Source organism: Periplaneta americana, chromosome 8 (assembly GCF_040183065.1).
Source record: "Periplaneta americana isolate PAMFEO1 chromosome 8, P.americana_PAMFEO1_priV1, whole genome shotgun sequence".
NCBI lineage: Eukaryota > Metazoa > Arthropoda > Insecta > Blattodea > Blattidae > Periplaneta > Periplaneta americana.
This window is the reverse complement of record NC_091124.1, coordinates 129,660,056-129,797,147: the sequence shown is the minus strand read 5'-3', so window position 1 is coordinate 129,797,147 and position 137,092 is coordinate 129,660,056. Positions and strand designations below refer to the sequence as shown.

At 35.2% G+C, this 137,092-nt stretch overlaps 1 protein-coding gene across 7 annotated transcripts; it reads right to left on the bottom strand.

The window, feature by feature from the left end:
• Positions 1–47,113: 47,113 nt before the first annotated feature.
• On the bottom strand, positions 47,114–124,504 carry WDR79 (WD repeat domain 79). 7 transcript variants are annotated; one of them, XM_069833596.1, is made up of 9 exons: positions 123,635–124,504; positions 119,555–119,764; positions 115,137–115,223; positions 102,140–102,276; positions 94,323–94,427; positions 72,455–72,697; positions 72,028–72,145; positions 69,289–69,411; positions 47,114–52,073 (listed from the first exon to the last, which is right to left on the bottom strand). In XM_069833596.1, exons 1-9 carry the CDS (start codon positions 124,054–124,056, stop codon positions 51,893–51,895), a joined length of 1,626 nt encoding a protein of 541 aa, XP_069689697.1. In that variant the 5' UTR covers positions 124,057–124,504; the 3' UTR covers positions 47,114–51,892. The 7 variants fall into 7 exon arrangements, with proteins under 7 accessions (XP_069689697.1, XP_069689702.1, XP_069689703.1 ...); XM_069833601.1 differs by having other exon boundaries at positions 119,555–119,696; XM_069833602.1 differs by having other exon boundaries at positions 119,555–119,693.
• Positions 124,505–137,092: the final 12,588 nt, after the last annotated feature.

Sequence of the window (137,092 nt, the reverse complement as noted above, 5' to 3'; positions counted from 1 at the left end):
CTATTAGCGACTCAAAATAATAATAAAAAAAAATGAAAAAATAATGAACTTCATAAATCAATGTCTGTCAAATTACAGTTTAAATCTTCCCCTTTTTTATTTTTAAGTTTACCTCAGCGGCCGAGTTTACCCCAATTTGCGATATGGAAAATATTTAATTTGTCAGGAAGTAGGGAGAGGAGTTCACCACGCGATGTACCCTACGAGATATGCCCTACAATTTTGACTCTTCTCACAGGAAATATATTATTATTATTATTATTATTATTATTATTATTATTATTGATATTATTTATTAATAGTTCAAAAGTACATAAACTTAATCTTAAAACTGATACATTCACAAATAATGATAATACACAATATTTACGCAATTTAATAACAAATTTTCTATCATATAATTATTCAACTTATGTTGGTTTAACTTACACTTACTTCTGGTTTTAGTGCAAGTTTTCACCCTATCGCATTTATTTTTTACACACACAGGAAATATAGAGTTCCAATGATTTATAAATATATTTAGGAATGAATTGAATTAACCGTCCACGTACAAACAATTATATTATTTCAAACCATGATACGTGATCAGGGCCATGATTCAGTTGTAAGAAGCAGAAATAATTACGTTTATTCCCAGCTTCTGAAACTTGTAGATTAACTGCGTGTGAAATTCTTCCAGGATTCCAAAGTAGAATTAGTAAGAACCATATACACTTATTGTATAGCATAAAAATATAAAATAAATTACGCATAACCCGTTTTCTAATGTGTTATCATATGTCGTGTGCACACTTTTAACTTGCCTGCCGCTAGAGGGCTACTGTCGCGCCAGCTGTCAAATGTTGTCATATTTTATACGTATGAGTTGCGTGACTGTATCTATTAGACTGTGGTTAAGGTAAGCGTTCACTACATCGTATCGCACTCCTCGTACGAATCGCACGCAACGGATATTGTAAGTGCAGTGCGTTCACTGTAACGGCATCGCCTCATCGGATTCCCCTATCAGCTGTTTAAGACATGACGTCGTACGATATTGACATTACTGAAAGCAGAGGAGTTGAGGTTAGGTCTATTAATTACGTCTGTTAGCGAATAAGAATTTGTAATTGCTTCATGCGTCTTAATTGAAGAGGAAGAAACGAAAGAAATATTGGTTACATAATATGGTATAATTAGAGATGGGAACGATATATCGGTTTTTACGAAATACCAATATTTTCGTTTTGATATATTGATATCGAAATTTTGATTCAATATATCGTATAATATATCGGTTTTTTCATAAATTTATCGGTTTTTTTATATTTGTTTTTGTTTTTGGGTATTATTATGAACAACAAAATCCACACACAGTTGGCTGTGGTACGCGGTGGAGAGCAGTGCCAGTCAGTTAGTAGCTGCGTCTTGCTGCGTACAGTGCTCACATTGTGTTTAATTTTCACTAGTGTTCAGATTATTTAAAATTTGTGCTGAAAGCAAGTTCTTAATTTTTGTGTGTTAATTACAATTATTATATTTATTTGAGTTACATTCTCTTCGTTTTTTGGGCCGTCTGTATACGGACCCATTGTGTTGTTTATTCAATATGACTTCTAATGAAAATTCGAGTGATTTCAGTGAAATTATAACTACTGCTCAGGTTCATTCAGACATCTATGATGCTGCTATAAATCCACAACTGGAGAAGAATGCCATTTCTTCGCATGTTGATGAAGTTCATAACTCTTCTGGAACACGGCGTAAAGTCGGAAAAATGTCCTCAGCTAGAGAAGCCGACATACATGAATTTAAATTCAAGTCAGTACATAGTAAAATGAAGGGAGTTCTTCCCCGAACTTCAGCTACTCGTTTGTATAAGAAAATGGGAACTACAGTTCCGGTGAAAACTAATAATGTTTTCCAACCACTATTAGAAGATCCAGAAATTGAAATAGATAATTCTATAAGTCAACAACCTACATCACAAATGGATTTTTCCACCACAGAAGAAAAATCTGCAAATTCCCAAAATGGAAGTCGGAAACATAAGCCACCACCCCCTATTGTGGTAACAAGTAAAGTTGATTACTTTAAGTTGCAACGAACTTTGAAGAACTCGCTTCAAATATTAGCAGAAGGAAAGTTTAGTCCTGTCGGTCTGAAACTATATGTTTCAACAAAAGAGAAATTACAAGATTATTTGATTCTGCAAAAATATAATTTCTATACCTTTCCTTATAACATTTCAAAAGTATTGAAAGTTGTTCTAAAAGGACTTCCAAATGAATCCTCGTCTGAAGAAATCCTAACTAAACTTCGGAGTTTAAATTATCCTATTGAGTCAGTTCGACAATTAAGGAAAAAAGTCCAAGATGAAAACACAGGCTTAATGACATGGTTGCCTATGCCAATTTGGGTCCTGACAGTAAATCAATTACAAGACAAACCCGATATTCGTCAGTTACGCAGTCTTTGCCATCTTAGAGTGGAAATTGAAGATTACATCTCCCGGCAAGGGGCGATTCAATGTTACAAGTGTCAAGGGTTTGGCCACAAGGCTCATTCATGCCACATCCAACCACGATGTGTTAAATGTGGTGAGAACCATGAATCATATTCTTGTCAAAAACCTACTTCTATTCCTGCAAAATGTGCAAATTGCCAAGGGGATCATCCTGCTAATTTTAGACAGTGCCCAAAATACCAAGCTTACGTAAATGGAGTGAAAACCAGGAATCCTACCCATAAGAAGCAGCCAGATCTTTCTGCCCAGTCTTTTCCTCCACTTCCTGTCACTCAACAGGTTATTAAAGGATTCCGAAAGGTAAATATCGATAATAATACTCGACAGGCACCAGATCAATTTGCTGACAGTTCATCTTTCAGTCAATTTTTTCATGAATTGACAGAATGGTGGAACTTTTTAAAAACATTCAATATCAGTTATTATTTAAGATGTTTACATCAAACCTTCTTGCAAGTGACGCAACAAAATGATATTTTTAATAAAATATCAGTGTTCATTGATTGTGTTTCTAGTCTGTTTGGAAATAGAACAAAATAAACCCAGACAAAAGTTACACAAGCCACTAAAAATAGTGACCTGGAATGCCAATGGAGTGACTAGGGATAAAAATGTACTTGACGACTTTTTACATCAGCATGATATAGATGTGTTTTTAATCACAGAAACTCAATTAACACCTAATAAGAGACTCAGCGTTAAAAATTATACAGTGTATCGCTCTGATGGAAGTAATGGCCCTTTTGGTGGAACAGCTATCTTAATTAAAAATTGTATTAGACACTACAGAATACAATCACCCCAGCTTACACACATATCTATAACTTTAATTGAAATTCAGTACAATAACGAAACCATTTTAATTGGATCGATGTATTGCTCTCCAAATAAGCGTTTCTTAGTTTCAGAACTTGATGCAATATCCTGTATATCAAATAATTTTATAATTGGCGGTGACTTCAACGCTAAGAACATTGAGTGGAATTCACGCGTAACAACAACCAGAGGTCGCATACTCTCAAAACATGCTGACAAGCACGGCTATCAAATCTTAGCTCCTAACAAACCTACTTTCTACCCTCAAAATGCAAATCATAAACCAGATGTACTTGATGGATTTCTTTACAGATGTAATACTGTACTCCTGTTTATAGACACTTTACAAGAACTGTCCTCTGATCATAACCCTGTTGTTTTAATCATTGAAAGAGCAACTACTGAGAGGCTATTTCCTCAAGCTTTCTTAAGCAGCATGGATTGGTCGTCCTATCGGGGATATATTTCACAATCAATTTCTGCTAATCCATTGATTACAACAAAAGAAGACATTGATGAAGGAAAATACTTTGAAAGCAGCAAAATATGCTTCACTAGAGAAAGAACCAATACAAAGTTATCTCCATCAAAACTCGAATTTACGTCTACTAAGAATGGCTAAACAGAGAGCTCGTAAGCGCTGGCAAAAAACTAGATCACAAATTGACAAAAACGTATATAACATTATGAAAAATAGAGTGCACAAAATGGCACTAGAAATCAAAGTTTCGAAATTTGAAAAAGATGTTGCTGATGCAGGACAGTCAAATAAAATTTGGACAATCACCAAACGGTTAACCAAACATGATTCCTACTCTAAAAATCAACCTTTACATGGCAAAGATGGCCCAGTTTATAAGTCTTGTGAAAAAGCTGAACTTATAGCCGATTGTTTTGAGAACCAATTTAAACCTGCTAATGAATGTGACAGCTTAGTTGAACATTATCGCCATGTCGAGGAAACTGTCAGCACATTCCTACTATGTCCCGTATCCCAGTACATTTGTTTAACGAGCCCGTCAGAAGTCAAAACCATTATTAAACGCCTTAAACCTAAAAAGGCACCAGGTCCTGATAAAATTAACAACATGGAACTTAAAAATTTACCTAGAAAGGCACTTATGTATATTACCAAGCTTTTCAATCAGTGCATAGCTCATCGATATTTTCCAGATGCTTGGAAACTTGCATATATTACTGCCATTCCCAAACAAAAGAAAAATCCAAAGGTTCCAGCAAATCGCAGACCAATAAGTTTGATTAATGCCCTTGGCAAAGTATTTGAACGAATTCTTATGACCAGACTTCTACAAAGTGCACCAAACCTTATTCCACCCTATCAGGCTGCATATCAACAAGGTCTCTCCACAACACACCAACTACTGCGTCTTGTTGAACAAACAACTATCGGTTTCAACAACAGAGCTACTACCGTACTACCGTGCATTTGACTCTGTGTGGCATACTGGTATAATTTATAAATTAATCCAATCAGAGGTTCCTGATGCACTGATTCATATTATTGCTGATTTTCTTCGGAACAGACGTTTCTGTGTTAAGGAAGACGGCTGTTTATCAAGACAAAAGAAAATTCAAGGAGGAGTTCCGCAAGGCTCTGTACTGGGCCCTTACTTATATTGTGCATATACTTCAGATCTTCCGGAAACTGAAGTCACCAGATTAGCCTTATATGCAGATGATACACTAGCATACACTACACATCGTAATGCCGATCTAGCCATGTCCACCTTATAGAAGAATGGTTCCAACATTGGCGCTTAACTGTAAATACAATGAAGAGTCAAGTCATAGCCTTCAGTAGAACTCGAAGTGTACCACAAACTAAACTCACACTGTATGGTACTGCCCTTGAATTTCAGGATTCTGTTAAGTATCTTGGAATCCATTTGGATAGTCGTCTGTTATGGCATACCAACATTGCAAATACACGAGCAAAAACAATAGCAAGAATGGTACAACTGTATCCCCTTTTAAAAACACGTGCATTGTCAACATCTAAAAAAAGTGACAATTTATAAATTGCTGATTAGATCAGTGCTTTTGTATGGTTCTACAGTATGGGGATACGCACCTAAGACAACATTAGATCCCATTCGAGTTGTACAAAATAAAGTATTACGTGTAATTCATAACAGCGGGTGGTACACAAGAAACGAAGAGATACATCAAGATCTAAAAGTGGAAAGTATCCCAGTTATCATTAGGAGATTCGCTGAAACATTTTATAAACAGGCACATTCCCACCAAAATGTGTATGTATCAAAACTAGGAACTTATAACCCTCAGTACTACACAAGACATCGTACACCTTTGTTCCTCTTCTCAGAGTTATCTTTCAAATTTGTTTTCACGCTGTTCATCCTGGTTATGACGGGAGTGCAGCATCATAAATGAACTACCTCTCAGTAATAAGTAAAAGTAATTAGGAACAGTCGGGAGATCACCCAAGATTTCGATACTGTATCCAAAAGTTGACGAATTAAAAAAAAAAAAATCCACACTAGTTAACTCTGATAATTCCCTGAGAGATGTCGTTAATGAAAGTGGGTAGTTACATAATTGTGCAATCTTGAAATATCCAATCCAGTCAATGCATTTCTCTGATTGACTGGTCTAGAATTCAAATTCAAACTATTTAATATGCAGTACCAAATTTAAAATCCAACGTGTGCGAACGTGAGACTGAGACGGGAGGTTTATCTACTACTGTTTTCGTATCAATTTATCCAAGGCAGGAGCAACTGCCACTCTGAAAAAGAATCATTTGACTTCAAAACTTTTATTTCTGTGTTTTTAAATGGAAAGAGAAACATGGATGTAATACTGGTTTGAGATTTGTTTACGGCTAGGATTTCTATGCACAACCTAGTACTGACATTGTTTTTTTTATTATAGCCTATATTTTAGTACATAAAAATGTTATCCCCATAATCACCATCGTCATTATGATCATCATCACCACCACCATTTTGATTTTGAATGTTGAAGTGTAACAATAACTTGCAATGGTAACTTACTATAGAAGGTTTGTATCATATCAATTGTGAAGTTTGTTAAAACTTGTAACATTCTAAGTACCGTTTACTTATATTTAAAAATGAATATAAGTACTGTTTACTTACATTTAAAAATGATTACGTTGTTATCTAGAAAAGAGCATTATATTTGTATCCTCGATTGAATCATATATACAATTAGAGTAATTGAATCGTGGATTGGAAAAAACTGATGGGGATCATAAAGAAAATTGGAGTGGATTGGAAAGAGAGAAGGCTTTTCAGTAACCTACAAATGAAACGAGTCAAAGGAGAAGAAATGTCAGAAGCAAGTGAAATAGGGAGAAGAGTACGACAAGGATGCCCTTTATCACGTACCCTGTTCAACATCTACTCGGAGGATTTAGTGAAGAACTGTTTTCAGAACATGGGAGGAGTGATAGTAGGAGAAAGAAGAATAAAGTGTTTAAGATTTGCTGATATGGCGTTGTTAGATAATACTAAAGGATAAGCTACTGGAGCTAAATGACAGCTGTGAGCAATATGGAATGAAGATAACTGCCAACAAGAAGCAAGCTATGGTCATAGGAAGAAAAGTAAAGAAGGTGGACTTGTGAATTCTAAATGAGGCAGTAGAGCAAGTGGACAGCTTCAAATACTTGGGGTGTACTCTAAGCAGTAACATGAACTGCTCCCAAGAAGTCAAAAGGAGAATAGCAATGGCAAAGGAAGCTTTTAATAGAAAAAGAAGCATTTTCTGCAGACCTCTGGAGAAAGAGCTGAGGAAGAGACTAGTGAAGTGCTTTGTGTGGAGTGTAGCATTGTATGGGACAGAAACATGAACATCACTAAGAAGCAAATAGAAGCATTTGGAATGTGGATATGGAGAAGGCTGGAGCGTGTGAAATGGACAGACAGTAAGAAAAGAAGCTGTGTCGGAAAGAGTGGATGAAGAAAAAATGATGCTGAAACTGATCAGGAGGAGGAAAAGGAATTGGCTGAGATGAAACGACCTACTGAAAGATGTACTAGAAGGAATGGTGAATGGCAGAAGAGTTCGTGGCAGAAGAAGATATCAGACGATAGACGACATTAAGATATATGGATCAAACTCGTATGAGGAGACAAAGAGGAAGGCAGAAAATAGGAAAGAGTGGAGAATGCTCTGTTTGCAATGAAAGACCTGCCTTTGGGCAGAACACTATGAATGAAGAATGTTTCAATGCCAAATACTGACCCATATAGTGTTCACTTAACTCTTTCCCATTGTATCATTTAAGCTCATCTTACCTCCAACATAATTTTGATTTAGGTTAGGAACTACATAATAATATTGAAAATGTATTGTTTATCCTTGCAATTTTACATTTAATCTTTTCATTGTTATGACGTTAATTTCAATTCTAATAAGGAACAGGCTATTAAAATTTAAGTTTATTGAAATGGATGTACGCCCACAAATGTAATTGCATTAGTAGGCCTATCTATTAATTTGCTTACGGGATAGCGATATATCGAATCGTTTCGATATACCGATATATTTTCTGCAATATATATCGTTTATCGAAATTAGGTTTGCAATATATTGCAATATCAATATATCGGTATTTAAATTATTTCCCCCAAGAAACGACTTGATTACTGTAATGGGAACGCCTCAAATTATATAATTCTTCGCCTTTTTCTGCACGCGAAATAAGTTTTCCGTCTGCCATTTTGAAAAGACATTGAACATGGCAAAACTTAATAGCACAGTCTAATACTTACAGTCGCGCAACTACAACACTTTTTTTGCCAACATTCGCGACACTAGCGCCCAAGCGGCAGGCAAGGCACTGGTCATAGGGTTGATACAGCCAGCACGTGCTTTAAAGGGATGCGAGATGTAATAATAACGTTTTAATCATGCGTCGGAATAAAGGCAATGTGTGCAATGACGAAAATTGCAGTAACAACAAGTTTAAATCTCCGAATTTGTCGTTCTTCAGATTCCCTAAAGACCAAGAGAAAATCATAACTCAGTCATAACCAATAATCCACGCTGTAGGTAGCCTACGTATTGTGTTCTATAAAACACTATTTTATTACTTATCAGTTACCTATTTGTATGTCAGGAAGGACAGTTTAAATAAAAATAAAGTAAATACCTGTTACAGTATATTATTTTTTTGCAGAGATCATATGTGTAAATGTGTAACCATTCCGATTTTGGATAATATATCTACAGTTTTTAATGCAAGTAATTTCATAATTTTTGTATTCGTGTTTTTTTCATTATATTTTTCAAGAATGTTATATAGCATTCAAGTAGGTATCATGGTGATAATTTTGCAAGAATTCATGGAGTATAGTAATCCTTTTGCAAAATATTCACTTCTTGAATAAATCCAGACTGTGTCGATAAATTTCTGATGTGTTGGTGTAGATTCATGTGCCAGACTTATTAAGTTCTCAAGAAATAAAAAAGCCTTTTTAAATTTAATATAAAAAGCAATCTTTTCTGTAATAATTTGCATGACTGTTATTGGTGTTGATTTTACATTCCCAGTGATTATTTGAGCCGTTCAGTGCAGAAGTGGTGTAAGTCAAAATCAGGTAATGAGGTTTAAAGTAAAAATTCTGTAAAATACAGCGCAAAGTAGCAATTAATACATCCTTCGTGCTATTCACTGACAATTAATAGTTTAAATACATTCAATATTAACTGCCACTTTGTGCTCTATTTTATAGAATGTTTACTTTAACCCCTCATTACCCATTTTTGACTTACACCACTTCTGCTCTGAAAATAAAATTAGGCCTACATTTTCTGAGTTAATTGAAGTTACAATTTTTTCAACAAAATTGTCTGTTGATTTATTTGTTCTCACCTACGTCATAATGACAGTAAGTGCATGTAAATTACGTATTATATAGGTAGGATAAGTTAAAATTAGGCATTATGTGTGAAAACTGGAAATGTAATGTAAAAAGCGGTAAAATTACCATAAAAATTTAAACCATAACATCAGCACTATTTGTGACTCATAATAATAAATAAAATACCGGTTTTTAAGAAATGGAAAAATAATGAACTTCATATTAATATTTAAATCATCCCCTTTTCTTTATTTTCAAGTTTTCCTCAGCGGCCGAGTTTACCCCAATTTGCGGTATGCAAAATCGATAATTTCTCAGGAAATAGGGAGAGGCGTTCACCACGCGATGTACCCTACGAGATATGCCCTACAATTTTGAAGATACTAATTTTTACTCTTCTCACAGGAAATACAAAGTTCCTATGATTCATAAATATATTTAGGAATGAATTGAATTAATCGACCACGCACGAACAATTATATTATTTCAAACCATGATACGCGATCAGGGCCATGATTCAGTTGTAAGGAGCAGAAAGAATTACGTTTTTCCCAGCTTCTGAAACTTGTAGATTAACTGCGTGTGAAATTCTTGCAGGATTCTAAAGTAGAATTAATTAGAACCATATACACTTATTGTATAGCAGAAACATATAAAATAAATTACGCAAAACCCGTTTTCTGATGTGTTATCATATGTCGTGTGCACACTTTTAACTTGCCTGCCGCTAGAGGGCTACTGTCGCGCCAGCTGTCAAATGTTGTCATATTTTATACGTATGAGTTGCGTGACTGTATCTATTGGACTGTGATAATAGTAACAGTTGACCAATTAAAATTGATTTATTAAAGAAGGCCATGATCGCACGCTTCGGAAAAGTTGCCCATCCGAGAAACGTGGACGGATTTGCCGAGAGGCGATGCGTCCGATACGATGTAGTGAACGCGGTTACATAACAATTACAGCAAAGATAGTCTTTTTCCCATCCGTGCGATTCGTCCGATGCGTGCGATTCGTCCGATGCGTGCGATTCGTCCGATGCGTGCGATACGATGTAGTGAAAGCTTACCTTAACACAATTGAACGTACACTAATTTCATAGGAGTTGTATGGTAAATGTTTTGTTTAAAATTTAGGAAGATAGATGTGCTAAATTGAAATCACAATATAAATTCTTTTTTATTAAACCACAAAATAGCTTCCATTCCAGACTTAAAATGTTGACGCGAACAGATTATGTTAACATGTAAAATTCTTTTCACATTAAAGTAACACCGTTTTGTAATTATTTCTGCGACATATTATGCAACAAGAAGTATATGGAACTTATGGACACATTACACTAAATAAATCTTAGCAATGATACACACTAAAGTTATAATGTAATATTTCACTGAGCTCCATACACCGAAATAGAAAACTCGAACAAATATTACGGTCTGGTCTAGATCGAAAATACATTGATTGTGCCGTATTTCGCATTTTTGTGAAAAGCTATGTAAACTGTGAAATGTTTGTTATCAGTTTTAATAACTGTGAATGGCTAAAATACAATAATGTGAATAATAATATGGGACAAGAAGACGTTTGTAGTGCTACAAATTGTTAAAAAAAAAAAAAATAGATTAGAGATATCCTTCTTCCGAAAGATCCAGAAAAGTGAGTTTATAGAATATAATATATATTTTATGAAAATAGTATATAAACCTTATGTATTTCATATTTCAATAGTGAAAGGAAGGTGTTAATTTTTTCAAAAGAACACGATATCTAAAGTACAGCCCAGTTACTTTATGATGACAGCTCGTCGACGCGAGAGAGGAGAAGGTTCGAGTGTGGAAGGAAGACCGATCCGAGACGGAGCGAGCGTTTTCTGTCTGGATGGAGGGAGGGAAATACAGTCATATTAATAATGAAGTCTCACGTTGCTCTCTCGCACGTTGCAACGTCTGCATAATTCTGAGCTCCAGTCAGTTGTTCACTTCATATTCCGGAATAGTATAGTCGGACCATCGGATCTGTGCCCCCGTAAGATATGCGAACTGAACCCTAATTCCTTCTCAGCCTCGGTAATTAATTTATCTCCCTGCATTCCTATCTCTCTCCCTTTCTGTCCCCCAGTACTCACAATTTTGGCCTTCTTGCGGGACAGTTTACAATATTTGCACTTGCAGTCCAGTGTTGTCAACTCAACATGGATACTGTAGCACGGAGTGGCGAAAGAAATACTATTAAGCAAGTACGTAATAGCATTTTGCGATGAAGAGAAACAAACAAGTCAATATCTGTTTCCTATAAATCAGGCAACGAAAAGAGCAACTGATATCACAGGTGAGACTTATTTTATTTCAAATTGATTATGTATTAAAATTACTTACTTAACTAATACTAATAATACAACATTTTATGTAATTTATATAGACAGGTCAGAACTCCTAATAAAGAAAATCAGGAGAGAGGGAGTCTGTGCAGGAGATGAAAAGCTAGAATCACCAGAGAAAAACAGACCAAGGGAACTTTTAATTATTCTAGATGATATGAACCGATGTATTATAAGAAGAAAGACACAAGAATTTTATACCGTTCAGAAAGAAGTTTCAACATTGAAGAAATTACTGAAACTTGCGAGAGAAGTAACAATTTCCAAGGTTGGAGAGAAAAACTACGGAAAGTGATTCGAGACATGGGATTTAGGTTTTAAAAATATAGAAATACAAGATGTATTTTAATTGAAAGAAATAATATTGTAGCATAGAGGGCCAGTTATTTATGACACCGTTTGACGGAAGTTTGGCAACATCCCTATTCGGCAAGGTCGTGGCCTGCTGTTTAACGCGGTGGGAGGAAAGAGGGTGGAATGGAGTGAGTACATGCGTTAACTTTTCCAAGAACGAAGACAGCGCCGAAGGGGCACAGATCCGATGGTCCGATAATAGTCACTAATAAACTAATGTGGAAATACAATGAGCACCCTTTCGGAGCAATAATAAACACTAAAGAAGTAAACTAATGTGGAAATACAATGAGCAGCAGTTTGGAAAAATAGTCCAATGAAATCCTAATTTTAAATTAACTTTCCTCCAAGTCGAGATACCTCCTTGACAGTCGATAGTCTTTCAAATTCAATATTTTTTTTAAGTGTGGGCCTCTGTTTCTGTGAAATATAGAAGTCGTGTATGGTTCGTCTCATGACAGCTTCATTAAAGTTGTCCACAGTTGATTTTGGAGCCGACCGATATCTTTCTTTACGTGGAGCCCTGAAGGAAGCTGAAGCAAATACTGTAGATACTAATACCGGAAAGCTGGCTGTCATATGTGCGACATCGACTAACAGCGCTCCAAGCGGAAAGGTTTGAATAAGTTGACGAGAGGGTCGGCCGTGCGAGAGGAGATCGAAACATTTCTTGTGTTGCCTGCAGCGAGCTAGAAGCACAGTCTACATAGACTGTGACAAAAGTAAGATACAGTACTACCTGTTCTAATATAACCTATGCATTCTACAAAGTCACAAAATTTTAAGTAAGCCCTGATTGTTGTATTTTTATATTCCTGGCCCTAATATCGTAATTGTTATTTACTAGCAAATATGATTACAATATAAAATGTTTCGAAATATAATATTGTAAGCCTTATAAAGCACAAAATTTATCTTGTTACAGATAACTTGGAGAATGTTAGAACTCCAAAAAGAGAAAAAAATTCGTCTGAGAAAAAAATACAATTTCTTACTAACAAACTAAGGAATGCGCAGAAAATTATGTCAAGACAAAGGAAACTCATTCAAACCCTAAGAGCTGACGTACAAAAATTGAAAAAATCTCATTCATCTTTAGAATGTGATCAATCGCTGGTAGAAGATTCATTTCTTAAATCTCAGTTGAAGCTAAGAAAAAGAAAACCTATGGGAAGGCGATACACCGAGTATGAAAAAAATTTCGCACTGGCATTGCATTATTATTCACCAAATGCATATCGATACTTAAGGAAGACTTTCTGTCTGCCGACTATTCGCTCCTTACGTAATTGGCTGCAACAATTGGGTGTGGGTCCAGGTTTCAATGGGCAATAATGCAACTGCTTAAGATAAAATCGAGAAGTCTGACACCAGCTCAGAGAGTTGTTTCCATTGTACTTGACGAGATATCTTTGAAACAAAGTTTCTCGTATGATGCAAAATCAGATTTATTCGATGGCTTTGTAGAATTTGGACCGTACGAGAGTCAAAATCAAACAGAAAGTGGAGAATTGAAACCCGCAAATCAGGCTTTAGTATTTATGATTAGGGGCTTGCAAACCAACTACAAGCAGATAATAGGATATTTCCTACCTAATAATTCCACGCCCGGTGATGTTCTAAAAGTTCTTCTTTCCGAAGCCATCCGCGAGGTTAGTAAATATGTGGCTAATTTCCTAAAGTAGTCGTTAGTGACCAGCCAGCCAGTAATATTAGAATGAGGAATTTATTGGGATGCGAGGTTGATAAACCATTTATTGAAATAGATGGAGAAATTGTGTACTTCTTGCATGACACACCACATCTCCTAAAGTCAGTACGAAACAACATTAAGCGGCACGACCATTCGTACAAAGATGAAGTATACAAGTGGCAACATGTTGTTGAACTGTATAATAAGGATAAAGATATGAATCCACGATTATGCCCAAATTTGAGACCAAAACATATAGAACTTCCACCTTTCTCGCCCATGAGGGTTTGTCTGGCTGCACAGGTGCTAAGTCATTCAGTCAGCAAGGCCATAAAAACTCATGTGTCGTTTCAGTCACAACCTGAAGAAGCTCTTCAAACAACAGAGTTTATAGAGCTAGTGGATCGTGGATTTGACTGTTTTAATTCATCGACCATGACCGATGCTAAATCCTCACGCAGGGCTTTACAAACTACTTCTTGTCATTGAACGACTCTACAAAAACTGGAAAGTCTGTTTTCAAAATTAAAAATTCTGAGCGAAAAAAAGACAAACCCACCTTGCTTTAAGGGTTGGATACAAAATATAATAGCTCTACGTCACTTGTGGAGAGATCTGGAAGAAAATTTTAACTTTCGGTTCCTGCTTACAAGACGTATAACACAAGACTGTATTGAAAATATTTTCTCTGTCGTGCGTTCTAAGGGTAGTTATAACATTATCCCTGACAGCTGTAAATTCAAGTCTGCCGTCAGAGGAATTATGAGCTGCCAGCTCTTAACACCTTCAGAGAAAGGCAACTGTGAAATTGAAGTTAGTGATTTTTTAGTTACGAAGAAGGAGATTGAAGAAAGTTCATTTAGAATCTGCAGTGATTATCCAGCAACAGAAACCAGTTTTGTAGAAATCGCTGAACTTGAAGAGGACAATCATGATCAATGTATGATTCCAGATAATGCATTAACATATGTGACAGGGTGGGCTTGTAGCAGAATACCACATGAGATTTTCAAACTGGAACTAGCTAGTTTCAAATCTGAAAACTTGACAGGCATTTATCAGCATATTGCAAATAAAAAGTATGACAGTGCTAATTTTCTAATTCCCACAAGTTATTCAGTTTCTTTATCTAAAATTATTCGATCAACATTTCACACGCACTTTAGAAAAATTCTTTCATCAAGCAGACAAGGTGTAAAAACCAAGTTAATGGCCCTTACTTTTAAACAAATAGATCAAACTAATTCAGTATGTAAAGATTGTAAACATGTTTTCGTTAATAAGTTCCTTAACGTAATGATCAATTGCTTTGTAAAAAATGAATGTGACAGAGTAAGTTGTAGAACAGTGACTGGAAAAAAGAACAGAAAGGCTAAAATAGTAATGCATCAGTAACCTGGAGAATAGAGAGCTAATGGGACAATTAAAAAGTATGTGCAGTAGCTATACTGTAGCTTCAATGATGTTTTTCACCAATGTAATATCTCTTTTAAAACATCTTATAATATTATTATTAGCATCATAATGTTCGTTCAATAGTTATGACCAGGGAAAGGATTTATATGTAAATACATATTTACTTATAAAGCTAATATAATTTATATTTTGCATTATCTTTATGTTTCACAATGTGTAGGGTTGAAAAATCCTACTTTTATTTTCCATATTTTTCCATATTTTAGAGTTTAGTACATATTTTCGTTAATTTCCATATATTTTCCATATTTCATATAAAACAGTCCATATTATATTAGGTTTAACAATAAAACAAAACAAAATTCCATTAACTTTTAAAAATACATTTCAACAATAGAGATTTAAACACATGTTCAGTAATCCCTTTAACATCAGAGTTATTTGAAAATTAGCAGTCCTATCAACAATGGGAAAGTAAGTTACAAAACTGTATTAATTTAATTTAAAATTTTTAACAGACTTCAGTTGTGCAGCTCAACAGTTAAATGCCAGTCAGAGTACACATAGGTTCAGTTTTGTAAATCATACTATAAAGACGGTAAATATGCCAAAAGTACGTCATTCAGTCAATTTAAAATCAAAACTAACAAGTTACATTTCAGAATTTAAAGAAGATGGTTTATCAACTGACAATAAAATATTATTTTGTAATTTGTGTCAGTGTGCAGTATCATCTACACAAAAGTTCCTGGTGCAACAACACATTACAACTAGTAAACATCAGGCCAACAAACAACTAAATTCCAAGCAGAGACAATTGTTTTTAACACAACCAACAACATCGAATGTAAGATCTGAGTTTAACATCGACCTGTGCCGTTCTCTCATCTCTGCTGATATTCCTCTCTACAAACTAAAGAATAAGGTCTTCAGGGAATTCCTTGAAAAATATACTCAACATACAATCCCGGATGAGTCAACACTTAGGAAGACGTATGCTCCATCCATCTACGATGAGACAATACAGAAGATAAGAGATGAAATTAAAGATAGTTCAATTTGGGTTTCCATTGATGAGACTCCCGACAAAGAAGGTAGACTTGTTGGTAATGTAGTTATCGGTTTGTTAAGTGAACAATATTCTGAACGAATTCTTTTACATTGTGATGTTCTAGAAAAGTGCAATAACAAAACTATAGTTAAACTGTTCAACGAAGCTATGGGTATCCTGTGGCCAAAGGGTATTATGTACGATAATGTGTTATTCTTTATTAGCGATGCTGCCCCTTATATGGTCAAAGCTGGACAAGCATTATCTGTTGTATATCCTAAATTGACTCATTTTACTTGTGTGGCGCATGCATTTCATCGTGTGGCAGAAGTGGTCAGAGACAATTTCCCTAAAGTAGATTTGTTGATTTCATCAGTGAAAAAAGTATTTCTCAAAGCTCCCAGTAGAGTTAACGTGTTGAAAGAAATGTACCCTGAAATTCCATTGCCACCAAAGCCAATTTTAACTAGATGGGGTACATGGCTAGAAGCAGTTGAATATTATGCCGAACATATAGACTCTATTAACAATGTTCTCCTTGCATTGGACTCTGAAGATGCAGTCTCAATTGATACTGCGAAAACAGTTACCTGTGACATAAGTGTGAAGAATGACTTAGCTCACATTCAGCATACATTTTCATGCATCATAAAAACGCTCAAAAGTCTCCAAAATAGGCACCTTTCACTATCTGAAAGTTTTGAAATTATAAATAGTACTGTGGAACAACTGAATCGTGGTAGAGGTAAAGTTGCAGATGCAGTAAGAGCTAAGGTGGACACTGTACTTTCAAAAAACCCTGGATATGAAGAACTACAAAAGGTTGTTGCTGTGATGAGTGGTGAATCAACAGTGAAGATTAACTTGGACTTATCCCCAGCAGACATTGTGAAATTGAATTATGTACCAGTTACTTCTTGTGACGTCGAACGCTCTTTTAGTCAGTATAAATCTATCCTCAGAGACAATAGAAGAAGATTCACTTTTCAGCACTTGAAAGAAATGTTTGTAACCTATTGTTATGGTAACAGACAATAAAAATTGTGTTTTGTTGAAACTACATTGGAAGATAAGGTACGTCCATTATATTTTTTGTTTAGTTTGATTAAAATGTACCAATATTTAACGTACATAGTCATTTTTTTATAATTTTAAGTCCATATTTAATTCCATATTTTGGTAAAAATCCATATTTAATTCCATATTTTGGTAAAAATAACTACATATATATTTACATATTTCATATATTTTTAGTCCATATAAATCCGTTCCCTGGTTATGACAATTAAATTAACGAGAATGTAAATCTGACCGTTCTGTACTGATTTCTTTAGCTCTCATGTAATATCTAGGAGGGGTTGGAAGGAATTGTGGTAGGCCTATATAGTAATAGGCCTACCACAATTCCTTCCAACCCCTCCTAGATATGTACGTAATCAAATACAGTAGAGAGCTTCGTACGTTATTTGAAGCAATACATATTGGAAGCATTGTTCAAACCAAGCCGCTAGACAGCGCTAGTGTTCTCGTGTCGCCGCCCGACACCATGTTAATCGCGTTGCTTTCCGGTATTAGCTCTCTACAGTATTTGGCTGAAGTCCAGGAATCAATTTCTTTATACTTGTTTCCTTTTTGAATGGTATATGACAATTAAGCGGCCGAACTTGGAACCACAGTGCTATGTTGCCAATATGGACTACCACACTGCCGGCTGATGGAAGGTATTAATTGACGTTAAGATGGCTGACATTAAAACATTCATTGACAGTTGATTCAAAAGTAAGAAAACAATACAAAAATCGACAGAGAATCAAAGACGAAACGTACCAATGCTAACACTGTGTGCGCAGTAAATGTCGCCAAGAGAGCTATTAAGCACTTGCCATGTGGGAACGGTAAGTTTGGCAACTCAACCGTTGTTACCATAGCAACAGGCCTAACACGCTATGTGACATTCAGTTGTTTTTCCGATCGCAATGCTCCTGTCATGTCCTATCTTTCAAAAAAACAAGTATAGTCTCCCTTATTATTTGACTAACACTGCTCTCGGGCACAGCGATAACCTCTGCTACAAATTTTCCAACATTTGTTACGTTTTTTCTTCCGACGCTATCCTCATAAAGCGCTACATGTTGCTCACGACTTCTCGCGACTGCGAATGCAATACCCGACCTTTCAGTTTACTTCTAGCAGGTAGCAATTTCACAAACAGAAAATAGCAGTGAATCTAGACAATATACTACACACTAAATAATACAAAACAGAAACACTACAACTATTTAAGTAATTAAATGAAACGTACGTAACAAACTCACTAAATTGCAACACACAAGACAGTGGTGGTGGTGTAGTACGTCCTTTGCGCTACTGTAAGTTCAAACTAACGCTCCCGAGATGTGACCGCTAACGCAGCCAGGGGAAGACTAAAATGAACACCCCTTCGAACAAACAGTGAACACGCTCAAACCACTGCGTCGCCAGGCCAGAGCTATCGCCATAAAGTAAAGTATCTGTACAATACATTTTATCGTCTGCTAGGAAAAGAGTCTGTGATGAGGCGATAGTAACGATCCTGGTGGTGAGCAACTATCTATGGTTGCATATTTAGTAAGTATTGAGCTTCGTGACTGTATTACAGTCTAATATAGTCACGAAGCTCAAAACATACTGATACCACAGGCTCTTATATAGTCACGAAGCTCAATACTTACTAAATATGCATACATAGATATTTGAAATATGCATCCATAGATAGTTGCTCACCACCAGGCTCGCTACTAACGCCTCATCACAGACTTTCCCTAGCAGACGATAAAATGTATTGTACTTTCGATATTGTGCTCTTTGGAAAAAATACCTTCTTTCCACTATTGAAATACGAAATACATAAGGTTCATATATTATTTTCATAAAGCATATATTATATTTTATAAACTCACCTTCCTGGATCTTTCGGAAGAAGGATAACTCTGACCTCTTTTTCTTAGAATTTATAGTGCAAGAAACGTCTCCTTGTCCCATATTATTATTCAAATTATTGTAATTTAGCCATTCACAGTTATTACAACTGATAACAAACATGTCACAGTTTACACAACTTTTCACAACATTGCGAAATACGGCACAGTCAATGCCTTTTCGATCTGGACCGCCGTAATGTATGTTCGAGTTTTCTATTTCAGTGTATGGAGCTCAATGAAGTATTATATTATAACTATATTGCGTATCATTGCTAAGTTTTATTTAGTGTAATGTGTCCATGAGTTTCGTGTACCGTACTTCCTGTTGCATAATATGTTGCAGAAATAATTATAAAACTGTGTTACTTTAATGTAAGAGAATTTTACATGTAACATAATCTGTTCGCATCAACATTTTAAGTCTAGAATGGAAGTTATTTTGAAGTTTAATAAAAAAGAATTTACATTGTGATTTTAATTTAGCACATTTACCTTCCTTAATTGTAGACAGAAAATTTACTATACCACTCCTATGGAATTAGTGTACGTACCATTTTTACTTCGTCTCTAAGGTTGTAGATAAATACAGTAATTCATTCTTAATTGTGTCGACCTGGTTGGCAAGTTGGTATAGCGCTGGCCTTCTATGCCCAAGGTTGCGGGTTCGATCCCGGGCCAGGTCGATGGCATTTAAGTGTGTTTAAATGTGACAGGCTCATGTCAGTAGATTTACTGGCATGTAAAAGAACTCCTGCGGAACAAAATTCCGGCACATCCGGCGACGCTGATATAACCTCTGCAGTTGCGAGCGTCGTTAAATAAAACATAACATTTAACAACATTCTCAATTGTAGTATTAAAATGCAGACAAATTGAATGTCCGGGGTATCTTTTTTTAGTAGGTTATTTTACGACGCTTTATCAACATCTTCTATTATTTAGCGTCTGAATGAGATGAAGGTGATAATGCCGGTGAAATGAGTCCGGGGTCTAGCACCGAAAGTTACCCAGCATTTGCTCATATTGGGTTGAGGGAAAACCCCGGAAGAATAACTTGCCCCGACCGGGAATCGAACCTGGGCCACCGCGGCCAGAAGTGCTGACTGTTACGCCACAGGTGTGGTCTCCGGGGTATCATACAGGACATTATGTTTAATGATAATGTATACTTGCGAATATAGGAATATAAGTTAAATAAACATAATCTATCATTTTCATACGACATAATATACCGGTACATATGTAATGGCAGGGCATTGGAGATCACTAAAATTAGACAGAAAGGGGGACTGGTACAGTAAACATAACCTATAATTTCAGCATATATATAAATATCTGTGAGGTGCAACTGAAAATTATTGAATCGTGCATTAATGAGTGTACAAGAATTTCGCAATATTTAATCGAAATAAAGGCAGGCATTACACATACGAACAACGTAATTTTCACACCAAAAATAATGCTACACCTTAACTTTCAAGTGGATTATATCTTAAATGTCTCATAATCGTTGTTTTAAATTTTATTAATGCAATTACACTACATTTTAAAGAAATATATGTTACTCTTTATGCAGTCCAATTAATTTATATGGTTGAAAAGCCGCCCTTCGTTATCGGGTTAAGGGAGTCAAATGGTCTACCTTATGGCCTGTATTAGATCACGATGGCAATGACACAGTACTCACCATAGACAAATGACAGCGTTCCAAGCAACTATCGCGAGAAATGCAAAAAATCATCCCAAGCAACGAGTTAGATACTATAGAGAGAGAGACTGAAGACCTCTGATTTGCGCTCCCTGCGGAGGCCAACAGTACTATGGATCGGTCCCTAAAAAACATGGCGGTCTATAGTACCGCCAGCCTCCGCAAGGAGTGCTTATCAAAGGTACACTGCAACGAGTTGGTACATGTTTTATATTTTTCAGATACATCAATATTTAATTTAAACACTTCGCTATAGGTTTTGTAAAAAGTTGATTTATAAATGAAAAAGTAATAATTAAGACTTTAAAATTTCCAAAAATATCTCATTCCCTCGGATTTAAATGAAATGTACCGTAAATCATAATATTCGTTGCTGGATAATTAAACCCTCTCAATACAGGTACCATTGCCGCAGAGAATTATAAGATAAGACGGACTGAGCATAAGCGAAATATCTGTATTAATAAGTTTGTACCATCAAGCGTTTAGTATTCATTGTGTTTATAGGGCCTATTCCAATTTTCTTTTTATTAATGCGTAGAGCATAGGTTATTATGAAACTAAGGAAAAGAAACCATGGTTTGATGAAGATTGTTGCATGGTAGTAGAAAGAAGGACACAGGCAAAATTGAAATTCTTACAGGATCCAATTGAGGAGAATAGAGATAATTATTTCAATGAAAGACGGGAAGCAAGTCGTACACTTAGGAATAAAAAGAGAGATTACTTGAAGGAAAGACTGAATGAGGTAGAAACAAATAGTAAGAATAAAAACATTCGAGATTTATATAAGGGTATAAAGGAATTTAAGAACGGATATCAGCCAAGGGTAAACGTGATTAAGGATGAGAATGGTGGCTTGCTTGCAGACTCTCCATCAATCCTAAACAGATGGAAAAACTCTTTTGCGCAACTACTAAATGCACATAGGCCAAATAGAAATGAGCGGGACGAAATTGAAATACAAACTGCTGAGCCATTTATACCCGAACCCACACTTTCTGAAGTCGAAATTGCTATAGAAAATCTGAAAAAGTACAAGTCTCCAGGTATCGATTAAATTCCAGCGGAATTAATACAAGAGGGTGGAAGTGCATTATATACCGAAATTTATAAACTTGTAGTTGTTATTTGGGAAAAGGAAATTGTACCAGAACAATGGAAGGAGTCCATAATTGTACCTATTTTTAAAAAGGGGGACAAAACCAACTGTGGTAACTTTCGAGGAATATCACTTTTGTTGACGTCGTACAAAATTTTGTCCAATATTCTTTTGAGAAGATTAACTCCGTACGTAGATGAAATTATTGGGGATTATCAGTGCGGTTTTCGGCGTAATAGATCGACTATTGACAAGATTTTTTGTATTCGACAGATAATGGAGAAAAAATGGGAGTATAAGGGTACAGTACATCAGTTATTCATAGATTTCAAAAAGGCATATGACTCGGTTAAGAGGGAAGTATTATATGATATTCTTATTGAATTTGGTATTCCCAAAAAACTAGTTCGATTAATTAAAATGTGTCTCAGTGAAACGTACAGCAGAGTCCATATAGATCAGTATCTTTCAGGTGCATTTCCAATTCACTGTGGGCTAAAGCAAGGAGATGCACTGTCACCTTTATTTTTTAATTTTGCTCTAGAGTATGCCATTAGGAAAGTTCAGAATAACAGAGAGGGTTTAGAATTGAATGGGTTACATCAGCTGCTTGTCTATGCGGATGGTATGAATATGTTACGAGAAAATCCACAAACGATTAGGGGAACTAAGGGAATTTTACTTGAAGCAAGTAAAGAGATAGGTTTGGAAGTAAATCCCGAAAAGACAAATATATGATGTCTCGTGACGAGAATATTGTACGAAATGGAAATATAAAAATTGGAAATTTATCCTTTGAAGAGGTGGAAAAATTCAATTGCAACAGTAACGAATATAAATTACACTTGGGAGGAAATTAAACGCAGAATAAATATGGGAAATGCGTGTTATTATTCGGTTGAGAAGCTCTTATCATCCAGTCTGCTGTCCAAAAATCTGAAGGTTAGAATTTATAAAACTGTTATATTACCGGTTGTTGTGTATGGTTGTGAAGCTTGGACTCTCACTCTGATAGAGGAACATAGGTTAAGGGTGTTTGAGAATAAGGTGCTTAGGAAAATATTTGGGGCTAAGCGGGATGAAGTTACAGGAGAATGGAGAAAGTTACACAACACAGAACTGCACGCATTGTATTCTTCACCTGACATAATTAGGAACTTAAAATCCAGACGTTTGAGATGGGCAGGGCATGTAGCACGTATGGGCGAATATGGAAATGCATATAGAGTGTTAGTTGGGAGACCGGAGGGAAAAAGACCTTTAGGGAGGCCGAGACGTAGATGGGAGGATAATATTAAAATGGATTTGAGGGAGGTGGGGTATGATGATAAAGACTGGATTAATCTTGCACAAGATAGGGACCGCTGGCGGGCTTATGTGAGGGCGGCAATGAACCTCCGGTTCCTTAAAAGCCATTTGTAAGTAAGTAAGTAAGTAGGGCTCTTTTTGTTAACAAAGAGGAAAGTTAGCACTTGCATCACACACAATTTGTCATTATTGTTCAAAATAATGTAAGAACAGTTTTATTCTGCAAAAGCCTCTGCCTAGTTGCGAGACACGTGTGAGATCAATGTTTGTTTCAAATTATATTAGACTACACGATGTCTCCATCACGCGAAAAGAAGTGTAGCTAGCTGTAGCTCCTGTTGTTTCTGATAACAATGTTAATCGTAAGTATCTTATCGTTTCAATAAATGTGGTGAGTTATGATCATGAGTAACTTTCTATTAGTGTCATTCTTTAATTATTGTGTTGCATGCTAAGAGGTTATTTGTAGTTTTAATAATTGCAGTTTTCAAAAGTTCTCTGTGTTAATTCCAATTTGAAATGAATTTTTCTCAATAACTTAATTACTGGATTTTTTTTAAATTTTCGCCTCTACCTTTCCTATATCATACTCCTATTAGTTACATACGTCGTTTCTCTTGAAATCACCTGGTGAGCACTGAATTACATAATTTCATATTAGGTTAGATTAGCTGTAAGGTAATGAAATTTGTGACGAAGTCAAAAAATTATTTATTTTTCTTCTGCCGATTAAATTCATCCGTCTTTAGATGCTTTGCTTTGGTTGCATCGAGTATAGCTTGTCATTTAATATCTGGGCTATAATTATTTAGTGAAACTAATAAAACATAGACCTACAGCTGTTATAAAACGTAAAGTTTTGTGTGTATTTTACTTTTTACATATTAACATAGTCTTAATATGTAACTCAATTCACAATAATACTAACTTCATCACTGTCATATCCTACAACATCCGAGCCACGCCCCTTTGTTTTGACTAACCGAAACATGGCGAACCAATGTTCAATTGTCTTCAACTTTCTGAGGTCTTTGGCCTCTCTATACTATCTAACTCGTTGATCCCAAGCTTCTCGACTGTATATGTCGCGCAACATCAAGCGCTTTCTGTCGGCTATATGTAGCATCACTGTTTACACTTGGCAGATTTTTCGTCCACAAGTCGACGCAAGTTGTCGAGCAATGTCCTATATCAAGCGCTTTCTGTCGGCTAAATGTAGTATCACCGTTCACTCTTGGCAGATTTCTCGTCTGCTACTCGAGGCTAGTTGTCAACGAGTTAGATACTATAGAGAGGCTGAAGACCTCTGATAAGCGCTCCCTGCGGAGGCCAACAGTACTATGGATCGCTCCCTAAAAACATGGCGGTCTATAGTACCGCCAGCCTCCGCAAGGAGTGCTTATCAAAGGTACACTGCCAACGAGTTAGATACTTGATCCGAATAAATATTATGAAAACAAATAGTCCTTTAACACCACCTTAAACTTATTACAAATATGAAATTATGTCAAGTAGTAATTTGTTTATAATGTAGCAAACGGAAACAACGGGAGACTTTGAATAAGAAAGTGTCCCGTAGTTTCCAATGAATACTTTATTTCATATTCTTGTATGATACAGTTTCAATAATGATATTTCACAACTTATCTATTATTATTATTATTATTATTATTATTATTATTATTATTATTATTATTATGTATTTGTATTAATTGTAGACTTGGGTCAGTGGAAGAGCAGGCTTTAACTCTGCCAGGTTAAATAAAATAAATTATTATATTTTTCAGATACATCAATATTTAATTTAAACACTTCGCTATAGGTTTTGTAAAAATCTGATTTATAAATGAAAAAGAAATAATTAAGACTTTAAAATTTCCAAAAATGTCTCATTCCCTCGGATTTAAATTAAATGTACCGTAAATCATAATATTCGTTGCTGGATAATTAAACCCTCTCAATACAGGTATCATTGCCGCAGAGAATTATAAGATAAGACGGACTGAGCATAAGCGAAATATCTGTATTAATAAGTTTGTACCGTCAAGAGTTTAGTATTTATTGTGTTTATAGGGCCTACTCCAATTTTCTTTTTATTAATGAGCAGGGCTCTTTTTGTTAACAAAGAGGAAAGTTGGCACTTGCATCGCACACAATTTGTCATTATTGTTCAAAATAATGTAAGAACAGTTTTATTCTGCAAAAGCCTCTGCCTAGTTGCGAGACACGTGTGAGATCAATGTTTGTTTCAAATTATATTAGACTACACGATGTCTCCATCACGCGAAAAGAAGTGTAGCTAGCTGTAGCTCCTGTTGTTTCTGATAACAATGTTAATCGTAAGTATCTTATCGTTTCAATAAATGTGGTGAGTTATGATCATGAGTAACTTTCTATTAGTGTCATTCTTTAATTATTATGTTGCATGCTAAGAGGTTATTTGTAGTTTTAATAATTGCAGTTTTCAAAAGTTCTCTGTGTTAATTCCAATTTGAAATGAATTTTTCTCAATAACTTAATTACTGGATTTTTTTTTAAATTTTCGCCTCTACCTTTCCTATATTATACTCCTATTAGTTACATACGTCGTTTCTCTTGAAATCACCTGGTGAGCACTGAATTACATAATTTCATATTAGGTTAGATTAGCTGTAAGGTAATGAAATTTGTGACGAAGTCAAAAAATTATTTATTTTTCTTCTGCCGATTAAATTCATCCGTCTTTAGATGCTTTGCTTTGGTTGCATCGAGTATAGCTTGTCATTTAATATCTGGGCTATAATTATTTAGTGAAACTAATAAAACATAGACCTACAGCTGTTATAAAACGTAAAGTTTTGTGTGTATTTTACTTTTTACTTATTAACATAGTCTTAATATGTAACTCAATTCACAATAATACTAACTTCATCACAGTCATTTCCTACAACATCCGAGCCACGCCCCTTTGTTTTGACTAACCGAAACATGGCGGACCAATGTTCAATTGTCTCCAACTTTCTGAGGTCTTTGGCCTCTCTATAGTATCTAACTCGTTGCTAGTTGTTGAGCTCGAGCAACGTGTGAGTGATGTGGTGAGCCTTTTAAATGAACAGAATGGATTTTAACAATTAAAAATGTAGCTGTTTTAGCTTCTTCAGCTTCAAGTGTTTCGTTAGCTTGCACTAATGAGAAGCAAAAAAAAAAAAACAAACAAACAAACAAACAAACAAACAAAGAGAGGCTGGGAAAGGAAATGGATATCCAGAAGGCAGGAGAAAGGGTTATTCATGGCTCTGGTTATTCCATGTTCTCAGTAAAAATTTCAAATTGGAACAAAATTGTCCAATAGATATTTATTGTATTAAAATGAATTGAAAGTTTAATTTATTACTTGCATTTTGACTCCTGATGTTCTTTATTTTTGTTTTGATGTCGGAGGGAATAGTATTGGGACGAACAGACTCCAAATTTTTACAAATATACTCCAGTGCATTTTCCCTCCGAATCCTATTGTGATAGTCCTTATTTCTGATGTCATATAAGCATGATATTCCTCGTAAAGCTCGATTAATTTTATTACTTGGTTTTTGTTCCACTCTGACATGATGCTCCAAAGCGCGCGGAAACAGATAAACAGCTGAGTATAAGTTGTGTGCTACTGCTTTTCCGAACCATGTTCGGATCCTGTCGCGTGAATTCGGCTGGCCCGCCTATGGAAATGTCGCACAGAAATAGAAACAGTTTCTACCCAGCAGATGTCGAAAGGGGAGGAAAGAAATCCGTACTGCGCATGCGCTCGCGCTATAAGTCGAACGACATTAAGCTAGTGTAAATAGGGACTTAGCACAGTTTACTATATACAGTTGCGAAGCTTGGGATGATTTTTTGCATTTCTCGCGATAGTTGCTAGACGCTTGGAGCGCTGTGAGTACTAGAAACAATAGACTGTGTCACTGCCATCGTGATCTAATACAGGCCGTAAGGCAGACCACGTAACTGGCTTAACCTGATCACGAAGGGCGGCGTTTCAACCATATAAATTAGTTGGAATGTTTAAAGAGTAACATATATTTCTCTAAAATGTGGTGTAATTGCATTAATAAAATTTAAAACAATGATTATGAGACAATTCAGACATAAATCATTTGCAAGTTAAGATGAAATATTATTTTCGGTGTGAAAATTACGTTATTCGTATGTGTAATACTTGCCTTTATTTCGATTAAATATTGAGAAATTCTTGTACATTTATTTATGCACGATTCAATAATTTTCAGTTGTACCGCACTGATATTTAGATATGTTGAAATTATATGTTATGTTTACTGTCCCATTGCCCCTTTCTGTCTAATTTTAGTGGTCTCCAATGCCCTGCCATTCATATGGAAATATTATAGGTTATGTTTACTATATCTTATATTCCTAAATTCGCAACTATACATTATAATTAAGCATAATGTCATGTATGATACTCCGCATATTCAATTTGTCTGTCTTTTAATACTACACTTGAGTAGTGAATTATTGTATTTATCTACTACCTAAGAGACGAAGTAAAAATGGTACGTACACTAATTTCATAGGAGTGGTATGATAAATTTTCTGTGTTTATTAAGGAAGGTAGATGTGCTATATTAAATCACAATATAAATTCTTTTTTATTAAACCTCAAAATAGCTTCCGTTCTAAAGTTAAAATGTTGATGCGAAAAGATTATGTTAACATGTAAAATTCTCTTTACATTAAAATAACAGTTTTGTAATTATTTCTTCCACATAGGCTATTATGCAACAAGAAGTAAAGGGAACTTATGGACACATTACACTAAATAAAACTTAGCTACTTTATGCAATAAAGTTATAATAAAATAACTCACTGAGGTCCATAAACTGAAATAGAAAACCCGAACATATATTACGGCCTGGACTAGATCGAAAAGGCATTGACCGTGCCGTATTTCGCATTGTTGTGAAAAGTTGTGTAAACTGTGACATGTTCGTTATCGGTTGTAATAACTGTAAATGGCTAAAATACAATAATTTGAATAATAACATGGGACAAGGAGACGTTTGTAGTACTATAAATTCTAAGAAAAAAAAAAGGTCAGAGTTATCCTTCTTCCGAAAGATCCAGGAAGGTGAGTTTATAAAATATAATGTATACTTTATGAAAATAATATATAAACCTTATGTATTTCGTATTTCAATAATGGAAGGAAGGTGTTAACTTTTCAAAAGAACACGATATGAAAAGTACAATACATTTTATCATCTGCTAGGGAAAGAGTCTGTGACGAGACGATAGTAGCGATCCTGTTGGTGAGCAACTATCTATGGATGCATATTTCAACTGTCTATGTTTGCATATTTAGTAAGTATTGAGCTTCGCAACTATATATACTAAACTGTGATATTAAGCCTGGTTGAGAATGTGCGTGTTTCTGTGATGGATTCCAAAGTGGCTGCGCGGATGGGGCGCTTGCGTGCTGACTGGCTGGCTCCCGTGTTGCCTACGGTGATGGTAGTTGTTTACACAGTTCAAATTGGAAAAATCATCTGCTGTTTCATCTGTTGCCAACACTCATGTCAAAAAGAAACTAAACCGTGAGTGGAAAACAACTAAAGACCTACATTAACAGTAGTAAATGTCGTAATAAAGTAATTTAGCCGTAAGTGCAAAACAGCTAATGTCCGATATTAAATTGTCGTTTCTTAGAAACTAAAGAATATAGAAAAAACAGGTTCAGTTGGAAAACAACGAACATGCCGACATGGTTTCAGTGGTTGATATTATATGATCATCTTTGGTTTCCAGCCTGCAAACCGTCACGAAATATAGCTATATAGGAGCCTACCCTCGAAATCCAGCAAGCTAGCCATCCACGGAGCCACCAGAGCGCATTACTTCCGCTGAGTGACCACACAGGCGACCCATCCCCGCAGCCACCTTGGAATCCATCACAGAAACACGCACCGTCTGAACCGGGCTTTAGACTGAGGTGAATCTATATTCTACCACAGTTCAGTATATACAGTTGCGAAGCTTGGGATGATTTTTTGCATTTCTCGCGATAGTTGCTAGCAGCTTGGAGCGCTGTGAGTACTAGGAACAATAGACTGTGTCATTGCCATCGTGATATAATCAGGCCATAAGGCAGACCATGTAACTCGCTTAACCTGCGGCGTTTCAACCATATAAATTAGTTGGAATGCATAAAGAGTATCATATATTTCTCTAAAATGTAGTGTAATTGCATTAATAAAATTTAAAACAATGATTATGAGACACTTCAGTGGCTAAAATACAAGAATTTGAATAATAATATGGGACAAGGAGATGTTTGTAGCACTATAAATTATAAGAAAAAGAGGTCAGAGTTATCCTTCTTCCGAAATATTCAGGAAGGTGAGTTTATAAAATAAAATATATTTTATGAATAATAAATAAACCTTATGTATTTCATATTTCAATAGTGGAAGGAAGGTGTTAATTTTTCAAAAGAACGCGACATCGAAAGTACAATGTATTTTATCGTCTGCTAGGGAAAGTTTCTGTGATGAGGCGATAGTAGCGATCCTGGTGGCTAGCAACTATCTATGGATGCATATTTCAACTGTCTATGTTTGCATATTTAGTAAGTATTGAGCTTCGCAACTGCATATACTAAACTGTGATTCTACTTCTAGCTCGTTGGATATTTCACAATGTGAGTCATAATACCAAGTCCGAGCCCCTACCGCGCCGTAGCGGCGAAGCGAGAAATAAGTTCCCAAATTGAAGCAGCGGAAAGCTGCCATTTGTTTGGAAGAAAACGCGCGGGATTTCGAAACCACTATTTGAATATGTGTTGTATTGCGTATCCGAAGTTAAATGTTTTTGTTCAGAGGAAGAATACTTTCTTTCCCATATACCTTTAATAACGTGTTTCTGCTGTCAGCAGAATTGCTAGGTTTTCTGCGAGGGAAATCGGGATATCAGAAGCTAGCTTAAGACATTAAACTTATCATCACTTTATCGTAAGATTTATAAGTATGCCTAGTTGTTTTCTGAAAAGTAGTGTTCGCGTACTTTTAATGTAGGCCTAATATTCGCCTCCTTGATAACACTAAAATACAAAGGACACACAGTACAGTGAATATTATAGACTAATCGTTTTTTATTTTAACCACGAACATGTTTTAACCATTCGCTACTAAATTAACTTCGCAACTTTTCTTTTTCGAAACCGGTACTGCAACAGTACATCTGACAATGAATCCACGTTTAAAAGTAGTTCACTAAATTATAAAACGCAGCAATTGTATGTGTCTCTTATTGGTGTAAAATACGATATCAAAACGCTATCTTTTTTGCCACTCAACGCACCTAAAATACACAATGGTAGCCTAGTCGTAGTAGCAGTAGTACCAGTAGATAGCCTAGTCGTAGCAGCAATAGTAGTAGTAGGTAGCCTAGTCGTAGCAGCAATAGTAGTAGTAGGTAGCCTAGTCGTAATAGCAGTAGGTAGCCTAGTCGTAGCAGCAATAGTAGCAGTAGGTAGCCTAGTCGTAGTAGCAGTAGGTAGCCTAGTCGTAGTAGCAGTAGTAGTAGTAGGTAGCCTAGTTGTAGTAGCAGTAGGTAGCCTAGTCGTAGCAGCAATAGTAGTAGTATGTAGCCTAGTCGTAGTAGCAGTAGGTAGCCTAGTCGTAGTAGCAGTAGGTAGCCTAGTCGTAGTAGCAGTAGGTAGCCTAATCGTAGCAGCAATAGTAGTAGTAGGTAGCCTAGTCGTAGTAGCAGTAGGTAGCCTAGTCGTAATAGCAGTAGGTAGCCTAGTCGTAGCAGCAATAGTAGCAGTAGGTAGCCTAGTCGTAGTAGCAGTAGGTAGCCTAGTCGTAGTAGCAGTAGTAGTAGTAGGTAGCCTAGTTGTAGTAGCAGTAGGTAGCCTAGTCGTAGCAGCAATAGTAGTAGTAGGTAGCCTAATCATAGTAGCAGTAGTAGCAGTAGGTAGCCTAGTCGTAGTAGCAGCAAATACTGTAGATACTAATACCGGAAAGCTGGCTCTCGTATGTGCGACATCGACTAACAGCGCTCCAAGCGGAAAGGTTTGAATAAGTTGACGAGTGGGTCGGCCGTGCGAGGGGAGATCGAAACATTTCTTGCGTTGCCTGCAGTGAGCTACAAGTAAGAATAGTTGCCTGCCTAAGAAGCTGTGATGCTAGCAAATATGATTACAATATAAAATGTTTCGAAATGTAATATTGTAAGCCTTATAAAGCACAAAATTTATCTTGTTATAGATAACTTGGAGAATGCTAGAACTCCTAAAAGAGAAAAAAATTCGTCTGAGAAAAAAATACAATTCTTAATAACAAACTAAGGAATGCGCAGAAAATTATGTCAAAACAAAGGAAACTCATTCAAACCCTAAGAGCTGACGTACAAAAATTGAAAAAATCTAATTCATCTTTAGAATGTGTTCAATCGCTAGTAGAAGTTTCATTTCTTAAATCTCAGTTGAAGCTAAGAAAAAGAAAACCTATGGGAAGGCGATATACCGAGTATGACAAAAATTTCGCACTGGCATTGCATTATGCTTCACCGAATGCATATCGATACTTGAGGAAGACTTTCTGTCTGCCGACTATTCGCTCCTTAGTAATTGGCTGCAACAATTGGGTGTTGGTCCAGGTTTCAATGAGACAATAATGCAACTTCTTAAGATAAAATCGAGAAGTCTGACACCAGCTCAGAGAGTTGTTTCCATTGTACTTGACGAGATATCTTTGAAACAAAGTTTCTCGTATGATGCAAAATCATATTTATTCGACGGCTTTGTAGAAATTGGACCGTACGACAGTCAAAATGAAACAAAAAGTGAAGAATTGAAACCCGCAAATCAGGCTTTAGTATTTATGATTAGGGGCTTGCAAACCAACTACAAGCAGATAATAGGATATTTCCTATCTAATAATTCCACGCCCGGTGATGTTCTAAAGGATCTTCTTTCCGAAGCCATCCGCGAGGTTAGGAAATGTGGCTATTTTCCTAAAGTAGTCGTTAGTGACCAGCCAGCCAGTAATATTAGAATGAGGAATTTATTGGGATGCGAGGTTGATAAACCATTTATTGAAATAGATGGAGAACAAGTTTAAGCGGCACGACCTTTCGTACAAAGATGAAGTATACAAGTGGCAACATGTTGTTGAACTGTACAACAAGGATAACGATATGAATCCTCGATTATGCCCAAATTTGAGACAAAAACATATAGAACTTCCACCTTTCTCGCCCATGATGGTTTGTCTGTCTGCACAGGTGCTAAGTCATTCAGTCAGCAAGGCCATAAAAACTCATGTATCGTTTCAGTCATTACCTGAAGAAGCTCTTCAAACAGCTGAGTTTATAGAGGTAGTGGATCGTGGATTTGACTATTTTAATTCATCGACCATGAATGATGCTAAATCCTCACGCAGGACTTTACAAACTATTTCTTGTCATTGGACGACTCTACAAATACTGGAAAGTCTGTTTTCAAAACTGAAAATTCTGAGCGAAAAAAGGACAAACCCTCCTTACTTTAAGGGTTGGAACAAAATTTTAACTTTCGGTTCCTGCTTACAAGACGTATAACACAAGACTGTATTGAAAATATTTCTCTGTCATGCGTTCTAAGGATGGTAATAACATTACCCCTGACAGCTGTAAATTCAAGTCTGCCGTCAGAGGAATTATGAGCTGCCAGCTCTTAACACCTTCAGAGAAAGGCAACTGTGAAATTGAAGTCAGTGATTTTTTAGTTACGAAGAAGGAGATTGAAGAAAGTTCATTTAGAATCTGCGTGATTATTCAGCAACAGAAAACAGTTTTGTAGAAACCGCTGACTTGAAGAGGACAATCATGATCAGTGTATGATTCCAGATAATGCACTAACATATGTGACAGGGTGGGCTTGTAGCAGAATACCACATGAGACATGCAAACTGGAACTAGCTAGTTTGAAATCTGAAAACTTGACAGACATTTATCAGCATATTGCAAATAAAAAGTATGACAGTGCTAATTTTCTAATTCCCACAAGTTATTCAGTTTCTTTATCTAAAATTATACGATCAACATTTCACACGCACTTCAGAAAAATTATTTCATCAAACAGACAAGGTGTAAAAACCAAGATAATGACCCTTATTTTTTAACAAATAGATCAAACTAATTCAGTATGTAAAGGTTGTAAACATGTTTTCGTTAATAAGTTCCTTAACGTAACGATCAATTGCTTTTGTAAAATATGAATGTGACAGAACAAGTTGTAGAATAGTGACTGCAAAAAGAACAGAAAGGATAAAAAAGTAATGCATCAGTAACCTGGAGAATAGAGAGCTAATGGGACAATTAAGAAGTATGCACTGTAGCTTTAATGTTGTTTTTCACCAATGTGATATCTCTTTTAAAACATCTTATAATATTATTATTAGCATCATTATGTTAGTTCAATAGGTATGACAATTAAATTAACGAGAATGTAAATCTGACAGTTCTGTACAGATTTCTTTAGCTCTCATGTAATACTATATAGGCCTACCACAATTCCTCCCAACCCCTCCTTGATATGTACGCAATCAAATACTGTAGACACCTTCGTACAATATTTGAAGCAATACATATTGGAAGCATTGTTCAAACCAAGCCGCTAGACAGCGCTAGTGTTCTCGTGTCGCCGCCCGACACCATGTTAATCGCGTTGCTTTCCGGTATTAGTTCTCTACAGTATTTAGTAGCAGCAGTAGTAGTAAGTAGCCTTATCGTAGTAGCAGTAGTAGTAGGTAGCCTAGTCGCAGTAGCAGTAGTATTAGTAGGTAGCCTAGTCGTAGTAGCAGTAGTAGAAGTAGGTAGCCTAATCGTAGTAGCAGTAGTAGTAGTAGGTAGCCTAGTCGTAGTAGCAGTAAGTAGCCTAGTCGTAGTAGCAGTAGTAGTAGCAGGTAGCCTAATCGTAGTAGCAGTAGTAGTAGGTAGCCTAGTCGTAGTGGCAGTAGTGGTAGTAGTAGGTAGCCTAGTCGTAGTAGCAGTAGTATTAGTAGGTAGCCTAGTCGTAGTAGCAGTAGTATTAGGTAGCCTAGTCGTAGTAGCAGTAGTATTAGTAGGTAGCCTAGTCGTAGTAGCAGTAGTGGTAGTAGGTAGCCTAATCGTAGTAGCAGTAGTGGTAGTAGATAGCCTAGTCGTAGTAGCAGTAAGTAGCCTAGTCGTAGTACAGTAGGTAGCCTAGTAGTAATAGCAGTAAGTAGCCTAGTCGTAGTAGCAGTGGTAGGAGTAGGTAGCCTAGTCGCATTAGCAGTAGTATTAGTAGGTAGCCTAGTCGTAGTAGCAGTAGTAGTAGTAGGTAGCCTAGTCGCAGTAGCAGTAGTATTAGTAGGTAGCCTAGTCGTAGTAGCAGTAGTAGTAGTAGGTAGCCTAATCGTAGTAGCAGCAGTAGTAGTAGGTAGCCTAGTCGTAGTAGCAGTAAGTAGGCTAGTCGTAGTAGCAGTAATAGTAGTAGTAGGTAGCCTAATCGTAGTATCAGTAGTAGCAGTGGGTAGCCTACTCGTAGTACCAATAGTAGTAGTAGTTAGCCTAATCGTAGTATCAGTAGTAGTAGGTAGCCTAGTCGCAGTAGCAGTAGTAGGCCTATTAGTAGGTAGCCTAGTCGTAGTAGTAGGGAGCCTAGTCGCGTAGTAGCAGAAGTATTAGTAGGTAGCCTAGTCGTAGTAGCAATAGTAGTAGGTAGCCTAGTCGTAGTAGCAGTAGTATTAGTAGGTAGCCTAGTCGTAGTAGCAGTAGTAGTAGGTAGCCTAATCGTAGTAGCAGTAGTAGTAGTAGATAGCCTAGTCGTAGTAGCAGTAGTAGTAGCAGGTAGCCTAATCGCAGTAGCAGTGGTAGTAGATAGCCTAGTCGTAGTAGCAGTAAGTAGCCTAGTCGTAGTAGCAGTATTAGTAGTAGGTAGCCTAATCGTAGTAGCAGTAGTAGTAGTAGGTAGCCTAGTCGTAGTAGCAGTAAGTAGCCTAGTCGTAGTAGCAATAGTAGTAGTAGGTAGCCTAATGGTGGTAGCAGTAGGTAGCATATTCGTAGTAGCAGTAGTAGTAGTAAGTAGCCTAATCGTTTTAGCAGTAGTAGTAGGTAGCCTAGTCGCAGTAGCAGTAGTATTAGTAGGTAGCCTAGTCGTAGTAGCAGTAGTAGTAGTAGGTAGCCTAGTCGTAGTAGCAGTAGTATTAGTAGGTAGCCTAGTCGTAGTAGCAGTAGTAGTAGTAGGTAGCCTAGTCGCAGTAGCAGTAGTATTAGTAGGTAGCCTAGTCGTAGTAGCAGTAGTAGTAGTAGTAGGTAGCCTAATCGTAGTAGCAGTAGTAGTAGTATGTAGCCTAGTCGTAGTGGCAGTAAGTAACCTAGTCGTAGTAGCAGTAATAGTAGTAGTAGGTAGCCTAATCATAGTATCAGTAGTAGCAATGGGTAGCCTACACGTAGTAGCAGTAGTAGTAGGTAGCCTAATCGTAGTATCAGTGGTAGTAGGTAGCCTAGTCGCAGTAGCAGTAGTAGGCCTATTAGTAGGTAGCCTAGTCGTAGTAGTAGGTAGCCTAGTCGTAGTAACAGTAGTATTAGTAGGTAGCCTAGTCGTAGTTGCAGTATTAGTAGTAGGTAGCCTAGTCGTAGTAGCAGTAGTATTAGTAGATAGCCTAGTCGTAGTAGTAGTAGTAGTAGGTAGCCTAATCGTAGTAGCAGTAGTAGTAGATAGCCTAGTCGTAGTAGCAGTAAGTAGCCTAGTCGTAGTAGCAGTAGGTAAGCTAGTCGTAGTAGCAGTAAGTAGCCTAGTCGTAGTAGCAGTAGTAGTAGTAGTAGGTAGCCTAGTCGCAGTAGCAGTAGTATTAGTAGGTAGCCTAGTCGTAGTAGCAGTAGTAGTAGTAGTAGTAGGTAGCCTAATCGTAGTAGCAGTAGTAGTAGTATGTAGCCTAGTCGTAGTAGCAGTAAGTAGCCTAGTCGTAGTAGCAGTAGTAGTAGGTGGCCTAATCGTAGTATCAGTATTAGCAGTGGGTAGCCTACTCGTAGTAGCAGTAGTAGTATGTAGCCTAATCGTAGTATCAGTAGTAGTAGGTAGCCTAGTCGCAGTAGCAGTAGTAGGCCTATTAGTAGGTAGCCTAGTCGTAGTAGCAGTAGTATTAGTAGGTAGCCTAGTCGTAGTAACAGTAGTAGTAGTAGGTATTCTAGTCGTAGGAGCAGTAGTATTAGTAGGTAGCCTAGTCGTAGTAGCAGTAGTAGTAGGTAGCCTAATCCTAGTAGCAGTAGTAGTAGTAGATAGCGTAGTCGTAGTAGCAGTAAGTAGCCTAGTCGTAGTAGCAGTAGGTAGGCTAGTCTTAGTAGCAGTAAGTAGCCTAGTCGTAGTAGCAGTAGTAGTAGTAGGTAGCCTAATCGTAGTAGCAGTAGGTAGCCTAGTCATAGTAGCAGTAAGTAGCCTAGTCGTAGTAGTAGGAATAGGAGTATAAGAAGCTGTTTCATTAATCCGCAACTAAGACAAGAGTTACTTTCAATCATTCATATTATAAAATTAACTTTTTATAATATATAATTTATGCAGTTTCTGTAGCTCTAAATTCGGCGAATAATTATTCATGTACGCACTGAAACAACAACTGTTTGAAGAAAATGAAGGGTATAGTGTGGATGAAGGACAATAACAATGTATATGTTAATAACGTAGTTTGAAAAGTAACAACTGTGTTGGAAATGAGTTGAACACACTGTATGATTCATAATAGAGTATAAATTCGCTCCGCGGATTGCACAAGTCTATCCATTTTCGGTTCAGGGAATCTTTACCAAGAGGAAACCTGAAGCATAAACAGTCGTATAAGTACAATAGTTTGTCTTCTGTAATATAACACGGAGCAAAAATCGTCATAAAAATTAAGGATTAACTAATCAGTGAAATGTAACATTTCTTCCTTCTTTATCTTTACATCCGTGTATATTATTCGAAATAAAAACAGCACATGAACGAACCACACTTATTCAGCTCAACCAAACAAATGGCCGCTCGTCGGCTGTTCAATTTGGGAGCATAACACTAGCGCCAGTGAGCGGTCTAGCGGTTATTTAGTAAGTCTATGACCAAGTCCCCACAGTGCCAGCTGCGCAGAAGCTATGATTGGACCCAAATAGAAGCGATCGCTCGTCGCCATCTTGAGGGCATAATGGCAGCGGACGAAATGCAATTAGACTGTGATGCAATGCTGATAGAACGCAATCGTAAAACACACCAGAATTTTTTACTGTGTATCATAAGAACAACCAAATATAAGCTAAAGAATTACGAGAAAAATAAATAGGCCTATAAATAGGTAACTACACCAGCATTCCTGTAAATGATTAAAGATGTTATCACAGTCTAATAGATACAGTCACGCAACTCATACGTATAAAATATGCCAACATTTGACAGCTGGCGCGACAGTAGCCCTCTAGCAGCAGGCAAGTTAAAAGTGTGCACACGACATATGATAACACATCAGAAAACGGGTTTTGCGTAATTTATTTTATATTTTTATGCTATACAATAAGTGTATATGGTTCTTACTAATTCGACTTTAGAATCCTGGAAGAATTTGTCACGCAGTTAATTTACAAGTTTCAGAAGCTGGGAATAAACGTAATTCTTTCTGCTCCTTACAACTGAATCATGGCCCTGATCACGTATCATGGTTTGAAATAATATAATTGTTTGTACGTGGACGGTTAATTCAATTCCTTCCTAAATATATTTATAAACCATTGGAACTCATATTTCCTGTGAGAAGAGTCAAAATTGTAGGGCATATCTCGTAGGGTACATCGCGTGGTGAACTCCTCTCCCTATTTTCCGAGAAATTAACGATTTTGCATACCGCAAATTGGGGTAAACTCGGCCGCTGAGGTAAACTTAAAAATAAAAAAGGGGAAGATTTAAACCTTAATTTGACAGAAATTTATTTATGAAGTTCATTATTTTTCAATTTTTTTTTATTATTATTATTTTGAGTCGCTAATAGTGCTGATATTATGGTTTAAATTTTTATGGAAAGTTTACCGCATTTTACATTACATTTCCAGTTTTCACACATAAGCTTAATTTTAACTTACCCTACCTATATAATACGTAATTTACATGCAGTTACTGTTATTATGACGTAGGTGAGAACAAATGAATACAGAATTTTGTTGAAAAAATTGTAACTTCAATTAACTCAGAAAATGTAGGCCTAATTTTATTTTCAGAGCAGAAGTGGTGTAAGTCAAAAATGGGTAATGAGGGTTAAAGTGAACATTCTGTAAAATACAGCGCAAAGTAGCAATTAATATTGAATTTATTTAAATTATTAGTAGTCAGTGAATAGCACGAAGGATATATTAATTGCTACTTTGCGCTGTATTTTACAGAATTTTTAGTTTACTTTAATTTTGACTTACACCACTTCTGCTCTGAACGGCCAAATAATCACTGGGAATGTAAAATCAACACAAATAACAGTTAACGGTCATGCAAATTATTACAGAAAAGATTGCTTTTTATATTAGATTTAAAAAGGCTTTTTTATTTCTTGAGAACTTAATACGTCTGCCACATGAATCTACACCAACACATCAGAAATTTTATCGACACAGTCCGGATTTATTCAAGAAGTGAATATTTCGCAAAAGGATTACAATACTCCATGAATTCTTGAAAAATTAACACCATGATCCCTACTTGAATGCAATATAACATTCAACTTCTGAAAAATATAAAGAAATAAATACGAATACAAAAATTATGGAATTACTTGCATTCAAAACTCTAGATACATTATCCAAAATCGGAATGGTTACACATTTACATATATGATCTCTGCAAAAAAAAATTATATATCGTAACAGGTATCTACTTTGACATACAAATAGGTAACTGATAACTAATAAATGTTTTATAGAACACAATACGTAGGCTACCTACAACGTGGATTATTGGTTATGACTGATTTACGATTTTCTCTTGGTCTTTAGGGAATCTGAAGAACGACAGATTCGGAGATTTAAACTTGTTGTTACTGCAATTTTCGTCATTGCACACATTGCCTTTATTCCGACGCATGATTAAAACGTTATTATAACATCTCGCATCCCTTTAAAGCATGTGCTGGCTGTATCAACCCTATGACCAGTGCCTTGCCTGCCGCATGAGCGCTAGTGTCGTGAATGTTGGAAAAAAAAGTGTAGAAGTTGCGCGACTGTATATATTAGACTGTGATGTTATCACAGTGATGTTATCACAGTCTACTACTATATACAGTCACGAAGCTTGAGTTTTGAGGGAGCTAGAAACAATAGACAGTGACGGTACTATTTTGCATTGCCTGTAATGAGGCGGTATTAGCGATCCTAGTGGTGAGCAACTATATAATGTTTGCATATTTACTACTTATTGAGCTTCGCGACTGTATATACTAGACTGTGATGTTATGCTGAAACTGTCAGTCTGTAGTCCTCATCAACTTTATGAATTAGGCTATTCATACTGTATGTGCATAATTAATCATCCGTACATTGGGCTTCCTGAAATATTTCAATAACCGAGTGAAAACTTTAACTTAATATTGCACATTGTGTGCATCTTGCGACCGTGACAATTGCGGACGAAAACCAATCACAAAACACACTAGGATTTATTACTATAAACAGGGTGCGAATTAACGGGGGGATTTCCCCCTATCATAAATTCATATTAACATCCCAGTTGGAGATAGCTTCTACTCCCTCACAAAATATAATTATTACTTTTTTATTCTTACTTTCAATGTTTACATTTCATCAGAGCAATAATAGTCGTAGTAGTAGTAGTGGTAATAATAATAATGATAATAATAAAAATAATAATAATAATAATAATAATAATAATAATAATAATAATTGTATGTATGGTATTCTCTATCTAGGATTCAACCCCCCCCCCCATTTATATACTAGACTGTGATGAAACTAAGAAAAAGAAACCGTAGTTTGATGAAGATTGTTGCATGGTAGTAGAAAAAAGGAAAGAGGCAAAATTGAAATTCTTACAGGATCCAGTTGAGGAGAATACCTAGAGATAATTATTTCAATAAAAGATAGGAAGCAAATCGTACCCTTAGGAATAAAAAAGTAATCTACTTGAAGGAAAAACTGAATGAGGTAGAAACAAATAGTAAAAATAAAAACATTAAAGATTTATATAAAGGAATTTAAGAATGGATATCAGGCAAGAGTAAATGTGATCAAGGATGAGAATGGTGACTTGCTTGCAGACTCTCATTCAATCCTGAACAGATGGAAAAACTATTTTGGACAATTACTAAATATATATAGGGCAAATAGAAATGATCGGGACGAAATTGAAATACAAACTGCTAGCCATTTATACCAGAACCACTTTCTGAAGTCGAAATTGCGATAGAAAATCTGAAAAATTATAAGTCTCCAGGTATCGATCAAATTCCAGCAGAATTAATACAAGAAGATGGAAGCGCATTATCTAACGAAATTTATAAGTTTGTACTTGCTATTTGGGAAAAGGCAATTGTACCAGAACAATGGAAGAGTCCATAGAAGGGGGACAAGACTAACTAGTAACTTTCGAGGAATATCACTTTTGTTGACATGGTACAAAATTTTGTCCAGTATTATTTTGAGAAGATTAACTCCATATGTAGATGAAATTATTGGGGATCATCAGTGTGGTTCTAGACGTAATAGATCAACTATTGATTAGATATTTTGTATTCAACAGATAATGGAGAAAAAAATGGGAGTATAAAGGTACAGTGCATCAGTTATTTATAGATTTCAAAAAGGCATATGACTCGGTTAAGAGAGAAGTTTTATATGATATTCTTATTGAATTTGGTATTCCCAAAAAACTAGTTCGATTAATTAAAATGTGTCTCAGTGAAACGTACAGCAGAGTCCATATAGATCAGTATCTTTCAGGTGCATTTCCAATTCACTGTGGGCTAAAGCAAGGAGATGCACTGTCACCTTTATTTTTTAATTTTGCTCTAGAGTATGCCATTAGGAAAGTTCAGAATAACAGAGAGGGTTTAGAATTGAATGGGTTACATCAGCTGCTTGTCTATGCGGATGGTATGAATATGTTACGAGAAAATCCACAAACGATTAGGGGAACTAAGGGAATTTTACTTGAAGCAAGTAAAGAGATAGGTTTGGAAGTAAATCCCGAAAAGACAAATATATGATGTCTCGTGACGAGAATATTGTACGAAATGGAAATATAAAAATTGGAAATTTATCCTTTGAAGAGGTGGAAAAATTCAATTGCAACAGTAACGAATATAAATTACACTTGGGAGGAAATTAAACACAGAACAAATATGGGAAATGCCTGTTACCATTCAGTTGAGAAGATTTTATCATCCAATCTGCTGTCAAAAAATCTGAAAGTTAGAATTTATAAAACAGTTATATTACCGGTTGTTTTTTATGGTTGTGAAACTTGGACTCTCACTTTTAGAGAGGAACATAGGTTAAGGGTGTTTGAGAATAAGGTGCATAGGAAAATATCTGGGGCTAAGAGAGACGAAGTTACAGGAGAATGGAGAAAGTTACACAACAAAGAACTGCACGCATTGTATTCTTCACCTGACATAATTAGGAACATTAAATCCAGACGTTTGAGATGGGCAGGGCATGTAGCACGTATGGGCGAATCCAGAAATGCACATAGAGTGTTAGTTGGGAGGCCAGAGGCAAAAAGACCTTTGGGGAGGCCGAGACGTAGATGGGAAGATAATATTAAACTGGATTTGAGGGAGTTGGGATATGATGGTCGGGACTGGATTAATCTTGCTCAGGACAGGGACCAATGGCAGGCTTATGTGAGAGCAGCAATGAACCTCCGGGTTCCTTAAAAGCCAGTAAGTAAGTATATCGGAGTAGTGTTATGGATTTAAAAAATTTACAAAAACAAAATTTCATCATTAAATTGTTTATGCTACAAAACATGTGACAATATTCATTCAATTTTCGAATGTAAGTTATTGTGCCAATGGGTCTACTAGGTTATTAAATTTTATTTTCTGCTTTAACACTCTTACCTGTTAACTTAGCAGTCATCATTAATAATGAGGCATTTTGAAAGTGACTATGCTATGCAAAAGAAAACTAAAGAACGAGAAGAAAGCATTAAGAAAATTCCGACACTAATTGATTACCGTATTTCAGTTCCACTGGCAGCAAAAAAGGAAATTATTTGAAATGATAATGTGACAGCGACGTGAGATTCGAACTCACAGCCAGCAGAAGGAAGTGCATGGTCGGCTGGCGCGGAGGTTGCGCGCGCATCTGCTTCCTGTGGCATGTGCTGTGGCTTAGGGAGTAGAGTGGAGTGGGGAAAGAGCGACAGCGGCAGAGAAGTGGAAATATCCAGCTTATTCGAGAGTGGAATCTTTCGCGAACTCTCCAGAAACTATAGTTTGGTTATAAAAGAGAAGACGCAAGTGAACGTCAGTCAGTCAGTAAGGCAGTGTTGTTAAAGTCAGTGGAGAGCAAGCCAGACAATCTTGTGTAGCAGTGAAGCCAGCTTCGAGACCAGAGCGCGACTTGAGTTGTGTCCGTAACTGTGGAGCCTGAAGCCCGGAGTTCGAGTGCAGTGGACCGCAATTGGGGGACCTGAGTTCGAAGTGCAGCGGATCGTCTCTGAAGGTCTGGGGTTCGAGATTCTGTGAACGCGAGTGACTGAGCTAGAAGAACTAGCCAAGACAAACGAGCTGTGAACTGAGAACTGACAGTTCTGTGTTGTAAATAGTGCTTTGTGAATATTAGTTAAGATTAACAATTTATTGTTGTTCGTAATAGTCCAAGTAAATTATCATTGTCGTTTGTGGAGTGCAATAACAAATGCTGTGTTGCTGTGCGGAGAGCAAATCCCATTGTTGACGGGAGTGAAATTAAATTGTAGAAAGTGAAGAGTTATTGTTGAGATAATAAAATTACATTGTTGTTCAGTATAAAAAGTTACAATAATATAAATGGCATCCCTGGCTCCTCACTTCTAAGTAGTTCTGAGAAAAATGATTTAGAAAAAGAAACAGCAAACTGTGTGCTACAAGATTTGTTAACATACAGTGCAGATGATATTCAAGAATAAGTGAACAAATTGTGCTTTAGAAAACAACGTGCACGTGCGCGCATGCACAGACAGACAGATATTGGTTTTTGTTGAATAAGTTGTTAGTAATACAGAGTGGAAGTGAAATAACCCTTCAGATTTCCAGAGTGAATAGCACATGTTGTATGTAACAAAAAAGTGTAATACCATATTGGTGGAAAGTTCATAGTTTTCTCAGAAAAAAATGTTTTTTCCCAAATGTCTATCACTCTCTCATTCGGTAACTATTGCGAGTAAAATCGTAATTTTTGTCCATATCAATAGAAAATATAATAAAGAATAATTTATTCCTCTGGTGTATTTTCATAGCATAGACGTTTTTTTTTTTATAAATTTAATTTAAAAACCATTAATTTTAAGCCACTGAATGATGAGAACAGATTTCAACATTGTCAGAGGGAGAGGCTCACCTAGGGAGTCTTGTCAAGGTCACTCGCTACTACGAGAGGGTTGTGGCTTGCATGGCAATTGTAGCAGCTGTCTGCTACAAAAATAATCTACTACGAACTACAACCTTGGGATACTTACGAATGTTACGTTCTTAGTTAAATGTTAAATTTATGATACTGTACATAACATCCAGACTCTGTGTACAGTATGTTCGCATTGAAACAGATTCATACAAGCAGTGTACTCGGAAACTGTAATATTAAACATGCTTATTGAAAAATATTTAATTAATTAATTACATAATATATTATTTTCCGTCTCACATAATGAATGATACATTCTAAATTATTGCTATTTTAATATTCTGAAGTATGAAAAACAGGTTTATAAAAATCCTATTTTTGAAATCACTGAAATTGAATTATCTCACACTTCAAAATATTGAACAAGAAAATACTAATAATTATACTTAAAAATTTTTTTTTTTCGGTATTCACAAATGATCAAGGTTGTACTTTTTGCTTCCACTAGAAAACTATATTATAACATTACAATAATGATACGCTTTAAAGAAAGTAAACTCAATAATAAAACAAAAACAAAAAAATATAACATGCTTCTAGTATGTTTACTATGACAAGATACTAGCAACTTAACTTCGAATCGAACTCTCAGCTATGGCAAATGCCATATATGACTCACTTTGACATGCCTGACCTAGGGAGACAGACCTGAGTTCGTTGATCTCTTAAATCTGTATTACGGAAAGAAGGAAGAGGTGTGTGTTAGTGGCTGAAACTTCGAATTTAGTTTTGTAATTAACCGTGTATTTAATAGGTTTTTCCATTCATTTAAGTGTACCCTATTGTCCCTTTCAATCTACAGGGTTATTTCACTTCTATCCTGTATATGTGGAATAGTATCCTGTCAATCAGTAATTTTTCCAGCATTTTACCACCAGGTTTACACATATATACAAACAACTTATTCAACAAAAACCAATATGGATTCACACCCCAAAGAGGAACAATTGATGCAGCTTTTGAAGTTAAAAGCTATATAGAAAAAAGTTTGAATTTAAAGGAATGTGTAATAAAATGGTAGTCAGTCTTGACGTGAAAGACGCATGGCCTGTTGACCCAGTATTTTAAAGAATTTAAGAGAACTAAGATGTCCAAAAATTTATACAATTTAGCAGTAGACTACTTTGGCAACAGGAAAGCAACATTTCAATAAACAATTATTACATCACCGAAAAAGATATTAAAAAGGGTCATGTTGTGGCTGAGGTTTCTGGAATGTCATATACAATTTGCTACTACATTTGAAATTTAATAAAAGAACAAAAATGATTGCCTTCGAGGACGACCTTGTCGCAAATCAGGATATAATAAATAATAAAATAAAATTCAATGACAAAAAAATCCAAAGTTTTATTCATAACGAGGAAACGAAAAGAGAGGGATGTCGACATCTATCTGAATCACAAACGAATGGACCAAACTGAGAAATTAAAGATTGGAAATATATCTGGACAGTAAATTTAACTTCTCTGCACATATACATTACACATAGCAATGTAGTAATCTTGTATCCTACTGGTTACTCTGCCAGTTAAAATAAACCATTATTATTGTTATTGTTGTTATTATTATTATTATTATTATTATTATTATTATTATTATTATTATTATTATTATTATACCGTACCGGTACACAAATCAATCGCTCTCATCAATATTCTAGCCAGAACAGCCAAACTGCAATGGGGTTTAGGTTATAAAGCACTGAAAACAATCTATGAAGGAGCTTTACTCTCAGTTTTGATGTATGGAGCTCCAGTATGGATAGAAGCAATACAAAGAAACAAGAACATGGCAAAATATAGAATATATAGACTCATGAACAAAAAAATTGCCAAAGCCTACCGGGCAATCTCTTATGACACCTTATGTATCATAGCTGGAGTGTGATCAATCAATATACTCATAGAAGAAACTGTACAAACCTACATTGCAACGAAAGTCCACAATGAAAAATACGATACACCTTTGGAACTAAGCTTTTGGCGACACAATTCAGAAATTCCTGAAATTCGTGAAATGGAAAATGGCATTAAGTACACAATTGAAGCTTACACAACGGCAGTAAATACGGAGATGTCGGTGCAGCAGGAATTATATATGAAAATGGCACTGTAACAAGCGAACTAAAATCCAAACTTCATAGCCAGTATTCCAACAACCAAGTGGAACAAATCGCGATATTAAAAATACTGGAAAAATTAGAAGAAATTCAGAACGAAGACAACGTTGTGTTGCATTATACACGAACAGCAAAATTACTTTAGATTTATTGAAAAACTTCAAAAGAAATCGATTAATATAACCCATTAAAACAAAAATCATTACTTTGACACATTCAAAGTGGAAATTACACTTTGACTAAATTAAAGGAAATAGAGGGGAATGAAATACCAAATAGACTTGCAAAGCAAAGGGCAGCAGAAGACCAGGAAATCGTATACAACAGAGTATTGAAAGAGGTTACTATAATGCAGGAAAAAGAAAAAGGAATCGATATGTGGTAATAACCATGGACAGACACAAAAAATGGAGCAATAAGTAAGGCTTACTGCTCAACAGTGAACAAGTCCACGCCTGTGGAGTAACGGCTAGCGCGTCTGGCAGCGAAACGAGGTGGCCTGGGTTCGATTCCCAGTTTGGGAAAGTTACCTGGTTGAGGTTTTTTCCGGGGTTTTCCCTCAACCCAATATGAGCAAATGCTGGGTAACTTTCGGTGTTAGACCCCAGACTCATTTCACCGGCATTATCACCTTCATCTCATTCAGACACTAAATAACCTAAGATGTTGATAAAGCGTCGTAAAATAACGTACTAAAAAACCGATGAAGAATAGATAACGACAGAAAATTCCCTTCTTCCCAGAGTTCACAGCAATAGTAACTGGCCATGGAAAGCTGAAGGCATACCTTCACCGATTTCGACTAACAAATAATCCAATGTGTCCAAGTGGAGAAGAACAAACTGCAAATCATGTCATATTCCAGTGTTGAAAATTATATAAAGAAAGAAACGAAATGATTAAAATAATAAGAGACATTGTTGGAGATTGGCCTATGACCCATGACAAACTAGTTAGCAAGTATTTACAAATATTCGTCAGTTTCATCATCGATAAACTTCAATGACCTACAATAATATGCCAATTATATTACAATTGATTCCAATTAAAGTACCGGTAGGCCTATTATATGTATGAAGATTATAGCTAAGCATGTGTATATTATAATGTATCAACATTAAGATAGGTTCCAATTTATGTAACATATATTGTAATAGGTAGGCTAGGATTAAGGTAAAATATAATATTTCAAAATTAACACAATTTCAATTTATGTAAAATGTGTATAAAATTAAAATTTAACTTACTGATGTATTCCTATTAGACGGTACAGTAACTTTATTAGGTAGATTTATTATAGTTATAGGTAGAAAGAAACACTAGCCATTATTACATAACGACAAATTTTAAAATTGTCAGAAATATGGTAATGTTTATATATTCAGTAGATACATATTCTGGAACGTTCTGGTATTTTGTAAATTTGTTAGGTATTAACTGATGTATTAAAATTATAAATCATGTAGTATTATTATGTAATGGGGCATGCAGTTAATAATAATAATAATAATAATAATAATAATAATAATAATAATAATAATAATAATAAAAGAAACCCCCCACACACACATTACATCATTGTCTCACTACTCTCACATGTCACTTTCTTCTCTGTGTTCATTTTACCACTTCTGTCTCACCTAACTGGTTTGCGCTCATTTTTTCTCGCTCTCTTTCATTGCTGAGTCATTTCTCATTCAATCAACTCCATTTAACCTCCAGCCCTTCTATTAATACTTACCTATATTATTACTTTGCTGCATATCAATACCAGATTCACTTTCATTTCACTATTATCTATAACCTATTCAAGTTCTACTCCTCTACTAGTTCCTTGTCCAATGATTATCACTTACCATTTATCATCATTATCATCATTGGCCTGACAACTCATCGAGGGTCCTAGCCTTCTTCAGAAAGTTTACTCCAGTCTTCTCTGCTTCTAGCCTTAACTGTCCACATTCGTGCTCCAATAATGTTTGCATCCTCAGTTACATTGTCCTCCCATCTATCCCTAGGTCTACCCTGGGATCTACTTCCTCCTGGATTGATATGAAGGCTCTTTTTGCAGGTCGCAAGTCATCCATTCTTATAAGGTGTCCAGCCCGCTGTAAACGGCCAATTTTTTTATGAATGCTATGATATCTGGTTCCTTATACAGATCATATAGTTCTTTGTTATATCTGATTCTCCAGTCATCGTTTACTTTAACAGGTCCATATAGTGCTCTAAAAATCTTTCTTTCAAAAATACTGAGTCTTCTAATATCCTGTTTGTTCATAACCCATGTTTTCGATGCATATGTCAGCACTGGCCTGTGTAAAGTTTTATAAATTCTGACTTTGCTTTGAATAGTTAGGAATTTGGATTTAATGTGTTTTAAGAGTCCATAGTAACATCTATTTGTTATTGATATTCTTCTTAATTTCAATACTGGTATCGTTATTATGATTTATCAAGGAGCCAAGATAAGTAAAGTGTTTTATGCATTCAAATCTATAATTCCCAATTACTACATGGTCTGCCATATTATTTTGTTTTCGGCTGGAGATTTTGTCTTATTTTCATTGATTTTTAAACCTATTTTCTCAGCTGCTGCCTCTAGAGAGATTCATGCCTCTGATAGTGCTTTCTGTGATCTTGCAATGATGTCTATATCATCCGCGTAAGCCAAGATTTGAACTGATTTATAGTATAATGTGTATCACTTACCACTGCCTACACTTATTTATCTCACATCACCTACCATCACTGTGTTTCTAATTTCACCAGTTCGTCTTCCCCGCCATGCTTAGCACACTTATTCACTGCTCCAATTTACTCATTCCTTTTTCCATTCATTCAGCACTTTGTCTATCTTTCTCAAATTTATTAAGCTTGTATTTCCTTTATTCCTCATCACTGGCTACTCTCGGCTTTATTCTTGCACTCTCATGTCACCCTTCTTTCTGGCTTATCACTCGTACTGCATCTATCACTATCCCTTACTATACTTGTGCTAATTTATTTCTCCCTTCTCTGATGTATTCATCCTGTTGTAAGTTGCTTTCATCACATTCCACGCGTTGCCACAGCTCTCCTGCCTAGCTCTTCTCAGTTCATTGTCTTTGATTGGCCACTGCTGCTTGTGGACTAAGCTATTCTTTCCTCCCTGGATATTGCTGCTATTATTACACGGGTCATTCTCATGAAACTCGTCATTTTTGAAACCCAAAAATGGCAACAGCTGAAATTGTGACATTAATTTTTTTATAGGTACCGGTACCTAACGCGGAGTAGCTCACCGCGTTAGTGAAACAGAGCTACCCTCTAGCAGGAGGCCTTTGCCCTTCAAGGGACACATTAGGCTATTATTATTATTATTATTATTATTATTATTATTACCGGTATTGGTTAAAGGTGTGAAAGATAAGTCAGGTGTGTTAGTGGTCAGGTCTAAATCTTCATGTGCTACGAGAAATGAAACAAAATCAATTTTCAGATTTCACAGTGTTCACAGCATCTACACGGTGTCTACAGCTCAAATCGAGCTTCTGTAGTGCAAAGGTAAAACTTGGAAGTTAATGCGTCTTTTCCTGTTAATACTGTTGAAGAGTCCACAGCAAAAGGAGAAATGTCAAATTTATTTCATTTTGTTGAAAATGAAATTTAAACTCTGAAACTACACTATCTACCAAAAAGTAATTGGGCACTGTTTTTGCCCCTTTAGAACCTCGTGGCATCACCTCTTGTTGCTATAGCAGCAGCCACTCTGTCAGGCATGTTCTCCACTAGTTTTTGTAGAATATCCACTGGAATGCGTCGCCATTCCTCTTGCAATATGGCACTCAGTTGGACAATGGAAGTTGGCCGAATTTCCCGAAACCTCAATCGCCGGTCCAATTCGTCTCAAAGTTGCTCAATGTGATTGAGATCAGGACTCTGTGCAGGCCAGTCCAACTGGTGAACATTATTGTCTGCATACCACTGCATAGTAGCCGCCGAAACATGGCATCTAGCATGTAAAATCCTGGGTGCCCAATTACTTTTTGGTAGATAGTGTATATTACAGGACATTGAGTAAATATGACACGTATATTTTTTTTTTTAAATAACTAAACACATATTTCAGAAATGATATTTAGTAAACTGTGACTCTTGCTAACCAATCCTTGTTACCAGAATAATTTTTCATCGATAATGCAAACAATAAATGACAAAAAGGAGGAATGTTAACCATTAATACGAAGAATAAACAATAAAACGAAGGAATGTCAGTAATCTTACAAAGATCTGTTTATTCTATGTTAGTTCACACAGAAGAGCCTTTATCAGGGAGAATTGTAATATTCTCTTGCATCTGCACAACAAACTCCTTGAGGTGTTGCAAATCTTTGAATTGTATACAACATGAAATTGGTTAACACATCTGAAATAAAAGAAACTATTATTGGTATCACTACTTATCAGCTTTTTGAAAAGTTTAAAAGTAACAGTTATATTTATTGCCTTGATAAAGCTTCTCAGGCAGGAGGCATTAGCCTACTACATATCACATACACTGCATGTATCGCAGAGTGGATAGCCAAATGCAATATTAAATCTTGTATTGATGATCTTTCTGTAATATTCATATGAAACAGGTGGCAGTTTTTCTTCTTTGTACATTTCATACATTTTATTAATATTTAGTGTATCTGGCAGATAAACTCTCTCAATTTTCTCCCTACTGTAATGACTCAGCCACCCTTTGAAGAATTGATATGTTTGATCACCTGTCTGCGACGTCTTTTGGTTTTCTGCTGTTTGTGGTCATATTCGCCGTCCCGATCTTTCTGTAGTGTCCCAGTAGTTTTATAGCTTTTTGTAGATTGTGAATGCCTTTAGAATACAGCAATTCCTTTGATACCATCTTCAACGATTCTCAATCTGTATGACTAAGACTTATCATGGAATAAAGAATTTTTTTTTGGGTTTTGTGGCCTACGATTCTGAATCGAATGAACGGTTATTAATGCACACAGATATGCATTTTATTCATCCACAGATCCCAAAGCGTTAAAGTCTTTAATAAAGCGTTTAATTTCTTGTTGCGGAATGACCTCAAAACACCGATAACGTTTGCACTTGCAGTCTGGTCTAGTTTCATGTGTTGATAACCTCAACGTTTTCCTTACAACAATACTTCTACCGTAACTTTTACGTTTCCTTGTACATGTGTTTATTTTCTTCAGACTGGTGCACTCACCTTCACTGTCTTCCGAAGATGCCATAATTAGACGTGATTTTAAACTTCAAAAATAACAATAAATCACACAGCAGAAAATGTCTACACATCACTACGAACAAATAATTCTCGTAAACAAATGAGTCCTTAGTCGCATCATACAGTGATGCTATGACATTCCCCTTTTTATACTGTTTCGCTCTGACATTCCTCCTGTTTGTGTTATATACCAATTTGTCAACATGATGTAGAGCTGGAACTATCGTCTTTCTTGCAGTGTAACAAAGTGTATTGTATTCTACTCCCTCTGATCTATAGTACTGAACCTTCATCTCATTTTTCACAAATTTACGACATTCCACCTTTTTGCAGTGGACTCTTCAGTTGTATTAAGTTCGTTCAGTTATGAATAAATCAGCTTTACTTTTGCACTGTTCTTTTTTAATCACCTTGTGTATCAATGTCAATTAATACATCCATCAATTTTTCTGTTCATCCATAAATATATCATTCAATTAATGAAGGAGGCAATTCTTCTTTTGTATAGCCATTCCTGTGATGAATCAATCAGCCTACAGTTCATATTTCAATCAATCATTACCTCAAATCCATCAACCTCGGAATACAACAATTAATCCATGAATCAATCACTTAAGACTCATACCGATTACAAGCAATCTCATTATCTACAGCACTTGATATTTGTGAAGGTCCCCCTCTCTCAGGGACTTACAGCTAAAGACTAGAGTAGAGATTGTAGGAATTGTCACACGCACACAAACACACATGCTTCATGTATTGTGGGTCCTGTCACCATGGCATGGCGTGTCCTCAGTCTCCAGATATGGAGGGTAGCTGTGAATATATTGAAAAAGCAGTCGTCATGGACAGCCAATAAGGGGTGGCCTTCCAGCTTGGGGGCTGGGTGAAGGGCTAACAACCCATCACTGTAAAAAAAAAAGAGCTTGTTACGAAATCCCAAGTGTCATGTATGGGTGAATCCAGAAATGCGTATAGAATGTTAGTTGGAAAACCTAGGGAAAAAGATCTTTGGGGAAGGCGAGATGTAGATGAGAGGATAATATTAAAATAGTTTTGAAGGAGTTGGGATATGATGCTAGGGACTGGATTAATCTTGCTCAGGATGGTGGTCTTATGTGACGGTGGCAATGAACCTCTGGGTTCTGTAAAAGTCATTTGTAAGTAAGTATACAGGGTGCGAATTGATGGGATGGGAGGGATGCTGGGGGTTCATCCCCCTGGAGAATTTTATATCCCCTGCTGGAAAGGTATTCATTTATCCCCTTCAAATGCCTAATTTATAGTTTCCGTATTTTATATCTCACTAATGCAGTACAAAACAGTGATTCTAGTTTTTTCTTTAATATAAATTCAGAGTGACAACTGTAAGAGTCAGCCAACATTGCCAATTACTTTCTTCCAACATTTTATACCTGTACCCACCTTAGCACGAATTGCCGATTGTGTGTCCCATAGAGTATAAATCATCCCAGAAGATTGCAATGAGTGACTCCTCGAGAGACAACATGTGTTAAGTCAAACCATACAAAATAGTGTGTGCCATGAGCTACAATTGGTGATCCTGGAAAAATACGTACAGTTTATGAACGACGTGCATATCTTGGTTCCATCTCCATGGCTACGTAAATTCACAAAATTATTGCTACTGATCCACTGGAAAACCAGACATTACTCACGAAGTTCCATACATGACGAGAAAGTTGTGTAGGGTGTGCCATTAGTGTGGAAAGAATTGTTGGATCATTTTTTGTTTCAATTAATGCTGATATGTTTGTGAATCTGATTTACACCCATATTTTCAAGAGTTGACAGAGGTTGAAAGAAATACGCATTCTTTCAACAGGATTCCACCACCACTCATTTTGTGAACATTTTCTTCCAAGAAATTAATGAAGTGTTCAATGACAGAGTCATTAGTGTTAATATAACCAGGGCCCAGATGTTTATGACCTAAAAGTTACAAATGACATTGAATATATCTCATTAATTGTGTTTAAGAATATGTAAGATAAGTGCCTGGGCCACAAGCCTCCTATACTTATTAACATACCTAACAAGCCATGCTTCTGGAAATTTAACAATACTGTGCTGACAATGAGTCTGGTGTAGTCACAATGATGCAGTACTGTGATCACATGAGTTTTTATAATATTCTGGCAGTGAATGTATGTACGTATACTAAAGCAGTTTTTTGCAATGCTACTATATTACAATCTATATATATATGCTTTGAACAGAAACAGGAGCATCTTCTGCAGATTCTGGAAAAAGAACCAAGGAAAAAACTAATGAAGTGCTTTGTGTGGAGTGTGGCACTGTATGAGGCAGAAACCTGGACATTACGATGAAATGAAGAAAAACGAATAGAAGCATTTTAAATGTGGATATGGAGAAGACTGGAGCCTGTGAAGTGGACAGACAGAATAAGAAATGAAATTGTGTTGGAAAGAGTGGGTGAAGAAAGAATAATGCTGAAACTGATCAGAAAGAGGAAAAGGAATTTGTTGGATCACTGGCTGAGAAGAAACTGCCTACTGAAGGATACTGGAAGGAATGATGAACAGGAGAAAAGTTCGGGGCAGAAAAAGATATTAGATGATAGACGACATTAAGATATGTGGATCATATGCGAAGACTAAGAGGAAGGGAGAAAATGGGAAAGACTGGAGAAATCTGGCCATGAGCAGAACACATGTATGTATGTACTATGTGTATGTGTGTGTGTGTGTGTGTGTGTGTGCGTGTGTATATATATATATATATATATATATATATATATATATATATATATATATATACACACATCCTACATACATACAAAAGAAGGCACAACTTATGACGCAACAAAGCCAGGAGATAATGGGGTAGGGTGGCCAGTCCCTTTCCCCCTCCACTGCCAGATGTAACTTATACAAACAACTGTTCTTCCTCTGACACACATGAAGTGAGAGAGGTACTGCCTGATAGTAAGGGTAGATGTACCTCAATCAGAGGTATCAGCAGATGTGAGCACTAAATAACAAACGAAGTATTATTTACAGCAATTGCAAATTTTTGGTTATGTGCCATGTTAATTTACAAGCCTAACATGTCTCTTTATAGTAAGAAATGAAACAGTATTGCAAAGCTGGGATATTGACATTTCACCGAGATATAGCTAGAAGTTCTCACTACAGACACAATTTGTTTTACATGTGCAGCTCTAGGGAGAGAAGTGTGAACTACGCAACAAAGATGGCGCGCATGTTACTGTCGTCAACCTGTAAAGAGAAGTGAAGTGTTGTACGATTTTTTTGGGCTAAAGCACATAATCTGAGTGAAATTCACAGGGACATGTGTGGTGTGTATGGGGGAGACTGTATGGGCCATAGCAGCTGTGAGAACCTTTGTGATTCGCCATGTTCCAGGTGGCCGGTAACAACTGCAACCTAGTGAAATGTCGCAGGCACTGAGGCGGCAATTTTGAATGACTGGTGGATCCAACTGCGAACCTTATCTCAGCAGTTCAACATTTCATACAGTGTGGTGTACGATACTGTCTATGACACATTGAAATTTCATAAAGTTAGTGCCCGTTGGGTGCCTAAGAACCTGACAGACAACCACAAGGGCCAGCGAATGATGACATGCTTGGACCACTTAAGGCATTACGCTGCAGAAGGGCATGACTTTCTGAAAGGAATTGTCACTGGTGATGAGTCCTGGGCATACCAGTACATGCCCGAAACAAAGCAGGCCTCTATGGAGTGCTTGTAACAATGTTCTGGGATGTGCATGGTGTTTTGTTGGTGGACTTTGCTAAATACGGGACCACTGTGAATGCTTCAGTCTACATTCAAACATTGGTAAAGTTGCGTTGTGCCCTTTGTGACAAATGCCGTAACATTAATGCTGACGATGTCAAACTTCTTAAATGACAATGCTCACCCCCATGCTGCGACTTCTGTTCGTGAAAAAATCAACACATTTGGTTAGGTGGTGTTCTAGCATCCACCATACAGTCTAGACCTTGCACTGTCGGACTTTCATCTGTTTGGTCCCATGAAGAAATTCCTGGCCGGCTATCGCTTTGCGACCGATGAAGAAGTGCAATCAACTTTCTGCAGATGGCTATACTCCAACCGAACGGACTTCTATGAATAGGGTATACTGAAACTGGTACCACGATGGGAGAAATGTGTTGAGAAACTTGGTGCTTATGAAGAAAAAAAGCTGAAAGATATGAGTTCATTTTGAAGAAAAAAAGCTAAAAGATGCGAGTGCATTTGGTATTTTTCTGGACATAAGAAAAGCATTTGATACAGTGAAACATGATATATTAATTGAGAAATTAGACTTATTAGGATCAAAGGCAATGCTTTAAACTTAATAAAATCGTATCTTAACGACAGAATTCAAATAACGAAAATTGACAATTATTCAAGTGAACCTTCAATTATTAATATAGGTGTTCCCCAAGGCACAGTTCTAGGCCCTATTCTATTTTTAATATATATTAATGACGTATTAAAAATTGACTTACAACAATACAATGGTGTTCACTATTCTTATGTAGATGACACAGTTTTACTTTTTGGTGGAAAAACTTGGTATGATGCATATAATAATTCAAATAATAGACTTAAATTAATAAAAAAAATGGTTTGACATAAATTACCTTTCTATCAACGAAAATAAAACCATAATTATTCCATTCTCATTATCCGAAAATTGTAACAAACCTCCTACATCTGTATTAAGTATTAAATTACATAATTCTGATTGTTGTCTTATACAGTGTAAATGTCCGATTATTAAAGAGTCATCTGAAGTTAAGTATTTAGGCATAATTTTCGATAATCATTTAAAATGGAACCAACACATTAATTACCTTTGTAATAAATTACGTAAAATAGTATATTATTTTGTTTTATTGAGGAATTACTTGTCAATAAGTTTATTACGCACAATATATTTAACTTTATTTCAATCGGTAATTATGTATGGAATTATAGGATGGGGTAGCTCATTTAAATCCAATTTTAATCCACTTCATTTATTACAGAAGAAAATAATTAAAATATGTCTTCATAAACCTATTGATTTTCCATCTCAAAATTTGTTTTTAGACTTTAATGTACTTAACGTAAGACAAATTTATTATATTGTATTAATAAAATTCATACATAAAAATCGAAATAATTTTGAATTGTATTCTCATAGTTACAAAACAAAAGGTATGAATTCCTTAAGATTGTTTGAACCAAAATGCAACACTTACAGTATTTAATCATAGTAGTAATTTAGGCCCAAGAATATATAACAAATTTATATTTAAATATCCTAATCTTGTCAATTCTAATAGTTCTAGTATTAAATTTAAAAAGTTATGTATGGATTTTATAAAAATTGAAAAATTGTAAATTTAAATTTATATACTATAATTGCATAGTAGACATAAGACAAATTGTATTGTATACTTATTAATTTCAATTCAGGAATCCACCCCTGAGCACGAGTTCTCCTCTTTCAGGGGCGAGCTAAAGTGTTTTCTGTGTACATTATATGTTATGTAATAATTATTAGCAAAATAATAAATAATTAATAAATAATGTGTGTATTTTTTATTTTTGTTTGCCTAGTAAACATTTTTTTTTTTTTTTAATTATTATGCGTTACTTTCCGATCCACCCTTGTAAGTAAGAATGACTTAACATTTTTTTCTCGTTATTGTGAGATTTTATGAACAAAACTCTCAACAACTGCGCGTCTTTAATTAAGCCATTTCTGAAGAAAGAGTAGCATGATGTTAGGCATTGTCAACACCAACCCAGACCTGCTGACCTGAAGTTCCAATTCTGATACTGCAAATGAGTATGTGTGTGTGTGTATAGCTAGGGTTAAGGGAGTGCCTTAATAATCCATCTTGATAATACAGTAGCGTGCAAATTAATCCGAACACGACATATTTTTACATTTTCTGTCATTGTTGGCCTCACAGCTGCTCATACTGCTTTAATTGACATCTGTAGTACGTGTAATTCCATTGTTGAAGGTCTGTCATTATTTTTTTTATAATATGTGGCATTTTGCCTGTCGTTTTGTACTTATAAGCATTTCAGTTGTGTTGAAGACGTAATACTGCAATCCTGTGTATATTCTGTCGTGTTCACAAATGGATATAACTCCACGAAAACGGTCTAAAATTATAACATTAGCAGAGCATTCGTCTATGACACAGAGGCAAATTGCTGCAGAATGTCACATTGGTTTGACTACTGTTAATTCGATCACAAAACGATACAGGGAGACTGGATCCATCACACCCCAGGAAAAAGGAAACTGTGGCCGGAAAAGGAAGACTTCACCTGCCGATATCGTTTAATTGTCAGGAAAAGTAAATTAAATCCTAGACTAACTGCTGTCGACTTAACCCACGAGTTAATGGTTACCACTGGGGCGAATATTCACATCACAACAGTGCGGCGTAGGCTTTTGGAAGCTGGACGAAGGGCTCATAAGCCTATTAAGAAGCAACTGCTAACCCCTGTTATGTGCAAAAAACGCTTAATGTGGGCAAAATTACATCAACACTGGACAGTGAATGACTGGAAGAATGTACTTTTTTCCGATGAGTCTCATTTCGAGGTCCACAGCCACCGTGTTTCTTATGTACAGAAAGGATCCAAAAAAGTAACAGCAGCTCATCTCCAACAAGCACCCAAATAACCCCCTAAAGTAATGTTTTGGGGTTGTTTTACACATGAAGGGCCTGGAGCATTAATACCTATCAAGGGAATGATGAATTCTGACAAATATATTCACTTATTAGAAACCAGAATCGTACACCAGCTGCAAAAATCATTTCCGGATGGCAGAGATGTGTTCCAACAAGACCTGGCACCATGCCATACGTCTCGAAAAACTACAGAATTCAACAAGAATAATATTCAGGTACTCCCCTGGCCAGGCAACTCACCCAACATCAACCCCATTGAGAACTTGTGGTCAATTTGCAAAAGAAGAATGCAAAAAATGGATTGTTCTACAAAGGAGAAGATGATTTCTGCCCTCAATGGTGTATGGTTTCGCGATGAAGAAATGAAGAATATTTGTGGGAAATTAGTGGAATCCATGCCAAATCGTCTCAGAGCTGTTATTAGGAACAAGGGAGGCCACATAGATTACTCAGGTATGTCTTAGATCCTTTTTTTTTATCCTGTTTGAGTGTTTTTGCATAAGTAATTACGTTGTTCGGATTAATTTGCACGCTACTGTATAATTTTAATCGTGAGTGGTTTTTAGCACAGGTTCATATTATATTCGCCAGTTTTTTTTTTTTTATGGATTTTAGGATAAAAAATTGGTGTGCGTATTATATTCGATGCTGTAAATACGCTATTTTTGCATACTTACATTTTCATGGTATATCTAATGTCGAGAAAAATTTAATTATTAGAACACATAAATAAAGTTTTGTACCTCTCAGGGTTTAAAACACGATCGTATAAGTATGAAAAAATGTACAGTAGCGTGCAAATTAATCCGAACAACGTAATTACTTATGCAAAAACACTCAAACAGGATAAAAAAAGGATCTAAGACATACCTGAGTAATCTATGTGGCCTCCCTTGTTCCTAATAACAGCTCTGAGACGATTTGGCATGGATTCCACTAATTTCCCACAAATATTCTTCATTTCTTCATCGCGAAACCATACACCATTGAGGGCAGAAATCATCTTCTCCTTTGTAGAACAATCCATTTTTTGCATTCTTCTTTTGCAAATTGACCACAAGTTCTCAATGGGGTTGATGTTGGGTGAGTTGCCTGGCCAGGGGAGTACCTGAATATTATTCTTGTTGAAGAATTCTGTAGTTTTTCGAGATGTATGGCATGGTGCCAGGTCTTGTTGGAACACACCTCTGCCATCCGGAAATGATTTTTGCAGCTGGTGTACGATTCTGGTTTCTAATAAGTGAATATATTTGTCAGAATTCATCATTCCCTTGATAGGTATTAATGCTCCAGGTCCTTCATGTGTAAAACAACCCCAAAACATTACTTTAGGGGGGTATTTGGGTGCTTGTTGGAGATGAGCTGCTGTTACTTTTTCGGATCCTTTCCGTATGTAAGAAACATGGTGGCCGTGGACCTCGAAATGAGACTCATCGGAAAAAAGTACATTCTTCCAGTCATTCACTGTCCAGTGTTGATGTAATTTTGCCCACATTAAGCGTTTTTTGCACATAACAGGGGTTAGCAGTTGCTTCTTAATAGGCTTACAAGCCCTTCGTCCAGCTTCCAAAAGCCTACGCCGCACTGTTGTGACGTGAATATTCGCTCCAGTGGTAGCCATTAACTCGCGTGGTAAGTCGACAGCAGTTAGTCTAGGATTTAATTTACTTTTCCTGACAATTAAACGATATCGGCAGGTGAAGTCTTCCTTTTCCGGCCACAGTTTCCTTTTTCCTGGGGTGTGATGGATCCAGTCTCCCTGTATCGTTTTGTGATCGAATTAACAGTAGCCAAACCGATGTGACATTCTGCAGCAATTTGCCTCTGTGTCATAGAAGAATGCTCTGCTAATGTTATAATTTTAGACCGTTTTCGTGGAGTTGTATCCATTTGTGAAGACGACAGAATGTACACATGATTGCAGTATTAAGTCTTCAACACAACTGAAATGCTTATAAGTACAAAACGACAGGCAAAATGTCACATATTATAAAAAAAATAATGACAGACCTTCAACAATGGAATTACACGTACTACAGATGTCAATTAAAGCGGTATGAGCAGCTGTGAGGCCAACAATGACAGAAAATGTAAAAATATGTCATGTTCGGATTAATTTGCACGCTACTGTACAAACAAAATACATATAACTGCAATAAATTAACATGGAAAGTATAGGAATTTTGCTGGAACTTAAGGAAAAAACGTAATGTGTGAAATGTGTTAATGAAGTTTTACTGTATTTAAATTATTTTAGAATTTTACTGATTTACTATTAGCGACAATATTAGTCATGTATTAATCATGATACAGTCTTTTTCTGCTACAAACTCATGCCATAACAATAAAAATACATGCCAGCATGTCTTATTAACCCTCAACAACAGACGTAATGTGAGCTGTTAACACAGGCATGTGGTCTCTGATACTGCTACTGTATGTATTAATATTGTTGTTGGCACAAGAATAAAGCAATGGATGTGAAATAACTTGGGTACTGTTCTTTTACATCCCTTCACTTAATTTAAAAACAGAGATGTAATATATTGCAATATTTTATTTATAAAATCATAAATACTCAATGTGGTGACACCTACTGTTTGAAAATACATGAGTACGCATCTATCAAAACTCACTATGTATTAATGTTTAATTTTCAATGAAATTTGCGGAATAATATACATTTTTATACTGCAGCATTATAAACAGTCTTTATCATTAGTGAAAATCGTGCACAATATGTCACGTTATTATACTAGAGCCGTAAAATATTACCACACCAACTAAAACATCATGACGTCCATTATGACGGCATAACTTATGCCATAAAGTTAACATTAGGAAACGATTTGCCATGCTATAATATGTTGTTGTTGTTTTCTAATGCCAGGCATTTGACCTTTTGCACTCCAATATTTTACAAAGATATTATCATGGTCAGCCACTGAATCACAGATTTTGAGGTGTTCCGAATCCATTTCTTGGTTTGAGTTGCACAATGGGCAGTTAGGGGACTGATATATTCCAATTCTATGAAAGTGTTTGGCCAAACAATCATGGCATGTTGCCAATCTAAATGCAGCTACAGATGATTTTCGTGGTAAATCGGGAATTAACTGTGGATTATGATGCAGAGAGTTCCATTTTTTCCCTTGGGATTGTTTTATCAAATTTTGTTTGTTGAATTCTAAGTATGTAGATTTAATATATCTTTTCACAGAGTAATACGTAGATTTAGTAACAGGTCTGTAAGTAGCAGTGCTGTCCTTCTTTGCTAAAGCATCCGCATTCTCGTTACCCAGGATTCCACAATGGGATGGTATCCATTGGAATACAATTCTTTTATTGAGTGATATTAATTGAGAGAGCATTTTAGTTATTTCTGCTGTTTGAGATGGTGTGTGTTTAGAGATTATTGATAGAATAGCTGCTTTGGAGTCTAAAATATAACTGCATTCTTAAATTTATTGATGTGGCATAGAAGATTCCTGAGCCTTTCACTTATTGCAATGATTTCACCATCAAAACTTGTTGTTCCATATCCAAGAGATCTATAAAGTGAGAAGAGACAGCACATAACAAGATCAAGGATCTGTCGGCGTATAAATGAAGCCAGTTTGTGGAGGGTACCTAATATTAATTGTCTCTAAAGACAATTGTTTAATTATTTCAGTGTTTACTTCTGATTTCAGTATTTCTTCTGTTAAATTTAGATTATATTCTATATTTAATAGAGTTAAAGGGTTTGGTTTAATTTGTAAGTTTTATTTTAAATTCGGAATATTGATTTTCTGTTTTAATTCTTGAACCATGGACATGAAACTTTTTTTCAGTTTTCAATCTACAGAGAGGACTGTATGAATGCCAATTGTTTCCTGGTAATCTGATAAGTTTTTCGTATTGAATCGGTGCTTTTTCTTCTATTGTCATTTTGATGCTGTTAGTATTAGCAGGACGAATAGAAGAAATAGTGTACGCACTCTGTGAGTTTACACGGATCCGCCACAACGCGGCGCTGTTACTGCTATGAGCCTGACTTGGAAGGAGTTCACAGTACTTGTTACGCTGAATGTAGTCCTTTTTAAAAGCAAATTTCTTCCATTTAACCCGGCTATTCGTAACTTAAGAAATACCTTTATAGTCTCTTACTCACAATTAATAGTCTTCTATCAGGTAATACTATTATGAACGTTTTAACAGAAAATACAATGGGATCTGAAACGTTGTAGAAGCAATATTATAAGTTTAGGATTTAAATAATCTTTTCGTAACAAGCTGCGAATTCAGGGACAGAAAAAACCTACAAAATGTTAGTAAATAAAGAGGTGAATGATATTTTTCGTGCCTATAAATTAATTAAATTATTCACACGGATTAGTTGCCTGTTACCTTCGAGAGTTTGCGAGATGACTTGAGGGATTTACGAGCTTGTAATTTATCTTCGGATTTACTTTGTTCTGGAGAAGAATCAGCACTTTAAGTAGTGGTAGACTAATTTAGTAATAATAACCATGATGTGTTCTCTGCATCAACCTGCTTTCAAAGACTGGATCGAAAGAGCGTCAATGGTGTCAAAATAGAAGATGTCATCCACATTGCACTTGCTGAGCTAATCTTTTCTTTAATTTTCAATTCTGTTTGAATAAGTACGTCATACACAGCTTGGGAGGGATGGGTTAAAAAACTGACGTTCCTACCTGATCCGTAGTCTTTGATTTGGGTGAGAGCTGCACAATGTTTAGACCAATTACATTCCTGTCGAAGGGCACAGAGAGTACACGCAATAAAATTAGAGGAATGATTTACGACATAACCGACCATATAATACACTAAACATCTGTCAATCAACGCAGCAGGAGTGGTATTCACCAACTCGGGCACAGCACTTTCCCAGTCTTGACCATGTATTTTTTCATGAATAACATTTTTTTTCTTTTATGCAAGTTTCTACATACTTCTTAAATGTCTTGTCGCGTAATTCCACATTTCGCGCTAATGTTTCGCATTTGATTCACAAACGACGTGAGTAGTTCATCAGAGTTTCCAGCAATGTTAAGCATCTGCTTCGTAGTAAATACATGTGGAAGAAATCTATCGTCGAGGAATGGTCATCTGAACTGAGTGGAGACAAAATTCCGAAGTGACGTTCCAAGGGGTCTTGGGCGAGTTTCCCTGTTAGGATATATTTGTATCCTTTGCTCCAGATTCATTCGCTCATTTCTAAAGTACTCTGCGAGGTTACTACGATGCCTGTATCTTTCTTTTTTATCGTCGAACGAATTAGGAATATAGTATAATTCTGAAAATTTTTTCCACTGATTTATAAGACTTCCAGGCCTTTCTATTTCTTTGACTGCCATCACAAATGAGACCGACTACTCTCGTCTCAACTGCTTCTAATTGTAGTATAACTTGTATAAGAATTTTAGCGAGAATGTCACCTGGAGTAGCGTTTCTACTAGCGTAAATAGCAATTGGTTGAATCCAATCTTGCATAAATGGCATAAACATAAATACTAATGCATGATTTGGTAATTGATTCTTTTGGATATCAGTCGTGAGATCTTCGAAATAAAAAAAATACGTTCATTTTAAGGGAATAATTATTAAATTGAATTTCTTCCCTGAGTTTGACCTCATCGAATATTACCGCTCTGCAATGTTTATTTTCATATATATATATATAAACATTTCGGTAAATTAGGGAAAATGTGAGGTAGAGTTCCTCGTTGTAATTTTCAACACACTCGCTGCATTGCTGTCTTATGACTTTTTATATTAAAACAGTCTGATCGGTTATTTACCGAAAGCTGCCTATTTTTCCGCAAAATCGCTCTGACCCATTTCCCAAACTCATTTATTTTTTCTTTGGAAGATGAAAAGAAATGACTTGTTACACTATTTCTACTGTATTCCGAGCTACAACTCGGAACAAAACAGTACGGAATTTTTGTAATTGTTTTGTAAACCACCATACAATATTCTTTTGTCACTGGTTAATTCAGAGCACAACAAACTGAAGACATCTACATAACTCTCAACAACGAATCATATTAACAACTCTTAGAAACTTTCACCATTAAACGCGCGAGAAATATATTTTCGGTGTCTCACTTCAGACAACAGATGGCTCCTAGCGATCGAAGCGCCACTAGTTGTCAGGTCCGCCACCAACAATGAGAAAGCATAGGAGTGCGTACACTATTTCTTCTATTCGTCCTGGTATTAGTGAGGAATTTCATAGAAGCTATTGGAGTTGTTTTGATTCCACCAGTAATGAGCCTGAGAGCTTGGTTTTGAACATATTCTATTTCGTTTATGAAAGGTGAAGTAATTAAAATTTCTCCGCAGTATGTCAGCACTGGCTGTATAAACATTTTATATGTAGTGTTCAAAGTATTCCTAGAGCATCCCCATTTCTTTCCTGCTAGTCTTTTTAGAAGGGAGAATCTTTTACGAGCTTTTTCAGAAATGTATTTCAAATTGTTGCTCCATAATGCTATAATATTTAATACATCATTGTTGTCATAACTTCTTTCTTCATAGACCATGATACCATTACAAATCTGAGGTTATTTCTTTATTGTTTTATTATGCTGTCATACAAAAAAAAATAACGTATAAAACACGTTTATAATGTTATACAGTTATTGCACTCGTAAAAATGAGGATATTTAATGATTAAATGAAATAAAAACTGAAATAATATATGTTTAAAGCAAAATGTAAAAATACAGTAAAACTTTATTAATACGCACCCACTTATAACACTATTCCATTAATTACATACTTTTCATACGGTTGGTGGACATTTCATATACAATTCTGGATAATTTTACCCTCTTGTAATGCTTCCAAATCCTGCTTGTAGCACTTTTTTCGGATCGGAAATGAGTAAAAAATGCCGTATAAAATTGCGAAACTTATGTTTTAAAAGTACTGTGAAGAAATACGTTGCTTTGACTGTACTGAGGGTCATTGCATCAGAGTCGAAGGAAGAAATTTCACCCTCTAACTGGAAAAAACCCTCCGGTCAACACTGTAGGAAGTTGTACTGATATGAAAGGATTTTAACACTCAAAAGTCTCGTTGTCAATACATTCCTGTCCTTTCTATAAAATTTAATCATTCTTTGAATTCTGTGGAGTGTGCAGTAAGTTTGATAGTACAAAATAGCAAGGTGGTAATCATTCTTTGAATTCTGTGGAGTGTGCAGTAAGTTTGATAGTACAAAATAGCAAGGTGGAAATCTCTTTCTGTAAGTGAAAAATTATGTTACTGTTGCTCCTAGTGGTGTATCAAGTGAAGATATCTGTAGTTACTTGAACTCCAGAGAAAATGTTACCATTCATAATAGCAGTACAAACACATGGCAAACAACAATCAAAGATTTTTTCATATGAAATTAACTCTTATTTGCATTTTCCTATGAAGTGGTGTCTAATTATTTTCCTCATTTCATAAATCATTTCCCATCTAAAGCGCTGTTCTGCTTATAATGCTTCAATGCCACAGACTTTTGACAAGCATATTAACGAGGTTATACTGTATTCAAAATATTACTTACTTTAATAGGCAATCATTGTTGATCACTCTCAAGGACGAAATCATGTTCACCTGCAGAGTTAACGTCACTATCCTCATCCTTCGTCTACTCAGTACTGTCTCGTCAAAGTTTTCATCACTAACACAAACTTTATATAGAATCCATTGCAAGAATGGAGAAACAGTTCAGTTATATGAGCGTGAAGACTGCTAGCAGTATACTATGTGTAAATCTCCAGTACTATACAGAATAATTGAATACCACTAACTGAACTGTATCACTGGTTTCTGGCTAGAAAGTTCACATTCGTAAAGTGGCGGGAACCAGTTCATTTCCACATTAAAAATTCTGGAGTGGTCTCAAAGACTCACCCCTATGTTTGCGGGTTAAGTATAGAAAGCTGTGGCGTAGTTTATACTATATTTGAATCAGAGTCTTTGCGTAACAGATAATATTTAAAATGAAAGGTGTTATCTGTGTAAATTGCTACTACAGATTTTATGTGCGGTATCTTCATTTCATTTACATTCACTGCAAAGTGAATATATTTCATAGTAAATGCTCACCAGACCATAAAGAAGTACCCAGTGACAATGAGGGTTTTACCTTAGAGCAGCGGTTCCCAAACTTTTCCAGCCACGAAGCCCTTTTTGAAACAAAAGTTTCTCGTGGAGCCCCAAGAAATGTTTACTTTTTAGTTTTATCTGTCCATGTTCTATGACGCATTATTTTTCACACGATACATAAACGGAAGTATGAATATATATATCAATAAAGGAAATAATAGTAAAAAAGTACTGGATATAATTTATTTAAATCTACAAAATGATATTAACAAGTACTTAAGATATTTAAAAAAATGTTACAATGTTACATGTACACCCGAAGTTAATGTGAAGAATGTGCCTGTTTCTTGCGACAGAGTTTATCAATGTCCGGTATCATAGAAGTTAGTTGATGACGTATATCGTCTTCTGTGTCAAAACAAGTTCGATATTTTGTTTTTGTAGCCACATACCTCGAAAAGGTTGTTTCACTGAGGTACACAGTACCAAAAGGCAGCGAGAGAAATTTAGCTTTTGAACTTAATATCAAAAGATCCTCCCCTATCTTAGCCCAAAATTTGGGAAATGGTTTGCTTTTAAATTATGCCTGACAGTGGCTGTTCGAAACCATGTCTATAAGGACCTCATATCTGAAGCAGTGAGGGCTGCTGGTTTTGATATCACTGGAAATGGATCAACAATCCACTCATATTTCTTTAGAATCAATTCCTGAGTGTCTCTTGGAAAGTATGAATTGATATCTTGAAGCAAATTGTCAAGGTGTTCTTTCATTATTGCTATTAATGAGACATTCATTGTTATGTTATTTTCTTCTATAAAGTTTGAAGTCAATGAGAAACGTAAGATCCTTATTGTCGACGCTTTCTATGTAGAACACTATCTTTTTCTTCAATGCGACAATTTCGTCATCAGCATCGAATATAGTCTTTCGTTTACCTTGTATGTGCTGAATTCATTTTTGAAAAATGTCTGCCAAGTAACATAATTTGTACAACCATTCCTGATCATTCAAATAATCTGTTAGCAAACTGTTCTGGTAATTCAAAAGTGAAGAAACTTCTGTTCGAAGTTCATGTAATCGGGACAACGCTTTACCGTGCGACAACCATCGCACTTCTGTGTGTAATATTACTAACAATGACTTATGTATACTACCCATATCTTCACACAGGATTTTAAGTCGCCTACACTGCAAAGGTCGTGCCTTAACAAAATTTATAATTTTGACAGCGTTGTCTAGTACCTGCTTTAATAACGCTGGCATTTTTTCGTTGCGAGAGCGTGTCGGTGTAGTACACAGTGACTACTTGTTCAGTTTTTAAAACTTTCTTGATCCTTGTAACAGCGCCAGCAACAGGACCTACCATGGCCTTTGTGCCATCTGTGCACATGTCAATGCAACTGTCCCATGGTATCGAGTTTTCAATGAAGAAGAAAAAATTTCAGTACCGGTTGTAGAGGATGGCAATGGCTGCAGAACAAAATATTTAATGAAAGAACCTCAAAATTCATACCGCATAAACATCATTAACATAGCTAATCCGGCACAGACCGTGGATTTGTCAAGTTGTAACAAAAATTTCGTTTAACTGATACGGGAAAATATATTTTTTACGTCTTTTCATAGATTCTGGATTCGATTATGCAGTGTTATTTGATAAGGACACACTGGAAATCAAGTTTGCAGTTTTCTCGTCCTTCATGCACTTCACTACCTTCACTAATAGTGGTTTCATAAGAGTTTCAGCAAGGGTGATGTTTACCACCAAGAGTCTGGTCATGACTAACCACGTACGATGTTTTCAGTGCTTTCTCATTGTTTTTTTTACACGAGGTAAAATTTTGTCTGAACTGCATGGAGTTCGTCACTTTTTCTTTCGAAGTAGTGTGAAGTTTTATTTGTGAATTTTTTAATTGAGAAATGCCGTCTAAGCTTGGCACGGAACATAGAACTATTGGGAAAAACTTTGTTACATATCACACGCTGTGGACGTTCATCAGCAAACTCAGTGAATCCCATGTCCAAATATAAATCACCTTTAATGTATTTCATAAAATCGATGAATACTGTATTATTGACCTAACACGTGTGTTTTATCATTAAATATAAAACACAATATTTTCGTTTGTTACTTTCAATACCTCTACACTAGGCATCGTAGACTCTGAGTTAGGATCATGTTCAACATATTCCGAACTCAATTCCCAGGAATTCGCACTATCTTCTTTGAAGTAAGGTTATAGCTGTTGTTATCTCCCTTTGACCGAGCACTGGTTGATGGCTAATGACGCTTAGGTCTTAGGGAGCCCGGATTAAGCCACAGTTCCAGTTCAACGAAAGTTTAGCTAACACATCTGCTATCAAATTAACATGCAGGTATACAGTATATATATTTTTTGAGGTAACGTAACAGTCAATAGATTGTAGATTCCACGTACCACGAATAACAAACGCTGCCTGCCCAGTATATAAAAAATAAAATAAATTTCGAGAATCATTGAGTGCTTGGCAAGCAAGAAAGATCGAGATAGTTCCAGTGACTAGTAGCTCTAATATTAATGCTTCCATGCAGCAAGAAGAATGCAAACTACTTTCTCAGAAAGTATTTTTCACTTAATGGAAGTAGTTTCCGTTTTCCCCGCTAGAGACTAGATGGAATTAGCAATTTTTGTCATCTTCATAACTTCCGCTGACGGAGCCCCTGAGAATCTTTCGCGGAGCACACTTTGGGAACTGCTGCCTTAGAGAGAGGAAATGGTTACTGATCTTGAACTATACCATGTTACAATAGTAATGTTTAGGTAATAAAAATCCGGGCTCTGGTTGTAACTATACTATGCCATTAAATTCATGCCTAAAGAGATTGAGCACTCTGGTGCAGGTTATGGCGAAATTTACGTAGATCAATAATACAATAATGTTGCATACCACTGTTTTTGTTTAAGACTTTTAGATGAGGATGGCATAGGTCTATTAGGCGTGATTCGTGATAATCATGACCATTGTTTCTTCAGCGTTGGAAAGCTATTATATTGCATGTAGGGGTAAGGATAAGAATGGAAGTAGGAATAACGTGGGTAGTGGCAATGATATTTCTTGAACCATGCTCCCATGTTATCTACATCACAGAAAAGGTCAAGTATACTGTATTTATTTTTGTGACGAGGTAAAGAAGCAGATAACACTGAGGTGCTCAAGATCAAAGTACATTGATAATTTAGGCAATCAGCCATACAGACTATACTGTATTGGCGTTTATCATGATTCTGATGCAATACTGCCAACCCACCATAATTTCAGACTCGTCTCCTGACAAATGTCTTCAATAGAAGAATCATCAGATTCACATCCTGAACTGGTGATATGGCGCTGTCCTGATGCAGTGGCCAGGATTGGATACTGTTGGTGCACGCTGCAAATATAACATGTGTAGCTGAGAGACAATTTAATAAATATCAATTAATCATAAATCTGTACATATATGATGTTCTAGTGTTTATGAAAGAACATTTGCAGGATTTTAATATGAGAAGTGAGATACACAATCATACAACGAGGAATAGGCAATTATTAGATTATCCACTTTGTAGACTTAGCTTGACAAAAAAATACTATAAATTGATTGGAATCAAATTATTAAGCTCCCTATAAACATTCAACTTCTTCCTGTTGAAAGTTATAAAACAAAATTGTACAGTTGGTTAATTAAAAACCCACTTTACTCAATAAATGAGTTCTTTGAAATTGACATACATTTTTAAACAAAGCAGTTTTAAATGTTATGGTTGTTGTTTCTTATTTTTTTTAATAATGAGATTTTAAATGAAACCTTGTGGTAAATCAATTTACATTTAAATTTCAATGTATTAATGAACAGAGCAAATTGCACTACCTTATGTTGCATTTTTAAAGTTTATTATTAACCTCTGTTTGTAGTATTCTTAATTAGTTATTAAACATATGACAATTAGTACTTGATACTGTCTTTTATCTAGTAAATATAGTACTTTTAACTTCATATTATGTAATTTGATAAATATCTACATTGCTTTAATAATTACATTTTTATTTTGTACCTATATCTATGAAATGTATTGCAGTACGATTGTAACATTTGACAATGTCTATAGTGAAGTTTTTCATTCAATGACAATAAAGATTATTATTATTATTATTATTATTATTATTATTATTATTATTACAAATTTAATAACGGATAACTGTTAAATACGTATGGAATATTATCTCATGTTCCTTATCTTGTTTTAATTTATGTAACTTTCAACTCCAATAACTATTCAGTATTGATGAAAAGATGATTAATATCATATAACACTCATTGTATTCTTTATTATCTTATATGTGCAAACAGCTCAAATTCAAATGTATAGTTCACAAATCAAAGTGCAAAAGCAGATTAGATCTGCGAATAACTGATGTGGAGTGGGAGATAAGCCTCTTTGAATCAGCCCTATGACTTTCTCTATGCTCCTTCATACCTAATATCGTTGACAGTTCTACTCTTTACACAAATATTCATCTTTCAAAAGTCTTTGGAACTCTGCATTAATATCATTGTAGAATCTTCTGCTTCTCATTTATATTTCTTCATTCACGCATCAGTGAATCAGATTCTCATCCTGTGATACAGGAAACTTAGGCCTGGTTTTATAAGTGAGGTTAATCTAAAGATTATGTTAAACCTAACCGAGAATTTAACTCAACACACTGTATTATAGAGTCTCAGTTAAGTTAAAACATAGTGGAATACAATTGGTATTACTGCTAGGAAAAGAAGACGATCACAGCTGTTTAATTATGTTAGTAATTTAAAATAGCCAGTGCTGAGGGAGAATCTTCATTAAGAAACATCTTTGTTCTTCAATAACAAAGAGAATATCATAAAAAACCTGTAGAGGACCAATACCACCTACTTCAGTATGTCAGACTTAACCTCAAATAATTTCTTAATGCTGGCTACCAACGATATACCCCCAAACACAATGCAACCAGACTAAACCATGCATGACCATCTGGGACATAACTCCATACAGAATCAACTGACTAATGAAGTAATTATATTAGTGTACGTATTTTATAAGTTGTCTAGAATGTTTATGAAACAGAATTCGGTCATACATTAAAATTATTTTTATGAGTCTAATGAAATTAGGTAATATTATTAGTGTGTTTATAAATCAGGCTCCAGTATTTTTCATTGTAAATCTTACCAGGAGACTGTATGCCACACACAGCACAATGCGTAATAGGTTTACAGTAGATTTATGGACACCACTGAAATCTTCCATCGTTTTCAGTATACCTACTACCAGAAGAAAACAAAAAAAGCGCAGTGCAACAAGTGACTGATATAGAGGTATAACAAAATGTTTTTAAATTAAAAAAGAAATCGTTTATCTTTTCAAATAATCTTTAAATTCTAACCCTAAAGCATATTTTTGCACCTTCTCATCTTCTTGTTGCATGTTATATCCGAGTTTCATTTTTTCGAAACAAGGTTAGGATTATAATGCCTAGTTCTATCTGCTTAGAAAGCCTCAATCTGTTTCAAAACTATGTTCATTTATACTTCAAAGTGGTGCACTCTATTTCGAAAAATTCTTGGCCACCATGGTCATTCAGTAATACTGATCACTTCATCATCACTGATAAGTTTTCAGAAAACGTGTCATGTCCATTTGTATAGCAGAAGCTGCCATCTTGTACTGCTGTTCATTGAACTGCAGTTTAAATCGCAGAAGACTGCCGATCAAGTTAAACTCAAGATTAACTAGTAGTTAAGGTTTATAATACGAAGCAGAACGAAAAACTTGAGTTTAAACTGAACATAAGATTTAAATGGCATTTATAATACTGATCCAGTAAATCCAGTAAATCTTGCCAGGAATCCTGTCAATTATGAAGGGGATCTCTCATAACACAGGACGTTAAGCACTGTCTACCCCATGTAGGAGACAATCAGAGGATTTTATTGCCCTAGGTCTACATAACACGATACATTTCTCACCTAATACCATTGACACAGTCTTGATGGGCTTGGAATGCAGAGCATACAGGCAGCACTTGTTCTACTCTATTTGGAGTTTGCAGCATATCCCACACATTCAGACAGCCATTGGTATTACCTGCAATCAATATGTACCACTGAAACCACATATCATGGGTACTTATGGACATATGTAAGTATAGATGACTGATGTTCTAAGAGAAGAAGAAGAAGAAGAAGAAGAAGAAGAAGAAGAAGAAGAGGAGGAGGAAGAAGAAGAAGAAGAAGAAGAAGAAGAAGAAGAAGAAGAATTGAGAAGATCCAGTAGAATGGCAGCTGAAGATTTTCAAAATACATCATATCAAAAAAAAAAAAAAAAAAAGTTGACCAATAAAATGTTGAATGTGACTTTTGTGGCAAAGCACATTATTTCGTGGTGATGCCTCACCTGATACAAGGTACTTGGAGTCAGGTGTGATGTCGAAGTACATTCGCTGGTTGGTAGTGACAATTCGCTCCACAGTGAAGAGGACAGTTCCAGGGTTCCTGATATCCCAGCAGACCATATTCGGATGTCTGCGTCCACCGCTTATCAATTTTGTTCCATCCGGTGAGAACTGCAAGTGGGTGAGGCCACCTGCATGTCCAAGGAAGAGACACAGCAACGTGCCATTTGGTTCTGAATATACCCCTGAAACAGATATTGTAGGGTGATGCACTAGAATACTAGGAATTTCAGGGATTACTTGCTCCATTTTTCATTCACCATAGGTATCCCATGCAGTTTGTATCGCAGAGAAGATGGTGCAGTGCAGTAGTGTCCCACTCTTCTATGCTGATGATAATATTTATAAATTACAGAGAAATGGTGAAATGAAATCAGACTACCTCAAAACTTGCTCAACATCATATTCATCCACCACATGTTCCACTTGAATTTGGTGTAATTTGAACTCAATCTTCAGCATGGAAATCTTGTACCATACACTTTTCTATAGAAATATATTTTTATTTTGGCTGTATCTGTACATGAAGAAAATATAGTAGCCACAAAAATGAATCTCCAAGTTTCAGCAAAGTACATCGAATACAGTGTGATTATTTTCTCATGTATGAATTTTACATATGTCTGTGTTTGTGCTGACATGGCTTAATACTGTTTACTTTTCAGCAAGTGCCTGCACAAACAAGCCTATATAACTTATGGTGGAATCTATGGCTGCTACAACTCAAATAATAACAAAAATTTTTTGAGATTTCTGTTGGACTGATTTATATTGAGAAGTTGTCAATTTTAAAAGTTACTTGTTGAAAAGTAAACAGTATTAAGCCATGTCATAGTTTATAGCTCACCTAAAATATGTTTGTATATTGACTTAATCTGTATACTATGTATTGTATAGCTTAACTAATGAATATTGTAATGTTGTAAAATTTTGACTTGTTCCACATCTTAAAGCTTCAAGGTTAATGTAAGATCTATTTAATACAACACGTCAACATGAAATTAGTACTTAAGACCATCTTCAAAATATGAAAAATGTAAACAAGATCTAAAGGCTTCTTCACTAAAGGAGTAAAGCTTGTGGCTACGATAATTTCAATGCTAATGACTATTGAGCACCGACTCATTGTTCAATTTTAAGAGCTCTCTGTGATTGGTTTTTAAAGAATATTTTGAATTATTTTTAACTAGATTAGATTTAATTCCAACGTTTCAGAACTACTTGCAATTTACTTCCTGAGAGTCATATCATAACAGAAAGATCCATCTGACATGATATGACTCTGAGAGGGAATAGAATCTGTAATTAGTTCTGAAAGGTTTGTAAATAAAATTTAAAAGAAAAGTAAAAATCTATGCCATACTAGACTGAAATTACTATCTGTGTGTTTAACAGTGTTTTTAAACTTCACAGATTATTCATATTCCAAGATGGATGAAGTGGCTGTAGTGAAGTAGTGGAACATTACTGAAGCTGAAAGAAAAAACATGTTACATTGCTGGTCTGGCTGATAGTACTTAAAAGGTTAAAAGGGTCCTGGTTACTATTCTGAGAGATGCTGATTCATCAAAGGCGAGGAAAAAAACACACTAATAACATAAATATAAACCAGTCCTCCAGGATGGAGATTGTGATGGGATTGTGACTCATCATACAAAACAAAAAAAGAATATTTCAAGAATTGAGCAAAATGGAAATAATCTCTCACATATTTACTGATAGAGAGAGAGAGAGAGAGAGAGAGAAAGAGGGAGGAGAAGGGGAGAGGGAGACGGATATATATATAATATAAAATCAATTCTCACAGATAAAAAAAAAAATGTAAAATTTCAGTCCAAAATATCAAACTCGGAAGCAATAATCGAGAATTGTGACCCTTAATTTCAATAATCTTTGATATAAATATATGTTTCAAATGAAAAGCCTCAGTCAAAAATTAGTACTATGATACATATACTTGTAATGAAATATTAACAAGAATTGGTAAGCAATAAAAAACTATTTCAAGGATGATATGAACGGACAAACCAGAAAAATAATTGGAAGTAAAATGATAGAAAGTTTTGGAAAAGACGTAGAGAATGAGAATGGTGAAAGATTAATTAAAATTAAAATTTTAAATGGTTACCTTGATTACAAATTAAAATTTTAAAAGGTTTATTTGAACATAGATAAATACACAAATTTACATTGCGACAGGAGATAAAACAACAAAAATCAGTCATCTTCTTCTTCCATGTACAGTTCTATGTAACCAGTGCCCATTCTGTGACTACAAAAACTGATCTGTCCATCGGTGAACTGGTCTTTCTATGATTCGGATTCCTTTTACTTTATAATTTTCTAGGTAAGCGGTTAACTAACATCCTCTGAACGTGATGACTCCATTTGGACTGGTATTTTTTTTATATGTTACCATTTCTTCGACACATCATTTTTCTCTAATGTCAACACTTGTAATCCTATCTCGTAAAGTCACTCCACTTAACATGGATAAAAATCTTATCTGTGAACAGTTAATTCTATTTTCATCATGTTGCCGGAGAATCCAACATTCACTTCCATAAAAAAAAAAAAAAAAAACAAAACAAAAGAGCTGATTTAGAAATAATGTTGTTGTATCTATTTTGAATTTCTTTCCTCATATATTTCCTAAAATTTCTCTTCAACACGCCATTTAATCAGATATATTTTACTAAATTTGTCTGAACATCTTTCTGGTTCTCAAATTGAGATATCGAAAGTATCTTTGTCAAGTTATATTATTGCTAGCTGCAGAGAAGACATGTCCTCCAACATTCAGAAACAAGTAGCAGAAAAATTACATGATGGTAAAAAAAATTGCACTTCAATTTGATGACTCGAAAGACAAGAAATGCCTCTGGCATCAACAGGATTAGACATCTATAATTCTGTTACAGCTACATCAGATGAAAATTAACTATATTAGAAAAATTGCATTTCAATGTGCACTGATGTCGCACCAGCAATGAAAGTCTTTACTTGAAGATTAAAGCAACATTTTCCTAATACTGTATTGAGTTAACTTATTGTTTTTCACATTGGGAAGCTCTGGAAGTAAAAACCATTTCTTTAGCCCTAAGGAGTATAATGAATTCAGTTGTTGCTATGGTAAACTACATTAAAAGTAGAGCAGTAAAAACTATCTCAAAGCCATGTGCCAGGAAGCAGGAGCTCTTCATGAATCTCTTGTACTTCATACCCATACTCACTGCTTGTACAAAGGAAAGGTAGGCCTACTCCCCAGCAGGGCCAGATTTAGGTATAGTGGCCGCCCCTAGGCAGTGCTAAAATTTGCTGTCCCCCCCCCCCCCCAACTTCCACAAACTATTTATGAGCAGCTAATATACAGGTCATGTTTAGTTTAAATTAGTTTGTAATGAAATATTACAAATAATTGATTAAATGGCGATCTTACTCGTGATAATTATGTAAGCATGTGCAACTTACAGCTATTTCGGTGTTACTTGACACCATCCTCAGAGCCTACTAGATCTCAGCGCTATCTCAACTTCACTGCCTGTTGTGTGGGTGCGTTTGTGTGATGAAGAGAAATATTACAATTCAGAAAACAATAAATTACTGTAATCAAAATATATGCATCTTACTTGTAAATTACAAAAATTTCCTTCGCATTTTCTTCACAAGAAAGCATTAATGACATCGTCATAGTCGATCTGACGAAGCACATCCGACTCGACGTAAAGAAACATATTCAAACTTATTCATTGTTGAAATAAAATTGATTTGTGAAAGGCAGAATGTGGTTTATTTTTAAGCATTGGTTTTGTTGGTGGTACAATTATTACGAGTATTTCTTGCTTCGATAGGAAGTATAAAGTAAACTGAGGAAAAAAAAACTCCAACTTTTTGCAGAATAAATTTTTCATATCGAATTATATAGTGCACATGCTGAGAAGTGATTAAATAGTACTGTTGACGTTATGTTATAATGGAAATGTATTTGAGAGTTGTGGTTACTATTCATAGCGATAAATAATAAACACATCCAATTTCATTTTCAACAATGCATTCTTGTTTATACAAGCAGTTACATTTAAGCAGTTTCATACTATAATAACATGATACCGGCATTACAATACAGCTATGCACACTTTCCTTTTACTCTCATCTCGACCGCAACGATACAATAACAAAACAATATCCGACTTCCACAAGATGTTCAAGAACAAACTTCAAAAATATTTACCAACATGTGTTTTAAAAACAAATTTCACTGACTGAGAGAGAAAAGGAAGAGAAAGAGAGAGAGAGAAAATGCTGCCCTCCTGGAAATTGCCGCCCTAAGCAAATGCTTGGGTTGCCTAAGTCTAAATCCGGCACTGCTCTCCAGAAGAATGAATTATTAACAATATTTGCCAGAGAAATCTGAGTTTGCTGCCCTCATTACAGACGAAACTTGGCATTTAAAAGCTGCATACCTAGCTGATATTTTTGAACATTAATTAATAGTTTTAATGCTATTATGCAGATTAAGAAACAAAATATCTTTGTATCAAGAACGCTGAATGGGTTAAAAAAATCAAAATATGGAAGTCAAAACTTGAAAATATAACCGTGAATTTTTTTCTCTCACAGCTGATACTGATCCAGAGATCAGTTCCAATTTGATTTTAGAATATCTTTCGGGTTGAAGGATAAACTGCAACAATATTTCCCTTCCATCAATGTGAATTAATACAACTGGGTCCACAATCCCTTTGCCATTACTAAAGTCACAAAACATCCACCAATAAAAGAGGTAGTAGCAGATTTGGCTGAACTTCAGGCAGCTCGAGCTTTGAAGTTGAAATTTAGGAAAACAACACTACTTCAATTCTAGATTTTGGCAAAAATAAAAGTTTCAGTATTATCAGAATATGCTCCATCTACAACAGTGATGTCAATCAGAGCGTATATGCGCTACGAGAATGCTTGTGCCACTGGAGCACGCAGAGCATGCCAGCTTCAGTGAGGGTTGTACAATGTACAATTGGCATTAATCATGCACCCAGCGAAGATATCTTATTACAAGTTCCAGGTCGAATGGGCACTGGAGTTCCTATGCAAGGAACAGGAAGGAGATATACAGTGCTTAATATGTGGAAAACATACGATTAGTAAGAAAAGCAGCATACAGCGACATTATTCAACATACAATGAACAAACATACAGAGATATCGCGGGGGAAGAACGATTAAAATTATTACATTTACATTACAGACTACCGTAAGTACAAATATCTAGATTATTTACTATGTATCAATTAATTTATTATTTCTTTATTGAGGGTCCTTACAGGGAGTTATCCCCAATTACAAGCACACCAACATATAGAAATACAAACAACAAATTAAAAACAAATGATTCATAAACATGTGCTGTAAACACAAAGTTTACAAAAGTTCAGTGTATATACTAATGTGATAAACTTCTAATTTCCAAATACGTAAACTGAATTGACAGATGTATAGGGCTACATAACAAAAAAATAAAGTACAGTTATTAAAGAGGTATTCAATTGAAGACAGTCCTGTAGGCCTAAATAAATAGTGTTCAAATTTAATGTATGGGCTATTCCATCTCAAATCGACTGAAATATAGAGAAAATTGGCCTTGCAATTTTTAAATATAATGAAACTTTTTCTGTCCGTTGACAACTGTGATACAATGCTTTGTGCAAAGTTTGAGGCATCAGAACTTCATAGTGTTTAAATTAAAAATATTTAAATATATCGTATTTTCACAAAATTAGCAACTTTATACTGTTGTGGCTCCGAAACCCTTTCACCCAATGATCAAAATCATGGTTTATTTTGATGCTCAGAAGTTAAAGTTTATATTCACATGTAAACAGTTTTTCTTACTTTTTATGGAAATGGAGAAATTTAGATTTTTCTTCATTAAGACGCCTTTGCCCACGAAAAAATATTTTTAAATTATATGGTTAGATTCCGCATTGAAATTACAAATAACATATTTTTACTGGTGCACCGTTGATAAGAAAGCATTGAAAATATCAAATAAAGAAAATAAATAGTATGCGCATGAACTAACCAGCTGACTGTGAGACAGGACCTAGCCCAGATAAGGCCAAGAGACAAACACGTGATGTTTCGTCTAATAGCGCATAGCTGGGCTAGCTTTATCACAAGTTTTCATAAACACAGGAGTAAAATGACGCCCAATGCTCGCTTATCTTCAGTTCTCGGCCAGTGCGTGCGGTATAAACTGCTCCGTTCAAGTCTAGGCGTGTGAAAATAATTCACTTTCTCCGTCCCTGTGTCTTGCTCTTATCTGTGTTTACGGTATCCCACTCCAGCACGTAAGCACGCGAAGGAATCGAACGTCCGTTATGCACTCTTTCTTTGACATCACTGATCTACATCATTGCAGTTTTCAACCTACTTGTGTGAACAGGGATTTTCTGTATTAACCAACAATTAAAATAAAAAATGAGAGCAATTTCGTTCTGTTGATCGAGAGTTACTAGTATGTTTGTCAGTGATTCATCCCTGTATTGAACAAATGTGCAAAAGTTGTTGTTGTTGTTGTTTTCTAATGCCAGGTGTTTGACAATAAAGTCATTTGACCTCTTGCACTCCAATATTTTTCAAAGATATTATCATGACTAGCCACTGAAGCACAGATTTTGAGGTGTTCCGAATCCATTTCTTGGTTTGAGTTGCACAATGGGCAGTTAGGGGACTGATATAATCCAATTCTATGCAGGTGTTTGGCCAAACAATCATGGCCTGTTGCCAATCTAAATGCAGCTACAGACGATTTTCGTGGTAAATCGGGAATTAACTGTGGATTTTGATGCAGAGTTCCATTTTTTCCCTTGGGATTGTTTTATCAAATTTTGTTTGTTGAAGTCTAAGTATGTAGATTTAATAAATCTCTTCACAGAGTAATACGTAGATTTAGTAATAGGTCTGTAAGTAGCAGTGCTGCCCTTCTTTGCTAAAGCATCCGCATTCTCGTTTCCCAGGATTCCACAATTGGATGGTATCCATTGGAATACAATTCTTTTATTGAGTGATATTAATTGAGAGAGCATTTTAGTTATTTCTGCTGTTTGAGATGAAGGTGTGTGTTTAGAGACGATTGATAGAATAGCTGCTTTGGAGTCTGACAATATAACTGCATTCCTAAATTTATTGATGTGGCATAGAAGATTCCTGAGACATTCACTTATTGCAATGATTTCACCATCAAAACTTGTTGTTCCATATCCAAGAGATCTATAAAGTGAGAAGAGACAGCACGTAACACCTGCACCGGCACCGGCACCTTGTTCTCTGGAGATCAAGGATCCGTCGGTGTATAAATGAAGCCAGTTTTGTGGAGGGTACCTAATATTAATTGTCTCTAAAGACAATTGTTTCAGTATTTCAGTGTTTACTTCTGATTTCAGTATTTCTTCTGTTAAATTTAGATTATATTCTATATTTAATAGAGGTAAAGGGTTTGGTTTAATTTTTAAGTTTTCTTTTAAATTCGGGATATTTATTTTCTGTTTTAATTCTTGAACAATGGATATGAAACTTTTTTGAGTTTTCAATCTACAAAGAGGACTGTATGAATGCCAATTGTTACCTGGTAATCTGATAAGTTTTTCATATTGAATCAGTGCTATTTCTTCTATTGTCATTTTGATGCTGTTAATATTAGTGTGGAATCTCATAGAATCCATTGGCGTTGTTTTGATTCCACCAGTAATGAGTCTGAGAGCTTGGTTTTGAACATATTCTATGTCGTTTATGAAAGGTGAAGTAATTAAAATTTCCCCGCAGTATGTCAGCACTGGCTGTATAAACATTTTGTATGTAGTGTTCAAAGTATTCCTAGAGCATCCCCATTTCTTTCCTGCTAGTCTTTTTAGAAGGGAGAATCTTTTACGAGCTTTTTCAGAAATGTATTTCAAATGGTTGCTCCATGTTAACTTACTATCGAAAATAACTCCAAGATATTTGGATTCATAAGTCCTAGGAAGGTGTTGGCCATTGTATTGGATATTGAATTCTCTTTCTTTTTTACCAAGTGAAAATATTTGGTAGTTACTTTTGCTTAAATTGAGTGTCATCAAATTTGATATATGTATTCCATTCATGTAGTTGATTTAGAGCTTTAAGAGCAGAATTTTAAATTTTGTCTCTATGTCTGTAAGATCCGGAAGTCCACAAAACTATATCATCTGCAAATAGTGCTGTTTTCATGTTTGATTTCTCTAATAGGGAGGGTAAGTCATTTATATAAATATTGAATAAAGTTGTGCTGAGGACAGCGCCTTGAGGTAGACCTCGAAATGTTTGTCTGTAACTAGAAAGTGAGTTACTGAATTTAGTGGCAATGAATCTTTGACTAAGGAATTCTGATATCCATCCGAACATATTGCTGGAGATGCCTAATTTCTGGAGTTTTAGTAATAATTTATTTCTCCAAACAGAGTCATATGCTAACTGAAAGTCAATAAATATTGCCAAGGTATCTTCTTTCTTGTTAAAACTGTCTTTTATTTCTTGGCCGAGGCGTATGACTTGTTCAGTGGTAGAGTGTAGTTGTCGAAAACCGGCTTGTCTTGGTGATAAAAGGTTTTGGGATTCTAAATACCAAGTTAATCTGTTGGAGATTATGGACTCCATGGTTTTTGCTATCATGCTTAATAGTGCTATTGGTCGATAACTATTAACATCATGAGCAAGTTTCCCTTTTTTGTGAATTGGTACAATGATTGCTTTTTTCCAAGCTGCAAGAATTGAGGTGTTCCATGATAAATTGAAAATGGATAAAAGTACAGACTTGGCTTTTTCCCCCAGATGTTTCAAAAATTCAGAATGAATGTTGTCGGGGCCAGGAGATTTCTTGGTTTTTAAATTTTGTATAGCTATAGTTAATTCTTTGGAAGTAAAATTTTGATGAAATATTTCAGGTTTTGTACTAGTAATATTGTTTTTATTATTTTTATGTAATTCTGTTTTGATAAATTTGTCAGTTTTTTTTATATTGGGAAGTAACCTGTGAGAGTTTGAGAAGTGTTTATTAAATGCGTTTGCTATATATCTACTATCTGTGAGTGTTTTGTTATTATGAATAATAGGTTGGCTAGTATTTTCCTGTGTATTTGAAATATTCTTCAGAAATTTATATGTTTTAGCGCTATCGGTTCTGTAATTAATATTTTCAATAAATTTATTGAAACTGTTTTTTTTTGCTGTTATGATTGCATTTTTAAGAATGGCAGTCTTCTTCCGCCAATCTTGAGTATCTTCTGTGTTTTGCTATGTTCTGCTTTGGTTCTTGCTTTATCTCTATCTTGTTTCAATAAATTCAGGTTTTCTGTCCAGAATGTGGTGTATTTTTTTGGTTTGCCTCGTGGAATGTGCTTTTTTGCAATTTTAAGAACAGATTTACAGAAATATTTGTTCAATCTATCTGAGTTTGTATTTTCCATTAGTGGTGTGTTGACCTTGAGGTGTTTGTCGAGTTCTGTTGTAAATAGTTTCCAATTCGCTTTCTTAAAGTTCCATGTTGTTTTGTTATTGTAGGGTGCCTATCTTTGGTTTTGGTGGAGATGGATAGAAGCAATGATGACTCTATGGCCAGATCCAGGGTCTTCAATTATTTTTTTCTTGGTTTCGTGATGGATATCTGATGTTACTAATAATAAGTCTGGATTTGTACCAGAACCAGAATAATGTATGAAAGTAGGGGGATCTTCTTTTCTGTAGACAAGTTCTGCGGTTGTAGTATTTAGGAGGTCCATGATCATTTTTCCAGGTTGGTTTACATTATCGTAGCCCCAAAGTTGGGAGTGGGCGTTAAAGTCACCAATTATGATAGTTTTAGGTTGTATATCAAACAAAGTTAGATCAAGGGGATTATAAGGTGGATTATAGGCACTGTAGATTTTGAAATGTTGTTGATTTTTCCATACTTCAATTTTTATTAGTTCTAATTTGTCTTGATTATCCATTTCTTTTATGATTTGAAAATTTGTAATTAATTTCTTTGATGTACCTGCGAGAATTCCACTACTGATCTGTCTACCTTTGGGTAAGAGTTTCATATTAAAACCTTTAAAATTAAAATGTGCAAAAGTAAACAAGCCTGTATTTCTCACAGAATTATACAAATGGTGCAGTTTTGTTACTGACTAAACATTTTCAACTACTGGAATTCGTATTACAATTTTAGAGTTCACTAAGGTTTAAAAATAACACTATTGAAATACTTAATATTTATGCCCATTTTGTATATGTTCACACTTCCCATTTTAATAAAAAAAAAATTGTTGTTTCTTCTGGCACAGTCACGCAATTCTGCGGATGTGCTGCAAGAAACCCTTTAAGAACCAATGGTATAGAGAATATGAGCTCACAGCAGCATTGAAAAGCACATCACATTTTCAATTTATTTAAATTTATTGACAGTGATGATTCACTAGTCCCCAGACACACCAAGCAGCTGAGTAATGTTTACCTGGATTGGTGAGATAACTTGTGCACACAAAACATTCTTGTGTCCAATTATTTATTAACAATACTGAGTGAAATTATTATTCTTCAGTTTATTCACATGTGGGTGAGATAAAAGCATTAGCTATTATTCTTGTCCCAATAAAGGTAATTTTCCAAATGTATACAAAAAATGGATTTTGTAAGCAAAGTGAAATTTCCTTGTCATATTCAGTACTACGTGGCCTTCACTTCCGAAATGAAGATTTCAAGCAGTGAGATATAATGAAAATAATTCTATTCGAAATTAAATTTAAGCATTAAGATTAAGTGACAATGCTATGTACATCCACAATTTCATTGTACTATATCTTTCTGGCAATAAATTTATTATTATTACATTATTCCTACAAAGTTTCTAGGTTCTCACACACAAAAATCATTGGAAATCCATAAGCCTAGTACTAGCAGTACATCAAAAAGTGAAACATTCGAACAGATAAAATAATAAGTAATAATTGAGCACTGGAATAGTGATTAAAGCATCAACGTGAATTAGGACTTGAAACATACAGAAATACCAGAAGAAAGTGGTACTAGTGATTATTCTGATTCCAATACTAATGAAGAATATGATCCTTCCAATTAAACAGATTCAGAGTGAATAGATTGAAAATGTACAGCTAAATGTCAGTGAACAATCAAATGCACTCATTACAGTGTTCACTAATGCATTATTATGTTTATTTCTATTATGTTGTATATGTGAAGTAAACTCACACGAAACAATTAATTAGATTCTTGTCTTCAAGTAAAAACTACTTGCACTGGGCATTCCTGCAGCTGGCGATCTTCAGGCCAAAAAGCACTCGATTAGATAATGTTTACATTACATGAGAACTTTGAGTGAATTCATATTGAACACTTTCAGTTCTTTTGTAAAAAACACACGCAAGCACGCACGCACGCACACACACACACACTTTTTTTTTTTTACTGAAACTTCTTTACAATATTTGTTTCCTACCATTCACTACATGTGGACTGAGAAAAATGGAAAAAACTTTGCAGAAAGTCTGTGTCTAGCAGAAGACTGACAATACATTTCCTCAGGGATTCTGGCAAAATGTGTCACATCATTATGAATCTCAGTAGTCTAAGATATTGGAATTCACTATTGTTCAGAGGGGCATGGCACAAGGAGAGTTGGAAAAATATGCATGTAAAATGCTACTACAGTAAAATCCCTCATATCTGACATCCAAATAACTGGCAGTACCAAAACAACGACACTTTTGGCTAGACCAAAAAAAAGTCGTTCATGCAAACGAGAAGAGTCTCATGAAGATGTGAGTGGTTTTCGTAGATAGCACATGCTGAGTAGTGTGTTTACTCTTTACAGTGTTCACGCATGAAAACATAGACCAAAAAAAAAAAAAAAACCCATTATGTCCCTCGAGTAGAGGATAGCATCGGTAACCTGTCACTTGGACCTTGGAAACAATACACAGAGACGATATCTTTCAACTTAACAATTGAACTCCTCACTCGTTCCGAAGGGGTGTTGGATGATCTAAATACGAAATAGTGAAATTCTCTGTTCCTACAGCACGTAAAAATGTTATTCGAGTGATAGATAGTATCATGGCTATTACCGCTAAGCACTGCTGTTGCACAATGGATTTCACGAAATGCAAGCAAAATGTTCTTACACTCAAATCATCGAGCGCTATGTCAATTGCGATGTTGGCTACACTGCTCTTCACGTTACATGACTCACATGACCGGCATTTAAAATTGTCATAAGGTTACAAAATCTTTGAGTATTTTTTACGCTATTATGTATTACTGTTTTACAATAATTATGAACTGATCAATGTACATTACCGTATTCAGTACTAAAAATAAACATTGTACGTATTTCAAAATTTTATTTTTAATTATCTATATTAAAATACTAAATTTAAACATGGAAAAAAAATGTTTGTGCAGTACAGTGTGTTTTTACATAACATACAAATGTATTTTCCAATTATCCAGCAAAATCAGTTATCCAGCACTGGCTTTGTCCCACAGTTGCCAGATACGAGGAATTCTACTGTACAGTACATGCTTTGTGTCAAAAGATATCAATGAAACTTTTTTTAACTATAGACAAAGAGATAAAATATACAGTTAAAAAATAAATTTCCAAACATCACGACTTTCACATATGACATCCTTTCGATGAAGAAATTTAACAACTGCTGGAAAAGTTTTATATTGCAAGAATGAAAGAATGCAAAAATATATGATCATCAATTGTGGCTCTCAGCTACATATGAAAATTATCTTGAACTGCTTATGGAAAAATTTACATATGTATATTTTAATGACTATTTTATTGACTAATCAGATTTGAGACGAATGCAGTAATTATTCTTTCTCTGACACATACTGCCAATAGATGTACCAGCCATAGGGTTCCCACAGAGTAAAATATAGGAACATTACTTTTTTTGCTAATGTGTCCTGTCTTCAGGATTTGTTTTTGTCCCATAAAAAAAAAAACCCAACAATTCAACTGCTCTTCCCGAAGAAAGAGCATAACGACTTACTGAATATATGTATATATATATATATATATATATATATATATATATATATATATATATATATATAATACTGGAACTGTTGAAATCTTGGAACATTAAAGATAAAGTTGCATCATTTTCAGCAGATAATCCAATTTGCTGAATGTTCAAGAAAAGGGAAAGATATGTGTACCAAAAGTTGCAAGCCAAGTTTCGTCATGAATTTGAGTTTGTAGGAGTCCCATTTCACAAGGAATTTTGTGAATTTGTAGATATAGAATACAAGACAATTTTTGGGCATTCGAAACCAAGATGGTTTTCATTGTATCCAGCTATCATAAGGATGAATGAAACGTTTTCATTCTACTATCAGGCACAAAGAAGGCGAAAAAATATCTTTCGATGAGGCAAAGTCGATAATAGAAACATTGATTGGGAAGATTGAAATGAGAAGTGATAAACATTTTACAACTATCATTAAAAAGAAACTGCTTCTTGAGTTGCAGGAGTAAGGACTCATTTGCAAGATCGTCTTTCAAACCAATAAAATAAATTTCTACAGTATATGTGTGTCTTTAGGGGGCCCAAAAATTTTAAATTTTTTATGAAGCTCTGGGCACCCCTCCATTTTGTTACATGTCATGAGAGTGGCACACTGGAAAAATTTCAAGTTCCTAGTACAAATGGAAGACAGTGCTCAACGACTATAAAGGTAAAAGGTATCCCCGTAACATGCCATGAAGGCACTTGGGGGGCATGGAGGTAGAGCCCCATGCTTTCCATGACCTCGGCACTAGAATGAGGTGGTGTGGTCGGTACCACGCTCTGACCGCCTTTTACCCCCGGAAAAGACCCGGTACTCAATTTTATAGGAGGCTGAGTGAACCTCGGGGCCGTTCTGAAAGTTTGGCAACGAGAAAAAATCCTGTCACCACCTGGGATCGAACCCCGGACCTTTCAGTCCGTAGCCAGCTGCTCTACCAACTGAGCTACGCGGCCGCCCGCTCAACGACTATACTTAAAAAAAAAAAAAAAAAAAAAAAAAAAAAAAAAAAAAAAAAAAAAAAAAAATTAATTATTCTTTTTCAGAATAATTTTATTTTGTTTGTTTAAGGTTTGATGCATGCTAGGTTGTAAAGAAAATTCATGTGACTTGATGAAAGCAAGAAGAGTTATTCTTTAAGTGTCGGTACTTTATTTTCAATAATGATGAATTTCATTTTAATTGTATTATTTTAATCTGTGCAAAGACAAGCACAATGGAATATGTACACAAAAGCTCGATCTTTAAAATCAGTGCTGAGTGTTCCCGTTTTTTTTTTCTAATGTTTCTGGGAACCCTAATCAGCCAGAACCTCATCAGAAGTAGAAATATGGATAAAACAATGCATATGTGCATGAATGGTAGAAAATAAAGACTTGGTTGCAGAAAATAACGCAACAATTAAAGCCTATTAAGAATACAGATAGGCTACTATGGAATAAAATAATGAACAACAGTAAATGTAAGGAAGAAATATTCGGACATAATAATACAGGCAAAGAAAGTTGGATACTATGGTCGAAGAATATAAATAGACAATGGAAAAAGAAACTGATCTCGACAGAAACAGATTACTAGTGAAGATGGCTTGGGATATTTTGTACTGTACTGACCATAACAAAAACGAAAGATTACAATGTATCACACAATTGCAACTAATATTGTCCAAGAAATCTAGACAAAATGAAGGATAACTGCATACCTACTGAGAGAAGAAAACGTGTAAACAAAGAGGCTTGCTTGAGCGAAATCTGACAACCAAGGGATAAAAGACTGAAATGGCAAATAGGAAAAGGAGAACTTAGAAGAACACTATAAGAAACTGGATTACTGCTAGTATACTGCGACTTTGTACACACCATAAACCACAAGAACCGAACCCTGAATCCAGTTCTATAGTTTGTAATCAAGAGATCTGTTGCTTATCCTCTGATCCCTCTCATCACTGAAGTCCAATTAATTATGTGATAAAAGTATCTAATCAAGTGAGTGAACTCTACCCTATAAATCTAAAGCTTCAACTGAGTCACTTCATATGTATTATCTAATGTGTAATTCCATCTATTCATAATTCAAGTACTTTGAATGTACAATCACGACAATTTGCCAAGATGTCACTTCAAGTAAGTTACATCTCACACTGGAACAGTCGTCTTTCCTAACATTCAATTAACATTTTGGGAAGCTTGTGTCACACACTGAACACACTTTCAATTGCGTATTTTATTAATATACTTATTAAATTGTTAATTTTATGAAACATTTATTTAAATAAATTCAGTGGTGGCACACCCATAATAGCTGCAGCTTTTCCTTATATTTTAAATTCAAACTAAATACTGTACACAAATAATTTTTTAGGAAATTATTTCTTAAAGTTAGATCTACCGGTATATAACAGAAATAATAAATCTATATATTTGTGTTGAGTTAAATTGTCCACTGTAAATATGTGTATGACACTGGTATAGTATCATATGCTTCTACATATGGAGCCTAGAGAGCCGCACATGGGCTGTGCACATGATATCTGAGAAGTATGAGATTGGTAGGGAATGAGTGTTTCTGAAAGCTATCAGCCTCAGACCATTTATTCTCAGGTTTTGTGGCGTGTTCTTCTTATTGTGCCTTGTAATTTTTTAAATTTGTCTTAAGAGTCCAGAATTTTACACTATATCAACATGTTTTTACGCCTGTTTCAATTTTAATCATTTCAGTTTTAAGAAGAAAATGAATAATAACCATGTTAAATATTTACAAAACATCTGTTTTTCATTGCTAACACTTGAAGAGAAGACTGAATTTAAACCACGAAACTCTGAATTTAGTCATGTCTCAAGCATCATCAAGCAGAAATCAAACTTATTCTAGGGAGTTTCATCCTGCTATTTATTCTAAGCATAACTGGTTTTGTAGCTGTCCTTAAAAATGCGCTATATTTCTTTCCATGCTGATAAAATCTGGATGTGATGCAACCTGGACGAAAGCAGGAGTGAATGATTTAAATAAATATTTAGGCGGAAAAGTTAAACAATAAGATTCTACAAAATATATAAAGAATGGAATTGATTTATTTATGTTATGAAAAGTACAGTAGATAAATGATGCTTACAGAAAACAAACACAAACTGAGAAAGTGAGAGAAAATTGAGAAATTCTCCCCAACATTACAGACTGCATTTAGTTTTGTGAGAAATTTGAACGTCCTAAAGGAAGTGGTCATGACAAAACCTCACAATCTTCGAATCCAGGCATGTTTCGAGAACTGTCGGAATTCGAAAACCCAAAATGCTAAAGGATTATGAGAATTCATTTTAGAACAGTTACATATAGTTTTTACAGGCAATAATGACAAACTTATTGTCCAAACTTACGACATAGCGACCTTAATGAGTGGGGAGAAGATAGGTGTTGCAGACAAGATTTAAATAATCACACAAATATGCACATTTTGTGGATATCAGCTAAATCTAATTACTGAAAAGGCAGCATCACGAGATCGCATTTTTTTCAGTACCGGTAGTTTCTTGAACATTTTCCGAAGTTATCTTTATGATTAGCTATGCTGGACAGTATTCCTAACGAATACCTAGAGAATCAAACACAACATGAACATTTAATAGCTGATTAGATTAATATCATTTTTTAAAAATAAAGAAAAACTAGGCCTAATAGAATGCTTTAAAAACTTTAAATTGACAGAAATCATTCCACTCTGCAAGTAGTTACAGGGATTCTCCGTATGTTTATGTTAAACGACCAGGACTTCCAAATTTTGGCTAGCTTTTTTCATCACATGATGCCTCATTTAAAAATTTTATACAACCAGCTGCAGCACTGTAATGCCAACTGCACTGTAGTAGTATAATGCAGTAAATGCATTTCTTGAGGACATCATGAAAGAATGACATGAACTTCCTTATCTTTTACTGTGAAGAAAATGAAAGGAAACTTGCAATATCTTATCTCTACAAAATAGGCATGCCTGATACCATTTATGAAGCAAAAGCGAGATTTGCTTTCAATATACATTGGCAGCAAAAGTGTTTAATTTCCCTCTTTTAAAAGACCATTTCAATTATATATTATTTCCTTCATCTGAATTTCATGAAAATGTTTTAAGTGTACACTTTCTTGTATAAAGAACGACTGAAAATTGATCTGTTTTGTACGAAATATGAGGATTCCGTAGAATCTCAGGAAATGTGAAAATAAATGGAATCATGTTGAATAGGCCTACAGCATAGGTGATACCTGTAGAGAAGTATTCAATGGTCTTAAAATAATACTTACTGCTCCCATGACTACTGGTAAGTCTGAGAGGTGTTTCTCTGTGTTAAAAACAGTGAAGAAGGAAATGTGAAAACGTATGAAATCATGTTGAATACAGTAATAGGAGACATCTGTACAGAAGTATTCAATGGTCTTAAAATAATACTTACTGCTCCCATTACTACTGGTTTGCCTGAGAACTGATAAGTGTTTCTCTGTGTTAAAAAGAGTGAAGAAGGAAATGTGAAAACGTATGAAATCATGTTGAATACAGTAATAGGAGACACCTGTACAGAAGTATTCAATGGTCTTAAAATAATACTTATTACTCCTAGCACTACTGGTAAGCCCGAGAAGTGAGAAGTGTTTCTCTATGTTAAAAAGAGTGAAGAAGGAAATGTGAAAATGTATGAAATCATGTTGAATGCAGTAACAGGAGACACCTGTACAGAAATGTTCAGTCTTAAAATAATAGCCTACTTACTATTTCCATAACTACTGCTATGCCTGAGAGGTGTGTCTGTATGTTAAAAAGAGTGAGGAATTTTCTAAGAAGTACATTGACACAAACCGTTTACTGCCATTTAGTGTTCAGCATACAAAAGTTCATGATTCAAAGAAATCGTTAATTTTAAGGATAAAATGATCCATATATTTTCTAATAGCAAAAGGTGCTAGGACTTGCAATGACATTTCTCACTTATTAAGAACATATGCAACATTTCATACTTGTAATAGTATTTTTTATTTAAACTCTTAATATTTATAGTGTTTTGGAATATTAATCATCATTTAAAAATAAATATAATCTTCAACAGCAATACCAACAAGAACTGGACCAAAGATTCATTACGATTTCAGTTTGAATACAAGTAAAAATATAGGCTGGGCCCTATGAGACAAAGACGTCACAAGCCGCAACTGAATAAATTATTTTTCAGATACCATTTCAAAATATTGTCAATTATCCCAATTTCCCTGAAAAAAGGAAAAGAAAAAGATACCTAGTAGTACATAGATTAATTCTTTCAGCTCATTTAGGAAAAATCGTCATCTTGTGCTACTTCTACTTCAGTGCTTCACACAAATAATAATTATTCATTAAATTACACCTTTGATTGAGGTTCTAGCTGATAACATCTATTATCAAGCAATACATCTCACTTGACGATATATGTGTCAGAGAAAGAACAATTTTATTGTTGCATACATCTCAAGTATGATTAATGAACTAATATTACTAATCAGCAATGTATGCAATGGAGGAAAGAAACTGGTCACCCTCTCCCATTATCTCCTGGCTTAGTTGCCAACAAGTCTTTGACTGCTGACTAAACATACAAATAAACACTAAATTAAGAACTTTGATATTTTGTGTGTTTTTTGGTTGAAGAAAGTTTAATTACAGAATATGAATAAAATTCCACCAAATAGTTTAAGTGAAATCGGTTATTTAATGACACTTTGTTAACAACAAAGTTATTTAATGTTGGTGGAATTGAAGGAGATAGCGAGATGGTAATTGGCAAGATGAGGCCGAGAATTTGCAATGTGATTGCCTGACATTCATCTTACAGTTGGAGAAAACCTTGGAAAGAAAACCCAACCAGGTAATCAGCCCAAGTGGGCATCAAATGCACATCCAAGTGTAGGTATGGATCAGAAGGAAAATGTGCTATCACTTGAGCTATACAGGTGGCTAGTTTAAATGAAAAAGTTGAACATGAACACTTGGGGTGACAAGTGGATGTCGATAAGATGTATTTTCGTCAAAACAATGACATCATTGCTTTACAGCATTACAATACTTTCTATATACAGTACTTCTTATGATTAAGGTTTGCACTATCTGAGACAAGATATAATTATGGAGTTTGGAATAAATGAAGACAAGCACATCAAGCTTATAGAATGCAGTATATCCAGATCTGTCGCAAATGGGCCCTCATTTTGAGAAGAGGAGGGAAAATACCTACGAACTGTGAAGAGTTCATATACAAACAAAACCCAACATTCCAGCACTTCAAACTATGGTAACAGAGCGGTATGCCTTTGTACTGTTATCATTCTTATCACAAAATTAGAGAGCATTATCTGTATCTCTGAATCATATGTAGGTTATCATATTATGTACCTTGCCTCCATTAAGAATGTACAATACACTCTTATATATGTCAACAGCTGCTAAATTTAGTGAAGTGTTTTGTTTGATTCATATACAAATTGCACTATCTGTTTATGCATCATTGTTATCTGGTAAAGAAGCAGATCAATTTACAAATACCTTCCTCGAAGGAGAAAACAAGATACCGTCATTTTCATAAAATGTCATTACTGTATGAAATTATTTTTGTTTTTTGTAAATAGTTATTTCACATAATACGAAGTATTGTGCAAATGCAATGTAAATACTTGCAAATATGTGTTTTATAGATTATGATAAATAATACTTTAATTGAACGTGTTAATTCATTTAACTATTTAGGTTATAACCTCTCTTACATCACTGATGAAGATATGTCAAACAAAATATCTAAATTTATAAAAATCACTGGCGTCATTAATGCCGTCTTCAAATCCTCCCATGTTCAGAAACATACAAGGCTAAAGGTATATAAAACACTAGCTCGACCGGTCCTCACTTATGGTAGCGAGGCATGGACAATCAGAAAAGCTGATGAGCAAAGGCTGACGACAGCGGAAATGAGGTTCATGAGACGAACAGCGGGATGCTCTTTGCTGGAACACCGTAAAAATGTGGACATATTGCAGGAACTCAAAATGGATCCTATAGTTAATTTTGTTCAACAATATCGACTTCAGTGGAAAAAACATGTCGAAAGGATGGATTGCACTAGATGGCCTAAACAGATTCTTACTTATGTACCAAGAGGAAAGAGGAAATTGGGAAGACCACGAAAGAGCTGGCATGAGACCGTAACAGATCCTGTAGGGTCTAATATGTGAGGGATATGATGATGATGATGATGATGATGATAGATTATGACTAACAGTAAGAGAAAGGTATATTGTTTCGTTATAGTAGCTTTCTAAAGTTACAAATGAAAAAGGTGGTATTTTAAAGAAAATGTGCAAACTGCAAAATTACAAAAGTTCTGTTTTTATACAAGTCATAATTTATGGTGTTAGTTGTGTTAACACTGATAACAAATCAATATTAATTACAGAAAATATGTCCCCTAAAATTTTAAAACAAAACATCATTGTAATCTGCACCAAACACATTATCTGAGAGATAAGGGGGAACTAAACTAAAAACTCAATTTCAGGTTTAGAGAAAGAAGGTGAAATTGTGGTAAAAATGATAACTAGGAATAAAATAGTTACAATCAAGTAGTAAATTACTCAGAAAAAAAAAAACACACACACACACAAACACACTCATGCACGCACACTCTCTCTCTCTCTCTCTCTCTATAGTTTAGAAATCAAAGAATTTAAACTTATGAGTTTCCCAGGTAATTTTGTAAAATAATGTAGATATATTTCAATAAAATAATGAAATCAGGATAAATAATTAAGAACATGAACATGTCAGTTTTAATCATAATCTTGAAAAACTTGTAACTGATCCAAGGCACTATTAGGAAGGACATTGCTTGCAGTTAAATAACCAGGTCTTCTATACAAATGTAGGTCTAGGTTTCACTGATCAACTGTAAGTTAATACAATAGATGCGGCCAACAATATGCAAATTTTATCACAGTCCAAAGTGAATCTTATTAGTTTTCTGTCGGACATTCCATTTTCGAGATGACATGATGTTGAAAGAAGTGGGATTCTCAAGGAGGGTGCATTCTACTTCATCATTATCTTCATTTTTACAAAAAGAAAAAAAAAAAAAAAACATAAGTCGAAAATTCGAGCATTTCTTATTTCATGGTATAAGTAACAAGCTGTTATATGCTAGTGCTTGAAAAGATAAGTCTGATTGGGTAGATGGAATTTGTGATGGATGAAAATGTTGGAGCAGGTTTCTCAAATGTTTTTCCTCTCCCTTGTTATTAATACACTAATTTTCTGTACACTTCACAATCATCCTCACCACTGGTATAGCAGCAAAACGAAACTACTGCACCACACTATGAACGTACATAAAAATTCCATGAGATTCTAGGGAGTTTTCATTGAGCCTGAGTATTTGAGGTACAAACCCACACAAGCAACCAAAAGGCACACTAAAAGCGTACAAAATTACATCAGAATTGCATTAACATGTACACTGCTACTATAACAATTATCACTTCTTACACATTACATGAATTTATTTACATATAAAGTGATATGGACTATTTGCATTACACTACAGCTGACTTTAGAATAAGTGACATGCAGTGGATGGAACACAAAAGAAAAAGGAATATCATCATGGCTATGAGTGGATGAGAAGATACGAATTTGTGAAGGACATAATCTTACCTAATGATCTGTCATAACTACCAGCTGCATAGATGGTAGGCATCGCTGGATTCACACTGATGCAAGATATGATGCCAGTCTGCCTTTGTGAGGGAAGATGAGCCTCTGTCAAAGACAGCATGGACAGAAGTTCATAAGAATTTCCAAATTAAATTGAATGTGACAATTACGCACGCACGCACGCACGCACGCACACACACACACACACACACACACACACACATATACATACAGGGTGTTTCCGAGGTGGTGTTACAAACTTTCAGGGATGATGGCAAAGGGCACATGTATCAATTTGAGATAAAGAATCTTAGTCCGGAAATGACTGAGTCGAAAGTTATAAGCAAAAATAGTTGTGTGGAAATGGAATTATAATTTGGCACCATGTGCCCTCCTTCCCTTAACTTTTGGAACAGTTGTGGAAAATTGGTATGGGCCGGATGACTCTTATGTGGGTACTTAGCCCAATACAATCTGTGAGCTTGTCTACTGTTCCCATTGGCTCATCCATATTCGAAAATCAGGTGTGCTTATTCTGCTCTCGTGTACTCCATTTCACTAGGACTGATCGACTGGACACTGCAACTTGTACACATACACTGCTGTCTACAGACATGCATATCAGGACAGACCATGTCCGTTACACATTACGCTATCTGCATTGTTTTAGTGTAGTTTCCTGTCCCCATCCCTCAGGCAGCGCAATGAATGGAATACTGTAAGTAGACAACATAAACAACGTCAGATGAATACAGTATGAGTAAGATGTAGAGATAAATATACATAAATAAGGTGTACAGAGGAATAAAATTATTTCATTTCCACAGAACTATTTTTGCTTGTAACTTTCGACTTGGTCATTTCCGGACCAGGGTTCCTTATCTCAAATTGATACATGTGCCCTTCGCCATCATCCTTGAAAGTTTGTAACACCACCTTGGAAACACCCTGCATATATATGTATATGTGTGTGTGTGTGTGTGTGTGTATATATATATATATATATATATATATATATATATATATGACCATGACCAGGAACTGTGTGTGAAGTCGCAAGTCGTAATTTTCCACGAGAGCAAAAAGAAGTGATTCGAAAAGTTCGATTTTGAGTTTTAACGCCATCTCTTAAACGAATTACTGAACTACATATAAATTAAGTTGCTCAATTTTTTTTTTTAAATTCATCACCATTAAATATATTTATAAATCTTCTCACCATTCGTGAGCTGCCACAAGGGACAAAGAGTGCTTAACCATAAAAATTTTATACAAGTCCATGAAAAACCCATTAATTTTGTTTTAACAATGAAGTTCTTACAAGTACATAGCTGCAAATAATTTTTTTGAGATTAGTGGAAATATACCTATTTTTAGAAAGGCAAGTGTCACAAAAAAGTAAAGAATGCTACTGATTTCGAATATAGGTGATTCTTCAGGAGAGCAATTGATCCTTTCAATGCAGCTAAGGTTACAATCGGAATAATAGATGTAGGTATTCCAAACCTCTTAAACACATCTTTCATGAAGAGAGTAGCGATACCTCTTGCTTCAACCAGAAGTCCGATTACTTCAAGCTCTTTTAGCTGGTATTTTTTGAGGTAATAGGGAATGGTAGGATTGTAGATATTCTTTTTTTCATTATCCACTTCTGCTGGCTGTTCCTCATCTGTTTCGAAATGCACAGTGGGATCAATTATGTATCCAGATCTTGTAGATTCCTTGAAAGCTATTATATCTATGCGCCGTGTACTGCCAGTGACGGAGAGACCATGTACTTCTTCAAAGGTGTTGTAATCGGCATCGTTAAGGGCAGTGGCTATAATTGATCGTACTTGGTGGTGTCTAGCGTTTTGCAGAGCTTCGCCGTGTGGACAGGATCCCAGGACGTGTGCAAGAGTTGTGGCAATGCCTACAACGGTTGTCCTGAGATCTTCCCGGCACAGCACGTACTGCAGCAACATTTTCAACCATTTTAATGCCATCGCGCCATTTGCTGTTGGAGAGTCCTTCGTGTTTATAAATACATTTGTTGGCACCAGGATATTGTTTAAATAAAACTAAATAAAAATCTGTAGGGTGATCTCTGACTTTTCCTAATTATTTACATCTGTGCTGAGAGGTAGCTCATATATGATGCTGCATTCCTGTCACAACCAGGATAAGCAGCACGAAAAACAAAAATAATAATTATGATAAGAGAAACAAAGGTAAAAGATGTCTTGTATAGTGTTGGAAGTTGTAAGTTCCTAATTTTGATATTTACACATTTTGGTGGGGATGTGCCTGCTTATAAAATGTTTTAGTAAATCTTCTAATGATAACTGGGATACTTTCCATTTTTAGATCTTCTTGTGTACCACTCACTATTATGAAATACATGTAACACCTTATTCTGCACTATTTGTATAGTATTTAACATTGATTTCGATGCATATTCCCATACTGAAGCATACAAAAGCACCCATGAAATCAGCAATTTATAAATTGTCACGTTCTTAGATGTTGGCAAAGCACATGTTTTTAGTAACATTCTTCTAATTTTTTTGCTCGTGTATTTCTGATGTTGGTAAGCCACAACAAATGACTATCCAAATTAATTCCTAGATACATAATTAACAGAATTCTGAAATTTGAGGGCGGTACTATACAATGTCAGTTTCATTTGTGGAACACTTCGGGTTTTACTAAAAGCAATAACTCGACTCTTCATTGTATTTACAATTAAGCACCACCGTTGGAACCATGCTTCTACAAGGTGGACATGCTGTTGAAGTCAACCAAGATCGGCATTTGAATGTGTGGTTTATGCTAATATATCATCTATATATAAGGTTAAACTGGTGACAGCAGTTTCTGGAAGATGTGAAGTATATGCACAATACAATTAATGATCCAGTACTGAGTCTTGCGAAACTCCCTCTAGAATTTTCTTTTGTATTGATAAGCAACAGTTTTCTTTAACACAGAAATGTCTGTCCCAAAGAAAATCAGCAATTATATGTGTCAGTGTATCAGGAACCTCTACTTGGTTAAATTTATAAATTATATCAATATGCCACACTGAATCAAATGCGCTTTTGACAGGAAGAAAAATTGCTGCAGTAATAGCTCTATTATTGAAACAAATAGTTTCTTGTTCAACAAGATGCAGCAGTTGATGTGCTGTAGACAGACCATGGTGATATATAACCTGATATGGTGCAATAAGATTCGGTATACTTTGTAGAAGTATGATTAGAAGAATTTGTTCAAACACTTTCCCAAGGGCATTTATCAATCTTATTGCTGGAACCATTTGACTTTTCTTTCGTTTCGGGATGGTGGTAATATATGCAAATTTCCAAGCATCTGGGAAATACACACTGATTGAAAAGTTTGGTGATACAATATGTAGGCCTGAGTGCCTTCTTAGGTTCAAGGTGTTTAATAATAATCTTGACTTCTGACATGCATGTTTACTTGGGCTTGATTGTAGCACTAGGAACATATGAAAATTATTCTTTAATATAACCCTGCATGGATCAGAAGCTCTTTTCTCGAAATTGACTATTTCTGAACATTAAACTGTAATTGCTTATAAATCATTTATTTTTTCACATAGACAGCTCATTATTTTTTTAAATGCTCAGAATTTTATGCTAAATTACAATCTGTCATAAACAGAAAAATGAATTTTCCGACTTAAGGGGCCTTTTCCTGGGCACAGTCACACACATATTATATAGTAGGTCAGGGTAATTTGGGCGTAAGTTATTTATTGAATAAAACTTTACCTAATCATGAAATACATTCCAATTTAATGTATATATATATATATATATATATATATATACTTACTGCCTATTTCACAATTGCCTATGAAGAAGTGTTAAAAATTTCTGTTGATCACACTGTCAATGCCTGTTAAAAAACGGTTTTTATTGGCTAGTCTGTGAACTGACACATCACATTCAAACCAATACTGTTGGGAAAATAGTGATTCAGTAACCAAATTCATGTAAGCATATATCAGGCCTACACATATTTAGATCATGTTTTTAATAAAATTTAGTAATACATCATTAATAATTTGTTAGTAAATTACAATTTACAAACGAAGGGTAATTTAGGTATACTTATAGGTTAATCGACAACTAACCTACTTTTTCATTCCAGATTATTATACACATTACACACATTATGAATAGTGATGGACAAATAAATACCGATATCCGAAGTGTTTTCTGTCCCCGATTTTAATGGGAGATATTTTAAATTTACAAAATACGCCTTGTCATCAAGAACTTAAGTACCTGACTGACTGACAATTCTTTTATTATGTTAGGCCTAATTAAAATTCTTAAATACCTACCTAACCTGTACATTCTGTTCTAGGCTACATACACTAACCTATAATTGGGATAATTTGAGTTTATAAGGACTTTAAAGCACGCTTTACTTCAATAATACCCATTATATCCAAAATCCATGGGGTAAACTGGGTATAATTAAACTTAGGGTTATTAGCGTATTTACTCGTGTAATAGACTCAATTTTTTCCCATAATTTTTAGATTAAAAATCCAGGGTGCATATTATATGCAAGGAAAAAATTTTTTGGGGAAAAAATCATAACTAACTGACATCCAACGTGATAATCATGGCTGGTTTCGATATCAGACATTCAAGTAATATTGAAAATGATCGACTGTATAATTTCGACAGCATCAATATACTGAACACTTACGAGCAGTAATAATGTAAAGTGTGTAACGTACGAAATGAATAAAAAATATAGCGCAGTATAAACTAAAACTGAATAAAAATAAAGCAAAAACTAGGCATACTTTGTGATGGTAACACTACCACTATTCTTACGTTATTCACTATAGGTAATGGTTTCAGTATCACTGTCATCCTCTACTACAGCATCACTTCCATCATCCTTTACTGCACAATCACTACTTTGATCGTCATCTTCTCAAATAACATATTCCGAACCATCAAGAGCATTCGAAATGCCTGCCTTCAAAAAAATTTTTGGTAACTACTTCCGGTGATATCATGTTCCAAGTCTTTCTTATCCTGTCACACACAATTTCTATTGTTTGTCGCTGTATTTTTCCTTCAGCATAATTTTGTGGTCCCCATCCACCATCCACTGCCTGTACAGTTTCGTGATGTTGTCTTTAAATGATTTGTTTATGCTAACATCTAAAGGTGGAGAACAGAAGTGACACAATCAGCGATTACTGTAATATCAGTTTTCATTTCCGAAAGAATTTTCTTAGTGTCGTGACCTAGATGACCTCGAAAACTGTCCCACACCACGAGAGCTGGCTGCTGAAGTAAAGCACTAGGGCAGTAGTGCCACTCTGTCTGCACCCAGTCATGTATCATATTTCCATCCATTCACAATTTAACCTGACATAAATCCCTTGAGATTATTTAATTTTTGGTATGGTTTTTCTGTTGAAGATAGCATATGGCGGTAATTTCCTCCCATCTGCAATTACTGCTAACATCACTGTGCAGCAGGTTCTCTCACAGCCAGTTGTACGTATAAGTACAGTGCTTTCTGCTTCCTTAGCAACTGCTGTGTTAGTTGGCATATCAAAGTAGATAACAGTTTGATCTGCGTTGCCTATTTGTGACAACAACTAATTCTTATTCTTCCTCATTTGAATAATAAACCTCTGAAATTCCACAGTCTTATGCTCAAAATTTTACAGCATCCTTTGATAAAGATATGTTCTTCTTCTAAGTGAGAGTCCACTTCTTCTCATAAAATGACATATCTATCCCCTGCTTGCTTTAAATTCAGTGAAACTAATGGTCATACTTCTTGCGATTTCACATGCTTTGTATTGCAGTATTTCGTGTGAAACACCAATTCCATTATTACAGAACTCAATTACATATTCCAGTAGTTCATGTCCAATAGCTGGATACTTGCTACTTTTTGGACCTTGAAATTCTCTTCTTGATTTGTTTGACGTTTCCAAAAGTGCCTATTTCTGTTTTTGCCAGTTATACACATTGCATTCAGAAACTGTAAACTCTCACCAGCGACTATATTTCCGTGAACTTCTACAAATTTAATTATTTTAGCTTTAAATTGATCGAGTAACTTGTGTATTTATACTTACTAGGGTTTGTTATAAGGCAACACAATAATAACCACAGAACACTACAGGGGAAAATAATCGACAAAGTTTTTCATCCATTTTGAATCTTGCATACACCACTTTTAACACTTGAATATAATTAATTGATGAACTAGTGGACTTACTCGTGTTAAATATTTAACACGAGTAAGTCCACTAGTTCATCAATTAATTAAAGTTTTTGAATTATTATACACAATAATAGGGCACTATTGATGTTCCGGTAATCAGTTCTTCCAAATATCTAACAAAGAAACTTGTTCCTATTTTTTCATTGTTATATCTTTCTCAATACAATCTTTAGCACTGTATAATAATTCCACAAGCTTAGGATTGTTTGTGTTAATGGCAAACTGAATAATGTCACTAATACTCTCAATAGCCTGTCTATGGGTGCAAATTTTCGGCTGAATGGATTGTCCTTCAGATTCTTCTTCTTTTTTCTTCCTCTTCCATCTCTTCAATGCTGCTCATAGCAAGATGAAAGTTTTTAAACTATTACAAAGAACCAATCACAATCCATTTTTTAATTTAAAAAATAACCAATCGTAATAAATTAACTCTTTGTTTTAAAAATTAAACATGAAAAGTGCAACCAACATTACGATTGTATATTACCACAGGTAGCAATTGAAAATGTAATGCTTACATTATGTGGGGATTTTTTTCCCCCCCCACATATTACAGTAAAAAATGCTGTACATTACTGTATGCAATGGCATCTATTATGTGAGTATATACATTATTATGGCAAGAAAAGGTCAACATACAGTGCGATTATACTGGTTCAGTGCAAGTTAATGGAATGGAGAGTAGCATGTGATCGTTCCCCTCGCCTGACTTACTGTGCAGCGAGATCATACAATACAGAGATCTGACTGCACTGAATACCATTCCAAACTAACCCAATATCCCCCAAAGTGATAATCTGACAATAAACTTGGCGAGACCACTGCACATCAAGCTGAGCAGGATCAGGTCAAAATACAAGCACTACACTTGAAAATTCTAGAAGGTTACAGTGCTAAAAACTGAATGGAAAATTTTATTATAGTCACAGGCTATGGTTCTCTAAACTTAAAAAAGGCTGTTTTTATACCCAAATTACCCCAATTCAACCTTCATTAATGTTATGCCAATGAATTACCATGGCAATTGATATGAATCAATTATATATCGAGATTTTAAAATAATTTCTAATTTGTACATATGACAACTTTTTAAATTCATGCAACAATAAATAGCATAGCATAAGACAACTTAGGCTATGAATGACATGATTATTTTACATCTCAGTAATTCCTAACTATAATGAAAAAACACACTATTACTAAAAATTAAAATGAAAATGAGCGAATTGTGAGTACGTGTAACAAAAATTGATTATTTCTAACTTTCAACATGCTCATCAGTAAATAAACACCTTTCTGCATTTGAAAGTATAACAGAAGACCATACCTAAGTCACTGAGGACTGTAGGTACTAATGCAATACTTTATGATAGTATATCATGACAGTTTACTAACTGAAACTTGTTGCAATATCAATAAGCAGTTGGAGTATTATTCAATACGAGCTCATTATCTGTTTTAGTTTAAAGTAATCAGATAAACCTTCAAACTAGGTCACTTCACTTTTTATTAATGGTTAATCTCACTCTGTCACTCACGTTTCAGTTTTCTTGTTTCACATTGTCTTCCTGGCAGATTTGTGTCAAATATCCGCACAACATTTTTGAACCCACAATACAATTTTTCACCAGATGGATCGAATGCCAGGCTGTAAGCTCCCTCAACTTCATCTACACTGAAAAGCATAGAACACCATGCAATATGAGTGAGAAAGAAATTCTCGCAGTAGAATGTGCTGCTTTAGCACTTTATACTGCAAGTGAAAACATCTACACTACAACGATAAAAAATATATAGAAAATTTAAGTACTCTCTGTCATTTTCATATGGGTTAGCTTGTGTGATCTGTGTATTTTAACTTGAATATCTAAGTTTGTTTACATAAATACTATCACAATTTTTCAGCAACTGAAGTTGTATAATTCAGCAATAAAAATTATTAATCATGCATGAGCAGCAGGGTTTAATACACGGTGCCCCACTTTCTATTGTCTTGGTGGCCAGAATTCCAGTTCCTTGAAGGTGTATGTCTACAGATTACATATTTCAAAGGAAAATCTCGCTTCCTATTGTTGACTGTGCTGTCTAAGATCTATTGTTTTTTGTTGCATTTGTTGCAAGGGTGAAGTTACAAAACACAAACAGCAGAGATCTTCGTCTATTTGGTCAGTTTCTCCATGTTCTGTTGAGGTTGTACATACTGTCAGGTAATTTTAATAAGATTCCAAAGTAGCGATTCATGCTATAATCTCCCAAATCTATCAGCTAAAGTATACAGATTCAAATCTTTTGAAAAATACTACGATCCTTCAGTGCATTTTTTTGCACATAATCGAGACAGGCAAAGGAAATTAGCGTCAAAATAAGGTATGTAATTACACATACATCCTCTAACAATGTGTCATATAAATCTCTTCTTTTCCTTAAATCAGCTACTGAAAGACATGTTTGAAAAGAAATTTACGATCAAGTAAAGAGATAAAACGAGATAAAACCTGAGGGAGGGAGGAACCTATTCACTATTTCTGATGACCTCCAACAAGCTGTTTCTCTGTTTCAACTGTACACCAACCATCACTTTCTTGCAATCCATTATAGCAAGAAATGGAATTTTTAAAAGTTCAGACTGTCTCTCTGTAATGAACATAACGCAACAAAGCAAACCATCTTCATAATTGCATGAATGATACTGAAACTCCAAAAGGAAATAACATTTCAATGGATACCTAGTCACTGTGGTATACCTGGAAACGAGAAAGTCGATAATATTGCAAAACAGGCAACACATTTGCAACCAAGACCTCTTCAAGTGATATCTCTATCCAGTGCTTTTGCTTCAATAAAGTCTCATTTTACAAACCTATGGATCAACAATTGGCTCTCTTCTGACAAAGGAAAAATTTTACAATCTGTGCAAAAGAAACCAAATGACCTGGAAATGTACAAAAACTTGCCCAGACATGTTCAAACATTTTTAACAAAGGCTGCAAAAGGGTATCTGTCGGATACAGGGAGGAGAGCCATTAATCCTTCCCATTGAAAGCTTTAAGGAACCAACCTGGACAAATACCCAATGTCCCATCCCTACCTTCCCGTGGTGCAGCTGTTAGTAAGCATAATTTTACAAGCTGAACTAAAGGGAGGGCCTACTCATCAATTAGCACTGGTCAGCTTGATGAGTTAATGACTGAATTTGGTATAATTTTCCTCTCTTCAATACCTAATTCCCTCTTTACCCTTTCCTATCCAGTCCTCTGACTGAACTCTTACTTTCTTCGACCCCGACGGCATTAGAGCATTCAAGGCCTAGGGGTTCATATCCCTTTCCTTCCTCCTCTTTCTACTTTTCTGTTCCTAGTGCTGACCAGCTATGGCACTAAAATCGTCCTCCAGTGGCTTAAGGAGGGAAAGCTGTGATCAACAAGATCTCCCAGCTAGGTCCAATGGACCCGTCGACCAACAGCAGGTGTGGTCCTCCAGATATTCTGGGGGTTGTCTGTGAATGAAGTAGCCACCAAAACGTTAAAATATGGTGTTCACTTAAATCGGATACAACTTGCCATTTTCACTCCAATATGAAATGAGTACCATTAAGGTAAAATTATCCGGAGGTAAAATAGTCCCACAATCGGATCTCCGGGCGGGGACTACTTTAATGGTACAGAATCAACTAAACATCTTACAATGGAATGCTGGTGGTATAACATCAGCCAAGAAGACTGAACTAGCCAATATACTCTCAGATAATAATATAGATATCTTCCTTATTCAAGAAGCAAACCTTAATGCCGACCAATTAAAATATTTCGATTTTAAAGGTTTTAATATGAAACTGTTATCCAAAGGTAGACAGATCAGTAGTGGAATTCTCACAGGGACATCAAAGAAATTAATTACAAATTTTCAAATCATAAAAGAAATGGATAATCAAGACAAATTAGAACTAATAAAAATTGAAGTATGGAAAAATCAACAACATTTCAAAATCTACAGTGCCTATAACCCACCTAATAATCCCCTTGATCTAACTTTGTTTGATATACAACCTAAAACTATCATAATTGGTGACTTTAACGCCCACTCCCAACTTTGGGGCTACGATAATGTTAACCAACCTGGAAAAATGATCATGGACCTTCTAAATACTACAACCGCAGAACTTGTCTACAGAAAAGAAGATCCCCCAACTTTCATACATTATTCTGGTTCTGGTACAAATCCAGACTTATTACTGGTAACATCAGATATCCATCACGAAACCAAGAAAAAAATAATTGAAGACCCTGGATCTGGCCATAGAGTCATCATTGCTTCTATCCATCTCCACCAAAACCGAAGACAGGCACCCTACAATAATAAAACAACATGGAACTTTAAGAAAGCGAATTGGAAACTATTTACAACAGAACTCGACAAACACCTCAAGGTCAACACACCACTAATGGAAAATACAAACTCAGATAGATTGAACAAATATTTCTGTAAATCTGTTCTTAAAATTGCAAAAAAGCACATTCCACGAGGCAAACCAAAAAAATACACCACATTCTGGACAGAAAATCTGAATTTATTGAAACAAGACAGAGATAAAGTAAGAACCAAAGCAGAACATAGAAAAACACCAGAAGATACTCAAGATTGGTGAAAAAAGACTGCCATTCTTAAAAAAGCAATCATAACAGCAAAAAAGAACAGTTTCAATAAATTTATTGAAAATATTAATTACAGAACCGATAGCACTAAAACATATAAATTTCTGAAGAATATTTCCAATACACAGGACAATACTAGCCAACCTATTATTCATAATAACAAAACACTAACAGATAGTAGATATATAGCAAATGCATTTAATAAACACTACTCAAACTCTCACAGATTACATCCCAATATAAAAAAAAAAACTGACAAATTTATCAAAAGAGAATTACATAAAAATAATAAAAACAATATTACTAGTACAAAATCTGAAATATTTCATCAAAATTTTACTTCCAAAGAATTAACTATAGCTATACAAAATTTAAAAACCAAGAAATCTCCTGGCCCCGACAACATTCATTCTGAATTTTTTAAACATCTGGGGGAAAAAGCCAAGTCTGTACTTTTATCCATTTTCAATTTATCATGGAACACCTCAATTCCTGTAGCTTGGAAAAAAGCAATCATTGTACCAATTCACAAAAAAGGGAAACCTACTCGTGATGTTAATAGTTATCGACTTATAGCACTATTAAGCATGATAGCAAAAACCATGGAGTCCATGATCTCCAACAGATTAACTTGGTATTTAGAATCCCAAAACCTTTTATCACCAAGACAAGCCGGCTTTCGACAACTACACTCTACCAATGAACAAGTCATACGCCTCGGCCAAGAAATAAAAGACAGTTTTAACAAGAAAGAAGATACCTTGGCAATATTTATTGACTTTCAGTTAGCATATGACTCTGTTTGGAGAAATAAATTATTACTAAAACTCCAGAAATTAGGCATCTCCAGCAATATGTTCGGATGGATATCAGAATTCCTTAGTCAAAGATTCATTGCCATTAAATTCAATAACTCACTTTCTAGTTACAGACAAACATATCGAGGTCTACCTCAAGGCGGTCCTCAGCACAACTTTATTCAATATTTATATAAATGACACCCTCCCTATTAGAGGAATCAAACATGAAAACAGCACTATTTGCAGATGATATAGTTTTGTGGACTTCTGGATCTTACAGACATAGAGACAAAATTCAAAATTCTGCTTTTGAAGCTCTAAATCAGTTACATGAATGGAATACATCAAATTTGATAACACTCAATTTAAGGAAAAGTAACTACCAAATATTTTCACTTGGTAAAAAAGAAAGAGAATTCAATATCCAATACAATGGCCAACACCTTCCTAGGACTTATGAATCCAAATATCTTGGAGTTATTTTCGATAATAAGTTAACATGGAGCAACCATTTGAAATACATTTCTGAAAAAGCTCGTAAAAGATTCTCCCTTCTAAAAAGACTAGCAGGAAAAAAATGGGGATGCTCTAGGAATACTCTGAACACTATATACAAAATGTTTTTACAGCCAGTGCTGACATACTGCGGAGAAATTTTAATTACTTCACCTTTCATTAACGAAATAGAATATGTTCAAAACCAAGCTTTCAGACTCATTACTGGTGGAATCAAAACAACTCCAATAGATTCTATGAGATTCCTCACTAATATTAACAGCATCAAAATGACAATAGAAGAGAAAGCACTGATCCAATATGAAAAACTTATCAGATTACCAGGAAACAATTGGCATTCATACAGTCCTCTCTGTAGATTGAAAACTGAAAAAAGTTTCATATCCATTGTTCAAGAATTAAAACAGAAAATCAATATCCCGAATTGAAAAGAAAACTTACAAATTAAACCAAACCCTTTAACTCTATTAAATACAGAATATAATCTAAATTTAACAGAAGAAATACTGAAATCAGAAGTAAACACTGAAATACTGAAACAATTGTCTTTAGAGACAATTAATATTAGGTACCCTCCACATAACTGGCTTCATTTATACACCGACGGATCCTTGATCTCCAGAGAACAAGGTGCCGGTGCAGGTATTACGTGCTGTCTCTTCTCACTTTATAGATCTCTTGGATATGGAACAACAAGTTTTGATGGTGAAATCATTGCAATAAGTGAAAGTCTCAGGGATCTTCTATGCCACATCAATAAATTTAAGAATGCAGTTATATTGTCAGACTCCAAAGCAGCTATTCTATCAATAGTCTCTAAACACACACCTTCAACTCAAACAGTAGAAATAACTAAAATGCTCTCTCAATTAATATCACTCAATAAAAGAATTGTATTCCAATGGATACCATTCCACTGTGGAATCCTAGGAAACAAGAATGCGGATGCTTTAGCAAAGAAGGGCAGCACTGCTATTTACAGACCTGTTACTAAATCTATGTTTTACTCTGTGAAAAGATTTATTAAATCTACATACTTAGACTTTTACAAACAAAATTTGATAACTCAATCCCAAGGGAAAAAATGGAACTCTCTGCATCAAAATCCACAGTTAATTCCCGATTTACCACGAAAATCGTCTGTAGCTGCCTTTAGATTGGCCAAACACCTGCATAGAATTGGAATATATCAGGCCCCTAACTGCCCATTGTGCAACTCAAACCAAGAAATGGATTCCGAACACCTCAAAATCTGTGCTTCAGTGGCTGGCCATGATATCTTTGAAAAATATTGGAGTGCAAGAGGTCAAATGACTTTATTGCCAAACGCCTGGCATTAGAAAACAACAACAACATTTTTAACAAGAGCCAGAACAGGTCATAATATTGTCACACAATTGTACCTACATCGATTTCACATTTCTGATAATCCTACTTGTCTGTGGTTTAATAATCATGATGAAGATCTGGAACACATTCTTCAATACTGTCCATCCATAAACCACAAAAAAAAATAAATTAAAATCATCAGTACCAGTTGCAGAAGACACAGCCCTGCAGTATATATTGACTACACCCCAACTCTGGCTACCAGCAACAGGCATCTATAATGAACACCGATCAAAATACCCATTTCTCGTGAAAAACAACAACTGAATAGACTACAGTGGACTATAGTGGACTTTATGTTGTCAGCAAACAGCTGGGTACATTAAGAAGATTGATTGATAGACTGTAGACATCGGATTTATATGCAAATGCACGTTTTGTTGCTCTCACAAGTAACATAGACCACTGGCGTGGCTCAGTCGGTTAAGGCACTTGCCTGCCGGCCTGAAATTATGCTCAGGCGTGGGTTCGATCCCGCTTGGGCTGATTACCTGGTAGGGTTTCTTACAATGTTTTCCCCAACTGTAAGGTGAATGCCAGGTAATCTAGGGCGAATCCTCGGCCTCATCTCGCCAAATACCATCTCGCTATCATCATTCTCATCGACGCTAAATAACCCAGTAGTTGATACAGTGTCGTTAAATAACTTAAAAAAAAAAGTAGACGTAAAAAGTGGGACCGAAGTATCTTTTGCCACATTCTTCTAAATCTGTATGTGAAATTTTATAGTGCACAATTATTACAGATGGTAGATTATCGCAATCATGATAAATATGAAATGTGCCCAAATGCTGTCAAAATACGTAATTTTATGTTTAAAAGCATGGTAAGTACATTACTGGGGGAAAGAAACTGCCATTCACTACTCCATTATCTCCTGGTTTAGTTGTCTCATGATTGATGCCTTATTGGTACCACATATGAAGTTCATATCATTCTGCTTTGGACAAAATTGACTAAACAATAGTGTATTACTGTAGTTTTTTTAGTCCATGATAAAATGCGAAGTTGAGTACAAAATCTGAAATGCACATGTTTCTGGAAAATAAGAGCAAAATTATATTTTATGAGAATTTTTATGTTTTTGTAAATAGAACATTAGAATACATTTAAAGACTTGCCACATACAGGTTCCTACATTTTTTTAAAATAATTTGGTCACCCTTCCATGTTAGCTTTCACAGTATGATTAGCACAGGAATGCGACCTACCTGATACCTTCATTGTTGTTATCTGTACCATTACCTCGAGTTTTAAACTAATATGTCTCATGCGGGTGGTAGAATATTGACTGTTTATGCAATCACTTACAAAGATTTTACAGTAGCAAGTGATTTTGTGATAACATGGGTCAGCATAAAATCGCACCACATCTTTTGGCACATTCCTTAATGTTCACAAATTCACTGTAATTTTATATGTCCCTTTTACTTAACTGTTATTTCAACAATTTTAACTGGAAAATCTAGAGAATGCATTCGTTAGCACATTAATGACATTGAATTTCTACTACGCAACTTTCCATACAAAAACTTCCATCGAAATATGCTATAAAATGCTAAACTGTAACATTAGAAGTGCTACAAGATACATATTACAGGAGGAATACAGGCTTGAACATGCATATTTCTTATATAAATATGTACACATCATACATATTTTAACACAATGTATTTCGGTAACATCCTGTTTGTGAGATTATAAAAAAAAACACAGGATGAATAATGCGTCTGCAATGTATTATTTGCATCAGCTTAGAAGTGAGCTATCAGCATGGGTGTAGACCTAAACATGAAGGAAGCCACTAATTCAAGTTGCTAAGGGCCAGCTCAGAAATACTGTCTGTACTAATTTGAATTTATATTAAACTAGCTACACCCATGCGTTTCACTGCACTCTTACAAATAAATATTATTATTCGAATACAGCTTTGTTATTGAATAATTTCAAGGAAAAAATTGTTCCGGGGCAGGGTATCGAACCTGGGACCATTGGGTAAACGCAACAATGCTTTTCTGACTGAGCTACCCAGGAACCCTGACTCAGTCCTTCCCCTTATTTCCACAACCTCAAAGCGGGCTGACAAATCGTCAAGCATCCAACAGTGAGTGCACACAAACTCTGTGTGACTTAAATTGTGGTTTTCTGTTAACGAAGAGTGACTTGTATTATGCAAATCTAGCTTTCAGGTATAGCTTCCTGTGAAGCTGATTTGAATAATTTCAAGGGAAAAATGATCCAAGATCTGCATATCGCACCCAGGACCTATGGCTAAATGCACCAATGCTCTCCCAACTGAGCTACCCAGGCACTCTACCCCAACATCAACTCAATCTTTCCCTTTATCTCCACACACCTCAAAGTGGCTGACAAACCATCAAGAATCCAACAGTGAGTGCACACAAACTCTGTTTCTTTGTTCACTTCATATTTTACACTCAAGAATTGAAGCGTATTGATATAGAATTTCAGTTACCGCTTGACACTCGCATGTGGTGGTGACCTGTATCAGCTTACATAGTGTTATGAACTGTGAGAACTATGATGAAGTAAAGTGTAATATGAGAGCTTGAGAGATGACCATTGATGCAGTAATTGAGTATTGAATCACCAAGTCATATTACTCATTCATATTGTACTGACTGACCTCCTCTTCAGAAACAATAAACCTAAGCTATTTTCATAACAATCCAGAACCTTCTTAATGAGGTATTTTTTTCCTAGAAGCTTGCACAATCAAAGTAAAAATTTAAACTGTCAGCAGAGATCAGTTCAGAACCTTCTTTGTGAGAAGTTAAAAGTATAAACACAAGCTGCCTGCCTTAACCGAACAGACTGTGACTTAGTGGATTTCATTGTTAGCCACCCTGCAAAACGACTCTTCAGCTCTTCATATGGATGTACAATAAGCAGTTACATTGACAAGATGAATGCTTCAGAAAAAAAAAAAAAAAAGGAAATAGACTTAGCACTTGCTAAATTTTTTTTGGTTGCAACATTCCATTTAGTGTTGTGGATAGCAAGCATTTTAAGGACATGCTACAGAAATTGTGCCCATCCTCCCACCCACCTGGACAAAAAAATATTTCAAACACACTGCTTGATGATGTTTAAGAAGAATCTCAATAATCATATGTTGATTCTGACTCAGTTTTACTCATCGATGGATGGAAAAATGAATTCAATAATACAAAGAATATTGTCACAATGGAACACAATGTTAATGCAAGTACTGGAAAACCGAGATGTATGTTTCTGGAGGCTTTCAATCGGTGAGTTGAGTCAGAGACAGAAAATAAACTATGTGAAATAGTGAAAGAATCATCTGAAATAGCAAAAACACGGTATAACACAAACATCTACAGTACAATGTCCAATAATGAGAACAACATGGTAAAAAAGAGCAAGGATCATAAATTATGGCATTCTGCTTATAACTGATATACGGAAATCTACTGGCTGAAGACTTGCTACCAACAAACATCTCATCGAAAGTAAATCGAATTCTGAATCATTAAAAAAATCCAGATCAGCAGCACCAACTTTTATCTAATGGTGGTTCTAGAGTTAGTCTGCCGTGGACACTCGCTGGTGCTCTCAACAAGATGCCTGTGTCTCACTGAAAAATAACATCACAACAATGCGTGAAGTGACAGCTAGAGATAAATTCAATAAAATTTCAACATCAATACAATCACTCTTATTTGAAGAAAAATTTCTTTCACAAGTAAATGAAACAACTGCACTCTTAGATCCTGTCAGCCAGCTCTTCAATACTTGTCAGAAAGTAGTGTCGCTGATGGAGTAGAATTATGGGTGATCCTACAGTTATCTGATGGTCATGTTGACAAACTACATCTTCTTGAGAGACCAGCCTCATGGTCTAGTGGTCAGAGCTTCTGGCTATAGTTCATGAGGTCCCGGGTTCGATTCCTGGTTAGAGCACAGGAATTTTTCCTTAAAGGGGATTATTCCTGTGTTCGTCCATGGTCTGGAATTTAGGTTAAGTTTAGATTTAAGACCTCTCCTGGCACCACATTATCATAACCATCCTATCACATCATCGGGGTAATGTAACTCTGCCTTCCAGGCGCCCCAACCTCAGAAGTGGGTTACAATTAAGCCACGGCCAGGAGAGAAGACCAAAAATGTCGAAAGACAACCTGGTGGCATTGGATAATAAAAAAAAAAAAAAACATCTTCTTGAGAGCGGAGAAAACAGACTCTAAATATATACAGCATGGCAGCAAATGTACTTCACTCACAATACCAGGGACAGAATCTCAATGAAGAACATCATGACAAAGTGGAAGGATTTATATTGGAAACATTGGATTCAGAAAGTCTTGTCAGCTTTCAACAGTATCAAGAAAAAGCAGGAAAATTTAGTGAACTTTTGGACAAGGGTGTTATATCCCGAGAAACATTCTGGTTCTTTGCTAAGAGCCACCATTCGAAACTAGCAGATTTCGCTAATAAATTACTGAACAGCTTCGTCTGCACAACTGGAGAGGGTATTTTCCAACTGGTCCTTTGTCCATAATGATAACAGAAATCGTCTTTCATTTGAAAAATCAAAGAAGCTAGTAATGTTTATTACTCATTTAAAATGAAAGATCAACTGTATGATGATTATTGACTAGATAATGTGAATGTATATGTGTTTTGTTAATTTTTTAAATTTAAAACCATAGAATTCTGGAGTTCAGGTGACATTTATATAAAAGGATCTGCTTTGAAATGGAAACCAAACAGAGACCAAGTTCTTATGTGATTTTGTGTTAAGATAAAAATTTTTTGTTATTAGAAACAAATCATAAAACAACAGTAATTTGCTGCAAAGAATAAAGTGAATAAGTGAATTTATTTCAAAACCAATAAGTGATACTTTTTATAGTATAACAGTAAAGTGAGTAAGCGGATTTATTTCAAAACTAATAAGTGATAAAGTCCTTTTTGTAGTATAACAGTTTAAGGTAAATATTATGATTTGAACATAATAATTCATTAAATGTAATAATTTTCCAAATTTTATGTGGTAAATGACTAATCATCAAGGAGTTGGGAAGCATGGCTGAATAGACTTTTTGTGTGTCAGAACATTAATAAACTTAAAAGGAATGAAGTAATTGATGTTTAGATTGTCAAAATCAATAAATGTCAGTTTATTTCTCTGTGTAGAAAACATGTAAATTACACGTAAAATACGTACAGGTAATTTACTCGCCCAACCCTGCATCCAACCAACATGTGAACATGTATAAACACTCCTTCAGGTAGTTTTTCTTTGGGTAGTATCTTCCTTTTAAAAATCGAAAGTGGTGGCAATTTTGTCCCATCAGTACAGCAGGATAAAACAATAATAATAATAATAATAATAATAATAATAATAATAATAATAATAATCATCATCATCATCATCATCATCATCATCATCATCAGCTGGCATCTTTTGTGATTTTTTGTTTTAGTCTGCATACATAGCTGATATCTCTTCATGCATCTTGAGCACCATGATGTTGATTCAGTAAAGTCGGCGATCCCTCTTTCACTGATGAATTATCATATTTGTAGACAATGAAAATCTAAAATCCATGTATTCAGTTCTGCTTGAAGTTCTGACCATTTTGCAATTCACTTCGTAGGTTATGTTTACTATGAGTTGCTGTTTTTTTAGATCCTTTTCCTGATTCCGCCAAATTCTTATAATTTTCTCAGTTGGATGTGGCCCAAAATACCTTTCTGCAGCCCTATTACCATGTTCCTTAGCATACATAATCATACATATAAGAAATGAAAGAAGATTAACAGCAGAAATTTATCAGCAATGACAACAATTGCGACAAAAATGGGAAAGTTTAAATGAACAGTATGTGATTGTGAATAACAGTGCATGCGCATCCACTCAACTCTCCACTTTCAAGCACTGTAAGGAGGCAAAAAAGAATACCTGTAGAGTTTAACTCGAAACAAAGAAAATTTTCGGAAATGAGTGATAAAAAATTGAATATCAGCATATAAGACGCATCCTGTCTTTCACACCTATTTTCAAAGAAAAAAATGCGTCTTGTACACCGGCAAATATGGTAGCCTACATGTCTGACTGAGGCGGTATTGACATAAAACGCACTGTTGTTTTAAAACTCATATATCTCGTTAAATATCAGTCCTATAAAAATTTTGCATGGAATAAAACTTGTCAGAAACAGTTTTTAAACAAACTTTCGTTATGCAACATTCTCCAAGTGAAATATTTCGATTTATTACATCAGGCCCACTTACAACACTCTTTTAAAGCAAAGTATTTTGAATGTCTTGTAGCATGAAAACTAAGTGGAAACTAATTTATTTTACATACCAAATTTCATAGAAATCGATTGAGCCATTAATGACTGAAAAGGTAACAAACATACAAACAAAAATGTCAAAAAAGCGATTTTCGGTCTCAGGATAGTTCACTGAAATATTTGTAATTTTCACTACTACAATTAATGTTAAAAATAAATAAGAGGCTAATATAATTGTAATTAGGTTACCAATTAATTTTGTAAAAACGATAATTACCAGAAAAATTTAGCTTACAGTTTTATTATTAGTATATAGCAACATCTTTTATATTAATTTTAATGACATATTTAAATGCTTATTTTTCTTTAGTAGCATATTTAAGTGCAGCCAACACGGTAATCTAATGGCTAGAGTGCTGAACTTATAATCTTGTGGATCTTGGTTTGATCTCTGGCTTACCCCCGATTTATAACTTGTGTTGGGCAAGCCCGTGGTTCAAGTAGCACAAGAATTTTCTCTGGGAGCTCCAGTTCCCTTGTGACATCCCAACAAATCTCATCTCATCATGAGTGAAGTGTAGACCAGCTCCTCCAACGACTTTGTTGGTAAAAAGGTCTACATAACTGGCTTCATATGGGTGAATGACGAAAGGTTAAGTACCCACCATTAGTAAAATATATATTTGAGTGTATATTTCTTTGATTTTTAATTGCAGATTTTAACTAAATTTGGTACATAAAAATCCAATGTCTAGTAATGACAGAGCCACACTTCTTACATTTTCAGGGTGCGACAACAGTCTTTTTAGTGAATTTCTGGTTCCTAACAATGCAACAATGTCACTTAATTTCACTTCCAAGTTTGAAAGGAAGTTAGTAAATATTACTCACAAATTGTATGCCCGATAACTGCACCTTAACTCCCCAGTGAAAGCATCCCACATGTGAATTGGAGAATCTTTGCTAGTGCTCACCAAACTGCAATGAAAATACAAAGTGTAATAAGCAGACAGTGGATTTTCGGTCCCGATTCTAAACATTAAGTGTAGGTCATGGAACTCATTGCTTTGCTCTCTCAGTACACCAATGGAGGTGACGTCTTGTCCCTATGTAGGGATCGAAAATCTGCTGGCTGGTAATAATTGCACATGCTTACACATTAAAGAAAGTGGTAATTATGTACAGTTTCCCTGGAAAAGGATGAGACGATTGAATATTCCTAAGTCTCAGATGTAAGACACTGCGCATGATCGGAGACCAGAGCACTGATACACAAGATAACGAATATTGAGTTACTTAAATTCAGGCTATTTGGTTTGTTACTAGCATCGTTCCGAAATTCACTTCACAAACTGCAAAAAATATGATAATATTACGTAAATAAAAGATAAATATATACATAAATCATGTAGTTAAATCGACAATGGACCTTCATGACTAGATCGACACTCCGCACAGAAAGGAACGCTTTCATGTCGTTTCAATAGCTCAGACGGTAAGACTTCTGCGTGTTGTGTAGAAGAGTGCGAGTTCGATCCTTAGTCTACAAAAAGGTTTTTTTTTGGTCTAAATAACGTTGAAATAGCTAAGTAACGTTGAAATAGAGTTTTACAAAGTCCTGAGATTAATTGTTAATGATCGCAAACAATACAAACTTACAAGTTATAATATTATAAACGTTAATCTAATGAATGAATTTATACACACATATACAATGTAAATGCATATATATTAAAAACTAACAATTAAAATGGAATTAAAAAGTATATGTAATAATGGACAAACTTTTACAAAGGTTTAGAGTCCTTAGGTTAAGTCATTTGTTAAGTAATTATTACAATATTTTATTAACAGCTGTAGCAATGTGGTGCCATAACTTGGGGTTTGTTTACTTAATGTAATTAGATTTAATTTGATTAGTTTCGCAACAATTGGACTTCCTGTTATATCCTGTTATTTAGATATTTAATTTAGGGTTGATTTATGAACTCTTACTATGCAAGATGCCTGTTATTTCAATAATTCTATATCATGTTAAATAGTCATTGTCTACATTAAAGTATTATCGTCATCCCTCATTTCTCATCGTAATGGCGAACCGACGTGATATGAGACAGCGAGTTATAGCTCTAGTTGAGGCTGGATATGGGGCTAGATCTGCTGGCCGTTTGGTCGGTGTTCCTGGAAGTACAGCCGCGAGGTGGGTTCATCGTTACCAAAATTTAGGGGAGGTCGAAAATCGCCCTATTCCTGGGCGTTTGCGGATATCTTCATTGGAAGAGGATGCTCTCTTATTCGAGACAGTTCGACAGGACCCCTTTCTGACTGCTAACGAAATAAGAGCAGCATCTAACTTTCCCGGCTCTTCACAGACTGTGATCAGCAGGTTGAGGAACCACGGTATTAGGAGCCGGAGGGCTGCGCAAATGGAAATATTGGGGGAAGCACAAGCTGTCGACCATCTTGCCTTCGCTACCAATCGAGTGGATTTCGATTGGAGAAATGTAATTTTCTCCGACGAAACAACCATCTCGAGTGATTACGAAGGTCCTGTCCGTGTCTATCGTGAGGATGGTCTTCAACATGATCAGCGCTATGTGCACCGACGTGAAAGATGGGGGCGCTTTAGCATATCGTTTTAGGGGTGGATGTCTTACGATGGACCTGGCGTTATAGAACGCATCGATGGCCAGTTTAATGTGGGAACTTACGAGCACATTCTGGAAAATATATTCCTTCCTTCTGCCCGAGAACGTTTTCCCGAAGGAACATTGCTGTTCCAGCAAGATAACCATCCCGTGCACTATGCTGCAAGCATTCAAAGATGGTTTCAAAGGAGACCCAAGATCGAAATCATTAATTGGCCTCCGAAGTCACCTGATTTGAATGTCATCGAAAATTTATGGGCGGAATTGAAAAAGAGAGGGATAGCCACCTATGTCCACCGACGCCCTCGAAATCGAGACGAATTGTGGGGTCAAGTTGTTGACACCTGGGAAGATCTCGCCGGGGATCAGAACTTATTCCACAATCTCGTGACATCCATGCCGGATCGACTTAGAGCTGTAATAGAAGCTGATGGCATGTGGACAAGATTTTAAGTTAACATGTATCTTTTTGTTTCTTATGATTTTTGTTTGAGGAAGAATACTTTTAACTTCCAAGTAAGATTTATTTATTTTTTGACGAGGTTCAGCCCACTTGTAAGACCCAGAAATTGGGCATAAATTATTCCATATTTTTCGACAAATTAGACAGTCGAGGAACTCTGAACAAATTAATTACACCTCAATAAAAAAAAGTTTTACCCGGGATCGAACACGAGATGTTTCGGTAATACAGTGGAACGGACACGCTACTATATGAGCTAACGAGACAAGACAGTGACAGCAGCAGTCCAGAATGTAGATCCCTTAGCAGAGATTTGCCATTCGGTACAGTGAAGCAATGATATTTTGTGACTCGAGCTATGTTGTGAAATCCTGGCCTTAAATGGCTGTCTATTCGTGATCCTTATTCTGGTCCTTGTCCTTGTTGTGGTCCTTGTAACAATTCTTGTACTATTTGTCATGTTATATATCGTGACGTCGATATCGAGTGAACCGCGCTGTAGAACTTTAACTTCCGACGACCAAGAATCGTCTCATTCTTTTTCAGGGTAACTGTACATAGCTTTGGCTTCGCTTTGCGAGGTCAGTACACTTATGCATGCCTTGGCCCTATGTATGCTCCTACATCATATATACCCAGACTGCTCGGCCTTATAGGCTTTGACAGTAACAACTTTTGTCAGGTTAATTATGCTGCCATCTAGTTGTTACATAAGAAGTCACGTCATAACTCCCATTTGAGTTGCATTAGCGACTGTACTGTCATCTCGTGTTCGTTTACAGCGGACGGGTGGCAATCCTGGCGGTTGTTCTCTTCAAAGTGCTACCAATTTTAACATAAGGATGAGCAATCTGTTATTTTTTTATTTCATTTTTTATTTATTCATTTGTTACATATATGATCTAGGGTGTGCTCTATATATGCAATGATTGCCAAAGTCCGGCAGATGGCCTAGATGGAATACATGAATCCAATGCTGAAAAGTGAGCCATCCTGCCTCAGCCTCTGATAGAGCCAGGTACCATTTCATGGACGAATTGCCTGATAAGCCCCTGGAACCAGGAGCCCCAAGCCCTTCGTATACCAGCATTAGAAACCTGTATTATCCTCAAGTCTTCATCCCAGTCTATTTTTACTATTGCAGCTGACAGAAGGAATGAGGGGGAAGTGGAGATTGTTGGTGGAATGATGGAGGGAAATGGAAGAACTGCAAGAAAAACTCTCTGCAACATCTGCTTTGTCCACCACAAAATTCCATTACCACCTGATGGGAATCGAACTCGGGCTACCCAGACGGAAGATAAGCACACTAATACTTGCGGCACAGATGTGACTATACAGATAGCATCAGCAAAGTAGCTGCTTTGTTACCAGTATCTCCATTATCGACCTGGCCAGCATACACGCATTTATGAGCATATTAGTAACGTTTATGAGGCACAGAATTATTTCATAAACTGAATGCTTCCCACAGTAAAGTCCAGGGGTATACTTTCAGTGTGGGTAATATTTTTCCCTGTTGAGGTTAAGCATCCTTCTCTGAAATACGTGGTAATAGAATCTTCTGGCACAATATTCTCTATCACACAACTCAACTTTCCTTTGTAAATAATTCCATAAATTACTCATTGTTTTTTTTGGCAAATGTAGTGTCGCGCCTACTACATAAATGATCATTCTCTGCAATTGAACTGCACTCCTCCATGTCTTGTTCAATTATGCGTTAACGAAATTCTGCTGTTTCATCTTTCCTTGTTAATTTATTAATTTCATATTACGGGAAATATGTCCCTAAACAAAGTAAATTTCCCTTGAAGTCCCTCCATCACTATATGAATCAGATTTCATATGATTTCTTCCAACTAGGTCTCGTGGTCTAGTAAATAACATAACTAGTAAGTCCATATAAACTCTCAACTGACATGCTATCGAATCCCAGCTCTGGCAAAGGCAACCTAAGTAAAAAAAAATAATAATCAGTACTAAGTGCAAATATAGGATAGATAAAGAGACAGAAGGAGAGGAGGAAATGAGAGGAGAGGAGCGAAGGAAGAGAGATATAATTTTCCTAGTTTCCAAAAATGGTCGTAATTCCCACATTTTTCATAGAGTGTTGCTTCTTGGCCAGTGCTATACATAATTACCAACAAAGCCACAATTTTACGAAAGTTATGTCAATTGAAGTGATGGCACTGGACCTGCAGGACAGTGGGTTCCGTGATGACATCAGTGGATACCAACAGTAGTCATACACACAGCCTCCTTCCATGATTCGAAGGGCCGGCTCCAGCTCAGGCAGTGTCCTGCTCTTCTGCCATGACTCTTGGCAGTGCAAATCTGCTGGCAAATCGAACACACGGAGCACATTGTCGTCACTATTTGTAAGGATACATGTGCCATCAGGTGCCCTGTATCATTCAAATAAAATATATATTGAAATAATTGGTGAGTGCATACTTCCGTAACATGTTGTCAGTATATTGGATCAGATAGATAGGGTAAAGCCGTGTATTTTGTACAATATCAGAAGTTCACATTTGTGAAAAGTCTCATGCATCAAATAGAAGAGTTTCACCCTTATTCTCAATAATAAATCTACAAAAGAATCAACAATGTCTTTTAAATTGCAATAAGGAAAAAAAAATATTAAATTAGAAAGAGCTTTAGTATACTATAAAAAAAAAACTCGTTTCATAATAGATGCCAGTATAATACGAAGTTAATGAGAATGAAGAGCACAGGAGCAAAAAAAGAAACAAGGTGTTAAAAAACAGAAAGGCTATTCTTTCATTCAGTGAAACTGTATGTACAAACATGTAAATAGAAAATTAGCAAATTTAACTAGAAACAATTCCGATACTGCTACATGGCAGTGAAACGTGGACTACTATGCAGAAAGACCTTAGTAAAATACAGGCTGCAGAAATGAGATTTCTTAGAAATGTCAAGGGATGTACAAAAATGGACCGAATCAGAAATACAATAAGAACAGAATTACAAATAGAACCAATAACTGAGAAACTAAATACAATATATACAGAGGCAAGTGACTATAACACTTATATAGAATGTCACAGAAACGAATCCAAAAACAAATGTTAGACTACATACCTAAAGGACGACCCTTGAAAAGATGTGAGACCAGAGGCCTATACCGTGAATTGATGAAGAAGAAGAACTAGAGCATCATCAACAAACAAATCTCAGTGCATCAGAGTATAATTTAAAACTCCAATCTGTTACCAGAAAAGAGATATTCTGCACAACGTGATCACATGAGGCAATAGCTAAGTAACAGGATACTGAGAACTGTAACAAGGTTAGAGGGGGTTACATAGTCATCCAGTATAATAGCTGAAAAGTATAAAATACATGAAATGCAACTCGTATCAGCAGTTTGGCACTGTGCGAAGCATTCTTATGGCAAAGCATGGTGGACAGTGGAACCAGATTCATGTGATTCAAAGGCCGTTATGTTCTAGCACCCACCACTGATCAAAATGAGTATATGCAAGGTATACCAAAAGTCTGAACTAACCAAATCTAACCTGTCACTCGTAAGTACTTAACCTTGCAAAAACTTGCTTTCTATCTATCTATGGGTCGAAGGCTAGTATGTTCGAGCATTTACAGTTTCATCTATGGAATTGAGCACGGAGTTTATACAGTAGAAAGCGAGTTTTCATAAGGTTGACTATCAATGATAAGCTAGGTTTGGTTAGTTCAGGCTTTTGCTATGCCTTGCATATACACATTTAATATTTGAGGAGAAAACTTCGCTCCGGTGCCGGGGATCACGCTTGGTACGTAGAACCAAGCGTGATCCCCGGCACCGGAGCGAATTTTTCTCCTCAAATATTAATTGTCAATATTACAGATATTATTCTGTAGGACAAATTAATAAAATCTTTAATATATATACAATTTAGTCGGTAGGTGGGTGCCAGAACATAAAAAAGCCTTTGAATCAAAACAGTCTCTGAATGAGCCATGCTTCAAGATAAGGACAGCTTGCATACTGCCAAACTGCTGATATGGGCTGCATTCCACACTTTTCACTAATTTTCACGTTATTTACCACATTCACAATAATTTCTATTGTCCTTATATAATGTTAGGTGTAGTAACATTTAGGCATTCTTAAGTAGTTCCAATTATACTAGTTGACTATGTAAGCGTTGTAACATTTGTTTGCAAAATTTCGGCTCCATACCAAGAATTCGAAATTTCAATGACAAACTTGAAACTACAAGGAAATATGTTTAATGCATAGTAATCTTTTCATGTTTTACTTTGGTAAACATGCAGAATCCGACGTGATATACAGGGAAGGTATAGAGAAACTATAGCACATGGAAAGTTCAACTGATTTCTATGACGGAGTTGTCATTACAAAGAGTGCATTTTGATTATTCGAAAATTCCTATTTTATACAGATGATCTGTTGTTTATCAAAGAACGATTAGGATAGGCTACCTTTTTTGGGGGGATTCTGTACGAGACAGGCTCATGGTATTTTTAGATGAAAAAAGGTAATTATGCAGAACAACTACAGAAGCGATTTTGTTATTTTTGGTGGTTTGGTAATGTTTAGTATTGAATTTCGTTTATTAGTACGTGTATATTATGCTTAGGTCAGTTACAGTTGAGGTAGAGTAAATTTTTTTAAATATGAAGAAGAATTGAACTTGGTTATTTTCCTCGTGTTTAGAAGACTATGTTGTTGAGTGCATAACTTTTAATGTATTGTGATTTGATTGGCTGAAGTGATGTGTGTTCTTGTTGGGTATGTGTCTTCCGGTACGATTGGATGGTTGTGGTTAAGTCATAAAGCGTTGTTATTGGCTGGTTTTTTCCGGTATGATTGGATGGTTGTGGTTAAGTCATAAAGCGTTGTTATTGGCTGGTTTTTTCCGGTATGATTGGATGGTTGTGGTTAAGTGATAGCTGTATGTTATGAGCTATAGCTTCTCTAAGTCGTCGGCTGTATGATTGTAGTTTGTCGTAGTTGTTGCGTGTATTATTCTCATCTTGCAGGTGGTCTATCGCTGTGAGTTGTAATGGATGTAAAATTTCGTTTGTTATCTGTATAGAGTTGAGAGAGGAGGATATTGAATACTATTTCGTGAATCACGGTAATCTTAAGGATTGCATGAATTGCGAAGTGTGTAGCCGTAAGTTGAGAGCAAATAACACGGATTTGAACTTCTGTTGTGGGAGATTATACTGGAAATATGCGAAATGGAAGAAAGTTGGTCATTGTGGTACCTTTCTGACACGTAGTAAACTTAGTGTTGTGGACGTTTTTCGTTTGGTTGCGTCATTGGATATTTGGGAGAATATATGTTTAAGTGTAAATATCTAATGGAAGAGGGAATTTGTGCATTCCTTAGAGCAGCTGCAGCCCTGTACCCTCCGAATTATTAAGGGGGATTTTCATCATGTTTGACATTGTTTGACGAATTTCTGAAATTGATTCAGTCTTTGTGTGGCTATTTTGGTTAGGTTAGGTTAGGTTAGGTTAGTTTAGGTTATTGCTACTTATATTTGTCCTCTTGAAAAAAAAAAGAGTGAAAATTAAGGTTTTTGATAAAAAAAATTACATAAAGTTTTTGCTGTTTACGTTGTTTTCCTACTTTTGTTTTTAAGTTTTTTTTTAAAAAAAAGAGGGTAAAAATGTGGGGTTTTGGGAAAGAATAAAATTTAAAATCGCTTCTGTAGCTGTTATGCATAATTACCTTTTGTTTCTATACGTGTTTATAGCCTTTAATAATGAATGTCAAGTTCCAGGTCACGGTGAAATACCCAAAAGTCTAATCCTAATAGGCTAATTATGTTTTTCCTAGGCCAAATGCAATAGGTCGAAAAATAGCAAAAAGTGACAATGTAAAATAACCTATATAAATTTATTTTATTTTAGTAGTTATTTTACGACGATTTATCAACATCTTAGGTTATTTAGCGGTTGAATGAGATGAAGGTGATAATGCTGATGAAATGAGTCCGGGGTCCAACACCGAAAGTTACCCAGCATTTGCTCATATAGGGTTGAGGGAAAACCCCGGAAAAAACATCAACCAGGTAACTTGTCCCGACGAGGAATCGAACCCGGGCCACCTGGTTTCGCGGCCAGACGCGCTAACCGTTATTCCACAGGTGTGGACACCTATATAAATGTCACTTAGTTACCCCTCTGTTACCGTAAAAGAAACTGTTGTAGAACAAGGAAGAGAAAATATGATCGTACAGTAACTTTAGAATTAACAACAAATACTAACCATTTACAGCCCTTCATAAAATTATCCTGCTTCTCAAATTCTTTACAAGCCATTGTTATTTGACAAACGTTGTTGAATTTGTACTCCTGGGAAGAATAAATCAATTCTTGAGTCGAATCCACCGGAAGAATTTTGGCTGTCGTCTCTTCGAAAAAGTTCTCCTTACTTGTCCCATGTTCTTCATGTGGTGACGATGTTTTAAAATACTCCACATTGGTTACGTCTTTCTCTAATGATAAACTATCAAGAGCTTCCTTTTTTGAATTATTTACTTCTGTAATATGTTTGGATGTTTCAGCACTTTCAAAATCATTCACAGAAAGTATACATATTTTCTCCATATTTTCGCAACTTTTTAATTCGTGCTGAATCTCTGAAAACTCATTTCCATTGTCCATTTTACCATAATACTCTACTGGCATTTAGGCTATATTCGTTACAGGTGATTCGCCATTACCTTCCATTACTTGAAAAAGCTTAATGTTCCGACTTACGATGACAGTCGGGATCTGTCATAGTGTGCCAATATTAGTACAAAATAAAAGAAAGGAACTTACGAATTTGTTTACATAGTATAGTAGGCCTACAGTTTCCTAACCACAAATAAACATGGCATTTATCACCGAACATATTCACATAATTATATAAATCATATAAAATTCGGGATACAGTGCAAAATCGATGGAAACGTCAACTGCAGTATACTCGGAGACAATAATGTCGATTTATAACATATTTAATTTTTCTTCTAGATTAACAGGTTAACATACGTAATAAGTTACAAAAGACAACTGATGATCTAGTGGCTGCTGGTTGGTTGGTTGGTTGGTTGGTTATGGCAGGGTTGCCAGACTAAGAAAACGCAACAGTCTTAACAACATATGAAAATTGTCATATTTTATATGCTCGTACATTTTTCATCAAAAAGCTCAAGCACAGCCTAGCATATACAGTCGCGAAGCTCAATACTTATTAAATATGCATACATAGACAGTTGAAATATGCATCCATAGATAGTTGCTAACCACCAGGATCGCTACTATCGCCTCATCACAGACCCTTTCCCCAGCAGACGATAAAATGTATTGTACTTCAGTGTTGCCATATAAATCACTAAATCTAAGGAATTTTGAATCAGTCTCTGCGACAAATTTTGTAAAATACGATCAGCGACTTTTCTGCTGATTTTTATATTCTTCCACTTTTTTTCTTTCTTCTAAGTTAAGTTAAAACATTCAACTGAAGTCATGCACTTCTTAGTTTTAGAAGAGGCATGGGTGCATGAATGAGTAGTGAAAACTCTGATCACATATGTTTGTGATCAGTGATCAGGAGTGAAAGATGCTGATTCAATTTTCACGGATTAGTCTCTCTCTCTCTCTCTCTCTCTCTCTCTCTCTCAATGCTACTGCTCCAACCAACGTCTTTGGCTCCAACATCCGTAAACGGTGGCAACGTTGATTGACACGTGACGAGTCGCAGCTAATGTAATCTTGGTTCTTCCCCGCAACGCGGAGACTTTCCAGTCCGAATCGACCTGAGGCAATTGAGTTTTGGAATTTTGTGCTGACAGTTCGTATGAAGGAAATGAGACTGTGGTTTTTGCTGGTTTTAATATATATTTAAAAAGTGTTACATTAAAAAAAAAAAAAAATGTGGTCAAACGCTTAGGTGAAAATTTCTACACTTACAATTTGTCAGAAAGTGTAGGATTAAGCGCAGTGTATTCACAATCAGCTGTTCCCACACCTTCCACCTCAGTATCACAGCTGTCAACAATACACCCAGATTCCGCAGAAGGTGACGACGAGGAAATGATATTTTTCTCCGCATATGTGTGTTTTTCTCATTTAGTGATATTTACTACTAATTTTTTGCGACATTTCTGGGGATTTCTTAACAAATTTTGGAGAGATTTAGCTACTTTTTGTTGAAAAGTTAGCGATATTGTAGGGCGATGTGTTGGCAACAGTGTTGTACTTTCGATATCGTATTCTTTTGAAAAAATGAACACCTTCCTTCCACTATTGAAATATGAAATACAAAAGTTTTATATATTATTTTCATAAAGTATATATTATATTTTATAAACTAACCTTCCTGGATCTTTCGGAAAAAGGATAACTCTGACCTCTTTTTCTCACAATATTTATAGTACCACAAACGTCTCCTTGTCCCATATGATTATTCAAATTATCGTATTTTAGCCATTCACAATTATTACAACCGATAACGAACATTTCACAGTTTACACAACTTTTCACAACAATGCGAAATACGGCACAGTCAATAGGCCGTAATGTATGTTCAGGTTTTCTATTTCAGTGTATGTAGCAGTGAAATATTATATTTTAACTTTATTGCGTATCATTGCTAAGTTTTATTCAGTGTAATGTGTCCATAAGTTCCGTTTACTTCTTGTTGCATAATATGTTGCAGAAACAATTACACAACTGTGTTATTTTAATGTGAAGAGAATTTTACGTGTTACCATAATCTGTTCGCATCAACATTTTAAGTTTAGAATGAAAGCTATTTTGAGGTTCAATAAAAACGAATTTATATTGTGATTTTAATTTAGCATATCTACCTTCCTTTATTATAGACAGAAAATTTACCATACCACTCCTATGAAATTAGTGTACTTACGATTGTGTTACTTCATCTCTTATGTAGTAGATAAATACAATAATTCAGTACTCAATTGTAGTGTTAAAATACAGATAAATAGAATGTGACGGGTATTCATTCATTCATTCATTCATTCATTCATTCATTCATTCATTATATTCCATAGATCTTACATGAGCAATGAAGCTTTAAGATGAGGAAGAAGTCAAAATTTTACAATATTACAATTACAATTTTTACAAATTTTTACAATATTTTATGCTCGACCATGCCGAAATGTAGTAATTATACACCTGGTAGCAGTCCTTTAATGCATGCCATTAAAGTACACCTATTCATTAAAGTTCAGGTTTTCGATTATTCTCGGATATGCAATCGAAAGACGAGGGAAACGTCACGGAGGCTGGAAATCCAATACTGTCGCAGAAGGTTATGTTCTGTTACTATAATAATTAGCGTTAATTGTAAATAATATTCAAATAAATTTAATTTGTCATCTTGGTTTTCAATTCTAAATCAATTTCCAGGTTATATCAAAATTAGTTCATATTATTCTCTACATTACATCAAGGTCAATGACATTATTGTTCCTCGGAAAAAAATCAATACTTTCGCGTCTGCGCACATCTCACAATTCACGAGCTATGCACAAGGTCACTTCCGATCTTCAGTCAGATACAAATAAAATGAATACTTCTGAATAATTTCAAGTTAGAAATATGGTCGAGCATAAAAAGTCGTATGAAACTTGCCTATAATGGTAATTAAGACGCTCGTATGAAAATTATGAAACTCGCTTGCTCTCGTTTCATAAACAAACATACTCGCGTCTTAATTACTATCATTATAGGCTCGTTGCATAATGTACTACTACAATTTTTACAGTTTTACAATTTAGTAATTTTCTACAATGATGAGGTGAGGTCCGAGGATTCGCCAAAAGATTACCCGGCATTTGCCTTTTGGTTGGGGAAATCCTCGGAAAACCCCAACCAGGTAATCAAATCAAAGGGGTGAAATGAAGTGATGCCGAGGACTCGCCATAGACCATCCGGCTTCAGACCCATGGCTGGGGAAAACCTCGGAAGAAACCATTCAATGAGACCAAAGGGGATCCAACCCAAGCTCGAACACAGCTCCGGATCAGCAGCGCAACGAGTCTGCCGACTGAGCTACATCGATGGCTCTTCTAAAATTATACAAAACACAGCCAATCAGATTATTAAATTTACAAACGCAAACGATCATTCATCAGTTGAGCTATATGTATAATACAAAAGAAGTTAATTAAATTTAAGGCATAAACAATTCAATCAGTTGTGATGTACAGAAATTGTTAATACATATCATGCAAACTACTTCAGATTAAAAACACAAACAACTTATCACTAGAGCTATACAGATTACTATTCAATTTAAAGCATATACAATTCATCGGCCAAAACTATACAATACAAAGTAAGCAGATTAATTCAATTTACAAGCATACTTTCATTAAGCTATACAAATTTGTACAATTAATATCAAATAGATTAATTCAATTTATAATCATAAACAATTCATCAGTTCAGCTTTACAGACTACTATACAATTTACAGCATAGACCTATAAAATTCATCAATTGAGCTATACAGACTACCATTCAATTTACAGCATATACAATTCATCAATAGAGCTATACAGACTAGTATTCATATAAACTAGCCAAACTGTACCTACAAACATACGGTATACAATCAAATTTGTTCAATTTACAAACTTATTTTCGTTAAGCTATACAAAATAGTACAATCCATATGAAGTAGATTAATTCAATTTATAAGCTTAAAAAATCATCAGTTGACCTACACAGTATACATTCAATTTACAGCACATACAATTCATCAGTTATGCTAAACAACAGATTAAGTCAATATAAACAAATATTTTAGTTGGGCTATATAAAATTGTACATGTCATTTTAAGTAGAATAATTCAATTCACAAGCATAAACAATTCATCAGTTATGTAGAAGGTATGAGTATGTAGAAATTTGGTTAATTATATTTAATCATAATGTATAATTGCGAATGGGAATCCTTGCGAATATAGGAATATAAGTTAAATATAGTAAACATAACCTATAATTTCCATATGACATAACATACATATGTAGTGGCAGGGAATTGGAGACCACTAAAATAGGGATATCACAGTCTACTATATACAGTCGCGAAGCTTGAGGTGTTTTTTTGAAAATCTCGTGATAAAGCGCTCCAAGCGGTTAGCAACTAGAAACAATGGAGTGTCCATGGTCGACTTTGGGCTGTGTCGTATTTCTACCGAGTGCTAGCTCGTTGCGTATTTCACATTGATGCTTGTGAAATGTTCGTTATTGGTTATAATGAAAATGTTAATGGCTAAAATATAATAATTGGAATAATAATATGGGACAAGGAGGAGACGTTTGTAGTGCTATAAATTGTAGCAACAGTAAGAGAAAGAGGCCAGAGTTATCCTTTTTCCGATTACCGAAAGATTCAGAAAGGTTCCTGGGTTTCCACAAGAATGCTGTGCAGAAACAAAACTGCTAATTTGAAGTTCTTTGTGACTGTTAGAATACATTATATCCTTAAATTTCACAATGAAATGTTTCAGTCTGACCGAAAGGACATTAGATACCGGTTAAAGTTCTGTCACTTAGGCTGCTAAATTTCCAGAGAAATAAAGGTTAGGTCTACTTTTTTTTTCAGAGGATATATTTTTAATTGTAGCTATTAATTTTGTTATTATTTTTATGTGTTATTAATATTTATTAGTTTCATAGTTAATTATCGCTATAATCTTGAATCGCTATTATAGTAAATTTCAGTTCGTTTTGCACAAACAAAAATTACATTAACTTATTTCTTGCAGGTATCTTCGAGTTTATGGTGGAATTTAATATACTTAATTAAAATAATAAATTAACTTTATGTATTTAATATTTCAATAATGGAAGGAAGGTGTTAATTTTTCCAAAAGAACACGACAACGAAAGTGTAACATATTTTGTCGGCTGCTAGGAGAGAGATCTGCGATGATGAGGCGATAGTAGCGATCCTAGTGGTGGGCAACTACCCATGTTTGCATTTTTACTACATATTGAGCTTCGCGACTGTATATAGTAGACTGTGGGGATATCCTGAACTAGCACCAACAGATAGCGCACGTGTACTTTGAGGGATGCGCTTTGCGTGTGCATTTTTTTTTCGGTATATAAACGTTGAGGATATACGTAGTGTATTAGTATATTAAATACTCTTAAAAACAACTAAAAATGGCAAATTTTTGTTACCTATGTTTCTATATGTAAAAACCAGGGAAACATTTTTGTCTTCAATCAGGCTCCGAAATATTCTGAATATATGCTTAAAACCTTAAAAAATATAACTAATTAAATTGCGCCTCGAAAGTGCTAGCTATTAAACAAAAGTAACTACTTCAAATAAAGAATCGTTGGCTACAGTTTCATTTTGGAAGAGGAAAAAGAAAAATTAATAAAAACAAATGCAACTTCGACAGCGAGCTATGCTAACTTAGATTATATGCAGTAGTTGTAGGAGTCTCCGAATTTTACGCCTTCAGTAAACTCTCGATAAACTGGAGTGTTTATTATCCAGGACGATCCATATTGAAATCCATTTCATGAATAATATTTTTAATATACTGTAGACTAAATATTAAAACCATGTTTTAACTTCAAATTTTCAAAATCATCCCACACAGTATTCACAACTGCATGTCCTTAACCTACAAAACGCACGAATAATTCTGATACTACTGCGAACATATATCATCCTATTAAAACTTGCATTTGATCTTTCTGCAACTATATAAAAAAATACAAGGAATTCAATCTCGATAGTCCCTTCCCCATAAAAAAAACACTTTGGTGGCTGCATTTCCTGTTTTTAGTGTACCGTACTTAAATAGTAATGATTAAAAAGGCAACATTCACCTTCGACGTAATTCCTATTTTTTATTCGTGCACCTCGTTCTCAAAGTTCTCGTTTAGGTTCATGAACATTCAATTTACTCGTGTCTATATTCTGCGTACTGCAGATTTCCCCATCCATCTCTTAAGGGGAATCGCTCAATATTATACATATTTACGTTACTATTTATTGTAAATTAAATTAAATTATGAAGTAAGAAAATATTGAATTATATTACATTGTACTAGGTTATACAAAATAATTGAAAATATAATTTTGACACACACAGAAAACCAACAAGCGGGAAATGTAATCAACTGTAACATATGCCATAACATAGCCCTACAACACGTTGCGCCGCATGGCACGCTCCTGCCATGTAACGGTAAAACTTCGCATAAGATATCCCTATTCACCGCCGTCTGGATTGTAATATAGTCTATGTATACTGCCTGTTCTATGACGTCCATTTTGCGTATACAGTCTGCTGAAAAATATCCGCTAGATGGCAGGTCATACAACACCATACCTAACATTAGTTATAATGGAAATTTAAACGCACTCTGCTTAATAAACACAATTACTCTCGTTTTCCTTTACTGAAACTAGATAATATGTGTAAATGTATACCAGAATTGATACGGGCATTGTTATTCTTCATGAATTCAACTGTGGCAGTGACTGCAGGAGAGAAAACTTGTACAGCCGTTAATACATTCATTTTTTTCGAAGTTTGTAGGTTCAATGTTTTTTTGGTTAAATATCGAACGGGCTTCACTGTCAACTTCGCTTGCAGACGATATATTTCCTTCAAATATTTGGAACTTATTAGTCCATAACCGTCAGCCATATCCCTGTCCAGGAATTGAGACCTAATGTTCTTAATCAAATGACAGTAATCAAAATTTAGAAACAGCAGACGTTGAGGATCACAAGGGTGCGGAACACTAAATTTCAGATCTCCATTTCCAAACTGTCGAAACATTGAGACATTTGTTTTATGCTTGTCTGTCACAATTCTCAGTACATAGAATCCACAATCTTCTACTGCTTTGATTACTTAATTAAACAATTGATACAACTCTTGACCCTGTAAACCTTTAACAAGATAATAAGCTGCTGGTATTGTGAATCTTTTTGAAAGGCCATTCACCACAAAACAAAGTAATTTGTTTGCCAACGTTGGATATTTTCCTACGCATTTATCATATATACCCTCTGCATTAACTATTCCGAAGAACCTGTTACTTGTTCTATCGTAAAGAAGCCGTTCATTTATTGCCATTTCGTCGGCGATAATTGAAACAATCTTTTCCATGGGTTCCAGGTTTTCACATTCTATTTGGAGTCTGCTCTTTACCGATGGAGAAATCCCAACATCACAATCAACATTCCCTATGTATCTGTCCAATGTGCTTCGGGAAGGGGCTGATATTAATTTGGACACTCGCGCATGATCATAACCCTTGGGTGATACTAGTCTCCATGCTAGACATTAACGGGTACTTAATTCTGACCATTCAGGCCTTTTCTTGCCAAAATTATTTATTTGGTCAAGTAAATATACAGCTTTTTGATTTTTTTCTTCAGCTAATTCTTTTATAACCGTTAGTTGTTCTAATTCCGGATGATTAATTAATTTTTCCTACATTTTTTTTCAATTCAATTGTCATAGCTGCCATGTTTTTCTCTAGTCTATAAATTTTAGATCGGAGCCTATTAATTTCCCTTCTTGAGCATGCAGAACTGTTATCATCTTTGAGATTAACTTGAACTCCTATCTCACACTTGTATTCAATTTCATCACAAGTTTCTGTGTAGAATTTATTTGACCCATCTGAAAAAAAAAAAAGAACTTTCTTCTAGCAACAATACTAAGATAAAAAAATTCAAGCAAATATTAAAAATTTGTTCTTAATTAAGTACTTTCCAGAATTCCCGCAAAGTTCTACCTCATTTTCCTTTTTCACTCAAGTGGTTCTTTCCTTACGAGGTGTAATCTTCCGAGATTGCAGATAACTGGGGTAAGCTGGGAAAATGCTTGGTATAACACCAGGCTTTAAAATTCTTTTCTTGCAGTTCTCTCTATAGTCTTCTGAACGAAAATGGAGACTACACACACGAGAGTAATCGGTTGGAACCCACCTGCTACCTTTACAGGCACCTTGTCTGGATATAGACGCCAGCCACTTTTCTCTAAGTTCTTTTGCTGAGGGAATTTCATGATTTTTTATTTCTTTTGAATGTGAACTTCCTTGTCTAGATTTACAAAGGGGAACACAACAATTCACCATTTTAAACATGAACACAGCACCTAATTCATGTTGAAAATTAATATCACGTTTCGGAATAATTTATGATTTTGCACAAACTTTATATACACAAATTAGAGCACAGACAATCAATATTTTCATCATTACTGACTTAAACGAGTATTTAGCTTAGTTAGATGTAATAATTAATCATACAATCACTAACAATCGCCTCAACACTTTAACACCTGCAGATTAGAAATGATGCGGTATGGTGTAGAGCTCTATATAGACAGAGTACCGCAAAGGTCGACGGTGGACCCAAGCGCTCGCTCTGTTAACATTGCTGGAATAGGGAAATTGACGCGCTCTCTCAGTTTTTATGATGTAAATTCCATTCTAGGGCACTGATAATAATTGTAAATATACTGACATGTAGATAAATGTCTCACGCATAACACTATGAACTTTTAAATGTAGAAGCGTTGCAAATACATGTTATTCGTGTGTCAGCTCTGGCAAGACGGGAGAGCAAATATATAAAGTAGGCGTACTGCAAGTATTATTCTATGATATGTTTTGAACTAGGAAACTCAGGCAGACCATAACACTCTTGTTTTACAAGTAGAATTTTAAGAAGTATATTATTGTAGTTTGATGGCAGTTACTTACATACAATATCGAACAGAATACATGAAATAAGTTGACTGGCCTATTCAGTTTCAGTGGAACTCTATACTTACTTTCATATTTGTTTGCAATATTCTCCAATAAAAGCTCAATATTTTAGTAATTTTAGTACATTTGTTTTTAAAGCAAACACAAACTTATAAATAAATAATTAGGATATTGAAATAAAATTAGTTGAAGCAAATACTCGAATATAAAATTATTATAATCATGGCCATTTTCGGTCACTATCTGTAAAATGTGTTGCCTACAATATGTTTGTAAGGCTAGTATCAATTTTCGAGATTGATGGAAGAAGTGCGTAGCTAAAAATGCAGTTATGAGAAAATTAGTAAAAAAAATGCACCAATAAAAAATTTAGTTAAAATTCTCATAATTTCATAAATGAATCTTTACAATAGTTCGTAAGTGAAATTACACTTTACTCAATTTTTTAATGGTTTAATAATAATAATAATAATAATAATAATAATAATAATAATAATAATAATAATAATAATAATAATAATGGCTTTATTTAACCTGGCAGAGTTAAGGCCGTAAGGCCTTCTCTTACACTCAACCAGAATTGAAACTTCCTTACATAGTTGAACAACAACTGGATCGGAATTAAGTAGTTACATATTGATACGATTTATGCACACAATGAAATCAAAAGAGGTTGTTACATAAAAATTTATCTCATAAAATAAAAATAAACATAGTGGAATTCATATGAATGTTGTTAGAATCAAATACTAATCACACAAAAACAGAAGCCGATAATTCAATTAAAAATGTACGCAGTAAAAATAAAAATAAACACATTGGAATACATATTAGTATTAGATTACAAGTAAGTAAGATTCACATAATTAAAGCAGAAACCGACTACTGAATAAACTGTACACAATAAAAAAATAGACTAATAATAAATAATAATAATAATAATAATAATAATAATAACAATAATAATAATAATAATAATAATAATAATAATAATAATAATAATAATAATAATAAAAACAGTGGAATACATATTGGTGTTAAGTGATAAATAAACACGATTTACATGATTACACAATAAAAATAAGAAACAAAAAATGAAAATAAATACAGTGGAATACATTGCATTAAATATTTGCAACGCGTTAGGTCTGGCAACTCATCATAAGATATTTTTCTAATTTACATTTAAAAGAAAATAAAGTTCGGCAGCTCTTGGCTTCAGGTGGCAGAGAATTTCAGTGACGAGAAGTAGCAATAGTGAAAGATGGTTTAGTAACCTAATTTTATTATTAGGCCTATGGTTTCTCATTTTGTTGAGTTACGTCCTTATTCCAGTTTCAGATGCTTGTTTTTAATAAAATAGTGTAATATCAAGGTTTATGACTTAGTCGGAACTATTGTTACATTCTACAGGCACCAGAGAATCATATTCCGCGGTAATTATCTGAAATAAGTACGTAACCTGACTTAGGGAGTTCTTCCATCCATCTTGTCAATTTTAACATTGTAATCTTTATAATAGGACCTAAATTACTTCAAAGTTCGAACTGCCTTTCTCATTTCAACTCTTCTACTACCACACTTTGCACTACTCCTCGATTTATCATACCCTTTTAATTAATAACAAATAATATTTTGTTTAAATTCATTTAGGAATATCTGTAATATGTTCGGAGACTTATTTAGAGGATAGTTTTTAGTTATACTGGTCAATAATGTGTTGTAACTTTACATCGAAAATCTCCTCTTCGCTATGTAGCATACATGATCGTAAAAGGGGAAAAGTTTTGTTGGAAACAGTATTCGGAAAGGCAGAGTCATAAAAGGGGAAGAAATATATTGACTTTCTGTAAGCAGTAACTAAGGAGAGATGTTAAAAGGAAACTAATTTTTAGAGCTCAAGTAATTGTTTTTTTCTTCTAGTGATCCTCAAACAGCCACGGTGGAAGAATGATGGACACCGAATTTCTAAAACGAAATATCGAAAGGGTCACCCAACCCACTTACCCCGTTACGAAAACAATAACTTTAAAATGGGTAACTCCTTGTTTTTTATATAGAATGAAAGTCTCTACTTTTCAGAAATTTTGAAGGGCAAGGTTTGCCGTTTTTCCTTCTTTTCATTGAACTTGTGAGACCGTCATGTCTCGTTTTTATGGTTTTATTTCTCTCCCAATTCTAATTGCACGTGTAACAAAGGTTTTAGGCCTATTTTCAAGAGTCTTACATGTGTCAATTTTCATTTCAAAATAAAGAATTTTTTTGTCCTTCAGCTTTCTAAAATCCTTCTCCAGTACTACTTTGACTTTAAATGTCAGTTTTTTTTTGTCTGACAGCTTCAGTCTGATAGTCACTCTCGACTGTTCTACATTAGTTTGTGTTAAGTTGTGCGAAATGTTAAGTATACGTTTTTCAACAGTGGAAGTGGATTCTTTTGTAGAGAAAAGCGCATAGAGTTTAATGACAAAAAATGTCATTATTAGTTATTAATATTCATCCATGTGTTTGTGTTAAAAATCTGTGTAACGTGTGTATGAAAAACCGTGTGGCTACAGTTTCTAGCATAATAAACTTACTATATATTAAGGTTATTAATTTTCGTACAGTGCCATTTCTATGGATCGGTGGCTAAAAAACAATAAAGGTGACAAAGAAAAAAATCAGAATACCGTCATCGCCTGGATGTTGCACCAGACAGAGAATTCAACTTTGTTCAATTTTCCCCAACTTCAGAGAAATTTATCAGACGAGGTAACAGCAACTTCCTCCATGATAGAAATTATAAAGCATTATTTTCATAGCTGTGCATGCAATTACTGAAATTATATAAATATCAGTATACAGCGGTATAGAGTTCCAATGTAAGCTTGTCCCTTTTAGATTACCTTTTTCTTATATAATTCCTAGTTAGTATGATAATTTACTTTCTAAATGGACACGCGGTTTATCCTTGCCACCCAAATTTTTCTTCTTTTCTTATCTCTCTGCGCTTGAGGTATCAGATAAAGATGTATACCTTTCTCTTGCCTTGTGTAACATCCATATGCACAACACTGTGGCATTTTACTGCCCTTAAACTAAGAAGAAAATTGGCATTTAACTGAATTCAATGGTTTTCTTATGCTACTAATAGCGGGCTTTGGGTCCAGAGAAGCGCGCGAGTTCACGTGAACCAACCGGAGCACCGCATTGTCGGCAAGCGGTAGGGAAGACAGTTGCGGTACTCTGTCTATATAGAGCTCTAGTAGCGTGTACAGTGTCTGTATAAAGACAGTGTGGACAATAGCACAGTTCACGCCCACCGCCGCCATTAAGATTCCATGACGAGCATGTGTTCCTATGGAACTAATGAAAGAATCGTAATTGGAACATATTTATATGATGTTTTTCCTTTCTTTAAAACATTTTTCTGTCACATATAGTGCTTGAATGCGTTAGCAAAGATAATTTGGCAGGTGTTTAATTGGCAGTAATATACCAGTAATATAGCAATACGTAATGAAATTTAGGTTTAAAGAAACCGATTCATAGAAAGGAATAGGGGTTGTTTCGCATTATTCCTGTCCGCTGAGAATCTATGAATAAAGCCATAGGAAAGGAAGAAGAATGGGAAAACCATTTTTGTATGTTTTTCTTGAGATAAAAATATTAGGGTCAACTTTCTAAACTGAAAACTTGAATGGGCTGCGCAGTGAACGAGTCAACGCATATCATAAAGAGGGGGAAGGAAGGGTGGATAATTTTTTACAATCTCTTGGAAAGATTCTGAATAAAGTCTTAAAAAAGGAATGAGTCTCAATTTCTAAACGGACCAATGAAAAGACTGCACGGTCAAGAAGTGTGATATATTCCAAGGTTTAAAGAAGTCCCTTCGTAAAAAAGAACAGGGGTTGTTTCGCATTATTCCTGTCCCTGAGAAGCTATGAATAAAGTCGTAAAAA

Coding starts and splice junctions, on each gene's coding strand:
- WDR79 (XM_069833596.1), bottom strand. CDS start 124,056: ATGCCAGTAGAGTATTATGGTAAAATGGACAATGGAAATGAGTTTTCA. Junction 119,765..123,634: donor TTTATGAAGGGCTGTAAATG/GTTAGTATTTGT, acceptor TGAATGATACAG/GGCACCTGATGGCACATGTA. Junction 52,074..69,288: donor GAGACGAGTCTGAAATTATG/GTGGGTTGGCAG, acceptor TTTTTTTTACAG/TGATGGGTTGTTAGCCCTTC.